Source organism: Lampetra fluviatilis, chromosome 4, assembly GCF_964198595.1.
Source record: "Lampetra fluviatilis chromosome 4, kcLamFluv1.1, whole genome shotgun sequence".
Lineage (NCBI taxonomy): Eukaryota > Metazoa > Chordata > Hyperoartia > Petromyzontiformes > Petromyzontidae > Lampetra > Lampetra fluviatilis.
In genome coordinates, this window is record NC_136278.1 from 31,715,776 (window position 1) to 31,858,595 (window position 142,820).

Below are 142,820 nucleotides of genomic sequence, written 5' to 3' on the forward strand. Positions count from 1 at the left end.
ATTCCTGCAGTGACGAAAGTTTTAAGTTAAAATAGAAACCCTTTTGCAAGGAATCAAGTCTGCATTGACCACACGCCTTTTGGCGTTCTCTGGTCTGCCACTGGTGAGACAAGGCCATACAGACAGCTGTCTCTGGTCTAGGCTAATCAGGTCCAGAGACAATGCATCATACATGAGCAGAGCATGTTTGTTTGCATGTTCAAGACAAGCACGTGTGGCTAATGCAGACTGTGCTCCTTGCAACAGGTATCTATTTTGTGTTTGAACATCTGAACACCTCCCGAAGGGTAAAACATCAATTCGTTTGTTTGCATATCCATAGGCTCTGCTCGGCAACAGCACTTGCCCCGGACAGCCCGTTCACGGCTCACACAATGGATCCGTTATCCTTTGCAGCGCGCCCGAAAGAGCGTCTGTGCAGTGCACTAATCTCCAGCCAGCACGGAGCGGCAGGTCGCGTGGGATGCTGGAGAGCGTGGGGCGATTTGTCGGCGTGTGTCGAGGGAGTGCTAAGCATCTGCACCGGGGGCTGCGCACAGACAACGTGGAAGGCCTCACGAGTGTCGGAACTAGCCGATCTCACAATCTGTACTTTCGCAGAGGCTTTCGTTGGTGTGAGTGTGTGTGAGAGATAGAGAGTGTGTGAGTGTCTCAGACAGTGGTGCTTAACCTTTACTGCAGCCCAGCACCCCTTTGGTTCTTAAGCGTTAAAACAATTATAATGTTAATACATACATAGGGTTCATAATAATAGTATTGGTCGCAAAAGCCTACGTGATAATCCATCGGGTTGATGAAACAAATTAAGTGGCCGTGCTGAATTTGTGTTTCGATGAATTACCTTCTAAATCAGGGGTGGGGAACGTCCGGCCCGCGGGCTGTACAAGGCCCGCAAAATCATTTGGTGTGGCCCTGCCAAGGCAACCGCAGGCGGGACTCGAAATTCAATAAATCGAGGAGCAAACCTGGAAAAGCAGTTGCGAGTAGCAGCAACATCATCAATACCAGCTAACATCATCACACGCCTCACCAAAGAGAAGCAGTTCCAGCCATCGCATTAGTGGCGAGTTAATTAAATGTTTGACCAAATATAACAAGCTAATTTTTAAGTTGCTAATTTTGTATGGCCCGCGAATAATGTTATAAATATCCAAATGGCCCTTGGCAGAAAAAAGGTTCCCCGCCTCTGTTCCAAGTAAAGATCTGGCCACGTCTCGCACCCCACCAGGTGAAGAAGAGATGCCGGTATCAGACCTCGCGGATACATCACCACAAGGTGGCATGGTAGAGAGCATGGGTGGTGCATCGTGCCAGCCATCCCAGTCAGTGATCCCGTACCACCTGGGTCTGTCCCGTGTGACCTCCTGGCAGCGAGCCTTACACACTGGGCACGATGGCCTCAAAGTGCACCTAGCCTGGCACAAGCGTCACGGTGATGTTATCGCCACTGAGTTGTGAATGGCGGCTGTTGCTGATGTGTGTGTGTGAGAGGGGATGTGAGAGATCGGGGTGTATCTGTGAGTGTGTGTGAGAGGGGATGTGAGAGATCGGGGTGTATCTGTGTGTGTGTGAGAGAGGGGATGTGAGAGATCGGGGTGTATCTGTGAGTGTGTGTGAGAGGGGATGTGAGAGATCGGGGTGTATCTGTGAGTGTGTGTGAGAGGGGATGTGAGAGATCGGGGTGTATCTGTGTGTGTGTGTGAGAGGGGATGTGAGAGATCGGGGTGTATCTGTGTGTGTGTGTGAGAGGGGATGTGAGAGATCGGGGTGTATCTGTGAGTGTGTGTGAGATGGGATGTGAGAGATCGGGGTGTATCTGTGAGTGTGTGTGAGAGGGGATGTGAGAGATCGGGGTGTATCTGTGTGTGTGTGAGAGGGGATGTGAGAGATCGGGGTGTATCTGTGAGTGTGTGTGAGAGGGGATGTGAGAGATCGGGGTGTATCTGTGAGTGTGTGTGTGTGGTAGAGTAGTGGTTAGCGCGCTGTCCTGGCGACCTGAGTTCGTTTCCTGCTCACGGCCAACACCAGTGACGATTATCTGAACTGGTCTTGGGCCTCAAATCAGGACCTGGAGCGCTGTGTAAACATCGCCACTGGGGAGGCAAATGCGGCCGGGCGTGGTGCCGGCCACCCACCCCCTCGTGTGCAGTGCCGGCCTTCAGAGGTGCTCGCTAACGGCACTTGCCCCAACAGTCTGTTAAGGCTATATGGATGACCTTTGTCTTTGTGCAGTACTGGTGGTGTTGTGCTTATCAGCATTCGGCTACGAACTCGGTAACCCGAGTTCGATTCACGCTCACGACCAACACTGGTGACGAATATCTGAAGTGGGCTTGCCCCTAAGTCGACTCGGCCTCAATTGAGTAGCTGATGCGGTGTGTGGACAAAGGCGGCCGGTCCTGGTGCCACCCCCCCCCCCCTTCACAGGTGCTCGCTAACAGCTCTTTCCCCAAGTCTGCTGAAGACTATATGGGGGATCTTTGTGTAGTAGTAGTAGTCCTGTAGCAAGGTGCTCCCCGTGTGTGTGTAGATGGGCTGCGTGTGCTGGCAGGGCCGGTCCCGGACAGGTTCCACTCACTGGCGCTCACCGATATGAGGGGTCAGCGCGCCTATGGTGTGGTGCTGACTCACTACCGGGTCGTGCGCCAGCCCCAGCACGTAAGCCACTCACTCACCAACCACTCACTCGGTCACTCACCAGCCACTCACCAGCCACTCACCAGCCACTCACCAGCCACTCACCAGCCACTCACTCACCCACCAGCCACTCACTCACTCTCTGTTCCCCAGATAATGGAGAGTGTGTGTGTATGTGTGTGTGTATGTGTGTGTGTATGTGTGTGACTTCCAGGAAGAGACACGGACAAGAATGGTCAATGGAGAGAGTGGGGGGCCCAAAACACCTGGGGAGAGTGGGGGTCTCAAGGATGCAGGAGAGAGTGGACGTCTCAAGGAAGCAGGGGAGAGTGGAGGTCTCAAGGGAGTTGGGGAGAGTGGAGGTCTCAATGGAGTTGGGGAGAGTGGAAGTCTCAAGGATGCAGGAGAGAGTGGACGTCTCAAGGGAGTTGGGGAGAGTGGAGGTCTCAAGGGAGTTGGGGAGAGTGGAGGTCTCAAGGAAGCTGGGGAGAGTGGAGGTCTCAAGGAAGTTGGGGGGAGTGGAGGTCTCAAGGTAGCTGGGGAGAGTGGAGGTCTCAAGGGAGTTGGGGAGAGTGGAGGTCTCAAGGGAGTTGGAGAGAGTGGAAGTCTCAAGGGAGCAGAGGAGAGTGGAGGTCTCAAGGGAGCTGGGGAGAGTGGAGATCTCAAGGGAGTTGGGGAGAGTGGAGGTCTCAAGGGAGTTGGGGAGAGTGGAGGTCTCAAGGAAGCAGGAGAGAGTGGAGGTCTCAAGGAAGTTGGGGAGAGTGGAGGTCTCAAGGGAGTTGGGGAGAGTGGAGGTCTCAAGGGAGTTGGAGAGAGTGGAAGTCTCAAGGGAGCAGGGGAGAGTGGAGGTCTCAAGGGAGCTGGGGAGAGTGGAGATCTCAAGGGAGTTGGGGAGAGTGGAGGTCTCAAGGGAGTTGGGGAGAGTGGAGGTCTCAAGGGAGTTGGAGAGAGTGGAGGTCTCAAGGGAGTTGGGGAAAGTGGAGGTCTCAAGGGAGTTGGGGAGAGTGGAGGTCTCAAGGGAGTTGGGGAGAGTGGAGGTCTCAAGGGAGTTGGGGAGAGTGGAGGTCTCAAGGGAGTTGGGGAGAGTGGAGGTCTCAATGGAGTTGGGGAGAGTGGAGGTCTCAAGGGAGTTGGGGAGAGTGGAGGTCTCAAGGGAGTTGGGGAGAGTGGAGGTCTCAAGGGAGTTGGGGAGAGTGGAGGTCTCAAGGAAGTTGGGGAGAGTGGAGGTCTCAAGGAAGTTGGGGGGAGTGGAGGTCTCAATGGAGCAGGGGAGAGTGGAGGTCTCAAGGGAGTTGGGGGGAGTGGAGGTTTCAAGGAAGTTGGGGAGAGTGGGGGACCTGCGGTAGCCTTGTATGCCCCCATCTGTGTGTGTCTAATTTCCCGGGCTCCATACTTCACCGCGCTCCAGGAATTCCTCTCGTGGTGAGTGGAGTGATGGACGTGAGGGCGGTTAGCGATGGCGATGTCGATGACGGTGATGCTGATGATTTTTGTGAAGATGGTAATGTTGATATTTGTAATAATGGAGATTGCTGATGATGATATTGGTGATGTTGGTGTTGGCGATGTTGATGCTTGTGTTCTCGATAATGATCGCGGTGATGCTGGTGATTATTGTGATGTTAGTTATGCCGATGTTGTTGATTGTGATGCTGATAACGACGATGGTGGTGGTGATGGCGCCTTGCCCCGCAGGCTGTCCCACGCGCTGGCAAGTCGGCCCTGTGCCACCACCACCACCACCTCCGTCTCCGCGATGGAGGAGGCGGCGGTGGTGGTGGAGGTGTCACGATTCGCCGCTCGACTCTTCCTCGTGCCCCTCGCCCCACCAGGACCCCTCCACCTGGTGAGACCCCGGGCCCTACCCACCTAGCCCCCCCCCTAGCCCCCCTCTCCCTACCCCTGTCCCTACCCCCTGTCCCTACTCGTCTCTCTAAGCCAATCCCAGAGTCTTGTCCAGTTTCTCACTCTAACCCTCTCCGCTAACCCTTCCCCGACTCCCTCATCTTATCCCTCACCTTATCTTGCTGTGGTTGTTGCAATGTTGTTGTTGTGATGGCTGTGGATATTTGTTGTGGTCACCGCCGTTATTGTCATTGTGGTCTTAGTGAGTGTTGCTGTTGTTATTGTTGTTGTCGTCATTGCGATTGTTGTTGATGTTGCTGCAGTTATTGTCATCGTTTAACACGTAGGCTTTCGCGACCAATATTATGAGTGATCATCATTGCGGTTGTTGTTGTGATCAACGTTGCGGTTGTTGTTGTTGCTGCTGCTGCCCTGAGTGGCCTCTCCCGCCCCCTCTCTCCCCGCAGTGCGTGGAGATGGGGCCGCTGTGCGTGCTGCTGCCGCCCTCCGACTCGGAGGTCCACGACCTCGACCTGACGGTGCCCTTCACCTGCCTGCGCTCGCACCACCTCCTGCAGGTGCCCCCCCCCGCTACCCCCCGCTACTCCCCGCTCAGCCCCCCCACCCCCCCAGTCCCTTCGTGCTGTCCGCCTCTGTTCACATCCAGGCCCCAGGACATTGCTGTTCTCACCAATACCGATACCCGCCATTCGCCACTCAGTGATGGTGACGTCAGCACGGAGCCAGTGCCAGGCCAGGTGCACGCACAACGACAAAGATCCCCCGTATAGCCTTAACAGATTGTTGGGGCAAGTGCTGTTAGCGAGCACCTATGAAGGCCGGAACGACACACGAGGGGGTGGGTGGCCAACACCACGCCCGGCCGCCTTTGTCTCCCTAGTGGCGATGTTTACACACCGCACCAGGTATTCATTTGAGGCTGAGTCGACCTGGTGGAGACCCAGGACCGGTTCAGATAATCGTCACCGGTGTTGGCCGTGATGGGGAATCGAACTCGACTCGCCAGGTTCATAGCGCAGCGCGCTAACTGCTACACACACATACACACACACGTACAGACACACACTTACATACGTGACGGTGTGCCTCGTCCCAGGTGCTCACGTGCCTGCTGCTGGAGCAGAAGCTGGTGCTGCTGTCGGCCGAGTGGGCCCTGCTGGCGCCGGTGGGGCACAGCCTGCTGGCGTTCCTGGCGCCGCTGTGCTGGCGCCACACCTTCGTGCCCGTGCTCGCCAGCTCCATGCTGGGCTTCCTGGAGGCGCCCACCGTCTACCTGATGGGCACGCACGGCAGGCACAAGCACGCCATCAGCCAGGTGAGCAGGCACAAGCACGCCATCAGCCAGGTGAGCAGACACAAGCACGCCGTCATCAAGGTGAGCGAGCACAAGCACGCCGTCAGCCAGGTGAGCAGACACAAGCACGCCATCAGCCAGGTGAGCAGACACAAGCACGCCGTCATCCAGGTGAGCGAGCACAAGCACGCCGTCAGCCAGGTGAGCGGACGGCCGGCCCCATCGGCGGGGCAGTGCTGACGCGCCTCCCATTAAGACGGTTGGTTATGTACGGCGCGAAAGAAGTTCGGCGAACTTACAACAGGAGGGCACCTGGGTTCGATTGCCCGGCTGGGGTGTGGCGCTTTGCACGTAGTCCCCCCTGTTCTGAAGGGTGTGCGAGCGAGTACGGGGAGCGGTGGAACGAAATGGGATTGAGCACAGGGAGAAGGGGGGAGAGAGAGGAGACTGAGGACGCAGAGGATGAGGGGAGGGGACATGGAAGGAGGTGAGAGACGGGAGATGAGGTGGGGGGCAAGGCCACGAGTAGATGTGGTGACTGTGTCGTTGTCGTTGTGCGGACAGGTGGAGGACCTGGTGATCGTGGACCTGGACAGCGGGCAGCTCGTCCCCACGCCGGCCAGTGTGCCCGGGTACCCCCCGGGATCCGCGGGGCCCCCCGGGACACCCGACGGGCAGCCCCTGACCCCCCTCATCGCTCCTCCCGAGGAGGCGGCGGAGGCGTTCTTGAGCAGGTGACGACCCCTGACCGGGAGTGTTCATCGGGGTGTTCATCGGAGTGTGTTCACCCACAGTGGTGGATCCACGTAGGGGGGATATTGGGCTAAACTATTTTTAATTTTACCAGGTAAGGCCCACTGAGCTGTATCGCTCTTTTTCAGAAGCGTCCTGGCTGTCACAAATGATAGCTCAACGAAGTGGCTCAGCAGACAAATGCTCTAAATGCGTGGTGATGTTGATTCTAAATGTGGAGGGAAAAACCGGAGGACCCGGAGAAAAATCCACGCGACCACAGGGAGAGAGACACGCAAACTCAATACAGCAGACGTCAGGGTTGGGATGGAACCCACGACCTCCTATAATACCAGGCGAGGTAGTTAACATCTCGCCACCGTGGCGCCCACATGGGCTCCCGCCCCCCCCCCCCCCCCCCGCTTTCTCGCCCTTTAAGACCACAGAAAATACGTTGAATGATTATTTCATTGATGTTGGGCGGCAGCAGTGGTGGCTATGCCGCTGCACGTGGCTGCCTGTGAATCGGCGCCGCGGGGGCAACAGGCGGAGTTGGGGCCATCGAACAGCTGCCGTGCCGTGGCCCGCCGGGAGAAGGCGGTCCCCACCACAAAAGTGGATTAACGTCATCCGTGGGTTTTGAATGGGATAGAGCGTTGCCCCCTCGCACGCATGGATTTCCCCCGGGTGCTCCAGTTTCCTCCCACTTGCATACGAAAGCTCATCATTAATTGGCTGAAGACATCTTAGTCTTGGGACGCCTCCGTCAGTAGCACCGAGGGATGCAGCTGTATAAATGACGTCGCTGTATACAATCTCGTCATTATTATAATTGCGTTCTACGGGAGCGAGTTCACCGGAGTGTGTTCGTCACCGGCGTGTCCCCCGGCGTGTACCCCGCGTGCAACGCAGCTGCCGCCACGTCTGCGTCCGCGAGGAGGCTCACGCGCTGGGGGTCGCGACCCCGTGCTCCCTGCACGAGCTGCGGCGAGCGGCGCGCGCCCGGCGCCAGCGGCTCAACGCGTGCATCCAGGAGCTCTTCCTGGGCTTCATCCACCGCGCGTTCCGGTAGGGCGCCGACACTGTACGGTACACCACCACGCGTTCCGGTAGGGCGCCGACACGATACTAAAGGGTGTGAGGGGACGGCGGCTCGATCGGCCACGACAACGACGACCACTCTTTAGCCACGTTATCGTTACGACGCAGGACCACACAGCGTGACGGTTCCCGGCGTGCCAGGCTGTGTCGCGGTACACCGAGGGGCTCTGTGCTGGCGTCCGACACAGGGAGGTGTTGGCGCACCTGGACGTGGAACAGCGAGTGTTCAGCCGCGAGGAATTCCTCGAGTCACGGAGACCTGCGGACCTGCCCTTCTACCGCAAGGTGACGCCTCGCGCACACCTCGCAAGATAACCTGTGTAAAAAGAAATGAGCGCGCGTAATTTCCCCCCCGCCCTTCCCAGTGTTGGTCTTGATTGCGATGCATCCATCCGATATCTCGAGCAGGGCGGCCTCAATTCGCCTCTCCTCACCTCCCCTCTCCTCACCTCTCCTCGTCGCTGTGTGCAGGTGCTGGACACGGACGTGTTCGATTTGTTCCTCAAGGATCGCCTGGCGCAGAAGGCCGACTCCTTCTCTCGCCTGGAGAACAAATCTAGCTCCTGGTCGCAGAAGTGAGCAGCTCAACCGTACCGCGTAACCCTCAACCGCGTGACCCCTCACCCGCGTGACCCCTCACCCACGTGACCCCTCACCCGTGTGACCCCTCATCCGCGTGAACTCTCACCCGCGTGACCCCTCACCCGCGTGACCCCTCACCCGCGTGACCTCTCGCTCCCTTGCCGCCCACGTGCAGGATGAAGCAGGAGATGCTGCGCAGCCTGCGCCGGTGCACGACAGAGGAGCGAGCGCGTCAGCAGCCGCGGCCGACCAGCGCTCATCTCGGCGAGGGAGTCACGACGACGCATCCTGGGGAGGAGCACGACCCCAGCAGCCTCGCGTTCGCAGGTGGATCCTTTGTCAGAGGACACGGGGCAGGGGGCGAGGGGCAGGGGGCAGGGGGCGAGGGGCAGGGGGCAGGGGGCAAGGGGCAAGGGGCAGGGGGCAGGGGGCAAGGGGCAGGGGTCAGCGTTAACGTCGATCCTCTCCGCCAGGTCCCGCTCCGCCGGTGCCGCCGATGGAGCCCTGGGGCCCTGACCCGTGGGACGACGGCGCGGTCTTCACGCTACCCCCGCTGCCCCCGGACCCGCTGCTGCCCGGCGAGGGGCAGCGCTACTGCGAGGGGCTGTGCGCGGCGCTGGGGGCGGCGCTGGGGCAGGTGGCGCCGAGCCGCTGGGGGCTGCGGGCGGCGCTCCACGCGGTGCGCGCCGGCGCCCGGCTCGCGAGCCGCCAGCCCGAGCTGGCGCTCCACGACCTGCACAGGTTACATTTAAAACTTTTTATTTTTGTATTTGACCAGGTGTAAGGCCCACACTGGGCTGCTACGTAGCTCTTCTTCATAAGCTACCAGGCTATCACAAATGATAGCCCAACGAAGCGGCTTGTTACCATCATCATCATGTGGAAATTTATAGCAATGTGCCACATACTCTGGACGCGTTTGGAGAGGAAAATCCCGAGGACCCGGAGAAAAACCCACCCGCGGAGGAGAGTTCGTCTCCCATAGCTGTTGAACAGTGCCAGGTTCTTCTCCCCTTCTATAATTACGAAAAATGACGCGGCACACCGAGGACCCTTCTGAGCCGTCTCGGGAGCTCAGAGGGGTCCAGGAGAGACGAGGAGGGAGAGGCTGCGTCAAGGCCTCCACGCTGCTGCTGCTGCACGGAGGCGAAGGAGCGGCGTCTGTTCTCACAGTGGGCGGGGATATGAGAGGGGAGGGGTTCAGAGTGGGGGTGGCCACACAGAAGCCACGTGACTTACACACGCGAACACGCAATGACACACCGTCGCGTGCGCGTCGTCCCTGCAGCATCTCCAAGATGGACAAGTCGGTGGTGCCACCCGACGAGGCGCGGAGGATCCTGCTGCTGCTGCCCACGTGGGCGCGAGCCCAGGTGGAGGAGCGAGCCGAGCTCAGGTGAGGGGCACCACGGTGGCTGGGAGATGTCAACTACCTCGCCTGGTGTACAGGAGGCCGTGGGTTCGATACCGACCCTGACGCCTGCTGCTGTATACTTGGAGTTTGCGTGTCTCTCTCCCCGTGGTTGCGTGGATTTTTCTCCGGGTCCCCCGGTTTTTCCCTCCACATTTAGAAACGGGTGACTGGTGGAAACCCCATGAACGAACAATGTCATAGCATTGTAGAATATAGGTTTGTGTGATGGATGAGGTTGCAGTGACAGCGAGTGTGACGAGTTTAGTAACAATGTGATGGTTCCATTGCCTCTCTCACACACAGAACCCCCCCCCTCCCCCACCCCATGGGACTGTGATTCATAATTGAATTTCGGTTGTCGGATCGCGTGAGTGCAATGTTGTGTCGTGCACCCTCCTCCACGCGACACAACAGCACACAAGTGTTTTTGTGGAGCAATTGCTGAGCACGTCTGGAACTCTCTCCAGCGACACTCCCGGCGGCGCTGCTGCTGCTGCGGAGGCCTCCGTGATAAACCGGCCACGTTTAGGTTCACGCCACAACCTTATTGATCGGCTGCGTCGGGCAGAGGAGGGTGTACCACGTAACATTTGACTCGCACGGCGATCCGACCCAAACAAACAATAACATCTATCGCCAACCGTTACGTTGGTGCATTACATTGCTACTGGACATCCATGACAAAAGAGCTTTCCAGCTCATCGGATTCCTCCACTATAAATAAACATTCTGACTTTCTGAAATCGCCAGCACTGCGATTCATTATTTCTCAAGGGGATGTCTCCAGCCCGTGCCAGCCCCCCCCCCCCCCGGTCTAACCCGTGCCCACCTGCCCCCCCCCCCGCACGCCCCCCAAGGTGGCTACTGCAGGAGGAGGTGGACGAGCCGGCGCTGCCCCCCCACGCGGCGGGGCCGACGTGCGCGACGGGCTTGCCGGACGGCCGCGTGCGCAGCTTCGCACTGCCCTCGGCGCCGCTCTCCTGCGACGAGCTGGGCACCTGCGTGCGGGAGGCGGGCATCACGTGCGACCCGGCCACCGTCGGGCGCCTGTTCGGCGCCCTCACCAACGGTGAGGCACGCGAGCGACGGGGTCGGGTGGGCGGGCGGGCGGGAGGGCGGAAAAGGAGGGGAAGGGTTGGGAGGCGCGGCGGCGGCGATGGCGGCCGACGGGGTCTGCCCTGGTTACCGCCGTCCCCTGGGGCCGCGGCTTCTTTGCGACACGGTCGAACCGGGCCGTCTCGCTCGCGACGGGCGCGTTGGCGACGGGCGCGTTTAGCGGCGATCGCGTTTAGCGGCGATCGCGTTTAGTGGCGATCGCGTTTAGCGACGATCGCGTAAGGTGGCGCGCGTGCATCCCCCGCCTCCAGGCCGTGGCGAGGTGCTGCCCGCCGACGCGGTGCGGCGGCTGTACGAGGCGTGGCGCGCCACCGAGCGGGCAGCGCGGGAGCTCTCGCTGCCCGTGGAGGCGCTCGCCCGCCTGGACAGCAGCGAGATCGTCTACAAGGTGCCCCGCACGCACGCGCCCCACACGCGCCCCGCACGCACGCGCCCCGCACGCGCCCCGCACGGCACCGCCGTCGCCACACGCACTCGGCGCTCACGGCCGCCCGTGTCGCGACCCGGTACCTCCTTTGGGAATGGGGTGCTGGACGCCTGCTTGTGAATACCACGGTGGCTAGGAGATGTTAAATATCTCGCCTGCTGCTGTATGTTTGGAGTTTGTGTGTGTCTCTCTCTCCCCGTGGTCGCGTGGATTTTTCTCAGGATCCTCCGGTTTTTTCCCTCCACATTTAGAATCAACATCACGTACTTGGCTGCTTTAAATTTCCACGCGATGATAAGCCACTTCGTTGAGCTATCATTTGTGGCCAGGTCGCTTCTGAGCGGGCGAGGAACACATGGATCGGAGGGTGCGTGCGTGTCGGAGGATCGCGTGGACTCGAAGAAGGGGGAGGGGCTTGGGCAGGAGACTCCCACGGATGGAAGGGACCACGGTCGGTGGTTGAGACTAATGACGGAGTGGCAGTCAAAGGGGGGAGGGCGTACACCATGGGAACGAGCTCGGTAGATTCTTGCTGCATCGTGAGATGCCAGGAGATGGCGACGGCTTAGTGATGAGGCCTTCACCCAGCAGTGGATGGATCATGGCTCACAGCGGTGATGGTGGTGATGGCGGTGATGGTGTGTTCATGCCAGGTGGGGGGGCATTTGGAGCAGTGGCACACCGTGCTATGGACCCCGGGTGGTCCCGAGTTCGATTCCCGCGCACGGCCAACACCGGTGACGATTATTTGAATCGGTTCTGAGCCTCTCCTAGGTCGACTCGGCCTCAAATTAATACCCGTTGCAATGCGTAAACATCGCCACTGGGGAGAAAAAGGCGGCCGGGCGTGGTGGCGGCCACCCACCCCCTCGTGTGTCGTACCGGCCTTATAGGTGCTCGCTAACAGCACTTGCCCCAACAGTCTGTCAAGGCTACACGGTGGATCTGCGTCTGTGTGTGCCAGGTGTCGCCAGTGGTGCTGACCAGCCTGGGGCAGGGCCGCGTGGCCATGACGCAGTCGCGCCTCTTCCTGCTGCGGGACGGAGCGGCGGTGCCCTTCGTCGACATCGCCAAGTTCAGCGACATCGAGGTGAGAGACCGTCCGCGTCGTTCCGTCGCGACGACCGCGAGACGCACGTACGTTGACCTTCTTTCGCACCGTGCGTAGCCAACCGCGCTAATCGCAGGTGCGGGGGGGAAGGACAACAACACTAAACACAGGAAGCGATGATGGTGATGACGATGATGATGACGAATGTGGGCGAAACCCGACCCCGTTCGATAAATCGACAGTAGCACGACGATTTGCGGAGTGGTGGCGCAGCGGTGAGCGCGCTGCGCCGTGAACCCGGCGAGTTTGAATTCCAGCAAACGCAATCTCGGTTCTCGGTCCATTCGGATTTCTTCGCAGATTTTTCGGGGCAATTAAGTAGCCACGGAGTGATCTGGCCAAATTTGTGTCGTCAAGACCGACGCACGGCCAAACAAATCGTCACGGCCACCGTCGTTTCCGCCGCCTCGCCGTAAAACGCTCACCGCTGTTCCCGTCGCGAACGTCGCCCGCCGCCTGCGGCGCGCCCCCAGGACGTGCAGGAGGTGTCCACGCTGGGGGTGCTGCGGCCGCGCCTGCAGGCGCTGCGCGTCGTCTCGCGGCGCCACCCCGGGGCGCCCTTCGTCGCCAACCTCAAGGAGCAGCACGGACCCTGGTGCCTGGCGGTGCGCGAGATGCGCGCCGGCAAGCGGCTCGCCCACGCGCTCAAGGTGCGGGGGGCGGCGGGGGGGTGGGGGGTGAGGGGTGGGGGGGAGCGCCACGGCGGGCAGATTCGCTTGATAAATAAAAAGTCACGTGAGCCGTCGCGCACGCCCCCCCTGTGCCGCGTGCAGGACGCGCAGTTCGTGCACCGGGCGCTCACCAACGTGCTGCTCATGGACGCGGTGGCGCAGTGCGTGCGGCGCAAGCGCACCGCCACGGCCGCCGCCATGCTGGCGCACTGCACGCGGGAGGACGCTCGAGGTGACGCGGCTCTCCCCCAGCCCTCCCCCCCAGCCCTCCCCCCCAGCCCTCCCCGCCACCTCTCTCATGCCCACGCTCCCCCGTGCTCTCGCTCTCTTGCGTACGAACGTGGACTGAGTAGCAAACGGAGCAGCAGCAGCAGCTGTAGAGTCTGGGTTGTGGATCCGGCCGCAATGGACACGAGTTCATCCAGAGACTTGTAGACCTACACAGCGACCCACGGACTAATACAGAGATCCATAGACTGGCACAGAGACCCACAGATTATCACAGAGCCCCATAGATTCGCACAGAGCCCCATCGATTCACACAGGGACCCACAGAGTCCCATATATGTAATTTCTCCAAACACACAAAAAATAAAAATGTGTCGGGTCTCATGGTGGGTTCCGCCACCGTGAACTATCCCAAGCGGCCCTCCGCTCCCCTCGCCCATCCCTCCTGTGACCCCCTGACCCCCCCTAACCCTGACCCCCCCTAACCCTGACCCTCCCCCCCCCCCCCCGTGCTCAGTGTCGGTGGAGAGCGGCCCGCTGGCTGCGCTGGACACGCTGGACACGCTGGTGCACCGGGTGACGCCGGCGCAGGGCAAGCCGCTGGCCGTCGACGCGCTTCTCTACGTGCCGGGTGCGGCCCCCCACCCCTCGCGACCCCCCACACCCCCCCCCCACACCCCCCCCCCCACCCCCCGCCCCCCCCCCCCCTTGGCGTGAAGCACGACGTGTCGCCGCTGCGTCGCTCGCAGGGACCTCGGAGGCAGACGACCGGGCTGTCTGGGTGACCTTTGTCTTTGTAAGTGACGTGACCCCCGTCCATCGCTCTACCCCCCCCCGCCCCCCCCTGTCCCCCCAGGCGAGCTGCTGCACGGCGGGGGGGGCGGAGAGGGCACCCCCCCCCGGCTGTGGTGCGCTCTGAGCGGGGGCCGCGTCGTGGTGTTCGACGCGGCCACCTGGACCGTGGAGCACGGACACCTGCAGGCCGGCACCAAGAGACTGGTGACACCGACTCACGCACGCATACAAAAACAGACAAAGATCCCCCGTGTAGCTTTAACAGACTGGAGGGGCAAGTGCTGTTAGCGAGCACCTATGAGGGCGGGGAACGGTACACGAGGGGGTGGGTGGCCAGCACCACGCCCGACCGCCTTTGTCTCCCCAGTGGCGATGTTTACACACCGCACCAGCTACTCATTTGAGGCCGAGTCGACCTAGAGGAGGCCCAGGACCGGTTCAGATAATCGTCACTGTTGTTGGCCCGTGAGTGGGAATCGAACCCGGGTCGCCGGGTTCACAGCGCAACGCGCTAACTGCTAAACTACTCCCACACACGCGTCATCACACACACACACGCGTCATCACACACACACACGCATCATCACACACACACATACACGTGTCATTACACACACGCGTCATCACACACACACGCATATGGAATCCCCCCCGTGTGCGCTCGTACTCACCCTCACGCCCGTGCCCCCCCCCCTCCGCCCCCCGTGTAGAACCGCCTGCTGTGCGTGGGGGGCTCCCAGGTGTGGGGCCGCCTCGTCCGACCCGGAGCGTCTACATCCTGGAGGGGGCACGCGGGCGGCGCGCTGGGCTGCCGCCGCCACCTGGCGGGGGCACGCCGACGAGGTCACCGACCCTCCTGCACGACGACGACGACGACCGGCGGGCCAGCGGGCGACGGCCAGCACACGTGAGGGGCGAGAGCGGGAGTGTGTGCGTGTTCGTGTGTGCGCGTTGTGGGCGCGTGTGCGTGTGTGCGTGTGTGCGCGTGTGTGAGTGTGCGTGTGTGTGCCCGTGTGTGTGCGTGTGTGCGCGTGTGTGCGCGTGTGTGCGTGTGTGTGTGTGTGCCCGTGTGTGTGCGTGTGTGCGTGTGTGCGCGTGTGTGAGTGTGCGTGTGTGTGCCCGTGTGTGCCCGTGTGTGTGCGTGTGTGCGCGTGTGTGAGTGTGCGTGTGTGTGCCCGTGTGTGTGCGTGTGTGCGCGTGTGTGAGTGTGCGTGTGTGTGCCCGTGTGTGCCCGTGTGTGTCCGTGTGTGCGCGTGTGTGCGTGTGTGCGCGTGTGTGTGTACGTGTGTGTGTGCGCCGGTAGCGGCAACGTCCGGATGCTCCCTGGGTTTAACAAGGGTGGGTTGTGTGAGGAGCTCACAGGTTCTTGTGAAGATCTGGGCAGCCCCATCATCATCATTGGTGAGCTCCTCCGGCAGGCGAGGCTGCGTTGGCTGGGTCACACAGCACGCATGCCCAGACTCTGCATGCCCAAGCAGCTTCTGTTTGGATGGATAGAGGGAGCTAAACGGGCGCAGAGATAAAGACTGTTGGTACGAGAGGATGTGGAGCTGAGTGGACTTGCCGATGACTGGCACCAGCGGTGTCAAGATCGGCCTCTGTGGAGGAGTCTCGTGAAGGACGCTACTGGGCAGTTGGAGGTAGTCGCCCTCCAGAAAGAGCGGATGGGGGGCATGCGCGTTGTGTGTGTGTGTGTGCATGCGCGTTGTGTGTGTGTGTGTGCATGCGCGTTGTGTGTGTGTGTGTGCATGCGCGTTGTGTGTGTGTGTGTGTTCATGGTGTGCGCTACGCTACCTGGCGGGCCGGTAGTGTAGCGGTGAGCGCTACGCTGCGCTACGAACCCGGCGACCCGAGTTCCATTCGAACTCACGTCCAACACCAGTGAAGATTATCTGAATCGGTCCTGGGCATCCCCTAGGTCGACTCGGCCTCAAATGAGTACCCGGTGCAGCGCGTAAACATCGCCGCCAGACGAAGGCGGTCGGGTGTGGTGCCGGCCCCCCCCACCCCACGTGCCGGCCTTCGTAGGCGCCACTCGCTAGCAGCGCTTGCCCCAACACTCTGCGAAGGCTACACGGGGGATCTTTGTCTTCGCTGTGTGTGTGCGCGCGCAGCGGAGTGATCTCGTGCAGCGCCGACGGCCACATGATCACGTGGGACGTGCACGCGCTGGAGGCGGCGCGCCACGTCCGCCTGCCCGACTGCCGCTCGCTCACCTCCGTGCAGCTCCACGGCGGCGAACTGTGGTGCTGTGCGTCTCACGTGGGGGGGGGGGGGGCCTGTGAGGGGGTCAGGGGGGGTGATGGGAGGGGGGGGGATGGGAGGGGGGGATGGGAGGGAGGGGGGGCCTGGGGAGGGGGGGCGTGGGGGGGCCTGTGGGGGGTGAGGGGGGGGGATGGGAGGGAGGGGGGATGGGAGGGAGGGGGGGGATGGGAGGGAGGGGGGATGGGAGGGAGGGGGGATGGGAGTGGGGGGAGATGGGAGGGAGGGGGGTATGGGAGGGAGGGGGGGCCTGGGGAGGGGGAGGGGATGTGGGGGGGCGCGGGGGGGGGGGCTGGGAGGGGGGCGTGGGGGGGCTACTTGCCCCACCAGACTGTTGAGGCTACACACGGGGACCCCCTTTGTCTTTGTGCACCTGTAGGCGTGGAGCGGTTCGTGGTGGTGGTGAGCCGGGCGGGTGAGGAGCGCCGGCGCTTCGGGATGATCAACGACGGCTGCTACATGCTGCTGCGCTGCTTTCTGCTGCTTCCAGAGGTGCAGCAAACACCGCTCACCCCCCCCACCCCCAACTCCTCCCTGTGCTCCCTGCTTCCCCCCTGCTTCTCCCTGCTTCTCTCTGCTCCCGCTTTCTCCTGCTCCGGCTTCTTCCTGCCCCCTGCCCCCCCCCCACTCACCGACTGCCCGTCGCGCAGGAGGGGAAGCTGCTGGCCGCGTGCCGCAACAGCGGCGCCATCCTCGTGTGGAGCCTCCACGGCGGCGACGGCGGCGCGGGGCAGCCGTGCGCCCACGTGGCGCTGCCGCTCGTCTCCGCCGTCACCTGCATGATCCACATCAAGGACCAGGTCTCGCGCCCGCACCTCCCCTCCCCCCACCCCACCGGTCGGCCGAGCCCGGCGCACCGCGGTTGCCGCTAACACGCCGTAGCCACCGGCACCGCCGCTGCGGCCGCTGCTACTGCTGCGTCGAGGTGTTTAATCGCAAAGTGCCCCGAGACGCTCCGCATCGATCGAGCCCCTTTGAAGAGCGAAATGCGTCGTGGACGAGAACGCTGGCGCCGATGCTAACGCCGGCGCGGTGTGGTGTGGTGCGCAGGTGTGGGTCGGGGCGCGCTGCGCGATGCGGCCGGGAGCCCGCGCCTGCCTCTTCGTGCTGGACGCGCGCTCCCTGCGCACGCGCCAGCAGCTGGAGGCGCACGCGGGCGCCGTGCGCGCCATGTGCTCCGCCGAGCGGCGCTACGTGCTGAGCGGCGCCGGCCACAACGACGGGCAGGTCGCCATCTGGCGGGTCGAGTGACGGCGCAGGGAGGCCACGACGCACCACCCTGCGGCGTTAACCCTGCCACACCGTACCCCTGCCACACCGTACCCCTGCCACACTGTACCCCTGCCACACCGTACCTCTGCCACACCGTACCCCTGCCACACCACACCACCCTGCGACGTTACCCCTGCCACACCGTATCCCGTTCACACCGCAACACCCTGTGGTGTTGGGCCCCGTCACATCGCGTCTCGGGTAGATCACACCACTCTGCAGCATGGCTGATGCCACATCGTAGGTCGGCAACACCGCAATGCGACGTGGGTAATGTTACACCGTGCTACCAAACAACGCCACAACACGCTGCGGCGTGGACCCTGCCGCATTGGTTGCTGGCCACAGCACAGTGCGTACGCAACAACGACCGGCCGCATCACCCCACCTCGCAGGGCGGCCGCATGGCAGATGTTGGTGGTGGGGAATCAATGATGATGGTGATGGTGGTGGTTGGGATGATGGTTGGGATGATGATGGTTGGGATGATGATGGTGATGATGAGTGTGGTAGTGATAATGGTGGTGGTGATGATGATGGTGGTGGGGATGATGATGGTGATGATGGTGATGATGAGTGTGGTCGTGGTGGTGGTAATGATAAAAGTGGTGGTGATGATGGTGATGGTAGTGATGAGGATCGTTTGTAAAACTGCTGTACATTATTTGACTAAACTTCAGCGCCGTGGAATTAAACTAATGCATTGGACTGACGCGATGAGAATTGTACTGTACAAACAACAGCCTCAACACCTTCGGCAACAACACACACCGTGCGTGGCCTTAAAAAGGAAATAAAAATGTAGGCGGCGACGTTTCGGGCGATGACCCCTTTTTTCATAAGCACTTAAAACGAAGAGGTCACTTTCAAAACGATCTCAGAAGCGGTTCCGCGGTGTCTCGTTCCGCGGGACGTTTTCCCCGGGGGGGGGGGGGGGCGCTGCGAGCCGCTCGGTTTGGTTGACGCGACGTTGGCGACACCGCGAGTGGCGGGTTCGTCCATCGCGCACCATCGCACCATCGTTACTCATCACACCACGGTGGCTCGGAGATGTTAACCACCTCGCCTGGTATGCAGGAGGTCCTGGGTTGGATCCCGACCCTGACGCCTGCTGTATAGTTGGAGTTTGCATGTCTCTCTCCCCGTGGTCACGTGGATTTTTCTCTCCGGGTGCTCCGGTTTTTCCCTCCACATTCAGAAACCAACATCTACACATTGACAGTATTTGGCTACTGCTATACATTTCCACGTGAAGGTGATACATACGGCTTTTTAAGGACTGCGTTGCGGCTCTTGAAATATTGAGGTTTTTTTTTTCTTACCGGATTCGATAAAAAACAATTGTTGGTTGCTGACCCCTGACCATGGAAGTCCAGTTCACCATGGAAGTCCAAATCACCATGGAAGTTCGGTTCACCATGGAAGTCCAGTTCACCATGGGCCATGGAAGTCCAGTTCACCATGGAAGTCCAGTTCACCATGGAAGTCCTGTTCACCATGGGCCATGGAAGTCCAGTTAACCATGGGCCATGGAAGTCCAATTCACCATGGAAGTCCAGTTCACCATGGAAGTCCAGTTCACCATGGAAGTCCAGTTCACCATGGAAGCAGTCGGCAACCTGCGGCTCCGAAGCCTCGTGCGGTGCCTCTGAAAGCTTCGTGACCTCATTCACTCTTTATTTAAGGCCGCTGCAGCCTCGTGTTCACCACACACACACAGAGTGCATTGCGGCTCTTGAAATGTTGGGATTTTTTTAATCACCCGAATTCGAAAACAAAAAAAATGTCTCTTCGTGTTGTTGTTGGTTTGCCGACCCGTCGTAGACGCAAGCAACACGGCGACAACAGCCGAGACTCGGCGAGCCTCGCGGCGATGTTTCAGTAACGGAATACATTCGGGCGGTGGTGGCTTTTGATGGTAGTGGCCGTGGTGAAGCAGTGTGGAGTGGGTGCGAGATGTGGAAATCCCACCGAGGTGGTAACTCTTTTTTCCGAGGAGAGAGCCTGGCCACAAATGACAGCTCAACAAAGCGGCTTGTCGCGTGGACATTTCCAGCAGCAGAATTATGATTTAAATCCATGACGCAATTACACGAGCGGACGTGATCATCCGTCCGTCTGTCCCACCACCAGCCAGAACATCTTTCTCTTATATCACAACAACAAATACCCGTATGATTTTGCATGACGCTCATGATTTATTTTGAGGTTGTGGATTACGATACTAGGTCACTTGCCTGTAGGACCCGGCAGTTCTCCAGCACCGGTTGGGCCACAAACTTCAACTTCGCCGCTTGCTGGCGAGATCTCACTCCACCGTGGGTCGAAAATCCAGGCCCAGAGGCGAGAGAGCGTCCGCCTCGTTCCGTGTACGTCCGTCGAACTCCTTGCGGAGCCAACCGTGCGGATCGAGAGGTGCGGTGGGAAGGACAACGACACTGAAGGCGCAAACAATGATGCCACGCTGCTGAAATGAGATGAGAGGGAGGCAGAAGGGGAGGGGCCCGCGCGGCTGCTGGGAGGGGTATAACAATGGAGGGAGAGCGCTGCCATGAGGATGAACTATTGTCTGCTCATTTTATTGTCCTGTGTCACGTGACTCGACACACCCTCCGGCCACGTGACTCATGCCCACTTGGATTGGCTGCCCTGCCCCAAATGTGATGTCAAAGGTCACGTGCGGCCAGATCCAACGCCTCTGTTCTCAAGGCAATTACTATATACAGTAGTTTAAAGTTATGAATTAACACATGTTAAGCGTGTACATGAAGTCTTGTTTTCAACTTACGTAAATATTTGTGAACTCATTTACAATTATTCAAATGAAAGTATTTTTTAAATATTTTAAAAAGTCGCACATACGTCGAGCTTATAATTGTAAAGTTTTTAAAACACCATAAAAAATTCCCACGGTGCCAATGGCGGGAGTGGGGGGGTTCATCCGTGCCCAGCCTTCACCTGGACCCAAGCTCTGAGTCGCCCTTCGCCCCCCCTCGCCACATGGCAACATCCACCAGCCACTCACCCACTCGCACATGCATCCTTCACACGACTGTTGGGGCAAGAGCTGTGAGTAGCGAGCAGCACCTATGAAGGCCGGCACGGCACACGAGGGAGTGGGTGGCCAGCACCACGCCCGGCCGCCTTTGTCTTCCCCGTGGCGATATTTACCAGGTAAGGCCCACTGAGCCATGTAGCTCTTTTTCAGAAGCGACCTGGCCACACATGATAGCTCAACCAAGTGGCTTATCACGTGGACATTTATTGCAGCCAAATACTGTAAACGCGTGATGTTGAGTCTCGATGTGGAGGGAAAACCCGGAGGACCCGGAGAAAAATCCACGCGACCACGGGCAGAGAGGCACCCAAACTCCAAATATACAGCAGCAGCAGGCGTCAGGGTCGTGCTGGAACCCACGACCTCTTGTACACCAGGCGAGGTAGTTAACACCTCGCCACCGTGGCGCCCACACCACACCTCCCCACAGACACAGAGACGCAAGCACGGAGGCTCACCCTGGGTGCCATCTGGGTGTTATTTTATTCAGACACAACAGCGCGACCCGCGGGAGCCGTACGCGCCGACAGTCGCCGAGCGGAAAGTTCGCGCGTAGGGAGGGGGCGGGGGGGTCAGGGTCAGGTCAACTCGAGGTCAGGGTCAGGTCAATTCAGGTCAGTTATCAACTCTGCCCAGGGTCAGGGTCACGTCAGGTCGGGTCCCCATCAGGTAAGACCCGGGGGGGGGGTGAACGGGTTTCCCGGGGGGTCAGGTCCAGCGGGGTCAAGGTCAGGTCACACGAGGTTATTTATCACGAGCATGCCACTCACACGTGACACGAGCACGGAACAGTTTTTTTTTCCCGTCGCGCGTTCATGCAAACGGGCGCGACCCATCATCATCACCATCATCACCATCATCACCATCATCATCACCACCACCATCACCACCACCATCACCTCCGTCACCACAAGCGCCAAGCCGATCTCTCCGCGCGCGTTGCTCCAAGAGACCAGATCCATCAAGAGCGGCTACGGAGGCAACTGCGACGGTGAAGCTGGCGTGGTGGTGGTGGTGGTCGTGGTGGTGCTGCTGTTGGTGGAGCCTCATCGCGACGCAAAAATCGCGACTCCCTCCCGAGCTCCCCCATCCTCCTCCTCTCTCATCCCGGCGTCTCCATCCATCTCTCGGCTCTCTCCTGGCTCTCCCTCTCTTCACTCTCTTCGCTGTCTCTCTCTCCCCACCCTGTTCATCACTCATCCCTCTCTTCCTCACCCCTCTTCCTCTCTTCTCACCCTCACCAACTTCCGCCTTCTCTCCATTTCGCTCCCCATCGTCTGCCCCCCCCCATCTCGCGGTCCTCTCTCCCTCCCACCAACGCTCTCCTCTGCCTTGCATCTCGACTTCTCACTCGCTCACCTCGTCGCTCTCTCTCCACCCTCCTCCATCCCCTCCGCTCTCTCTCTCTCTGCCTCTCACGTAATTTGTGATCCTGTACCAGTTTACCTGCCGCAGTTCACCACCAGTGTGTGAAGCCACCTAGCCACTTCAACCTGTGAGCTCAACTCAAGGAATCTCACGGGGCAATCACCGTGAGAGGACACCTGGGAGCCACCTACCACGCTCCCTCCCCCACTCACACATGATGTGTGGGGGCGGGGGGGGCTCTATGGGGCAGTTAGCTCATGTCACTTCACCTTTACAGATGTCATCAGCAGTGTCCAGCCTCCGCTCATCGCTGCTTTTGGGACTGGCGCATCAACGCATTTTGTTGCAACGTCCTTACCCCGTGCCCCGACTGGATCTGTGGGAAACATCTTGAAAGCTCATCGGATTCCTCCATTGTCAATACATATTCTGATTCTGACATTCTTCTGAACTGGAATTGGACAGAATACAAAGTCAATACTCTCCACTCTGCTTCCTGTCTCTCCTCTCCTCCTGGCTTCGGGAAATGTTATGGCAACCCATAGCGGCATCTGTCACCCCATGGCGGCAACGCCTTTTCACTGAGAGCGAATGGCAACTGAAGGTGGCTGGCAAATCGATTGAGTCTGAGACTCAATTCTCCTGCTCCGGCCATTCACAGCGGTCAGTGTGTGCGTCAGTGTGTGTGTGTCTGTGTGTGTCTCAGCGTGCGTGTCAGTGTCAGTGTGTGTGTCAGTGTCTGTGTGTGTGTCAGTGTGTGTGTCAGTGTGTGTGTCAGTGTGTGTGTCAGTGTGTGTGTCAGTGTGTGTGTGTGTCAGTGTGTGTGTCAGTGTGTGTGTCTGTGTGTGTCTCAGCGTGCGTGTCAGTGTCAGTGTGTGTGTCAGTGTCTGTGTGTGTGTCAGTGTGTGTGTCAGTGTGTGTGTCAGTGTGTGTGTCAGTGTGTGTGTGTCAGCGTGTGTGTCAGCGTGTGTGTCAGTGTGTGCGTCAGCGTGTGTGTGTCTGTGTGTGTCTCAGCGTGCGTGTCAGTGTCAGTGTGTGTGTCAGTGTCAGTGTGTGTGTCAGTGTGTGTGTCAGTGTGTGTGTCAGTGTGTGTGTGTGTCAGCGTGTGTGTCAGCGTGTGTGTCAGTGTGTGTGTCAGTGTGTGTGTGTGTCAGCGTGTGTGTCAGCGTGTGTGTCAGTGTGTGTGTCAGTGTGTGTGTCAGTGTGTCAGTGTGTGTGTCAGCGTGTGTGTCAGCGTGTGTCAGTGTGTGTGTCAGCGTGTGTGTCTGTGTGTGTCTCAGCGTGTGTGTCAGTGTCAGTGTGTGTGTCAGTGTGTGTGTGTGTCAGCGTGTGTGTCAGCGTGTGTGTCAGTGTGTGTCAGTGTGTGTGTCAGCGTGTGTGTCAGCGTGTGTGTGTGTCTGTGTGTGTGTCAGTGTGTGTGTATCTCAGTGTGTGTTTCAGCGTCAGGGTGTGTCAGTGTGTTTGTGTGTCAGTATGTGTGTCAGTGTGTGTGTCAGCGTGTGTGTCAGCGTGTGTGTGTGTCTGTGTGTGTGTGTCAGTGTGTGTGTCAGTGTGTGTGTGTGTGGTCATCCCAGCAAATGTTGGGTCTCGAGACTGGCTCAAGATGCCCATCATGTGACGGCCCATCCCACCATTGCACCGCGCCATCACATTATACCATAGCGTCACATCACGCCATCACACCATCACACAATCGCAGCATGCCGTCATACCTCCACACACCAAGCACCACGCCATCACCTGAAGCTGTCACCTCGAGCCCAGGCCGGAGTCTCTGCTCCCCTCTCTTCTCTCTCTCTCTGGCTGCCGCTCCACGTATCCCACTCAGGGCCGCTGTGATTTGGATTTGTACCCATTTTGGGCAATGGCATTTTTTGTTTGCAACGGTTGAAATGCTGCGGCAATAAAAGCATTGCCAGTGACAGCTGCCGGCGGTGAAAGTTGCCGGCTTCGTAAGCGTTGCTGGAGACGCTTGCGTTGCGTTGAACGTGTTCGCGACAGAGGGGAGAGAGGGAGGGAGGTGGTGGAGGGGAGAGGCGAGGAGAACCGAAAGGGGAAGCGGTCGCAGAGGGGAAGAGACAAATTCGTTGTCAGGGGACGGAGAGAAGAGAGCACAGAGACTGCGAGATGAGAGAGTCGTGAGAATTGTGGAGTCCAAGAGGCAGGAATTACCTAGAGAGTTGGAAAGTCAGGACAAGGAGTCCCGGACAATTCTTGAGAGTATGGAGAGAGCCAATGGAGCTGGAGGGAGAGAGTCACACAGATTTGAGAGCCAGGAAGAGATCCAGAGAAGCGAGAGCCAGGGAGACTCTGAGAGACGGGGAGAGAGCCAGGGAGAGACGGGGAGAGAGACGGGGAGAGACGGGGAGAGACGGGCATTGTCCGCCTGCTAGAGGAAGAGAGAGAGAGGGGCCACTCCGAGGAGAACGATCAGTAGCACGACGCAGTCACCAACACCGCCACCACCACCAAACGCCTTCTTCGTACGTTTTGTACAGCGCTACGATATCGCCACGATAGAAAACACGACTCAAAAAGTAATCATAATAATAATCGTAATCATAATCGTAATCATTACGTCGAGATATGGGACATAAAGAAATGAGTCGATCACTTGGCAGTTACACAAACAGTGTGCGCGTGGCACGCATGCACAACACGTGGCAACGCTTCTGGGGGCACGGGGCAGGTGGGGGGGGGGGGCACGGGGTGGGTGGGGGGGTTTACGGGGCGGGGGCAGGAGGGTTAAACGGGGTGGGGGGCTCTTGGGGGGGGGGGCGAGGGGGTCACGGGGATGAAAGGGGAGCAGTGGGAACACGGGGGCCAACCATAGGGGTAGAGGCAGGGCAGGGTAGGGGCGGGGCAGGGTAGGGGCAGGGCAGGGGCAGGGGTAGAGGTAGGGGCAGGGTAGGGGCAGGGGTAGAGGTAGGGGCAGGGTAGGGGCAGGGGTAGAGGTAGGGGCAGGGTAGGGGCAGGGGTAGAGGTAGGGGTAGGGTAGGGGCAGGGGTAGAGGTAGGGGCAGGGTAGGGGCAGGGGTAGAGGTAGGGGCAGGGTAGGGGCAGGGGTAGGGGTAGGGGTAGGGTAGGGGCAGGGCAGGGGTAAACCGGGGAGATGGGGCTTCTACCAAGGTTCCTTGTCGCTGTGTGTACGTGCGTGTGTGTGTATGTGTTAGTGCGTGTGTGTTAGTGTATGTGTTAGTGCGTGTGTGTGTGTTAGTGCGTGTGTATCTGTTAGTGCGTGTGTGTGTATGTGTTAGTGCGTGCGTGTGTGTGTTAGTGCGTGTGTATCTGTTAGTGCGTGTGTGTATGTGTTAGTGCGTGTGTGTGTTAGTGCGTGTGTGTGTATGTGTTAGTGTGTGTGTATGTGTTAGTGTGTGTGTATCTGTTATTGCGTGTATGTGTTAGTGTGTGTGTGTATGTGTTCCCGCTCACGGCAAACACCAGTGACGATTATCTGAACCGGTTCTGGACCTCCCCTAGGTCGACTCAGCCTTAAATGAGTACCTGGTGCGGCGTGTAAACATCGCCACTGGGGATACAAAGGCGGTCGGGCGTGGTGCTGGCCACCCACCCCCTCGTGTACCGTTCCGGCCTTCATAGGTGCTCGCTAACAGCACTTGCCCCTACAGTCTGTTAAGGCTATACGGGGGATCTTTATCTTTGTGTATGTGTTAGTGCGTGTGGGTGTATGTGTTAGTGCGTGTGTGTGGTTAGTGCGTGTGTATCTGTTAGTGCGTGTGTGTATGTGTTAGTGCGTGTGTGTGTCAGTGCGTGTGTGTTAGTGCGCGTGTGTGTATGTGTTAGTGTGTGTGTTAGTACGTGCGTGTGTGTGTTAGTGTGTGTATGTGTTAGTGCGTGTGTGTGTGTTAGTGCGTGTGTATCTGTTAGTGCGTGTGTTAGTGCGTGTGTGTGTATGTGTTAGTGCGTGCGTGTGTGTGTTAGTGCGTGTGTATCTGTTAGTGCGTGTGTGTATGTGTTAGTGCGTGTGTGTGTCAGTGCGTGTGTGTTAGTGCGCGTGTGTGTATGTGTTAGTGTGTGTGTGTGTTAGTGCGTGTGTGTGTGTGTACGTGTGTGTGTGATGTATGTGTGCGACCAGAGTTCACTTCCCGCTCACGGCCAACACCGTCAACTCAGCCTCAAATGAGTACCTGGTGCGGGGTGTAAAACATCGCCACTGGGGGAGACAAAGGCGGCTCGGCGTGGTGCTGGCCACCCACCCCAACAGTGTGTTGAAGGCTGTACGAGAGGGTGTCTTTGTGTGCGGCTGTTTTTGTCTCTGTATATACATACATAGAAGTTTAACCTTTTGTGCAAAATGCGACTCCAAAGGAGTTGCTTTTTAAGTGTAAACGGCCCATCACCCTCGTCTCACCTGGTGAGGGCAGTTCACCTGGTGAGGAATGCGTGCAGTGGCAGGTGCGCATTTTGGAGGGATGGGAGGGAGGGAGGGGGAGGTTGGAATTGGGCAAAAGGGGACGGGGAATCATGCGCGTACAGGTGGGTGTACACGCACACAGGTGTACACGTGTATGGACACACAGGTGTACACGTGTACAAGCACACAGGTGTACACGTGTATGGACACACAGGTGTACACGTGTACAAGCACACAGGTGTACACGTGTATGGACACACAGGTGTACACGTGTATAAGCACACAGGTGTACACGTGTATGTGCACACAGGTGTACAGGCATACAGGTACACTACACAGATATACACGTGTACAGGTACGCAGGTGTAAACATGCACAGGTACACAGGTCCAGGTATACACACGTGTACAGCTCCATTACACAGATGCACACGCGTGTGTACCCGTACACTACACAGGTGTAAACGTGTGCTGTGTACAAGTGTACACATGTGCACAGGGGTACACTACACAGGTTTACACACATCTACAGGTACACTATAGAGAGGTACACTGTACACGTGTACAGGTACACTGTACACGTGTACACACGCACCTCCGATGAGCACGGTTGGCTACGTACGGTTCGAAAGAAATTCAACATACATACAGACACACTACACGTGTACGCATGTACAGGTTACACGCACGCACGTGCATGCACGCGAGCGTACGCACGCCTGCGCTCAGTGCCGTGGCAGGGCTGTGGCGTGCACGCGCGTGTACACACACGCGCCTGCACACACACGCACACGCACACAGGCGTGTGCGTGAACGCGCGCGTGCACTCGACGCCGTGGCAGGGCCGCCGCGTGCATCGCTTGCGTTCGACGGCGGCATCTCGGCAGGCCGCCACCGCCACCACCACCGCTGCCACCACCACCGCCACCACCGCCACCACCGCCACCACCGCCACCACCGCCACCACCAATGCCACCACCGCCGCCGCCACCGCCGCCACCACCGCCGCCGCCTACTTCTGCACGTCGCACTGCAGCAGCAGCACGATGGAGGGGTCGCTCTTGGCCGCCTCGGTGAACTCGGCGAGCGAGATGAGGTCGTCGTTGTTCTTATCCATCTTGCTGAAGATGGCATCGACGCGCTGCTCGGGGGTGAGGCCATCCTCGTTCATCTTCATCATGATCACCGTGCCCACCATCTTGTAGATGGCCTGGGAGGGGGGTGGCGGATGGGGGGGGGGGGGTTAAGTTTGCAAGCCCTACTTTGTGGTTCGTGCAAGCAGGTGAGAATTCAAGATTCTTGAGAGTCCTGGTTTTTAAGCGTGACCTGGTTCAAGCCGACACGTTTACTGTGCGTGGGGGGGGGGGGGTTGGTGTAGCGGTGAGCGCTACGCTGCGCGACAGAACCTGGTGACCCGAGTCCGATTCCCGCTCACGGCCAACACCAGTGACAATTATCTGCACCGGTGCTGGGCCTCCCCTAAGTCCACTCAGCCTCAAATGAGTAGCTGGTGCAGTGCGGTGCGTAAAAATATTTGCCACTGGGGAGACAATGGCGGCCGGGCGTGGTGTTGGCCACCCACCTTCTCGTGTGTCGTTCCAGCCTTAATAGGTGCTCGCTAACAGCATTTGCCCCTACAGTCTGTTAAGGCTATACGGGGGGATCTTTGTCTTTGTATAGCAGTGTTCCCCTGGATGTGGAAATGAGTGGACTTGCCGACGACCGGTACCAGCGGTGTCATGATCGGCCTCTATGGAGGAGGCTCGTGAAAGACACTGCTGCTGCTGCTGCTGCTGGGCAGTTGGAGGCAGTCGCCCTCCAGCAACAACGGAGGGCAGAGGAGCGACGCTCGCAACAATGACTGGAGCACCGGGTGGCTAAAATGCAGCAAGTTGGCACAGTAGGGAATACAGCTGGTGCATCTACCGGTCATCTCAGTCAGCCACCCCTTGGCAACTGGATCTGTCCCGAGACCTGCCAGCGAGCCTTCGGCACTTCACGTGGTAGCCTCAACGTGCACCAGGCTTGGCACAGGTGCCGTGGTGACGTCACCGTCACTTAGTGGCGAATGGCGGCTGTTGATGTTTGTGTATAGCAGTGTCGTTGTCGCACGCGCGAATCGCATCGCTCACAATCGCTGAGGAATGACACGGACGATGGTGTGTTCAGTCACCACACTGCAGGTCGTAACAACAACACACCCACCGAGACAGAGACAGAGAGAGTGAGACAGAGAGAGAGAGTGAGACGGAGAGAGACAGTAAGAGAGACAGAGAGTGAGTGAGACAGACAGATAGTGCGTGAGACAGAGAGAGAGTGAGACAGAGAGTGATACAGAGACACACACAGAGAAAGAGACAGAGAGAGTGAGACAGAGAGAGAGAGTGAGACGGAGAGAGACAGTAATAGAGACAGAGAGTGAGTGAGACAGACAGATAGTGCGTGAGACAGAGAGAGAGTGAGACAGAGAGTGAGACAGAGACACATACAGAGACAGAGACAGAAAGAGAGACAGAGAGAGTGAGACAGAGAGACAGAGAGCGAGCGCGGTGGTCGAAACGCGTCTGCTCCGCCCCCACCCCACTGCGTCCCCCACCCCTCCCCCCTCCCATCACCTCGATGATCTCCAGCATCTCGCGGCGAGAGATGTAGCCGTCGCCGTCCAGGTCGTACATCTCGAAGGCCCAGTTGAGCTTCTGCTCGAAGTTGCCGCGCGAGGTGACGCTCAGGGCGCAGATGAACTCCCGGAAGTCGATGGTGCCGTCGCCGTTCTTGTCGAAGGTGCGGAACGCGTGCTGGGCGAACTTGGACGCGTCTCCGTACGGGAAGAACTGTGAGACAAAGACAAAGATCCCCACACACAAACCCCGTCTAGCCTCAGCAGACTGTTTGGCGCAAAGACTGTTTGGGGGCGCCGCCGTGGCGAGGAGATGTTAACTACCTCGCCTGGTATGCAGGAGGTCGTGGGTTCGATCCCGACGCCTGCTGTATATTTGGTGTCTGCGTCTCTCTCTCTCATCATCACCATCATCACGGTGGCTAGAAGATGTTAACTACCTCGCCTGGTATGCAGGAGGTCGTGGATTCAATCACGACCCCGACGCCTGCTGCTGTATATTTTGAGTTTCCATCTCTCTCTCTCCCCGTGGTCGCGTGGATTTTTCTCCGGGTCCTTCGGTTTTCCCCTCCACATTTCTCATCAACATCTCCACGCGTCCAGAGTCTTTGGCTGCTACGAATGTCCACGTGACGAGCCACTTCGTTGAGCTATCGTTTGTGGCCAGGTCGCTTCTGAAAAAGAGCTACGTAGCTCAGTGGGCCCTACCTGGTAAAAAATAAAATAGTAAAATAAAATAGCAAAATAAAATATCGTGATCGCGAGTAGCAGCGCCTACGAAGGCTAGCGTGGCGCACGAGGGGGGTGGGTGGACGGCAGCACCGCCGCCGCCTTCTCCCCAGTGCTGCCGTTTAACACACCGCCCATCATCGATTCGTTTGAGGCCGAGTCGACCTAGGGGAAGCCCAGGATAGGTTCAGATTCTCGTCACTGCTGTCGGTCGCCGTGAATTCGGGTGGCCGGAGGTTCGTAGCGCGGCACGCTAACCGCTGCGCCACCGCTCCGCACTGACGCACTGACGCACACACGGGCACAAAGATCAAAGATCCCCCGTATAGCCTTAACAGACTGTAGGGGCAAGTGCTGCTCGCTAACAGCACTTGGCCCAAAAACAAAACCTATGAAGGCTATACGGGGGATCTTTGTGTTAGTGTGACCCGAGTCCTCAACGTGGGTGGAGGAATCAATGATGGAAGTTCACGGGAACAGTAACCATGGTAGTTGTAGCGATTGTAGCGTGACTGGCTGGGTGAGTGTGTTGGGTGGTTTAGTGAACGGATTTGTGTGTGGGTGAGCGTGGCGAGTCGTAGTGGAGCCGTTAGCACGCCAACAGCTACACTCAGCCTCAAATGAGTACCTGGTGCGGTGTGTAAACATCGCCACGAGGGAGACAAAGGCGGCCCCTCGTGTACCGTGCCGGCCTTGTTAAGTGCTCGCTAAGCGCACTTGCCCCAACAGTCCGTTCAGGCTATACGGGGGATCTTTGTCTTCTCTCCTTGTTCTTCAAGGATTTCCTCCGAGTTCTAAAGTTAAACAAAGATCCCTGTATAGTTTAACACGTAGGCTTCCCCCTGTATAGCCTCCTGTCAACAGACTGTTGGGGCAAGTGCTGCGAGTAGGCTTCAGCAAGGTAAGGTAATTTACCCTTTTTACCTGGTAAAAGGGTAAAGGTAAAGGGTAAAGGTGTCGACATGCCAAGGGGTAAGGTAAAGGGTAGGGTAAAGGTAGCTCGGAAGAATTACCCGGTAGGGTAAAGGTAGCGCAAAGTATTACCCGGAAAATACGGTGCCTTGTTTACCGCTAAAAGCTCCGTGGCACAGTCCGTGGTCTCCATTTAATAGGTAATATTTAAATAAACTTTTTTTTTAAACACGCTTTTATGAAATGTACTAGTAATGGCAGAACGCCACGACTCCAGGAATGGCCCCGAAGCTTGCAGTAACGTAAGGGGCCGTGGACAATTAGACCCAAGCCGAAACATAACATATAAAAAATAATGTTTAAAACATATATATTTTTATGATAGGATGTAGTTTTGTCATCAGTATGACATAAGTATACCAAGTTTTCAGTCGATACCACATTGGGAAGTGGGTTAAAATTGAGTTACAAGATTTGAGGATACGACAACAACGACAACAACAGACAGAGTGAGTTCAGAGAAAGCGTGTAAAATTGGAATCATCGACAGTATTCTATATGAATCAAGCGCTCTACCTTGTAGCATGTGCCGTTATAAACCTTGTTCATGTGTAGTAGTACCCCAGTAATTACCCTGTAATCGGGTAATTTGTATGTTGTAAGGGTAAAAGGTAGGGTAAAGGTAGGCTCGTTGCTTTCTACCTTTCACCTTTTACCTTACCTGATGAAGGGTAAAAGGTAGGGTAGAGTGACTGTATTGTGGTAAGGTAAAAGGTAGGGTAAAGGCAGGCTCGTTGTTTTTACATTTTAACTTTTACCTTGCCGAGGCCTAGCTGTGAGTAAGTAGCCGGCACGGCGCACGAGGGAGTGGCCAGCACCACGCCCGACCGCCTTTGTCTCCCCAGTGGCGATCTTTACACGCCGCACCAGCTACTCATTTGAGGCCGAGTCGGGGGGGCGGGGGGCGCCAAGACCAGTTCAGATAATCCGCTTCAGGGTTTGTGGCCGTGAGCAGGAATCGAACTCGGCTCGCCAGAGTTCGTAGCGCAGCGCGCTCGCCGCCGCAGCAGCGTGCCATCCCAATCGAGTCATTTGTAGAGTCGGGGACTTCTCTTCTCTCTCGAATGTTTGGCCGTGAGCCCGGCGACCGTGAGCCCGGCACACGCAAAGACGTCACGGCGTCTTTAACGTCCAACTAACCGCAAAGTAAAGCGAGAGCGCGCTGAGTACTCTTCGGTTTGATATCTAAACTATTTTTTAGTTCACCAGGTAAGGCTCGCTGGACACTGTCAAGATGGAAATGCTGACGCCTGTGAAAGAAAGAGCTTCATGGCTCATCGGATTCCTCCAGTCTAAATAAGGATTGTGATCAAGACTCGGAGATGAACCGTGCACGTGCAGCCTCAAGTCAGAATGGCGCATTTTGTTCACGTGACACACCTTGCTGGCTGTGTCGGGTGGTGGAGGGTTACGACACATTTATACGTACGCGATCCAACCCATAAACCTTTATTATGGACAATATTGGTCGCGAAAGCCTAAGTGTTTTGTCTATTTGTTTGTGTTTCTCCCTTGTGATGGGACTTTGTAGGATGAACGGTGAGATTTATAAGGGCACGGGGTGACCAGTAAGGCGTGAATTGGTCTGTAATGAGATAGGCAAGGGGTTGATAGGTGTGCAATAATGGCAGAGGAATGCCTCGATATGCGGATATTCGATACACGACGTTTCGGTACAACCAACTTTGGAGAGAGACGAAAAATGTTCATCCATTATTTTACACACAAAGATGAAAAATAAAGTAAAATAATAAATAAATGCACGCCATGAATACATTCTTTTTCTATTCGTCGACCTACTGAACTCTATACAATTTCTTCGTATATCGAGGTATGAATGAGCTCAAGGCAAAAGGTCACTCGTTTGGCGGAAGGGTCCTTAGCCGACTATGCGGTTATGAATTGTGCAGATGTATGCTCAACTTCTTTCGCACCGTACCTCTAGCCAACCTCGCTAATCGGGAGGTGCGGGGGAAGGACAACAAATGAATGAATCATCGTCGTCACCACCAACCATCACAGTCATCATTATCGTCATCATCACCACCATCGTTATCATCACCACCACCGTCATCATCATCACCACCACCGTCATCATCATCACCACCACCGTCATCATAATCGTCATCATCGTCGTCATCATCATCATCACCACCGTCATCATCATCACCACCACCATCATCATCATCACCACCACCGTCATCACCACCACCAGCGTCATCATCATCACCATCACCACTATCATCGCTGCCACCACCGTCATCACCGTCACGTCATCACCACCATCATCATCACCACCGTCGTCATCATCATCACCACCGTCATCATCGCCACGTCATCACCACCAGCGTCATCATCATCACCATCACCACTATCATCGCCGCCACCACCGTCATCACCGTCACGTCATCACCACCACCGTCATCGTCACCGCTGCCACCACCGTCATCGCCACCACCGTCATCGTCACCGCCACCGCCGTCACCACGCTCGCCGTCGTCACCTTCACGTAGAGCTGCTGGAACTCGTCGAGGTTGAGGCGCCCGCTGGGACAGTCCTTGAGGAAGCCCTTGTACCACTGCTTCAGCTCGTGCTCGTTGAACTCGGTGCTCTTCGTCAGATCCTCCAGCACCTCGGGCGCCAGCTTGCTGTTCTGCTTGCCCATGGCGGCCTGCTGATTATGATGATGTTGATTATGCTGCTAAGATTGCCACTGGCTGCTGCTGCGGATGATGATGTTGACGATGCCGCTGCGTATTCTACGCTCTGACTAAATCTCGTGATTCTTGATGCTGATGATTCAGTTGCGACTGCAAATATATCCTGCTTGCTGACAGTGATGATGACGCTGCCGATGATGAGTGTTGATGTTGTTGATGTTGTTGTTGCTGAGGGTGTGATGTCTTCTCACGCCGAGACGCTTCCTTCCCAATGACTCACACCCTTTGTGGGGGCAGGGGGGGGAGGCGGGGGAGGGGCTGGTTAGAGGGAAGGACGAATCTGCGCTCGTGTACGTCGATACGAGCGAAATGGAGAGGGAGGTTGGCACTCGGCCCTCCTCAAGGTCTGCTCAGCATAAAAAACAACCCCCAACGTCTCCACGACTCGCGGCCGTGGGACCTTGAGAGGGCGACTCCCCCTCCCCTCCCCCCCATCCCAGCAATAAATAAATAAATAACTCGGAGGGGAGGGGAGGGGGGGATTGGGGGACAAGGGAAGAGAGACGCCGGCACATCGGGACACGGGGACAGAGAGACACCGAGACAAAGATGCATGGTGGGGACAGAGAGATACGGGGATAGAGAGACACGGGGGAAGAGATACACGAATACATTATGACATGGGGACAGAGAGACACGGGGAGAGGGAGACACGGGGACAGACACGGAGACAGAGAGACACGGGGAGAGAGAGACACGGGGAGAGAGAGACACGGGGACAGAGAGACACCGAGACAAAGATGCATGGTGGGGACAGAGAGACACGGGGATAGAGACACGGGGGAAGAGAGACACGAATACATTATGACATGGGGACAGAGAGACACGGGGAGAGGGAGACACGGGGAGAGACACGGAGACAGAGAGACACGGGGAGAGAGAGACACGGGGAGAGAGAGAGACACGGGGGGAGAGAGAGACACGGGGACAGAGAGACACGGGGACAGACACGGAGACAGAGAGACACGGGGAGAGAGAGACACGGGTAGAGAGAGACACGGGGACAGACACGGAGACAGAGAGACACGGGGACAGAGAGACACGGGGAGAGAGAGACACGGGGACAGAGAGACACGGGGAGAGAGAGACACGGGGAGAGAGAGACACGGGGAGAGAGAGACACGGGGAGAGAGAGACACGGGGACAGAGAGACACGGGGAGGGAGAGACACGGGGAGAGAGAGACACGGGGAGAGAGAGACACGGGGAGAGAGAGACATGGGGACAGAGAGACACGGGGAGAGAGAGACATGGGGACAAGAAGACACGGGAGGTCTGGCTAGGGAGACATTGGTACACGGAAACTCGAGGGCATGGGTTCGTGCCCGGGTTGCGGTCGTCTGGAAGCCGGGTACCCCCCCTCCCCCCTCTCCTCCCCCCTCTCCTCCCCCCGCCCCTCCCTCCTCTCCTCCCCCCGCCCCTCCCCTCGAGACTCGCGCAGATTTTTTGTTTCCACCGCCGCGTTATTTATTTATTTATTTTGCCGTCTGTGATTGAATCGATGCGAGGTGGTGGGAGCGTTCGCCATCACCTCTTTCCTCCCCCTACACCTCCTCCTCCTCACGCTTCCTCTTTCCACCTCTTCGGGTCTCCTCATCACCCTCAGAGCTCCCTCCTTCACCTCCCACCTCTTTATCTCTCATCCTCCTCGTGTTTCCCTCCCTCATCATCATCATCATCACGCCGCCTCCTCTCCCTCCTCCTCCCTCGCCTCACCACGCAGAGAGTGGAGCGAGGAGGGCGCGATGTTGACAACAGCACACCCTCCCGTCTACTCACCATCCTCACCATCCTCACCATCCTCACCATCCTCACCATCCTTCAGCCCCGCGATAATGATCCGTGTTCGCGTTATAATTGACGTTAATGTCGTGCCTGGTTAACTGCAGTGCGGTTGACGTTAATATAGCGAGCGTACCACCACTCACACTCACCTCACCACTGTCACCTCACCACACACACCTCACCACGCTCATTCAGCAACACTCGCCTCGCTTTCACCTCGCTCACCACGCTCACCACGCTCACCTCACTCACGGCACCCTCCTTACACTCTCCCCTCCTCACCAAGCCCCCCTCCTCACCACCTCGCTCCGCCTAGCGCAGTCTCCCCGCCTCCTCCTCACCACCACCACCCGCTCGCCATCTCATTCAGCTTCGTCTCGCGTCAGAGGACGAGCGGGGGGGGGAGGGGCCGGGGGGAGAGGGGAGGGGCCGAGGGGAGGGGCTGTGGTGGATGGGGGATGTGTTGGGGGAGGGGGTCGTGGCATCGGGGGAGAAGGGAAGAGGGGAATGGGTCGTGGGGGAGAGAGGGGAGGGGCTGGGTGAGGGAGAGGGGAGGGGATGGAGGGGATGGGGGGAGGGGTTGGGGGGAGGGGTTGGGGACTGGGTGGGGTGGAGGGGAGGGGCTGGGTGGGGGTTAGAGGGGAGGGGCAAGGAGGGAGAGGGGAGGGGATATGGAAGTGTGGGGGGGGAGGGGGGGTTTCCCCCTTCCCCCCCCATTGTCTAATTAGTGGAGTCTGCTGCTGCTTCTGCGCCCGTCATTCCGAGACTGCGCACTGTGACAGCGTGACGAGGTGTAGAGACACACACACAGACAAAGACACACACACACACAGACAAAGACACACACACAGACACACACACAGACAAAGACACACACACACAGACAAAGATACACACACAGACACACAGACACACACACAGACAAAGACACAGACAAAGACACACAGACACACACACAGACACACACACACAGACACACACACACAGACACACACACAGACAAAGACCTGCCCCCACCTCCCCGACTCTATCGCCTTCGCAGACGCAGAGATCGCCCACAGACACCCACTGACAAAGACCACCCGCATAGCCTCGTCAGGATATTGGGGCAAGTGCTGTTAGCGAGCACCACGTATGAAGGCTAATAACGACGGCACGACGGGGAGTTGTTGGTGTGGCAAGCACCATGCCCGGCCGCCTTTGTCTCTCCAGTGTTTATATTTGCCACCGCAAACGGGTACTGATTTTAGGCTGAGTCGACCTAGGCAAGACCCAAGGGACCGTTTGGTTCAAACAGTCGTGTGTACTGTTGTGAGTGTGTACTGTTGTGAGTGTGTACTGTTGTGTGTATTGTTGTGATTGTGTACTGTTGTGAGTGTGTACTGTTGTGATTGTGTACTATTGTGTGTATTGTTGTGATTGTGTACTGTTGTGAGTGTGTACTGTTGTGATTGTGTACTGTTGTGATTGTGTACTGTTGTGTGTATTGTTGTGATTGTGTACTGTTGTGATTGTGTACTGTTGTGATTGTGTACTATTGTGTGTATTGTTGTGATTGTGTACTGTTGTGATTGTGTACTGTTGTGATTGTGTACTATTGTGTGTATTGTTGTGAGTGTGTACTGTTGTGAGTGTGTACTGTTGTGAGTGTGTACTGCACGTGTATTCTGTATATGCGCGTATCCTCCTCCGCTCACGGTCAATGCCAGTGCCGATAATTATCTGAACCGGTCCTGGGTCACTCCTAGGTCGACTCAGCCTCAAATGAGTACCTGGTGCGGTGTGTAAAGCATCGCCAATGGGGAGACAAAGGCGGTCGGACGTGGTGCTGGCCACCCACCCCCTCGTGTGCCGTGCCGGCCCTCATAGGCGCTACTCGCTAACAGCACTTGCCCCAAAATTCAGTTAAAGCTATCCGGGGGATTTGTCTATACTATGTGGAGCGGTGGGAGTAGTGGTTAGCGCACTGCGCGATGAACCCTCATCGAACCCAGTTCGATTCGCGCTCACGGCCAACAATCAGTGACGATTATCGGAACCGGTCGTGTGGCTCTCCTATGTCGATTCAGCCTCAAATGACGAATGCCTGGCGCGGTGTATCACGACCGGGGGAGACAAAGGCGGTCGGGAGTGGTGACAGCCGCGCCACAGTGTCGTGTATCGTGTTGGTCTTCATAGGTGCTGCTCGCTAATAGCAGCACTTGCCCCGACAGTCTGTTGACCCTATACGGGGCATCTTTGTCTTTGTTTGCTGTGTGCGTGGTGAGGGTTAAATGAGCGCATCGCTCTGGTGTCTGGAGATGAATATCACTGTCCAAGGGGAGGGGGGAGGGCCCCCCACCCCACTCATCATCATCATCATAAGCACCATAAACACTACCATCACCACCATCATCATCACCATAAACACTACCATCACCACTACAATCATCATCACCATAAACACTACCATCACCACCACCGCCATCATCACCATATGCACTACCATCATCATCACCATATACACGACCATCACCACCACCATCATCACCATAAACACTACCATCACCACTACAATCATCATCACCATAAACACTACCATCACCACCACCGCCATCATCACCATATGCACTACCATCATCATCACCATATACACGACCATCACCACCAGCATCATCACCATAAACACTATCATCATCACCGCCATCATCATCACCATAAACACTACCATCATCATCGGCACCACCACCGTCATCAAAGAAACACTACCATTATCATCATCATCAGCACCACCACCATCATCACCGCCATCATCATCACCATAAACACTACCATCATCATCAGCAGCAACGACAATGTTACGAGCATCATAATCATCAGCAACTCGAGGATGAGCAGCAGCAGCAGGAGCTGCAGTAGCAACATCATCATGAAGATGAATATTACAGCATAATCATCACCATCAGCACAACTATTATCATCAATTATACAATCATAAGCAGCAGCATCATCACGCTCACCACGACCATGATTATAGATGATAATAATATCATCATCATCATCATGTACATTGCAATCATAATACACACCAAAGACAAAGGTCCCCCGTGTAGCCTTAACAGGCTGTTGGGGCAAGTGCTTTTAGCGAGCACCTATGATGGCCGGCGCGGTATACGAGGAGGTGGGTGGCCAGGACCACGCCCGACCGCCTTTGTCTCCCCAGTGGTGATGTGAAACACACCGCACCAGGTACTCATTTGAGGCTGAGCCATCATACACACCACCACCATCATCATTACCATCATTATACACACCACCACCATCAACATTTCCATCATCATACACACCACCGCCACTACCATCATCATCATCATACACACCGCCACCATCATCATCATCATACACACCGCCACTACCATCATCATCATACACACCGCCACCATCAACATCATCATCATCGTCGTCGCCATCACCATAATGCGCGATGCGCGTGGGTTGCACGTGCGTCGTGTAATTCCGAGTCGGACGGCAGGATTTCGAGTTGATGGAAGGATTGAGAGAGTTCGTGGGGGGGGGGGATGGAGGGATTGAGTGAGAGGCAGATTGCGAGAGTGAGGGGCAGTGAGAGAGTGCTCAGTGCGAGCATGTCGGAGTGAGAGTGGGTGATTAATCCGCTACGGGATGAGGAGGTTGGGGGGTAACGGGGGTTGGGGGCGACCATCTGGGCGTCACCCCCCCACCACCCATCCGCCCCCTCCGGTCAGCTGACCAGATTTCGGCTGACTGCCTGCGCGTACTCATCTCGTTCATCCGCGGGAGAGGAATAAGCTCGCGAATTAATTAATGAATCAATCAACATTGTAACTACGACTACTACTATTATTATTATTATTATCCGCTTGTTGTGCCCAAGGAAGCCTCCCGGAGTCTCAGGACTCATTTTCAGGAGCGTCCTGCAAAGCTTTCGCAGGAGGAATGAGTGATGAGTAGCGCTGCTGCTGCCGCCGCATGCAAAACCCAAATTGAGTAAGTTGTGGTGTCTTTGTTTTGTCGTACAATATTTGGACAGTGACGCCAGGCACAGAATGGCCCAACTCTTGCGAATGTCGTCATGGGATCTGTAACGTCCACGATGTCGCATTTTACAGCTCGTGCCATGCCACCGCAGTGTTTACCGGGGCAGCAGTCCGGATTAGAACCGCGAACTTCTGCAACAAGCGGCTAATGAGCTACCTCGGGATGAGCGGTTGAGCGCCCTGCCGCTGTGAGCCACTCCGACTGAGTTCGACTCCACTGCCACGTCTCACATCAGTGGCGATCACGAAGAGTGATCATCTCAACCGGCGCACGTGCTGTGCAGAAGGCCCGTTGCCCGAAACGTCGCCACTGTACAACAAATTGGGCTCCCTCCGATGCAAGACTGGATAGATCAATATGACAAGAGCTGCTGATTATTAACTGCTACATACATTATGCAAAACGTACATAACATACGCTACAGAGACGGATGTTTCGGTTCAGCCCTGTGGAATGATTTATTACAAAATCCTGCGGCTCAGATCGCCGCGGGAGTAGGATGCCAATGTTGCGTCGTGTACCCCTCCGCCACCCGACAAAGCCAATTCACATAAAGTTGCCACGTGATGAACACACGCGCCAATCTGTTACTGCTGCAGCATCGCTGCCCGATAACGTTGGTCGAACGTTTCTCCTACAATATTGGGCCTTAAATAGGGAGGTGTGCTGTTGTCAATATGCCACCCACCCACCACCGCCACACAGATGAGGATCTGGGTGGTGACCGGGCCTCCACGACTGGGAGAGACCCTCACACCTCTGACTTATCGCCTGATGCTGCTGCTGCTGGTGGTGGTGGTAACTAACCATTGAAACGTCGGACATCGTCAAATTCGTGTGGATCGTTCTCCGGTAATACATCGCCAGCTTTTTGGTTCATCTCATGGAGCGACAACTTTGTGTGTATTTTTTGTATTGGCTGCTGCGTCGGGTGGAGGAGGGTCGACAACACAGCCGTTGCATTTGCTACTCACGCGGAGATCTCGCCCAAAGTTTGCTTGCGAAATGAATCACGATTCGTGTCGGCACTTCATTAATCAAAGGATTAAGTAACCGATTGACTACCAATGAATGTTTCTAATTATATATAGTGTAACCATACCATTATATATATTTTATATGTACAAGTTTTGCTGGCTGGCTGAATGGACGGACGGTCAGAGGAGGCGAGGGCTGCCAGCCACGTCCAATAATATGAATTCCTTTATGTATTCCAGGAAAACCACACTTTGAGTCCAATAACTATTGTATTTTTTGTCATGAGTGTGCTGTTAGATTGGGCGTTTTATTTGAAATGTTTTAATGAGGAACCCGTTACATTTATGGAATTTACCCTCTCAGACCGCTGGTGTTTTGGACGCGGGCAAAATCTTCCTCTCTCGGGGGAGACCACAAACGAGCGGTGAAGGCAGCCCGAACCGATGCTGAGCAACAATTTCCCAAGCTCTGCGGTCCTCTATTTGGATGTTTGGCACCAATTCCGTTGCAACCAACGGAATTGAGGCCGACCGCGCGAGTCGCAGAGCCCTCGACGAGTGAGGAGCAGCGGAGATAACCAAACCTGCGCGCGTGCGCACGCACGCACGCATGGTGTGGTGAACATTTGGTGAGTGTCATACGAGTGATGGGTGAATAGTGAGCGTCCGGTTGATTGTGAGGTGAGTGGCTGGTACGTGGTGTCAGGTGAGCGGCTGGTAAGTGGTGAGTGTATGGTGAGTATAGCTCCAGATTATAGCTGTAATTCTACACCAGAGGGCAGCCCGTCCCACACACGGGGTCACGTGGTACTCCTGTTATGGTTATCTGACGTTCGCTAAACACTCACCTGACACCGCTTACCACTCTAAAAAAAGTCATCTAATTTTATTAAATTTTACCAGGTAAGGCCTACTGAGATATGTTGCTCTTTTTCAGAAGCGACCTGGCCACAAATGATAGCTCAATTAAGTGACTTATTAAGTGTACATTTATTGCGCCAAATATTCTAAACGCGTGATATTAATTGTAAATGTAGTGGAAAACCCCGGAGAACCCGCATAAAAATCCACGCGACCACGGGGAGAGAGACACGCAAACTCCAAATATACAGCAGCAGCAGGCGTCTGGGTCGGGATCGAACCCACGAGCCCCTGCGTACCAGGCGAGCGAGTTAACATCTCGCAGCCAGCGTGGCGCATGCCACTCACCATTGGTCCTGCGTTTGGCGGGTCATTGGAATTCGACCAATTGGGGGCGCGCATCGTGTGTCACGTGAATTAGTGGCGCTGGAGCAACGACAGCGACCACTCTGATTGGCCAGTGGAGTCAATGCAATGCTGGATCTATTTGCAATGCAATGATATTTGTAATGCTGGTTGCAATGCTAGTTGCAATGCAATGCTAATGGTAATGCTTGTTGCAATGCGAAGTGCAATGCAAAACTGGTTGCAAATGCTGGGTGCAATACAATGCTAGTTGCCATGCAAGCTGCAATACAATGCTAGTTGCAATGCGCGTTGCAATGCAAAACTGGTTGTAATTCCGGTTGCAATGCAATGTTAATTGCAATGCGAGCTGCAATGCAATGCTGGCTGCAATTTAAATCGAGTTACATTGCTGGTTGCAATCTAAAGCTAGCTGCAATGCTAACTGCAATGTAATGCTAATTGTAATGAGAGTTGCAATGCAATGCTGGATCTAATGTAATGTAGAGCTGGATCTAATGCAATGCAATGCTGAATCTGATGCAATGCATTGTTGAATCTAATGCAATGCATTGTTGAATCTAATGCACTGTACTGCTGGATCGAATCCAATGCAATGGTGGATCTGATGTATTGCTGGATCTAATGCATTGCTGGATCTAATGCAATGGTGGACCTAATGTAATACAGAGCTGGATCGAATGCAGAGCTGTATAAGGCACGCCGCTGTCTCCACTCTCCGTCCACCTCCGCACAACGGCGGGTGACGCCTGTGCCATGACCTCTCAGGGTCCCCCCCCCCCACCCCCTCGGCCCCTATCCCCCTTTTATCTCGGCTCTGCTTTCTGTGTGAGATAAATTTTTACTGCATGGGATTAATTCCGTCAATAATCGCCTCGATCCGCCACTCACGGCACGCGATAATGTACGCGTACGTGTGCCTGCGTACGTGTGTGTGCGTGGAGCGGTGGCGTCGTGGTTAGCGCTACGCTGCGCTACGAACCCGGCCACGCGAGTTCGATTCCCGCTCACGGACGCCAACACCGGTGAGAATTATCTGAACCGGTCCTGTGCCTCCCCTAGATCGATTCAGCCTCAATTGGGTACCTGGTTGGGGTGTGTATCGCCACTGGGGAGACAAAGGCGGTCGGTCGTGTTTCTAACCACCCGCCCCCTCGTGTACCGTGCCGGACTTTATAGGTGGTCGCTAACATCACTTGCCCCAAAAGTCGTTTAGGGCTCTACGGGGGATCTTTATAATGTGCTGTAAAGTGGCACCTGAGTCGCAGCGATTGGAGGTCATAGGCCAGATCAGCTCAGTAATGACGGTAGGAGGCTGCAAGAATTCTGTGCAGCCCATGAGCTTGTAATCATCAGCACGCCGTTCCGGCATCGGCGCATCATCCACACAACATCTTGAATGCACGCCAAGCAAGGACATCTGCTGGGTGAAACAGCGACGGCAACAACGGATGCGGACCCACGTTCTTAACACCAGGACCTAACACGATGCTGTTTCTGCCCACTGACCATCGGCTTACCATCTGTAAGATGCGCCTGCCATTCTTCCAATGCGGTTGTGGGCATCTAGGACCCCATTCAAACCCACAGTAGTCTGATCTTGGCTAGCTGATGAAAGTCGCATGCGAACATATAATTGTAGCGTGCAGCTGGGGCTGGCATCGTTCGCTCCTAACGCGGGAGGGGAATTGTTGAGGTTCAGGATTGTGGATCATGCAGCTGCTATGGCTGTATTGGGTACGCGGTCCAGACCTCCGCAGATACCCTGGCTGACGGAGGGAGGTCTTCCAGCTAGCCGAGATAAACCGGCGAGCCCACACCCACCATCTACAACATCCCACGTCAGAGAATGAGGAGGTTTACCGCAGCTTTCGCTCGGAGAGCCGTGCGGCGCTGCAAGGATGAGTGGTGGTCGCGGGTTGCCGAGGAGATGGAAACTGCCTCAGCAGTGCGTGATCACAAATCACTCTTTAATTCCGTCCCAGAACGAACTTGCCACACCTATCAACATTTAAGAGAACCAATTTCTGGTTCACAGGAACAGGTTTTCGGGTTTTGCTGAGCATTTCTGTTCGGTATCATGGCAAGGCAACTCTCTCAGTTCAGACAACATCTTGGGGAAAGGTGGGCGCTGACTCTGCTGGGGCTGTGGTGCATCAAATATTGGAGGAAGTAGTCAGTCACTCCCTGTGAGTGGCTGGTTGATGTTGCCATCTGTTGAGGACGTGAGGTGCTGAGCCTGAGACCAGGTAAAGCATCGGGCAAGAGATGATCACTCAAGCGAGCTGCTGAGGTAGGGTGGCAATTGTTAACAGTCTGGTTTTTTTTTAAATAATTACAAACATCTGGTCCACAGGACGGGTTCCGCAAGATTGAAGGGATGACCTGGTTGTCGCCCCTTTCAAGAATGGGGACCAAACTGATTGCAACAATTATGGAGGCATATCCCTCCTCAGTGTGCCGGGAAAGGTCCTGGCAAGCATTATTCAGCATCGCCCCCTCGCCAGGCACCCCGAGGAGAGGCTTGCGGAGCCCCAATGTGATTTCTGAACATGGCGGTCCTGCAAGGATGCCATATTCTCTGTCTGTCTGCTGCAGCAAAGGTGTAGGGAATTCCAACAGGACCTACATCTCTGCTTTCTTGACCTAGTCAAGAACTATGATACCATCATCCGACCAGGGCTCTTGGTTGTTCTTCGTGCGTTTGAGTCCCTGGCCCTTTGGGTTAACGACCTTCATGGGTTGGGCAGTTCCAGTTAAATCTACATGGCCGGGAGTCAGATCCATTCCCTATTCACCTTGGGGTGCGACAAGGATGTCTTCTGGCTCCTAAATTATTTAACATCTTCTTTGACCACGTAGTTCGATAAGCTTTCCGTGGCTGTACTGGCGAAATTTCCGTCTGGTATAGATGCAAAGGGAGGCTGTTTGCGACCAACTCCGCTTGGTCATAAGAGGTCTCACTCCCAATCAGTTGAGCGGCATTATGTTTTCATCAGCTCAGTAACGCTGTGTGGAAGCCACCTGGCCTATCGCTCAATACGAAGCTCCAGGTCTTCTTGGCCACGGTTATGCCCTCCCTTTATCTATGCTCGTGAAACGTGGGGCCGTTTGAGGAACATATGCGCTGGTTTGAAACATTTAAGCTGGCCTGTCTACGATCCAATCCTGGGTTTAACCAGACAGGATTGTGTGAACAGCTCACAGATGCTTGAAGATCTTGAAATTCCCATCAGTGAGCTCCTCTGGCAGGCGAGGCTTCATTGGCTGGGTCATGTGGGTCGCATGCCCAGCAACCGCATGCCCAAGAAGCTTCTGTTTGGCTGGATAGAGAGGGCTTAACGGGCACAGCAGGGGCTAGATAAGAAATGGAGTGATGTGGTAAAAGAGGATGTGGAGTTGAGTGGACTTGCCGATGACTGGTACCAGCGGTGTTAAGATCGGCTCCTATGGAGGATGCTCGTGAAGGACGCTACTGGGCAGTTGGGGGCAGTCTCTCTCCAACAACAACGGAGGGCGGAGGAGCGACGCTCACAACAACGAGCGGAGTGCTGGGTGGATAAAACGCAGCGAGTTGGCACAGTAGGGGGCACAGGTGGTGCATCTGCCAGTCATCTCAGTCGGTCAACCCGTGGCACCTGGGTCTGTCCCGTGACCTCCTATCAGCAGCGAGCCTTCCACACTTCACGTGGTCACAATGTGCACCTAGCCTGGCACAGGCACCGTGGTGACGTCACCGCCACTTAGTGGCGAATGGCGTCTGTTGTTGTTGCGTTTGTCTTTGTGTACACGTTTGCCTTCATACTAACAGCACTTCCACTTGCCCCAAGATCCCTGTGTGTGTCGTACGAGGGATCTGCATCATCTTTGTCTTGTGTGTGTGTCTCCATGGAGCGGTAGTGTCGTGGTCATGGCACCGTCAAAAGGATAAATATGGAGGATCTTTGTCTTCGTGTACACATATATGCCTGTGTGTATGAGTGAGTGTACGTGTGTGTATGAGTGAGTGTACGAGTGTACGTGTGTGTACGAGTGTGTGTGGTGGGGAGCGGTAGTGTAGTGGTTAGCACGCTACGAACCTGGCGACCCGGGCTCGATTCCGGCTCACGGTCAATACCAGAGACGATTATCTGAACCGGTCCTGGGCCTCCCCTAGGTCGACTCAGCCTCAAATGAGTACCTGGTGCGATGTGTAAACATCGCCGCTCGGGAGACAAAGGCGGTCGGGCGTGGTGCTGGCCACCCCACCCCTCGTGTTCCGAGCCGCCTTCACAGGTGCTGCTCGCTAACAGCACTTGCCCCGACATGCCGCTCGGGCTGTGCGGGGACATCTTTGACTCCGAACCGCCGCGTGTATCGGGGGGATGTTTGGTCAGTTCCTTTATAAGGACAGCTGCGAATCCGTGTGTCTGGGGAGCGGTGGCGCAGCGGTTAGCGCTGCTCTGCGCGATCAACCCCGGGCAGAGACGCGGGTTCGGTTCCCGCTCACGGCAAACATCGGTGACGATCATCTGAAACCGATCCCGGGTGGACCTCCTCCCCTAGATCGGCTCAGCCTTAATTGAATACGCTGGTGCGGTGTGTGGGAAAAAAAGACCATCGGTACTAGGGGAGACAAAGGCGGCCGGGCGTGGTGCTGGAATTTAAATATCGAAGCGCTGATGTGGCCAGCAGCACGCCCCACCGCCTTCGTCTCCGCATTGCTGATTGATGCTCGTTTATGGCGGAGTCGACCTAGGGGATGCCCAGATAGGTCGTCGTAAATAATTGGTGCGAATATGAGCAGAGGGGATACAAAGGCGGTCGAGCGTCGTGCTCAGGCTTGACTCAACGCTTTCGTGACTGCAGGAATTAATAGTATTTGGGTCTTTCGGTAAAGTCACGTAGATAGGTTCAAAAACATTAATTAAAAAACTACGACGTTTCGATCGCTTGCGTTGCTATCGAAACGTCGTCGTTTTTTGTAATTTTTTTGAACCTATCTCCGTGACTTTACCGAAAGACCTAAAGAATACTGCCAAGGCTATACGGGGGATCTTTGTCTTTATTCTATATCCGTGAATCTTTTGTCTTTGTAGCTGCGTGTGGGGAGCGGTGGCGCAGTGGTTAGCGCAGCACTGCGCTACGAAGCCGACAGAGAATCGAGTTCCATTCCCGAGTTCGACGCACGACCAATATCTGAGCCGATCCTGAACCTCCCCTAGGTTGACTCAGCCTTAAATGAATACCCGATGCGGTGTGCAAAGCATCCGCACTGGGGAGACAAAAGCGGCCGGGCGTGGTGTTGGCCACCCACGCACCCGGCGTGCACCGTGCCGGCCTTCATGGGTGCTCGCGAACAGCACTTGCCACAAAAATACGTTTAGGCTACACGGGGAATATTTGTCTTTATGTTATAGATGCGTGCTAATACATTAATATGTAAAGACCGTAACACGCACCGAATGTAGTAATGGGGAGTGGTTAGCGCACTGCTCAACGAGCCCAGCGAGCCGAGTTCGATTCCCGCTCACGGCCCAACAATCGGTGACGAATATCCGAACCGGTTCTGGGCCTTCCCTAGGTCGACTCAGCCTCAACGAGAACCTGTATCGGGGTGCAACAAACATCGGCGTTGAGGTGGCGAAGGCTCTGTGGGGGATCTTCGCCTTCGTAGTTGATTCATCGTCTTTACAGAGCGTCTGTCACACTGCGCAAGCGGAAAAGGAAACTGGTCCATAAATGCCACTCGTCTTTTGCATAACACCCCCGGGCGTAGGGTGGTGGCGTGGTCAGTACCACGCTCGGCCGCCTTTGTCTCCCCAGTGCTGACGTCTTGCACACCGCACCAGCAAACTCATTTGAGGCCGGATCGACCTAGGGGAGGACCGCCACCGTGAGCTGTGAGCGGGAGTCGAACTTTTGTGTTAGCCGGGCGCGCAGCGCAGTGCACTAACCATTGCGCCACCGCTCCCCAATACACAAGACAAAGCTCTCCCGTATAGCCTCAACAGATGTATGTTGTTGGGAGGCAAGTGCTGGAAGCGAGCAGGCACACACGGGGGGGGGGGGGGTGGCCAGTACCGCTCCCGGCCGCCTTTGTCTCTCTGACACACCGCATACTGCGCTCCTACGTGGCAACCAACCACCTCAACGCCCCCTTCTCATCTCCCGTTGACTCTCTTTTTATTTACGATCAGAGGACACAAGAAGATGCTCGGTGTCGTCGGCACTTTGCTTCGTTCATCATTTCGTGTTTTTTATTCAATGCTTTGCTTTATGTGCCCCCCCTCCCCCCGTTGACTCTCTCGCCCTCCGCTCCATCTCTCCCGCTCTCGAATGTGCGAGTCATCCTTGCGCAGGGGCCATGCTGATCTTCTCTGTATCGTTCCAATTTTAGTACTGCCGGAGCAAATACTCTCACCCCCCCCCCTCTCTCTCTCACCTCTTCACCCCCCCCTCTCACCTCTTAGCCCCTCCCCCCTCTCACCTCTTCCCCCCTCTCCCCCCCTCTCACCTCTTCGCCCCCCCTCTCCCCCTCTCACCTCCTCGCCCCCCCTCTCCCTCCCTCTCCTCTTCACCCCCCCCCTCTCCCCTTCTCACCTCCTCGCCCCCCCCTCTCCCTCCCTCTCCTCTTCACCCCCCCTCTCCCCCTCTCACCTCCTCGCCCCCCCCTTTCCCTCCCTCCCTCTCTTCTTCGCCCCCCCCCTCTCTCTCCCCCTCTCACCTCTTAGCCCCCCCTCTCGCTGTCTGTGTCGAGGCGGCTGTCCCCCCCCCCCGCGCAATCTGCTGCTGTCGCCACCCGAGTCGAGAACGCAGAGGGAGGAGCGACTCGGGGGGGGGGGGCGGGGGGGTCTGGGGGTTCGATGCGCGGTCACGTACAGACTCTACAAAGACATCGTCATCATCACCACCACCACCAACACCACCACCATCACCATCATCACCACCACCACCACCACCATCACCACCACCACCATCACCACCACCACCATCACCACCATCATCACCACCATCACCACCATCACCACCATCATCACCACCACCATAACCACCACCACCATCACCACCACCATCACCACCACCACCACCATCACCAACACCACCATCACCACCACCACCATCACCATCACCACCATCATCACCACCATCACCACCATCACCATCACCAACACCACCACCATCACCACCACCATCATCATCACCACCACCATCACCACCACCACCATCACCACCATCATCACCACCATCACCACCACCAACACCACCATCATCACCACCACCATCACCATCACCACCAACACCACCACCATCATCACCACCACCACCATCACCACCACCACCATCACCACCATCATCACCACCACCACCATCATCACCACCACCAACACCACCACCATCATCACCACCACCACCACCATCACCACCACCACCATCACCACCATCATCACCACCATCACCACCACCACCAACACCACCATCATCACCACCACCATCACCACCATCGCCACAACCACCATCATCACCACCATCACCACCACCAACACCACCATCATCATCACCACCACCATAACCACCATCATCACCACCATCACCACCACCAACACCACCATCACCACCACCATTATCACCACCACCACCACCACCATCATCGCCGTCGTCCTTAACTCGTCGCAACAGCAACAACAGCAGTCACGAAGTGGCGGTGACGCCACCGCGGTGCTTGTGCCAGGCTAGGTGCACTGACATACAGTCCTGCACCACAATCATCATCATCATCATTCACGACCAGCACCATCGTCGTCGTCATCATCATCCACCACCATCATCATCATCCACCACCATTATCCACCACCACCACCATCATCCATTACCATCACCATCCATCATCATCCACCATCATACACCAAACTCATCATCCACCACCATCATCATCCACCACCATTATCAACCACCACCATCATCCATTACCATCACCATCCATCATCCGCCACCATCATCCACCACCACTATCATCCATTACCACCATCATCCACCATCATCATCCACCAGCACCACCATCTACAACAAGCACTACCGAACACCACCACCACCACCATCGTCGTCATGATCTGCCAGCACGGTGACCACCGCAGCACCACCACCACCATCACCGCCACCAAACACCACCATCATCACCACCAACACCACCATCATCACCACCAACTCCACCATCATCACCACCAACACCACCATCATCACCACCACCACCATCACCGCCACCTCTCTCAGCAGCCGCTGGGGACTTCTCTGGGGACTTTTCTGGGGACTTCTCTGGGGTCTCGGGTCCCTCTGAGCACGCGACGCAGAATCGGTCTAGTCGCCCCCCAGCGTAGCAGCAGCACCTCCTGGAGCCGAGTCCGACTGAGCACTCAGCAGGAAGCGGCTGTCGCGACCAATGCCACCCATAGGAGAGGTGTTTTGGGGGGTGTTAGATCGCGTACACACTCAGTGAGGTTCTCCTGGCCAAACAAAAGACATTACCACAACCACTACCACCAAAGATGCCCCGTGTAGCCTTAACAGACTGTTGGGGCAAGTGCTGTTAGCGAGCAGCACCGGCACGGTACACGGGGGGGGGGGGTAGTCAGCACCACGCCCGGCCGCCTTTGTCTCCCCAGTGGCGACGTTTACACACTGCACCAGGTACTCATTTGAGGCTGAGTCGACCTAGGGAAGGACCGGGTCAAATATTCGTCACTGTTATTGGTCGTGAGCGGGAATTGAACTTGGGCCTCTGCCGGGCTCGTAGCGCAGTGCGCTAACCACTGTGCCACCGCTCCCCACCACCACCACCACCACACATATACCACCACCACCACTAACATTACCGCCATCACCACTACCTTATCTTGCTACCATTATCATCACAATCTCATACACCGCTACCATCATCATCATCACCACCATCTCCACTACTATCACCATCACCACCACCAAGCAGATGCCCCATCGCCCATTATATACCACCACCATCACCACTACCCCCGCCCCCACCAAAATGACAAAGATCCCCCGTGTAGCATTAACAGACTGTAAGGGCAAGTGCTGTTAGCGAGCACCTATGAAGGCCAACACGGTACACGAGGGGGTGGGTGGCCAGCACCACGCCCGGCCGCCTTTGTCTCCCTGGTGGCAATGTTTACACACCGTACCATTCCCATCATAGACATCACGAACCACCACCACTCCATCCCCGCTACCACTACTGTCACCAACATCGCCATCAACATCACCACCATTAACATCACCATCAACATCGCCATCAACATCGTCACCAAATTCACCATCACCGCCATTAACATCACCACCAACATCGCCATCAACATCACCACCATTAACATCACCAACACCATCAACATCACCATCAACATCACCATCAACATCACCATCAACATCGCCCGTGGAACGTCGAGGCGTCCCCGTGCACCTCACCTCGACTCCCCGGGCTGGAGGCGCGGAGTGCGGCGCGCTGTGTGGGGGGGGGGGTCCAGGGGGTGGTGGGCGAGCGAGAGGCGCCGACAGAGCTCGGGGGTTTGGGGGGAGATGGCCCGATGGGGGGGCGGGGGGGTGCCGGCTCCTGGGCAGCAGAGAGACAGAGACGAGGGCGAGAGAGAGAGCAGCAGAGACAGAGACGAGGGCAGCAGAGAGAGCTGAGGGCAGCAGAGAGAGCAGAGAGGCAGAGACGAGTGCGAGAGAGAGATAGCTGAGGGCAGCAGAGAGAGCGCTGAGGGCAGCAGAGAGAGCGAGTCGAGGAGGGCAGCGCCGGACGGCTCCGTTCGTTGGAATGCGCGGACGCGGGGACGAGACGAGGAGGAGGAGGAGCCGCGGGGAGGGAGCTGGGAGGAGGAGGAGGAGGGGGGAGGAGAGGGGGGGAGGAGGTTCTCTCTCCGACGAGAGGCGAGAGATGAGTTGTGGGGGCAGGGAGCCAGGGACGAGGAGGAGCGGGCGGGGGGCGCGAGACCTCCCCCCCCCCCGTGTCTCCCCAACGCCCCCCACACAGACCCCGCACCCATCACGGGTGATGGGAGTCGTTTCTTGTTGACTCGGGAAACCCCTCGCCGAGTCTCGTGGCGTCGTGGGCAAAGAGGGTGTTGCCCTGTCGTGTCGTAGGGAGGTCATTTCCGCCCTGCATGCGAGCGGCTAACGACCTCGCCTGTTCTACAGGAGGTCGTGGGCTCGATCTCCCCCACCCAGTCGCCTGCTGTACATTTGTAGTTTGCGGTGTCTCTCTCTGGCCGTGGTCGCGTGTATTTTTCGTCCGGGCCCTGCGGGTTTCCCCTCCACATTGAGAATCAACGTTGGCCGTCTGGAGTGTTCGGCCGTTATACATTTCCACGTGGTGATGATGATGAGCCACTTCGTCAAGCTATTGTTTGTGGGTATCTAGCTTCTGAAAACTCACCGTATAGCATCTCAGAGCAATACACCTGGTCAAATACAGAATAGTTTGAGCTGTTGTTTTTATATCTCCTCTAAGATCAACAGCGGAGAGCCAGGAGAACACCCCCTAAGGTGTGCGTGCGTGCGAGGGGACAGCACCTGTGCACCTCTGCACCAATCACCTCTGCAACTATCACCTGTGCACCTATCACCTCTGCACCTCTGCACCTGTGCACCTATCACCGACAGTTCTCTGTAGCAACAGCGTTCACCGTCACCACGGAACTCGTGCCAGGCTAGGTGCACCCTTTTGAGGCCGTCACTGCGAAGCGTGGAGGGCAGGAAGGAGGTCACGGGACAGATCCCCCAGGTGTTATAGGATTGACTGACTGAGATGACTAGCAGATCATTCAAAGACAAAGATCCCCCATATAGCCTTTAAAAAACTGTTCGGGGCAAGTGCTGTTAGCGATTAGCACCTAGGCTGGCCGGCACGGCGCACGGCCGGGGTGGGTGGCTAGCACCACGCCCAGACGCCTTTGTCTCCCTAATAGCGATGTTTACACACCGAACTATTTGAGGCTGAGTCGACCTAGGGGGGGGCAGAAACCGGTTCAGATAATAGTCACTGATGTTGGCCGTGAGCGGGAATTGAATTGGGGTCGCCGAGTTCGTAGCGCAGCGTAGCGCTAACCGCTACGCTACCGATCCCCGCACGCACACACACACGCGCGCACACACACACACGCGCGCACACACACACACGCGCGCACACACACACACGCGCGCGCGCACACACACACACGCGCGCGCACACACACACACACGCGCGCACACACACGCGCGCTATTGATGCGTGCACACGTGTGTGTGTTGTGTGAGTGTGCATCACTGTCCGACCCCCATTTATCCCCCAGCTCCCTACCCACCCCAAACAGTCAAACCCCCGATTAGCCTATGGTGCCCCCCCCCCCGCCTGACCCCCCAATACCCCTTTCGCCCCCAGCAGGCGAACGTGAGATTCTGAATTCCCAATTAAGCCGCGCTCATTACCATACCAGGGCACTGGGGGTAAAGAGTGAGTGAGTGGGTGAGTTGGTGCGTGGGTGAGTGAGCGGGTGGGTGGGTGAGTAGGTACGTGGGTCAGTGTGGGTGGGTGAGTAGGTACGTGGGTGAGTGAGCGGGTGGGTGGGTGAGTCGGTGAGTGAGTCGATGGGCGAGTGGACTACGACGTCACCCCCACCCGCGATACATCCACCCCGACCAGGCCAAGACCTGGTCCCGACTTGGGAACGTGGAATTAGCCAGATATTGCCCGAGGAGGCCTCGGGCCTCCGTGGGATCCAGGAGTTGGGTTGATGGGCAGCTCGGCAAAGCGGGGATTAGTAACCCCGTCTGTGCGGACCTCTCATCTCGAGCAGTGAGTCGATACGCATGTGTCGCGGACTGTAGTCACATGTTGCGTGCTCGCCACCGCCCCACCAAACTAACGACACGAGCCCCCAGTCCCCACTGCTCGCTACCCCCCCCCCCTCCAGCAGCACATTGTGGCGGGCGGGGTGGGGAGGGGGGCCACAATCACACGCCGGAGGCTGCGTCTTTAATGTTCCACTTTCCGATGGCGATGTCGGTCTTGCAGCATCGGCCTCGCGCTGATGTTCTGATGCGGTTGATGTCTCCACCAGCAGGAGGAGAGCGATGGATTCTTGGGTCTAGGATGAGGCGTTCACTCTGCACGTCCGCGTTATCCCACTCTGTTTGAGGTTCTAGCAGGATGGGGGACAGTAGCAGCAGCAGCAGCGGCGCCGCGATCCCAGAAGGGATGGGATTATTGGGATTCGCAGTCCACACGACGGTGCAGAGTGTCTGAACGGACGAGTTCCATAATCATCATCGAACTAAACTATACTCAACTATGTTTCCTTTATTTGACCAGGTATGGCCCACTGAGCTACAGTATTGAACTCTTTTTCACAAGCGACCTGGCCACAAACGATAGCTCAACGAAGTAGCTTATCAGGACATTGATAGCAGCCAAATACTCTAAACGCGTGACGTCGTTTCTAAATGTGGAAGGGAACAACCGAAATACTCAGAGACAAATCCACGCGACCACGGGGAGAGAGAGAGAGACACGCACACTCCAAGTATACAGCAGAAGGCGTCGTCAGAGTCGCAATCGAACCCACGACCTCCTGTATACCAGGCGAGGTAGTTAACATCTCCTAGCCACCGTGATGACAATAGCAGAAAGACGCAGACTCCAAATATATAGCAGCAGCAGGCATCGTCAGGGTCACGGGGTCGAACCCACGACCGCCTGCGTACCAGGCGAGGTAGTTAACATCTCCTCGCCATCGTGGCTTAGCTGTGAAGGCGGGAGACTCCGCCCACTCGTTACGAGGCTCTGCACGTGTTAATTGTCTGTTATCTCCGTGCGTTAATTGGCTAATGCCTACTTGGTTATCAGCGGGAGCGAAGCCGGCTCCAAACGTGATCATTATCATCATCATCATCACACGCTGCTGATCTCTCTCTGCTCCCACGTCACGTCACATAACCACCTCTCCTTCTCTCACACACAAAGACAAAGATCCCCCGGATAGACATTTAACAGACCGTTGGGGAAAGTGCTGTTCGCGAACACCTATGACGTCCGCAACTGCACACGAGCGGGTGGGTGGCCAACACCACGCCCGGCCGCCTTTGTCTCCCCAGCGTTGATGTTCACACACACTGCACAAGTCGACCTACCATGTATTCGCCGTCACTGTTATTGGCCGTGAGCGCGATTCGAACTCCGGGTCTCGCCGGGATCGTAGCGCAGTGCGCTAACCACTACGCCCACCGCTCCTCGTATCTGACACCTCCGCGCGTGCGCTGTGTGGAGGAGACTCGTGGTGACAGCAGCAGCAGCAATGCCCCAGAGAGCGCGAGGCGCTTTAACGAGAAGCCAGCGCCTGGCGGTGACAAGTGACAGCATCAGATGCCGCCATGACCCCCCCTCTTCCTCAGCTCTCCCCCACCGCCCCTCCCCTCGCTCACCAACACCATTGTCGGGGATGTCACCACGGTGCTTGTGCCAGGCTAGGTGCATTTTCAGGCCGTCACGTGAAGTGTCAAAGGCACTCGCTGATGGCAGGAGGTCACGGGACTGACCCAGATGCCATGGGTTGACTGACTGGGATGACTGGCTGATGCATCACCTGTGCCACCGCGCTGCGTTTAACCGCCCAGCGCTCCGCTCGTTGTTGTGAGCGTCGCTCCTCCGCCCTCCGTTGTTGATGGAGGGCGACAACTTCCAACTGCCCAGTAGCGTCCTTCACGAGCCTCCTCCACTGAGGCCGACCTTGACACCGCTGGTACCAGTCATCGGCAAGTCCACTCAGCTCCACGTCCTCCTGTACCACATCACTCCATCTCTTCTATAGCCCGTGCCAATCACTCACCAACCCACCACACATTCACCCATCAGCTCCATCTCCTCTCTAGGTTGTGTCGCGCCCGTTTGGCCCCATCTTTCCGCACCCCCATCTCGCTTCCGATGCCTCTGCGCTCAATTAATCGATGTACTGCACGGTCCAGTTGACGGCGTTGATGGGTGTGTGGTGGTGATCGCTACGGATTTGATGGATTATGATTGTGATGGTGAGAGGGATGTGATTGGAGGGAAGTGATGAGAGGCGAGTGATGGGAGGGGATGTATTGTGAGCGGAGTGATGGGAGGGGATGTGATGGGAGAGAAGTGATGGGAGAGGATGTGAAGGGGATGTGATGGGAGGGGATATGATGGGAGGGGATATGATTTGGAGGGGATGTGATGTAAGCGGAGTGATGGGAGGGGATGTATTGTGAGCGGAGTGATGTGAGAGGATGTGATGGGATGTGATGGGAGGGGATGTGATGGGAGGGGATGTAATGGGAGGGTATGTGATGTAAGCGGAGTGATGGGAGGGCATGTGTTGGGATGTGATGGGAGGTGCGATGGGGGGAGCAGTGCTCGTTGAAAGATGTTGGCTTCAAACGCGCGATGCGATGCTTAGGGTCACGGGGAGTTGGGGTCATCAAATGCCACGGCCCAGCGCCGCGCCACAACTTCAAACCACGCCTGGGCAGTGGTTGGAGGTGGTGGTGGTGGTTGTGGTTGTTATGGCGACGATCGTTGTGATGGTGGTGGGGAGAAATGGGACGAGGTAATGCACTGAGTGTTAAGCATAACCCCTGACCCTCACTCGGACCACGATCCAATCCCAAACATTAACCCGTGAAATTGACCCCAAAGTCGAACAATGACCCTCACTCCAAACCCACGGCTGAACCCGACCCTTGACTCGAACCTTCACCCTCTAACCCTGCCTCGCCATCCTCCTCCTCAATGCTGATCGCTGCCTCTAAACCCTGACCCCTGACCCCTACCACGCCGTGTGGGCATCGCTGCTGAAATTCCTCCTCGCCAACGACAAACTCCGATTGGCACGGCTGGCTATGTACGATGCGACAGGGAAAGTTCAACATACAGAGACAGGAAACGATGAGCCGCCCCCGGGCGGCCGGAGAGGGGGGCCGGGGGGCGGGGTGGGGGGGGCGATAGGCAAAGGGACCCCCCCCCCCTGCCCGGCCCCGCCCGTGGCGCTGCTAATTAAATCGCGAGAGCAGCCGTGTCGGTAATTGGGTCTCACGGGACGGGGTGAAGGTCAGGTCGGGTTGGGGGGGGGGCATTCCATACCCCTCACCCCCCCTCGCCCCCTCTCACCCCCACTCCCCACCCCCCACTCCCCACCGCCACCACCACGGGAGCACCACATCCGGGAGTCAAACCCCGCTGGTTGAGGTGTGCAGCCCCCCTCCCCCCGCTTCACGCAGCGTTCCACAAACTCCCCACGCCTCGCGGACCCACACCGCCCACGCAGGCGGCGCTACAAACAATTCCCCGAGCTCTGCAATCCTCTCTATATATACATATGAAGATAGTTCGATCAATGCACCACGGTGTGTTTGTACTGCGAAGCACAAACACAGCCCCCGCCACGCAGCAGGAGAAGGGAGTGGGTCTCAGGGAGTCCTGTTCCATCAGGCTGCGCTGGGATCATTAGCGGCCCAGACTCGCGGGTCTCGCCGTTTCCACGAGATTCACCACCACCACCACCACCGCCACCACCACCACCACCGCCTCCTCCTCTCCCCTTCACAGATCCACCCCGGCACCGTTGGGACCGCGAGGCTGGCTGCAGGTTCACCGTGCCAGCTTCGGACCCGTGACCCCTGGGGAAACGCGGTGGACTGGTACCCATATCGCACAGGCAGGGCCCGCGCCAATTCAACCATCTGAGCATTAAACACGAGCATTGTTTGGTTCAAGGGAGGCTGACTTCTGCTGATCAGACAATGAATGTAAAAACCGATCCAGAGGTGTGCTCGCGTTGAACCGATGCTTCTGATGTTGTGCACTCTCAGAAGAGTAGTGCGGTTGATGGAATATGTAGAGAAATATTTTTTGTTTTTGTTTTAATGTGGCAGAACAGATCTGTGTGAACGAGGAGTGACGTCCGCTGATTAATGTTGGGGTCCCGGTTTTGATGGAGTGGCCTCTGGGCTGGGTGGATTCCCACGGTAGGCCGCCTCATACGAAAGGCCAGCAATCACCAACTGGTCCGTGTGGCCCCACATAACTGGGGCCACACTGTGGCGAGGTGTTCACTACCTCGCCTCGTATACAGGAGGTCGTGGGGACTATTACAATCATGACGCCTGCTGCTCTATATTTGGAGTTTGTGTGTCTCTCTGCCCGTGGTCGCGTGGATTTTTTCTCCAGGTCCTCGGATTTTTCCTTCCACATTTAGAATCAACTTCACGATGATAAGCCCACTTCGTTGAGCTATCATTTGTGGCCAGGTCGCTTCTGAAAAAGAGCTGCATAGCTCAGTGGGCCTTATCTGATGTAGTTGTTTTTTAGTGGTAAGCGTTGAGCGTTTGGCGATTGTCAGATGAGCATAACAGGAGTGCCACGTGACCCCGTGTGCGTGACGGACTGCCCTCTGGTGTAGAATCACATCATGAATCTGGAGCAACACCACAGCTCACGCAGCCTTACCTGGTAAACAAATAAAAGTGTGTCTAGTGTATAGCTTTAGTGTAGTTTGCTGTGGGCCAATAGGGTTACGTGTCCATGATAGCCGTGCAGACGTGACGGGGTTAACGTGGGGAGAGACAAGCGGCCATGGCAACTCGCGGTTTATTTGGGGAGGGGGGTGGGAGTGGGGTGGGGGGTTAATATCACGATCGTGTTTTTGTTTTACAGCTCTGCTGTCCAATAAAACATGCTGGGCTTCAATCCGATTTACCTTGCAGGTCTACACCCTCCCCACCCCGTTACGTATTATTCCATTCAGGAGATAGAGATCATTCCATTCAGCGGGGGTTTAATTTCATTTCAGCCTGGTCTCTGGCTACGCAATCGCCCATCCGGTAAAACAAAACACATCGCCTGTCCATGGCGGGGCACATCACATCGAGTAGAGCGTCTCTGCCATGGCCCTGGCTGTGGCTGCTTGAGTCGCGTGCAACAACATTCTCTCTCCTCTCTCCTCTCGTCTGTCCCTCGCCGCACCCATTTTGTCTTAACCCGCTCCCAGCCAAACATCTGCACGCATCCACCGCGCTGCAGGATGCACTTGCTTACAAAGCAACGAAGACAAAGGTTTCCCGTATAGCCGCAGCAGACTGTTGGGGCGACTGCTGTTTGCGAGCAATTATTATCACCGCCGGATCGGCACACGACGGCGGTGCTTTAACAGCACAACGCTTGCTCGGAATTTTTTCATTGTTTATACACAGCACCAAGGTACTGATTTGAGGCCGAGTCCACCTAGGGGAAGCCCAGGACCGGTTCAAACATTCGCCACTGTTACCGGTCGTTAGCGGTAATCGAACGCGGGTCGCCGGGTTCGTAGCGCAGTGCGCTAACCATTGTGCCACCGCTCCCCACTTACATTACGAACACCCCCCACCCACCCCCGCCCCTCCTCCACCCCCCCCCCCTCTCCGCACGTGGCCACAGCCGCATTGAGGATGCGCGCGGCGCGGAACGGATCGCTCATTGCAATTCTGCGCACATCGCCGGAAACACCGCACACGATGACTGGGGGGGGGGGGGTGCAGGATACAATGCCATGAAGAAGGGCCCATTGCCCGAAACGTCGCCTGTGACATTAACAACATTTTTGTTGTTTTTATGTTTAACGCCACTGTTATGAAACACTGCGTTGATTTGTGTTGTGTCAGTTGTGCACCGTTGCAAATGCCGTGCGTTGTCGAATCATCTCAGATGTGGTGGGGATCCTGCGTGCGGATGGGAGCGCGGTGGGGGGGTGGGGCGGTTGGGGGAATGGATCGGGAGGGGGGCGGTGGGGGGATGTGGTGGCTGGGGGGGTAGGAGGAGGGGAATGGGGAACCCCCTTCGATATTAATAATGAAGCATCCACGGGGGCGCTCCATCACTCACGGATATGGGAGGGGAGAGGGGGGAGGATGGGGGAGGGGCAGATTCAATGTAAACCCTCGATTTTTTTTTTCGCTGACAGTGAAGAAATGAATTATGGGACAAAAAATAAATGATAATTTAGGGACCGCGTTGGTAGTTATATTATATAGACACATACACTATAAACTGCACGCAAGAATGAACAAAACACGAGGTCACAATCGTCGTTAACACTGCTTTGAAATAAAAAACGGCTGACGTTTCGGTTACCGGCTCCTTTTGCAGGATATCAGTGGCAAGGCCACGTCTTACGCTTTAGTCATATCTACACGTGCACGTGTATCTACACGTACACGTGTATCTACACGTACGTGCACAACTGGCCGAGGGGTTTTCCGTCATCGCCATGCGGGGAGAGTCGTGGGGGTAATTGGACCATATGCTTTGGATCTTTCAGTAAAGTCACGCATATTATTTTATTATGTTTTATTTTTATTATTTTATGATTTCCATTCTACGTGACTTTACCGAAAGAACCAAGAAGATGAATCCCTGCAGTCACGCAAGCTTTAAATCGAAATTTCACGCAGATAGGTTCAAAGAAAATAACCTCTCTACGTGACTTTACCGAAAGACCCACAGAATACGAATTCCTGCAGTCACGAAAGCTTCAAGTCACGATGTATTTGACGAGACTTCACCAGGCCGGTGAGTGCGGGTTGGTGGAGGTGGGGGAAGGAGCCCCACGAACAGTCCAACAGACGGAGGAGGGAGCGGTAGCAGCCAGGCAGCGAGACGACGCTACCAACAATTGCCCCAGGTCTGCAGTCCTCGTATGTTGAGATGTTTTCAGCCAAATAATGCGCATGCGCGCAAGGGGGTCTCTCTCTATCTCTCTTACGAGTCTTTTCGGGTCCGAGTGGCTGGCTCGCCATGGGGTTCGATGGATCTGAGCTCTCTATGGATCTTGCGATCGAAACGTAATCGTTTATCTGTTATTTTTGATTATTTTCTTTGAACCCATCTACGTGATTTTACCGAAAGACCCAAGAATAAACTCTATGGATCTCCATGCATCTCTACGCTTTAAAAACAAGTTTGCGTCGTTTTCCATGCAAATTGCATCTCTCACACCACGATAACAAGCAATCGCTACCCAGGCAAGAGCTCCGCTTCGCTTGTGATATCAGCGTCTGAAACGCAATTTGGCTGCTATAAATTTCCTCACCTGGTATGCGGGAGGTCGTGGGTTCGATCCCGACCATGATGTATATTTGTAGTTTCCGTGTTTCTCTCTCTCCTTGTCCTCCGGGTTTCCTCCTCCACATTTAGAATCAACACCCGTTTCGAGTATTTGACTGCTAAACATTTCCATCGGATAAACACATTTCGTTGAGCCATCGTTTGTGGCCAAGTCGCTTCTTAAAAGAAGCTATACCGCTTCAATTTCACCTGAAGACGGCTGCTTGCGTTGTAGCCGAAACGTCGTGAGAATTATTTTATTATGTTTTATTTTTATTATTTTATTACTTCCCTTCTACGTGACTTTACCGAAAGAACCAAGAAGAACTATACAGCTTCGTCAGCCTTACCTGCTAAAACTAAAATAAGTCGAGTTTTATTTTAAGTGGAACGACAGAACAGGTGTCCAGGGATAGTGAGGCGTGGGGTTGAGTGCGTCAGACGGGGCAGTGGCACTGGTGGTGGCGGTGGCTACGCTGCTACTGCTGCTACTGCTGCACGTGGCTGCCTGCTACCCAGCCCTGTGCACGCAGCAGCAGGGAGGGTTGGTGGATCACCGCACCGACGTTGCTGTGAAACTCACTTCATACCACGTGGGTGGGCGCTGAGAAGGAGCCCATACCCTGGCTCGCCCAGAAGGCAGTACTGCAAGGTGCGGACTAATCTCCATCAGTTCCATCTGCGTGGGGTCGAGTGTGGCCTCCCTCGTGCGGGTGATCTCTGGGTTTCCTCTCACTTGATGGCCCACGGTCATTTTTGGGCGGCTGTGATTATATTTACAATGTGATTTACAATCTGGTTCTTTCGATAAAGTCACATGACTTTACAAAAAAAAAACTGAGTATGGATTCCTGCAGTCACGAAAGCTTCAAATCAAGATACAATTATTTTTTAAATAAAAAATGAGCGGACGAACATAAATTGTTTATGACCGTGGCGTCCACATAGACTTGTAATTGGCAAGTGCACACACATTGCATTTAGTACAACGGTTGGCGATAGCGTCATATATTCCCCAGTGTTGATAAGGCGTCTCCTACCACGGACCATGACTTAGCATGCGAACAGAGTTCGCGCTGGAGAGCAGTCGCTCACGTTGTAATCGTCACTTCATATTGGGTGGCCCCCTCTTTAACTCACCACCAATCCTGGCGTAGTGTACAATGGAATATTTACAACAAAAATAACCCTCAGCACATTCGGCAACAGCAGAGTGCGGGTGGCCTTAAAAGGAAAAAAAAACATGGAATAGGCGACGATTCAGGTATTGGGCCCTCCTCCTTGAGAGCACATGGAAAAGGGCCATTGCCCGAAACGGATTTTAAAGCCATGTTGAATGTTGATTTTTGTTAACTGTGCGTTTGCATCGCTGCCATCGCAAGCAGCAGCAGCATCAAGAGATGATGTGTTACTCGTGGGTTTTACCACAACGCGTTAGATACAAACGCGTTTACAGCTGGCGCAGACACGATGGCCACGTGTATTCTATGGGGTGGGGAAGTAATTTGAGCCTGGTATTAAACAAGGGGGAGCTCAGGCCGTCATCGTCACGGACGGCTGGGGGGGGAAGGGAGGTCAATAATAACGGAGGAGGATAACCGACTGAGTGGAGGTCGACCAATATTCATTTTATAAGAGGCAGGCGGTGGTAGGAAAACAGATTTGGAGCCGTGGTCTCATCACAAGCTCCCGAGGTCTGCAAACCACAACTGCGGGAGGCCCTGGAGCTCACCGAGTGATCGGCGAGCGGACAGCGACGGTGGGCGGCAGACGCCCGCCCGCCACCATCTTCCCGGCCTCCGCGCGCCGACACGAGGGGGGGGGGGGCAGCGCACGCATCTCCTTGTAAAGCCTCTCTGGCTGAGCGGCCAATGCCGGCGAGGCGTACATTACCCTGCTTTGACACATGGGCCGTAAACACGGGGACGAGCGGCAATGAAACCAGCGCTACGAGAGCCGAAGAGCGTTTGCGACGACACGCGCGGGACACGTCCGCGCTCCCAATTACGCCGGGCCAGGAAGAAGAGCGCCTGTATTATATAACGCACGCACGAGACATCAGTTGACTGCGTGTGTGGCTGATGGGGTTGTACAGCAAGTGGGTGTGTGTAAAAAAAAAATCAGTGCAAGTATTTTTTTTTGTTACGTCGAGGGACAGATGTGACAGGAAGCGAATCGCATGCTTATTTATTCTTTTGTGAACACTCGAGCGGGCTCGGACGGAACACGTCCCTAGATGGGACGGTGGGCTGCCGATTGATTGAGACAAAGCGACAGTCGGCAACCAGGGGAGGAAGAGGCGTTTGGAAAGATCGGGGGGTGGAGGTGGGGGATGGGTGGGGGTGATTGCCCCTTTCTTTCGAGCACATTTGCGAGCGATCGGGGGAGCTTTGATGGAAATGTGCAAGGACGTCCAGGCTCCAGTGTGGATGTTTTGTTGGAGGATACGAGTGGCAGCAGCAGCAGTCTTGAGAGCTGAGGGATCATCATCAGCAGCAGCAGACCGAGGCACTTGGTGGTCACATGGCCCAAGTGGGAGGGCGTTCGCCCACTTGTTGACAAGCTTTGCGGCTCGACTCTGGAAGGCCGCCCCGGTTATTACCGCAACGCGTACGGAACCGTAAATGACACTGCAGGCCTCTCGTTTCGCAGCGGCGGACGTTAAAGATCCCGTGACGTCATCTTCACCACCCCCCCCCCCCCCGACAGACGGCCCTGCTGCGTCGAGTTCGAATTCTCGCGGAGTTTGTTTCCCTCCAACGTCAATCGGCGTATTGCGCCACGTGACGTCGTTCCAAACGAGGTCATTCCAGCGTTCGGGCGTCACGGCAAGAATTTGCCTAATCACCTGGAAACGACTCAAGTGGGATTACACACAGCAGCAGCAGCATCGTCCCTCCACCCCCGACCGTGAAGCTACCGCGGAATTGTTTTCTGAGAAACACAGCGGTGCGTGCACCCTACCTTGGTGGCACCACCAAGCCCGGTGCTTTTCACTAAATTTCAGGGGGAGCGGTGGGGGGGCCGCTGCACATTTGAAACCATTGGTTTCGACGGCACGACGATGGGAGGGCGTTCTCATTATTTGTGCACTGTCAGGGGGCCGCACTAAAGGCCACCAAGGAGGACCGCCAGTGGCCCGCGGGCCTTGCAATGAACACTGCACGCTACACTAAAGAAAAGCAAACGTGTCCGATGAATGATTGTAACGCGTAATGTCGCACAACGCCGCCCCCCACCCTCCCCCCCCCCCCGAGATTCGTTCCAGAAGTCGGACGGCAACAATGAAAATTATTTATGCTCCGTATGCCTTTGAAAGCTGGCGCTTCCCAGCGCGCGAGCACACGGCAGCCACGACTACGCGCAGCCCCCCTCCCGACGTTTGCGCACGGGAATCTTGCGATTCAGCCACAAACGAAAACTCGGGGGGGGGGGGGGGAATTAAAACTATTTTTTATTTTAGCAGGTAAAGCCCACTGAGCTATGTAGCTCTTTTTAAGAAGCGATCTGGCCACAAATGATAGCTCGACGAAGTGGCTTATCGAGTGGAAATGTATTGCCGCGGGACGTTGATTCTAAATGTGGTGGGAAAAACCGGAGGACCCGCAGAAAAATCCACGCGACCACAGGGACACGCCAACTCCAAATATACAGCAGGCATCAGGGTTGTGTTTGAAACCACGACCTCCTGTACACCAGCCGGGGTATAGTTAACTCCCCACCGAGCTCGGTAGGCCTTTAAAACACACACACACACAGATGTTGTTGTTGCCATGCACAAGGTAACAGCAGCCGTAACAACGTTTCTTTTCCCCCTGTTTATTTGAAACTGTATGAACAAAAAACGCGGTGGTGATGTCACGCACAACAATGCATTCGTCAGGCCCATTCTGGAATGAAGGAGGACAGTCAACTCTCTGCAAACCCAAGGACTACATCGTGCGGACACGCGGTATAAACACACGCTCAACCCGCACGGCACGTCGCAACGGCAACGGTAGCAACAGCGCGCGCGTACCCACTCACACGCCCACGCGGGCCAACTCGCACACAACCCCCTGTACTGATTGACACACCCGCATACTCGCTCGCTCACACCCGCGTACTCGCTCGCTCACACCCGCGTACTCGCTCGCTCACACCCGCGTACTCGCTCGCTCACACCCGCGTACTCGCTCGCTCACACCCGCGTACTCGCTCGCTCACACCCGCGTACTCGCTCGCTCACACCCGCGTACTCGCTCGCTCACACCCGCGTACTCGCTCGCTCACACCCGCGTACTCGCTCGCTCACACCTGCGTACTCGCTCGCTCACACCCGCGTACTCGCTCAACCCCGCGTGGGCCAACTTTCACACACCCCCGTACTGACTCGCATACCCGTGCGTACACACTCACTCACTCACACCCGCGTACTCACTCACACCCGCGTACTCACTCACTCCGCAAAGTCGAATCCGCGCGGGCGCCCGGTTACACCCGCGTACTCGCTCACACTCCACGTACTCACATTAGTGTGCGCACACGCTCACGCGCCCGCGTACCCGCCGGCGCCCGCGGCGCTACCTCCATGCGGCCACCTTGTGGGCAGCAGCGGCACTCCTGCCTCCCACCGCCCAGAGAACGAGCCGTGGCAAAACACGACCTCGACTTGGCCACGGCAAAGCCTCGAGGGCAGAGCCACCACCCAGAGGCTCCACGGTAGAGCCACGGCATCGAGCCGCCCGGGAAGGGAGCGTTGCCCACACGGAGCAAACAGAAGCAACGAGCATTTACAAGCAACGGGGAGGAAGGCGGTTCCTTACAAAAATACAAGAGGGGTCTCTGGGGGTGGACAAGGGTGGAGGAGAGAGAGGGGGGGGAGGAGGCAGTGGCTCAATCCACGACAATGAGGAGAGAGGACCAAGCGGCCGGATGAGCGTGGACGCTCACGGCCCCCGCGCGACGCTGCGTGGCGCACGCGGGACACACCGCCGACTTGCGTCTGCGTTGGGTTAGCGGGAACCCCGTGGCCACCACGAGGGGTGCTACGTAACGCACCACACTGCTCCGAGGGTAACCGGATTCTCCCATTCTCAAATTTAATCGCGGAAGCTGCCGTGGGAGAAGGGGGGGGGGGGTAATCGGGTGAGGGGGGGGGGTACGGACGGCGAGGACCGCGAACCGTTTACAGGCCTCACCGCGTCAAGCCACCCTCACTCACCACCCACAAAACCCCCCCCCACACGCCCTCACTCTCCCCTCCCACTTCTCCCCCCCACCGGCACCCTCCCTCCCCCCACCCCCCGCCCCGCTCACGCCGAGAGGTCGCTGGTGTTGAACCGCTCCTGTTCGTAGATCTCGGCCGACACCTTGCGCCCGCCGAACCAGCGGCCGTTGAGGGCCTGGATGGCACGCTCGCTCTCCGCCGTCTCGGAGAACTCGACAAAGATCTTGACGATGACGTCGGCGTCGTCCTCCTCGCCCTGGCGCTCCTGGTAGATGACGACGCGGCTCACGGCGCCGTACTTGCCGCACTCCTCCGTCACCTCGCCCTCCAGGTCGTCGTCAATGTCCTCGGGCCCGACCATGTTGCGCAGGACCATGACGCGCGACTGCACACGCGAGGGAAAAACGGAGCGCGAGTGAGTCACGACGGCTGCGGCTGCCACTCGCTCCGGCCGCTGTTGTACGTGCGTGTCAGGAACACTCTTCCTTCCGATATTAGGAAGCCACTGGAGCTATGCACTTATAAATCATCAACAAATGAAAACCCATTTCTTTAGAACTACTTTTTGCGTGTCGGTTGTTTGTCCTACCACAGCACCTCCGATTAGCATGGTTGGCTATGCACGATGCCAAAGGAATTCAAACACTATACTACTATTACCTACACTATACACTACACTGCTATACACTAAACTACTATACACTACACCACTATACTAAGTTGAAAACTAATTTGTTCAGAACTGCTTTTTGCATGTTAGGTATTTGTCCCTCCCCCCCACCTCTGATTAGCACGGTTGGCTACGTACGGTGCGAAAGAAGTTCAACATGCAGCTCGGGGTATGGCACAAACGAATACCGTCAGTTCCACGCGAGCTGAAACGGGGTGGGGGGGTGGTCCACCAACTCCCCCCGCCCCCACCGTGCACGCAGCATTGTGCGACGGAGCTGTGGCTTTGTGTCTCAGTCGCTGCCACGCGTGTGTGCGTGTGTGCGTGGTGACGTCACCGCCACTTAGTGGCGAATGGCGGTTGTTGTGTGCGTGTGTGCGTGTGAGATATGGCCGTTCTGTAGTGGGGAGCGGCAGGGCAGCGGTTAACACGCCGCGCTACAAACCCGGTGACCCGAGTTCGATTCCAGCTCACGGCCAACACCAGTGACGATAATCTGAACGGGTCCTGGCCTTCCCCTAGGCAGACTAATCCTCACATGAGTACTTGGTGCGCTGTGTAAACATCGCCACTGGGGAGACAAAGGCGGTCGGGTGTGGTGCTAGCTACCCACCCCCTCAACATACTACATCACGCACGCGCACCCCACACGCACCTCCTGCTTGCGCAGCAGCTTCTGCATGACCATGTGGCGTGCGCTGCTGCCCGAGATGGTCATGTGCTCCTGCTCGCTCAGCGTCTCCGTCTTTTCGGGCGCTGCCTCTTTCCCGTCGCCCGCGGCGGCCGCGGCGGCCGCGGCAGCGGCGGCGGCGGCGCCTCCCTCCTTGCGCGTCGCCGCAGCGGCCGCCGCCGCCGCCAGCCCGGCCATGCCGCCCATGTTCATCATGCCCAGGCCCGGCCCGCCCATGCCCGCGAGCCCGCCCATGCTCATGCCCAGGTTGCCCATGTTGATGCCGCCCATGTTGATGGCGCCGCGGGGCATGTCGCCCGAGCCGCCGGCGCCCGGCGGAGGAGTGGACAGCACGGGGTTGACCAGCCCCACCTGCGGGATGCCCATCCCTAGCTGCATCTGCGGCCTCAGAGGGGTCACTCCTGGGCGGGGTTAGAGGACGTTCAGCAGGTTAACGACACAGTTCACCGGTAACTACGCCGAGCTGTTAACTCCCTCGCCTGGTATGCGGGAGATCGGAGGTTCCATCCTGAAAGTGATGCCTGCTGTGGATTTTTCACTGGGTCCTCCGGTTTTTCCCTCCACATTTAGAATCAACAACACGCGTTTAGAGTATTTGGTTACTACACATTTCCACGTGATAAGCCAGTTCGTTGAGCTATCGTTTGTGGCCAGGTTGCTTCTCAAAAAGAGCGATATAGCTCAGTGGGCCTTACCTGGTAATATAAGAAGAGTTTAGTTTTCTGTCAGTTTAATACCCCCGCTCTTTATTTTAACCACCATCATCTTACGTAGTTTTATCCCGATTGTAAAGCGAGCGGGCTTGGGCGGGACACGTCAGCAGCGACGACGGGCGGTAGTCAAGAAAAAGGACGCCGTGATTGACCGACGTTTTGGGCAATGACCCTACTTCACAGGAAGCCGTCACACAGCGGCCAATCAGGGCCTGTGTTAGTCAACGCATAATTCATTCGGATTTAAAGATTGTAAAACTCTGGGAGCAGTAATTTATTGTTGTTTTGCTGCCAAGCCCAAGCTTGCATTTAGTGATGAAAAATCGGAAGGAATTTATGTACGAGTGCAATTTGCACTCCGACTCTACATGTCATTTAATATTTTTTCATGACCTGCTTACCATTTCTCTATTTTGCACTTCCATCACTTTATTGTTGTATTATTTGTTGTTGCAAATTGCTGACCCTCCCCTGTTGGACAGCTCGTGGGATTCTTCCCCGAGGCTAAATCATGATATCGATTCTGATTGAGCAGGGATCCGATCGAGACCGCTTTTACAACGCTCGTTTAAATATTGCGGCGATTTCAACCGGCGTTGTGCAGAAACGGCGCGTATCGTTGCGTTATTTAAATTTTGGTTTGGTACTCGAAAAACAAATTGGGCTCTTCCTACTGTGAAGGCTTCTCACTAGTTCTATGATATCCGCTTCTACGGGCCATTCTCAAACCAAGGGTTTCCGCATGGTTTATTCTGCCTCTCGATGCCAATAGCACAATTTAGATACAATTGGGGGGAAAAGACTTAAGTAATAAAATGCCAAATCTATGCAGCATTAAAAGGATAATCGTTATGCTGGAGATGGCGTTGGTGGTCGTGGTGGTGATCGTGGTGCTGGTGATCGTGATTGTGCCGTGATAGTGGTCATGATTGCACTGGTGATGGAAGTGTTGATCGTGGTGATCATGGTGGCGGTGATCATGGCGATTCAAGTGGTGATGGCGATTAAGCTGGAGATCGTGGTGGTCATCAAACTGATGATCGCGATGATCATGGTGGTGATCAGAGTGATGATCGCGGTGGTGACCACAGTTGTGATCACGCTGGTGAAGGGTAGTGGTGATCGCGTTGGAAATCGTGGTGGTGATCATGGTGGCGATCGCGGTGATGATGATGATGATGGTGGTGATCGCGCTGGTCACAGTAGAACATTGGCGCCTAACCTGTAATGAGCCCTGGCGCCTGCGCCGCCATCACGGCCTGCGGGAGGTTTCCAAGCGGCTGCGCGAGCCCCAGCGCGGCGGCGGCTGGCGACACCAGCCCCTGCGCGAGGCTCTGCGCCGTCACGGCCGGCGTCATGAGGCCCTGCGCGATGCTCTGGGCCGTGACGGCTGGCGGAACCAGCCCCTGCGCCAGCCCCTGCGCCAGCCCCTGTGCCGCCGCCAGGGCGGCAGCCGCCGGGTTCGAGAGGGCACCGTACGCCGCGCCGGCTACAGCCTCCTGCGAGCGACACGCACGCACGGCACGCACGGCACGAACGTTACATCAAGGCGCCGGCGAGACAGCCGACCGTGGCAGCTGCCGAGTGTGCGACGGAGTTGAGGGCGCGATGTGGATTTCACGTGGCGTCTGTGCGTGACCGGAAACCGTGGATTTATTTATATTATTGAGAGAGACTGTAAGACCGTTGTAGATAGAGGAATAAACGTTCTCAAGCTTGAATTTGGAATAGAGGGAGTGGACAGCACGGATGGCTGCGCCGGGGGGGGGGGGGGAGGGCGTTCCAGACGAGAGATGCAGAAGATGAGAATGACCGACTCGCACTGAGTGAAGGCTGATGGAAAACCTTGGATGCTGGAGAGGAGGAGTGCGTGGGAGGGGAGTAGAGTGTAGAGTGAGATGAGAGGGGAGAGGTAGGAGAGCACGTGGAAGGGAGCAGAGCGAGATGAGAGGTAATAACAATTTATATAGCGCCCTGCCATGCAAATTCAGGCATCAAATCAGGTTGAGAATCGATGATTTACAATTCTGGTTAATTATATGCAAATGACAATGTACACGTCCGAAACAAAAAAAACAAGGCAATGTAACTGTCATGATTCAAGCTTACATTGCAAATTATTGCATCAATGCAAGATTAGCCCAACATTTGCATACAATTCGCATTAATCATAAGCAACTCTCACATAATCCGAACGCTGCAATGGATTTTTCCCCGCCGGATCGATGCATCCATCACATCACACGCCTCGAATCGGCCAACGCGGCCACCCCTCTTGAAAGAAAGCCTTGAGACTCGGCGAGGATTTCCCGGGGATAAATAAACTCCACGGAGGTGGGGGGGGGAAGGGGTGGGTGGGTGGGGCCGGGAGGGACCCAACGGCCGTCTGCCGTAACAATGCGGCGTGGTCCGGACTGCGGCACGGCTCCCCGCGCCATTGTCTTGAGGAACGCCGACGCCAGCAGTGTCGCGGAGGACTGCGGAGACGCCAGCGTGTAACCAAAGAGGTGGTCGGGGAGCCGCAGGCAACGGCACCGTCGCCCTTCAGCAGCGGCGCTCAAGAACAAACGTGAGCGACGCTCGCCGAACGTCGCCCGTGCTATGTACACACGTGCTATGTACACACGTGCTATGCACACACGTGCTATGCACACACGTGCTATGCACACACGTGCTATGCACACACGTGCTATGTACACACGTGCTATGTACACACGTGCTATGTACACACGTGCTATGTACACACGTGCTATGTACACACGTGCTATGTACACACGTGCTATGTACACACGTGCTATGTACACACGTGCTATGTACACACGTGCTATGTACACACGTGCTATGTACACACGTGCTATGTACACCCGTGCTATGTACACACGTGCTATGTACACACGTGCTATGTACACACGTGCTATGTACACACGTGCTATGTACACACGTGCTATGTACACACGTGCTATGTACACACGTGCTATGTACACACGTGCAAAGTCACGGCCGACCACTCGCACGCGCCAGACAAAGAGCGCCCCTCCCCCCTACCGGAGCAGCACAAGAGAACACGCCGACGCACAAACTTCGGAGAATAAAATCCACGTCCTCTGGCGTCATCGTGAAGGGGTCAGAGGCCTTGACGAGGTCAAAAACAAGAGAGATGTACACTGCCCTAACATCCGCTACTACTGCTGTGAGCGTGCATCTATGAGGGCCAACACAGCACAGGAGGGGGGGGGGGGCGGGGATGGTGTGGCTAGCTCCATCTTGTCTCTGCAGTGCTGACATTCTCATGCACCGCACCAGGTACTCGCTTAGGCCAAGGACCGGTTCAGATATCTGTTGGTTGTGAGCCAGGAATCTAACTCTGGCCGCCAGGTTCGTGGCGCGGCAGCGCAAGCCGCTGCCCCGCCGCTCCACACACCCAAACACAGACGCACGCTAGCCTAGTCACACATGCCCGCCTGGACCTCACACGCCCACACTGCCTAGAGGAATGCCACAACAACACCTCCACGTGTCGGATTTATGCAGCACAAAGCCTATCTGGTGTAAACATGCCAGAAATACTAAGCGTCTGTAAATAAATGTGCGTGCGAGATAATCGTGATAATAAACATCGTGCATGCGACGGCGCATCGATTCCTCAACTAAAATGTATTCCTAGGCTCGCAATACGCGCATCAAACCGCGCGTGTGCCAGAATCGATGGAGTGTTTGTTTTTCGAAAAATTAGAAATGCGAGCGATATTCCTCACACTTGGGCGTAGCGGATCGAACAAAACTCAATAAACGAGATGGGGAGGAGGGAGCCGATTCTTGAACCGCAGACAAATTATTTGTCGATGCTGCTGCTGGTGCTTCTGCCGTTAGCAGTGGTGCACAAAACACATGAAATTCTGAATTATAAAATTAAGCAAGTTCGTCAACAATACCTCTACGTGGCCTTAATATGAAAAACAAAACAGGTGACGTTTTTGGCCATGGCACCTAAAATCATGTATATGCTCTGAAGAAGGGCCACTGCCTGAAACATCGTACATCATATAGATTTTCTTCTTTCAAAGGCGCACACAGTGATACTGACGAGGGTGCCGCGAGCGTTCTGATTCTCGAGTCGTGACAATTGGACGCATTTCAACTTGAAAGGGCCCCCCCCCCCCCCCAGCTTCCCGCTCGCCCCCCCTACTCGCTCCCCCCCCACCCCACCTGCGCGCAGGGGTGGAATGCGCACACACACACACATCGTGTTTTATGGGTAGGCAGGGCGTGGGTGTTTTGACAATCCGTGGAATTTTTTTTTCATACCACCACCACCACCCCGCTCCAGCGCTGCAAAATCCAACCAATCACAACACGAGGGGGGGGGGGGGCTTGCCGCTGTGTGGGAGGGAACGTGGCACTGCACGCGGCTTCTTGGGCGGCGGTGACATAAAGAGACGGGAGATTTGCGTTGCTCCGTGTTGGCGGCAGCAGGAGGAGGAGGAGCAGAGTGAAGGAGCCCGCTCGTTAATCTCGCCGCCGCCGCCGCTGCGCTGCCGCAGTGGCTGTCCCGCCACATTGTTAACGAGCGTGCTAATAAGTTATCATTATTCCCCGGGACGGCTCATCAAATTAAGGGGGGGGGGGCGGTGGCGGGTTTTAGCCGGGAAGAAGAACAGGGCGAGACCCGGTCACGGTTGCAACGTCAGCAACCGCGGCAACCCCTGAAGTGGCATCGCGCATCCCTCCACAGCCACCCCCACCGTCCCGACTCTCCACCCCCGCCCTCAGCCGCCCACACCTTGCACCGCTCCTCACCGCGACGCACGCGGCAGGACCACCAAGGCCCCGTTTGTTTACTGGAATTAAATTGAAACCCTCTCCCCCATCTCCGATGCTGCCGCCGCCTCCTCCACTGCCGCCCGAGATGTTTCTGTCCGCCGAGTGGACGCGGATTAGGGAGGTGCAAATGTAACGCGCAGAGTGAGCCGCAGGGACCTCTGTGGCAGGAGCGGTGAGGATCCATCGTTGAGCCCGCCGCCGTCATCCCCTCTGCACCCCCCCAACCTCCAAGGCTGCTCCGTGCGTCTCCAACAGCGGCCATCAATGACAAAAGATCCCCCATAGTCTTTGAGGGGCGGGAGCTGTTGTCTCCCCAGTGGCGATGTTAACACAGCGCACCAGGTACTCGTGTGAGGATTACTCGGGCCTAGGGGAAGCCCAAGACCCGTTCAGATTATCGTCACTGGTGTTGGCCGTGAACTGGAATCGAACTGGAGTCGCCGGGTTCGTAGCGCGGCACGTTAACCGCTGCCCTGCCGCTCCCCACTACAGAACGGCCATATCTCACACGCGCAAACGCACACACGCGTGGCAGCGACTGAGACACAAAGCCACAGCTCCGTCGCCCAATGCTGCGTGCACGGTGGGGGGCGGGGGGAGTTGGTGGACCCCCCCCTCACCCCGTCTCGGCCCGCGTGGAACTGACGGTGATCGTTGGTGCAATGCCCGGAGCTGCATGTTGAAGTTCTTTCGCACCGTACGTAGCCAACCGTACTACTCAGTGCGGGAGCTATCCGGGACTCCCCCAATCCTGTCCATAGGTCCAAGAGCAAGCCGGCTGTGTTTGTTTGTACGCCGTACTCCGTGACACTGCTTTCCACTGAGGGACTTTGTGTTCATATAAACTGGCTCTCATTATCACCAGCAGCAACAACCATCAATCCACTGCTGGATGAAGGCCTCCCCAGGCTGACCGCAACCACCGCCACCATCTCCTCTGCGGGCCACCCTCTCGGACACATCACATTCCCCGGCTCTCATCTAGGGTCAATGGAAGGTCCGAGTGATAGCGGAGCTGTTGAACCTCTCTGCACCTCCCACGTGCACTTTGCAGCAAGTAGCAATAATCTACTGCCCTTTGTCAATCCACTGCTGGATGAAGGTCCCGCTCACCGCCCCCACACAGTGTCGGCGTTTGTTTGACCGTACTTCACCGCACATGGGACAGATGCCCCCCCCCTCTCCGTATTGCAGGTGCAGTGCTCCGACAAGGCCTCTGCGTGTCGGGCGCTCTATAAAAAAACAACAATTACTGTTATTGCTATTATGTAAAGGGCATGAAGGTGGGTGCTCTCGCTGGTGCTGGTGGGTACTGTGTAGGGTAAAAAGGGTGGGGGGCGGCCGGGGGGGGGGGGTCTTCCCCCCTCCCGGGGAAACAGTCTGTCCACACGCCCGACCTTGAGTGGAGGGGGTGGGGGGCCGCCGCAGAGCATGACGGATGACGGATGGCCACGGGGGTCGCTGGGTGAGATTACATCGATTGTTCCCGCGTGCGCATTAACGAGATCGCATTACTGGCCGGTGCGGACTGGCGTGGGGGGGCAGGCGCGGGAGGGAGAGAGATGGACAGTTGTGAGGTGGGGGGCGCGGTGGGAGGGGGGGGGGGCTGGCGCACCGTTGTGCGTGCACAAGGGGCGTGCACGCCAACGCTAACGAGCTATGTTGGCCACAGTGTCATTCAACCCCCCCACACCTCTGCCCCCCACGCCCCCCCCCCCGACCCCAACCCTTCCACAACGCCCTCCCCCCCCCCACAACGCACCTCCCGCCGATTCATTTAATTTTTTTACGATCCGTAGTCGTTATTTTCAGAGGATCGATCATCCGCTCGCTCGTCTTGTTTCCACACGGGCTGTTAAATGACAACCGATGGACAACAAAAAATCCAGAAACCGTTTACAGAGTGAGTTTACCGGTTCGTAGAGTCAGGAGCCGTGAACTGATCGTAGCGGAACGTTGGTAATGAGAGCACAGATTGGCCCGGCGCGAACCCACAAAACGCCAAAAGCCACCGCGCGGTTCATTTCCCTGCGTTCCTCAATTAACAACTTAATTATTTTGCTGGAGGGCGTTTCTATACGTATGTGGTAAACCCATAACTGGTTTTAGTTAAAGCTATGTACCCGTAACCGCTAATTTTTTTTACCGCACCTTTCACATTCACTTCTCTCTTTCCCGCTCAGCCGTCCTCACCGACGTCTCATTTGTACGAATTTTTCTCACCCCACTAACCTACATGTAACATTGGGCGTATCGTACCGTGTGGGTATAATTTGCATAAATCATTAATCAACCGTTACACGGGCGGGTGAACGTATCACGCGGCAGGGAGGACGAGAGGATAAAACGCCGCTCCGTTTCGCTCGCTCGCCGCTCACCGCTGCTCAGCCCGAGGTCACTGCGGCAGCAAAAAAAAATTTCCACTGGCGTGTCTGCAGAACGAACGAAAAATAAAACGGACGGACAGCCAATTTGACTGCGCGGCAAGCGTGGCCAAGCACTGTCTCGGCTCCAGCAACGGGCGTCTGTCAACGCTGGCGGCTAGGAGAGAGCGGGGGAGACCAGGGGGGGGGGCCCAGGTGGCGCAGCGGGCGACACAGAACCCATGCGTGCGCCTCAACGCTGCGTGAATTAAAGATGACCGCGTCATGGCGGATGTGCTGGTGACTGGACTCTCTGGCTAGCGATGGCCGCTATACAAAACTAGTGCCACTGCACGCAGACCCACACCTGCACACGTGAGTGCACACCCATACAAACATACCACGCAACCCTGGTGTCACTCACTCCACACAGACCAACCCCGCTGTGCACACTACTCACAGCCACTACACAATATCAGTGTCACACTTACTCATATGAAGCACACACAACTCTTGCGTCACTACACAATGACACCCACTACGCAATGCCGGCGCGTGTACACGCTCGTATGAACCGCACAGCCCGATCGCTATAAAGACAAAGATCTCCCGTACAGCTATAGCAGACTGTGGGGGAAAGTGCTGTTAGCGAGTAGCATCGATGAAGACTGGAATGGTACACGAAGGGGTGGCCAGCAGCACACCCGGCTGCCATCGTCTCCCCAATGATGATGTTTACACACAGCACACACCGCACCACGTTCTCATTTCAGATTGAGCCGACCTATGGGAGGCCCAGGACCGGTTCAGATATTCGTTCCTGGTGTTGGCCATGATTGGTAATTGAACTCGGTCGCCTGGTTTGTAGCTTCGCATGCTAACCCCTATGGTACCGCTCCACGCTATCACTATACACACACACTCCTACCCGCTGCTCAACACACAAACCCACACCAGCACTAAGCACACACAAGGTGACATCATTAGTATCATCACACATTTTATGCATGGGTGGTTTACCAATGGAAGCATTAACCCGATTCACTCCTGCTTAGCTGCTGAGATCTGATGAGATCTTGGGTGCATTCCAGGTGATTCTGTCACAGGTAGTCCCTGCATGATACCAGGTAAGGCCCACTGAGCGAGGTAGCTCTCTTTCAGAAGCGACCTGGCCACAAATGATCGCTCAGCGAAGTGGGCTTATCACGTGGAAATGTATAGCAGCCAAATACTCGAAACGCGTGATGTTGATTTTAAATGTGGAGGGAAAATAAAATTAACCCGTAAAAACAAAGTTTTTCACTATAAATCTTTTATATGCGTGGCGGCTAGAGTCCTCTCGTCCTCTGGCTTGAGATGGCTGCCACCATTAAGCAATTGGTAATTAAATATAATATATTTTTTCCTAAAAAGTGTCAAATTTTGGAAAAACATTTCTCGAAAATACATTGTCACGCACAACGAGTCTGTGTGCAAAATGTCAGCTCGATTGGATCACGGGAAGTGGGTTAAAAAACTACCGAAAGATTTGCACGGTCGTAAGCGCGCAAGCAAGCGAACTTAATATAAAGGATTTAAAAACGACGCATATATCAAATGAAACATATACACATGACTTATTTTTAGCCACGTCTGTCTGTGTCGGCAGCCCAGGAAATAATTTCCACAGTTTGGCGACACAGCACATCCAGATATAAACCTACTCCAGTAGACTCTGAGCAGACCACGGCATAATAATGAGAAATAAAACCATTCGTATACCCTGCCCGTACTAACAACGTGCACGTGACCAACACAACTCTCTCCGCACTCAGAAGGAATAACCAACACTGCTGTCCATCCTCGTCATTACAGCACCGTGCGTGGCATTAAAAGGGAACAAAAAAAAAAATCGGCGATGTTTTGGTGCAGTACATTAAAGTACGTGCCATATAGAAGGGCCACTGCCAAACCCATCACATATTTACAGGAAGATCTCGCTTGGCGCGATCCCGTAGAACGGCGATCCGTTATAGCTTCTATTAATCCTAGAGAATATTTTTTTTACTCAAGAAAATGAAGTGAAAACATCTAGAAAGCTCTTTCGAGCGAGTGAGAACAGGCAGCAGCAGCAGCACTGGCGTTTTAACGTACCCCCCCCCACACCGTCGTTCACTCAGCCAATGAGAGCCATGCACGCTTTGATCCATGGGAAGTTCAACAAATTCTGCCACTTTGTTGGCAAAATTTCAAAATCATTCTACCCCCCCCCCCAGGGTGTCGTCATATTGATTTGAAGTATCTAGTTTTGAAAATGATGTCTTATTTAAAGAAGAATGGAGTCGATGCAGTGACGCATACGCGAAAATGAATGCACCCTTCACAATCATCTTGGCTTGGATAATAGAGTTTTGTCCAACAGCGTTGCATTTAATGAGCAGTTCTCCTCTATCAAGTCAGAGGTCCAAGTAATCTCCTGTTATTCTACTGGGCAATGAGACATTTGTACTCATCTCCTGTTTATAGCACTGCAAAGCAAATGGTGGAAATTCCACATTCCTATTGCGGGGGCGAGAATATGCATCGCCCAACCTAAGTTGACACAAAAGTGGTACAAACTTTAGTGATCTTGCACGGAGGGCTTAGTCAAACTCCACCACCTACCAACCCCCAACTTCCCATCACTAACCAGGATTTGAATTCTGAGACTTTCCGATTGCGAGCCGCTCACTCTGCCACTGAGCCAGCCGGCCGGGCCCCCACGCTTGTGAACCAGAGGTCGCAATCGGGTACCCGATACCCGTACCCTACCCGATACCCGTCTACCCGTACCCAGCCGGGTACAGGTACCCGTTTGCGACCCTGGTGCGGCCGGGTATGAGTACGGGTAAGGAATCAAAACCCGTTTGCGACCTCTGTTGTGAACCCGACAGGACCTGGGAGCGCCGTACCGGGCAGCCCCTCCGCACAGCGTCACGGAGGCCGACACAGATATAACGCCGCTACACCGATTCGGCGCGTCGAGACCTTAGCTGCCAAAACCGGGAGGCAGTTACGAGCGCACCGCCCCTCTCGAACATAACCGCCCTCCCCCCCCACCTCCTTACCTGCGCGGTGATCTTGGCGGTGGCGGCCGCGGCGGCGACCGCGGCTGCCGGGGGGAGCCCTCCCGCGGCCGACATGGCGGCCATGGAGGCGAGGGCGTTGGGCGGAGTGACGGCGCGGCCCACGCGCAGGTACTGGCCTCCCAGGTCGAACAGGTTCATGGAGGCCACGGCATCTTGGGCCGACTGGTAGCGTTCGTACTCTGTGGCGGTGACGGCACCAACACAGTGGGGGGGGGGGGGAGGCGCAACATCAACGGTGAGGGGCAGGGGTCAAGGCAAGGAGGGCAGGGTCAAGGCAAAGGGTAGTTGAAGGTACGGGGTAAAATTTCCAGCAGGATCAGGGCAACAGAGCGAGGCATGGGAGAGGGGAAAGGGCGCGTCAAGGTGCATGGCTCTGCTGGGTTAAGGAGTAAAATAAGCAGGGTGTTCCTAAATTTACTTTCCTATTTTGAACATAGATTAAAACAAAACCCTAATAGATGTACAATAGAGCGCTTGGCGTCGTTGTGTAAGCCTAAGTTTGTATCGACGCAGTTTTCTTCCGGTTGGCACTCCTCGGCCAGTAACACCGAAAAAACGAAGCGACGACCGTGCAAGAGAAGGCTCGATGCGTTTGCGTGGCTCTCACCAATACCAACAACCGCCATTCCCACCAAATGACGGTGACGTCACCACGGCACCTGTGCCAGGCCAGGTGCACTTTGCGGCCATCACGAGAAGTGTCGAAGGTTCGCTGACAGGTGGTCACGGGCACAGACCCAGGAGCCATGGGTTGACTGACTGAGATGACTGCAGACGCACCACCTGTGCCCCCTACTGCGTGGCTTACACAGACCAAGGCAGCTACGGTCCACACATCTACTGAGGTGCAAATAAAGACTCTCAGAGCTGGGCTCTTACACAGGAAAGCTCCAACTGCTCTTTTGTGTCTTCCTCTTCTGTCATCCGCCGTTTGAAATATGCAACAGCCTACAACTGTATTGTTAACACTGTGGGCCATTCCACGGCATCCGGGGGTGTGGTAGCCGAGTGGAGGTACCAGAGTACGCGTGTTGTGTAGGGCCGTCGTCGGTGGTATGCATTCGATGGTTAGTACCATACTGGTTTGTGTAGGACTATTAAGTTACGTTTCTCATTTCGGCGCGGAGGGGGGGGTTGATCCTGAAATCTCAGGGTTTTATAAACAGGGCCTTGCATGATTATGATGAAAAAAAAGCAATTATATTTCCTCTGGTGATATGAGTTTATTAATGTCAGTTCTCATTTTCTTGAAAGAAAATTATAGGTTTTATCATAAACATCGATAGGCCAAAACACCCACGTAAATAAATATCAATAAAATGTAAATTTTTTGGGGTCTCACAGGAGGGATGTGGGGGGGGGCGATGATACCCATTGGGCCCCACTCATCAGACGCGCCACCGACTTGGCGAGCAGCCTCTACTGCAGTGATGGGATGCTTCTTCCCCCAAGTGGTCAGCCCCAGCAGGAAACAATGATTGCCGCACTCAGCTCTCGCTCACCACCCTCACCACACAGACACCCCCACAAACCGCTTGTGCCAACACTCGGCGGCTCGCATCCATCTCCTGTCGGCTCCAGCCTCACCACAGCTCCGTCACCCAAGGGAGGGCCGGTAGGGGAACGAGCCACACCCACTCATCACCTCTAATTAATTAACGCTATTATTTATACACAAAGGCCTCCATGAGCCTCGATTCTTTGCTGTGAGGGTTATGTATTGGACCGATCCTGGCTAAAACACCGGATATGCGATGCAGAGGTCGGCGCCAGCAGCTGGAACGATGGGGGCCAAGATGTCTTATAATACGTGGAGTGATACAGGAACGCGGTGGCACGGTCTCGGTTCATGTCCTGCCGTCTCACTGCGTGTGCATTGTAGTATGTCGTATCTTGCCAAACTTTATCGTTACATTTTTTATGGGGAAAAATTTTTGCTTAACGTGCCACTTTTCAGGAACGCATCCACCGCGTTAAATGAAGACTTACCGTGTCTACATACATATGGTCGACTGCAGAGAAACGTTTCCTAATTTTATGTTACTCGCGCGGATCATCAACACCAACAGCCGCTCCCCCCTGCCCCCTCCGAACCACTCACCGATAAAGCCGTACCCCTTGTGCTTGCCCAGCACGGGGTCGCGCGCCAACGTGCACATGGTGATCTTGCCAAACGCCTCAAACACGCTCTTGATGTCGTCGTCCGACAGGTCGGGGTGCACGGAGGCCACGTAGATGCGGTTGTGCGTCTTGGCCTCCTCCGCCAGCTGGTCGATGATAGGCTGTGCCTGCCCGATATTGCTGGGCCGCCCCACCTGACCGGCCCGCGCACAGGGGACTCCGGTCAGCGCAGTGCGCGGTCAAGGCCGTGGCCCATCCGGTGGCGGCGCGTCCCAACCGCTCGTTGCAGACGGTTTCGTGGTTCGGTTCCGGAAGGTCGCCCTGTTTAATACTGCGGGTGCATTTGCCGTTAAAACACTGCGGTGCAGTCCGCTTCGCTCGGTGCATTCTAGAGATCCCCCTGACGTCAAGTAGGCCCACTGTGTGCCGGCATCATGGTCCTAATTCGAAAAAAAATATCCGCTGTTAATTATTTCTACAGGGATTACGCACGTAACAACGTCGCCCCCTACTGTAAAAGTTCTGCAGACTGTGTACCGAACGTCGATTCAAATTGATGCCGGGGCGCGCGGTTTTGTCTCCGCCGCGTCTCTCACGTGGTCAGCGGCTGGCGGCACAGAGCGTGGCCGGAGTGAGGGGGCTGTTGCGTGCCAAGGGGCAGGACCCTCCCACACTCGCTCCACTGGCTCACAGACTGCCGCCCCCCCCCGTCCCTCTTACATGACGTCGGGCGAGCGCGCACCCATCGCCTGAGCTGGCTACGCTTTTAATTTTGGGGGAAATTTTTATTTCGCTGAGCCACGGTCGGACATAAAAACTAACCGGTCACTTAAGCGTATTTACCGTCAATATGGATTGAGCGTCAACCTGCATTCACGCATTCACTGTATCACCACCATTCACTCGCACGCTGCTTTATACACACGCACGAGGCTGATCCTAGTATGAGCTTTACCACGGCAACGGTGACTGATAAAGCCATCCACACTTACGCCGGGGCGTCTCAAGAGAGCTTGTACAACCGGCAAAGCGACCTGAATAATCGCATCTCGTCTCAACAGGTTAGAAAAGGGCACCCCCAGCGGTTGCTGTCCCTGTGGCACCACAAGTTGACTTGCCACCTGACCGGAGAGCGGGCGTTCGCCTGCCAGCCGTGTCGGAGGGATGGGGGGGGGGGAGCAATGATTGCAGGACATTTTTCAAAGTTGGCAATTTTGGAACGTGACGCCGGGATGCAAATGCCTCACTACTCGTTACGAATGACGTCACGGGCTCTTTCATGTCCACGGAGTAAAGCAGACGAAGCGTCGTATTTTTTCATACCGTCAACACGGCAGCAGCGAGAAACACACGACCGTTGGGGTCACGGTCCTAGTATAGGCTTCAGAGTTAATGTTTAGCTTACTTTGCAGCCCGGCTTTAAACGTACTTAATCATGTGATTGATTTAGTTCAATGATATTTAAATCTAGCATCTCTAGACAGCCTCCAATTCATTAATTCATTCACAAAATGCATACTTATTGTGAACACACACACACAGATGCATGCACACTACCTGCTCACGTCCGCAGATCTGCTTAGAAAAAGTACCTGGTTTTAAGGGCACGGGGACGCTTCAAACTGTGTTCCCTTCTCAGTGTCATTTAAAAGAACAAAAAAACAAATCAAACACTGAGGCAGCAACCAAGACTCGAGTTCATGTCGCGACGTGTGAATCTGTACAACCGATTATCCGAACCCCTGGAGGCAGTCAGCTACGGTTCGGATAATCGGAAACTTGAAATGTCAGGATTCTAAGCACCAACGCCAATTTATCTTGTGTCGGGTCAAAGGGGGCAGCAAATGTGAAGTTTACCAAAAACAAATTTGGCTTTTTACAAATTTCGATCAAATTACTCTGGACGATGTGGGTTCGGATAATGGGGTTTTTTTCGGTATTAGCCTTTTGAAATGCTGCTGGCATTGAAGACGTCTTTTGGTCTCGCCAGCACACCCACAGCTCCTGCACCTCTCTCCTGTCTCCATCTCAAACGGGAACGTCCCTTCGCCCATTCCCTTCGGCGGCATCGCCGGGCCACCTCGCTTCTCCATGCCGAGCGAGCGAGCGACCGCTGGCGACGCCGACGCTCCGGCACCACATCGGCCCTGCTCCAGCTTCGCGGAGGTGACTGCTGCGCTCCACCCCCTCTCTCTCTCGTGGCTTTAAGATGAAGGGGGTGGGCAATGCGTCATCAGTACCACTCCTCCGCTTTATATATACATACACAAAGATCCCCCATATAGCTTTAACATACTGTTGCGGGAAGTGCTGCTAGCGAGCACACGAGGGGGTGGGTGGGTGGCCAGCACCACCTTTGTCTCCCCAGTGGAGATGTTTACACATCGCACCAGGTACTCATTTGAGGCTGAGTCGACCTAGGGGAGGCCCACGACTGGTTCAGATAATCGTCACTGGTGTTGGCCGTGAGTGGGAATCGAACTCGGGTCACCGGGTTCGCTGCGCAGCTAGCTAACCCGCTGCATAAATATACCCACATACACACACATGGGCAGACGCGCATGTATGTTACCACACGCAGGTTTGCACCAAGTGTGGCCTTCTGGGTTAGGCGGCGTGTTAAGCGTTCCTTCTCGCAAGCTTTACCCCCCCCCTGCCCGCGCGCTACCGCGGGGGGAGCGCACGGCGACGATCAACGCGCAGCCCAACCCGGAAAGGGACCACGGTCGAGAAAGGGCGCCTGGACACAGGAGCTGCGGTGCACATCGGAGAGGGAGCGTGCTGTGGGTGCCCCTGGAATTCATGGCGTCTTTCAAAAGGCTAATATTCAATGCAGATGGCGACGGGGTGTGGGCGTGATGTTTCTACTACTGAGAGGCTGTACTGCGGCGGAGCTTGGACCGTGCAGCGGGCTCGCGGAGGCCACCTTGATGCTCCGTCCCCCGAGCGTGATGCCGTTCATCTGCTCCATCGCCAGCTGGGCCGCCTCGGGGAGGTCGTACTCCACAAACGCAAAGCCCTGCGCCCAGCGCCCCCACGCACGCACAATCAAACACACACACGCGCACACGCCCACATACACCCAAAGACACGAATACACGCGCGCACGCAGATACACAAACGCACGCGCGCACACTCCCGTACACAGACACGCACGTCGCACACACGGACACAACAACAGCCGCCATTCGCCACTAAGTGGCGGTGACGTCAAGACAGCGCTTGTGGCAAGCTAGATGCACTTTGAAGCCAAGTGAAGTGTGGAAGGTTCGCTGCTGGCAGGAGGTCACAGGACAGACCCAGGTGTTATGGGTTAACCGATTATGACGACTGGCAGATGCTCCACCTGTGCTCCCCACTGTCCAAACTTGCTGAATTTTAGCCGCCCGGTTCTCTGCTTGTTGTGAGCATTGCTCTTCCATCCTTTGTTTTTGTTGGAGGATGACTGCTCCTAACTGCCCAGTTGCGTCCATCATGAGCGTTCACTGAGGCCGATCTTGACACCGCTGGTACCAGTCATTGGCAGTCCGATCAACTCAATTTCTTCCGACACCAAATCAACCCACCTTTTTCTAGCCCCCTGCTGCGTCTGATAGGTACACTGTTTGAGCATGTGGTGGCTGAGCATGTGGCCGAAATGACCCAGCCAACACAGCCTTGCCAGCTGGAGGAGCTCACCGATGGAACAGTATACAGATCATATTAAGGACTTTGAGCTCCTCGCGCAATTCGGTCTGGTTAAACCCAGCGTGGAACGGATGCAGGATAGCCCGAATGCTTAAAACTGGCAAAGATGTTATGTTAAAGGGGTTCATGTTTCGTGAGCAGAGAACAGAGGGTATAACTGTGACCGAGAAGACATAGAGCTTCAAATGCAGCAATAAGCCAAGCAGCTTCCACACAGCATTACACAATTGATGAAAAGATAATGCCGCTAGACTGATTCGGAGTTAGACATCCGTTGCAAATTCGGAGCTGGTCATAAGCACACTGAGGACATAAAACACCCAGGCAGGTGCTTTGTTTTGGTGGGGCTGATGGTAAAGCCCCACCTCTTCGTGGTACCCTTTAGGTTCAGTAATAGATACTTCAGGAAGCAATTACCAGATAATCCGCATACATAATATGGTTGTGACTAGTTGGGAGCCATCCCTTGACGGTAACCGGGCATTGTTGTATTTGTCCCAAATTGAAATTCCTCTGTTACAGCCATGTAAAGCTTCTTGAACTACGTGGTCTAAAACCATGTGAAAATAAACAAAACGTTTAATTTGATCAGGTAAGACTCACTGGGATGTAGAGTATAGGGGCCAGTAAACATTCCTTTCGAATACCCAAGGTGGACATTATACTCCAGACCATGCAGAACGTCAGGGATCCCAAAAGCACAAATAATAACCAAAAGCCCTGGCCTTGTGAAGATATTTTAGACTTAAAGCTGAGATATAGATGCTTTTGAAATTGCATACACCTCTGATGTAGCAGACGGATAGGGAAAATGGCATGTTAGTAGGAAGCCCCCTTTCCAAACAAACACTGGAGCTCCGCATGCCTCTCCTCAGCGTGCCTGGCAAGGCGATGCTGAATAATCCTTGCCAGGACCTTTGCAAGTACACTAAGGAGGAAGATCACCTGGCAGCTGTTGGAATCATGGTGGTCCCCCTTCTTAACAAGGTGGACCACCATGATGATATCCTTCCTATCCTGCGGAAACCCATCCTGTGGTACAAACAATTACATGAAACAGCGAAATCTGCACACAATCACCACCCTCCCTCAGCTGTTCACTGAGGAGGTCATCTCTGCCCGGCCGCTTTACCTGGCCTTAGGCTCTGGATTGCTCTTCGCACATCCTTAGCAGAGGGCACATCAGCTGACCACTCATGAGGAGCGGCTGCTTCCTCATCCAATAATTCAAGCATTGCCATTTTGGGGGTAGAAGGCTGATGATGCTAATTAGCCAGTAACCTCGTGGCTTGCTCAAGGCCACCGCAGGAGGGAAACGGGGTGATGGGGGGGGCATGCTGGGTTGGTGCGAGAGGCTGGTAACCCCTCACAGTCACAATTAAAGTTCCGAGAAAAAAACCCACCACAAAAGGTTCCAGAATAATCTTACACGGACACAACTCACACCTCAACAACACGCGCAGACAAATCCCCCACAGTGAATCTCGCACCCCTCTACCCACCGTGCACGAAATGAGTATCGCTCAGCGTGAGACATTTAATAAAATGACAAATGCGAACTGAAATAATGTGTAATCATGACTGCGCGCAGGAGGTCGCAGTTGAGTTTTGTTAATCCAAATATATTCCTCTTTTTTAACCATCATCCCACCCACACGCAACATTTTAATCGGATACATTTATTCCGCAAGGAGCACGGCTCCTGACGGTTTGTGGAGCATTAAGAGTTTTCCCGTCAATGCTCGCAGCGTAAGCACAGCCTTAAGCCCCAGCCAGCGAGCGCCGGGTTCATTAGCACGCACAGTTGTGCAAAGCCATCGGAGGGGCTCAAAAATAAGCACCAAAGTATAGTACTCGGCACCATCCCGTACACGCGAGACGCATACAAGCATGGACAAAGATCCCCATGTAGCATTAACAGATTTTTGGGGCAAGTGCTGTGAGCGTGTAGAACCTATGAAGGTCAAGGCGGGACAGCACACGAGGGGGTGGCGTGGCAGGACCACGCCTGACTGCCGCCTTCGTCGCGATGTTCACACATTGCACCGGGTACTACCTAGCGGAGGGCACAAGCCCGGTTCAAATGGTCGTCACCAGTGTTGGCCGTGACCGGGAATTGAACTCGGATCGGTGTTTCGGTCACGCAACGCGCTGCCAACCGCTACGCCACCGCTCCCCCACACAAACACGCACAAACACGAGCCCACAAGCTGCGTGCGTGCGTGCACCAGAGCCCTCCCCTCTGCCCTTACCTTGTGCTTCATGGTGACGGGGTCGAAGCTCATGTCGATACTCTTGATGGGGCCAAAGGGAGCGAAAGCCTGGCGGATCGTGTCCTCCCCCAGCTCGTAGTAGATGGAGCCCACGTACACGCGGCACATGATGGCCAGGGCGCGCTGCCGCTGTGCCGCCATCTGCCGGGGAAGAAAGGGAGAGGAGGTTTTTCCCATTTGTGGCGTCTGGGCAACTAAAAATTGTCGCGAGAGTACGCGTTAAAACTCGCACGCACGAGCGAGAACGAATCCACGGCTGACTGAGGGCGTTCTCAATCGGTGCAGGTCATCAGAGTTATCTAACACAATTTGTTTAAATACAAAATATATATACATACTCTGAACACGCATGACTCAATGCGTGCATAATGTTTAAGCATATTAATGGATTACTTTATATTTGCCAATCGGAATGCAGGGATTTACCAATGCAAACGGTCAACTGTCGAGAGGTCACTATCTTTCCATATTGTACTGCCAATGTGAATGAACATCTGCGAGGAGATTTTGGCCGTCCGGTGGCTTCAGCCGAAAGGTGGTGACCTGCAGGTGCACGTGTGTTTGGGGCAGTGCCGAATTATACGGCACGCGGTTTGAGACGAGACGTACAGGAGCGTGTCGCATGCCTTGCGCTCCTCCGAGACGCCCCGGTGTAGAAGATGCGGCTCTATCGAACTCAAATCACTATAATTATTATTTATTATTATTACTGTTGAGAGTTCGTAGAGATTATTTGATTCTCTTCTTGCACACGATGGCAGTAATGCATTCACGAGGCAGATGGCAATGTGGAGGTCTCCAAGCCACGTCGAGAGGGCTTCAGGAGAGTTTGTGTAGTTGTGCTATTTCCTCCTCTGTTGAAGGAGCGCAGACTACGATGGTTGGTGGCCATCCGGCGGCCCACCTGTTATGTGTTTTCAGGTTACCCAATAACCATCGTGTGGGAGAAACGGTTGTCGTCAATTCGAATCCAGAGTCGTTGTGAACTTTAACGAGAAATGGTCGTTAACAACACCTTGCGACGCCATTCACAAGCGCAGCATGTTGTGTGCCAGTGCATTGTGTGCCACCCTGAACGTTACAATCATCACAATAACAAAACAACGACAAAGGAGCAATACAATTGTGTGTCTCTGGGAGAGAGATCCTTCAAAATCCCTACCGGTAAAGACGGCATCGTGTACACACAGGCTCTACCGTAGGTCTACTTTTAACGGCTAGTAACAAACGGGCAGAGATGAAAACAATATAATCATTAGCGTCGTTACGTAGAATATTAAGACACAAAATAACTAAGCATACAATAAATACGCCTCCTTCACTTTCCCTCAACATAAACAGAAGTTATTTTTTCTTACACAGCCCATCAGCCAACACAGCCTTCAAAGAGAGCGTAATCTCAACAGCACTGGTTTTGTTTGCATTGAACCAGGACTGCTGAAGTTATGCACTCCCGAAAGGCTGTTGCTTAAAGTTTATTGTTTATGCGGAGGGACAGATACGTGGAGGGGTATCATCTGCTTAAGTTATTTTGCTAGTAATAAAATAATCACATCTACCCGCTCCGCACCCAACATTGTCACTGTTGCACCCTGTAACAATACTATTCCGCCGTCGCCATATGCTTGCATGAACACACGACAAGAGCAGCACCGCCCTACGGTTCAGAGTTTAACATTTACTTACAATGAGCCCTGGGCTCTCCCCTCCGCGATTGAAGCCGCTACAAATGAAGATGGAGGAGGCAGCTTGCTGCGCGCTCCATTCACACACACACACAGACCCTGCCATGAGCCCAGCCGCCACGGAACTTGGGAGAAAAAAAACCAAAACACAGTGGCACCCACCCTCTGCTGGCAGACAAGCCACACAGCGGGCTGCATCACAAATAGTAAGCCTGTTAAAAAAACGATAACCGGGAAAGAAATAAAACCGGAAACCATTTTTTTTGGAATCGGTTATCGGTTCGGAAATGTCACAAACCGGTAATCGTTTCCAGGGGAAACGTTTGGTAAGCAACGCGCCGCCGCCAATTGGCACGCGCGGACGTACAAACCCCATGGTGTGGTAGGTTACCCATCGTTTTGCGTCAGTCAAAAGGTACAGGTGCAGCCCTGTGATTATCGCTTGCTTGCGCCTCTGGTGGCAGAAGGGCTTCCACGGTTAAAAAAACAATTAGCAGTTTACGTTTATTTTTAGAGACATTTGTACGTGCGGCAAACCAGGAACTGTTATATTTACTGGTTTGTTCTCGCGGTTACCGGTAACCAAAAATAAAACATTTTAACCACCCGAATCACAAGCCACCCAATGATTCACCCAATCAAAATGCAACTGTCATAATTTGGGGTTGGGATTTAAGTTCAAGAATCAATGCATTTTTTCATCACTTTTGTACCAGAATGTTTAGAGCAAGACAATTATGTTCATTTAAGAGCCCATGGTGACAATACATAATACAGAATCATTAGCATCATTGTGGATAATCTCAGTAACAAAATAAACAGACAGTAATACGCCTCCTTCATTCATCAGTCCCTCCACATAAAAAAAAACATTTTTTTAACATATCCATTTGCCACACGGCCTCTGGAGATTGCATAATTTCAGCAGCACGGGACTGGTTTCGACACTCTAGTGTCTCATCAGCAGTCAGGTTTGCTGGTGAATTGCCAGGTGTTTAAGAGGCAATGAGCCCCTCCCTCCCCCTGTCAGAAATAGGGTCGTAATTCGACATAAAACTGTCGAACCCGCACAACACAAAGTAATCGTGAGCATTGCCGTGGAGAATACTTTGTGATGCACGAATCCAAACGTGGAGCGTTAAACGTCACGCCACGAATGCGCATAACGAACGTGCGCTGCGTAACGCACGCCGCCCATGTTTACGCGCAAAAATATTTCCCAATAAATAGTTTGCAGTCTGGCCAATCAGGTGAGCACACCAGGTCATCGATTACGCAACTGCCTCAAAGAGTTAGCCAACAATTTTACCTCAACAATTATTGAAGATAAACAAATACATTAATTTTTAAACATTAAACACAGAGAAAAATATTTTCGCCATGGAATAAGTGACAAGCATTTCTTGAAACGAGTTGGGGGTTCCTTCGATAATTGTATCGCAAATCTTTTCTGGGGGGAAAAAATCGATTATGTAAGAAACCGCTTCCGCTTGTGTTTCTTCATTCAAACTTCCTGGATTTGATTCTGACATCTAAGATTCTTGACAAAAGTTAAGCGAAATGTCGCATCAAAATTTGGTTGCGAGACTTATCCTCCAACTGATGAAGCTGAAACAATAAGAATCGGCGTGTTAAATTGTTTTTATACCACGTGACACTTTCGTTTGGATAAAAGCGCTATATAGATATTGTTTGGTTACGTCGGTCGCGTGACGGAGGGTTTTACAACATTAAATTGGCCAGATCATTTCACGGCCTTACACAAAAACCTATTGTGCATATTTCTAGATTTGAAGCTTTCGTGACTGCAAGGATTCATACTCTTAGTTCTTTCGGTAAAGTCACGTAGGTAAAAAAATGAAATAAAAATTTATAAAAATAAAATAAAAATCACGACGTTTCGGAGGCAACACAAGTCTCCGTCATCAGGTGGGACCTTCACAGCCAGATTTGCTGCTCACTTGATCTGGCTGTGACGGTCCCACCTGATGACGGAGACTTGTGTTGCCTCCGAAACGTCGTGATTTTTATTTTATTAATTTAAATTTCATTTTTTTACCTACGTGACTTTACCGAAAGAACTAAGACTATTGTGCATAAACTACGAGGCACTAATAGGTTCTTGAAAATGTCTCCTCGCCTACGCTGCTGGACTGAACACTTTTCACCGCTGGTCCCGTCTCACTATCCTCGGGACGCGGCGGTGCCTCGGTTGGCTGCTCCCGATATGTTCCCGTGAGTGAACGTGGGTCTGGCTTTGTGGACCCCAATACAACTGCCATTCGCCACTAAGTGACGGTGACGTCACCACGGCGCCTGTGCCAGGCCCACTTTGGGGCTACGTGTGGGCCCCGCAGACGCGCACACACGCACACACGAGTTATCTGATGCTGCCACCTAGTGGCAAAAAAAAGGAGCAGCAGGGGGTCATGGGCCCATTCAATTATAATAAAAAATATATATAATACCCAAAGCTGAATTGAAAATTTTACAGAATTAATGTATCTATCTATATAAAGGTGGCTGGCTGCAGGGTGCTGTATAGGTTTAATTGTTTTTAGACAAAAGTTAGCGAGCACAGGCCACAAGGCCCCAATACTTCAAGTGGCCAGTAACAATCGGCAAAGTTACGAAAGATGAGCCCACTCGCCACTGCCCAACAACGACCATAGATGGGGGAGATGTGGTGTGTGCAGGGGGGAGGGGGGTGAGGGGCTTCCCTCCCCCCCTGCAGCCAGCGCCGGACGCTAGCGCCGTTACCTGCAGGTTGGAGAGCTGCTGTTGCTGGTGAGCCAGAGTCTGCTTCACCAGCACTGTCTTGATGCTTTGTTCCATGGCGTATTTCTTGGCCTTCGCATGCCGGGACACAGACCACAGTGGGGAGGGAAGCACCATGAGTGCCAACACCAGCAACAGCCGCTGTATAAAAGCTAAATGTGCAGCCCGCAATTTCTTGCCCACACACACTGCTGGCAGAAGAGGGAGCACTATACCGAGAAACCTCTATGGGGTATTTGGCCTACTGTTCCACACTGGCCAGATGTCTTGGAAGAGGTGGGAGTTACCCACACTTCTTCCTCGCCAAAACGAGACCTGACAATGAGTTAACTGGAGTGGTGAACCCGTTCACACTGCTGGGACGACAGCGGCGATTGGAGAAAAGTGAACCAAACCGGCGACATTTGGGGCGCGGGTTGAGCGTGCGAACTGTTAAAGGACAGCAGCATCCCCCTGCATCATTAATTCCTCTCGCAAAGCAAAATTCGCCGCAAGATCACAACAATCAACGTGTCAACACGTCACCATGACGCGCACCTATTGCGCGACAGATTTGTGGGTTTCCTGCCACAATTTGCGGGTCCTGCATCACACGTGAGTTCACCGCTGCGGTACCATTGCAACCCTTTTACAGAATTGGTGAAACATTCCAAAGCAGGGGGTCTGCAGGGGGCCACGGAGGCACCAATGCCGCCAGTTCCCACCTTCTGCAGGGCCTCCTGCTGGGCAGGCGTGAGAGCGGGCAGGCCCTGTTTGACGGGCGGTGGCGGCGGAGGAGGCGGCTGGGCGGGCGCGGGCGTGCCGTTGGCGTTCTCGTACAGCTTGGGCGTGGGCAGCAGCGCCTTGGGCACCTGCTTCGTCAGCTGCTGCACCGTCAGCGGGAGGCCCGGTGCCTGGGGCAGGGGCAGCAGGGACTGCGGCTTAGAGGGGCTGCCCTCGCCGTCAGCGTCTGCATCGGCACCGGGCTCCTGGGCGGGGCCGTCTGCCGCTGCCTCGCCGCCAGGCTCTTGTTCCTCGCCAGCGCCGTCGGCGTCCGGCATGGCGGCACTGGGGACGGCGACTTCGGCGGCGTCGCCGGCCTCACGGCCGTCCTCCTCCACCGCATTCTGGCCCGGTTGCTCCGGGGACTTCTCGGCCCCAGCCTCCGTCTCCATGGGCTCCTCCGTCGTAGTCGTCTGGGCAGGAGAATCGCTTTCGGGGACGCCCGGCGCCGTCACGACCTCGGAACCGGCTGCGCCATCCTCCTCGGCGCTGACGGTGTCAGGCAGGGGAGGAGGATCCAGTACCCCGAGCGAGTCCTGATGGGAGAAACAGAACAATTAAAAATAATAAATACCGGGACTCCTCTACTTACGAACGAGTTAGGTTCCAGAGGTCTGTTCGTGAGTCCAACTTTACTACTGTCAATTTCAAACGTGCAGAACGGCGTGTACACTAAACACGGGGATTGGCTGTAAAAGTTGTATAATCTACTGGAGATATAGAAATCCACTGGTTCTTCATGTTCTGCAGATGTAGATGCCACCACTGCAATCTATTGCACGGCGGTTTAACTTCCTAAGATTCTTGGTCCTAACAGGAAACTGGACATACACAGGTTTGTTCGTATCTCTGAACGTTCGTAGGTCGAATGTTCCCTTTAATTGTAACCGACTCCTCAGTCAATCATGACTAATCCACTGCGAGATGAAGGTCTCCCTCAGCCACCAGCATTTTTCACGATCCTGCAATGCAAGAATCCATTCAGCACCTGCGCATGAACTCATCTCATCGCTCCATCTCCTGCTAGTGTGTTCCCTTTTTTCTGTTGTTGTTGATTATGATGCTGGCGATGAGGACAATGACCAAAAGATAGTGATCATAATTTGTTGTAAATATTTAACTAGGAACTAAAAACCATTCCAACCCATAATATTCGCATATCAGTTATAGTAATTTATGTTTGTGAAACATTGTGTGCGTTACAAATTGTATTATTTGTGCTGTTTATCAAAATACTGTATTCAGGTAGGTCCTGCAATGGAATGTTTGGCCAATTTTATAACATCGTTTTGGCATAAGGGTCTTAATTAGCTTATCTGGGGATTAAACTTTAAACTTGATTATTCTTTGGTTCTTTCGGTAAAGTCACGTATAAAGATAAAATAATAAATTAAATAATAGCATACGACGTTTCGATCGCAACACAAGCAATCATCATCAGGTATAATGAAATAGCGACATAAAATCTAACCAGAAAACTATAGACAGACATATAAGCAGACAGATATCACCAAGATACATAGAGCGAGCAACACAGGTACAGAGAGGGGTGATCGTCTCTGTGGGGTGGCCTTAAATAGACAGAGGGGGGCGGAGGCAGCGAGAGGGATGGGTTAGAGACAAAATTTACATGTCAATGAGTACGAGGAGACGCGTAGAGAAGTACGCAGGCTTAGAGGGAGAAAGAAACACACTAAAATGAAATAACCCAGCAAAGTATCGAAATATTATGTAAAACGACACAGAGAGTCGGTCAACACACAATTAACGCATAGCCTGGTCGATTACGTATTTCAAAGATTGCTAAGTTAGAATTTAAGTGAAAATTCCAAAGAAAGACAAAAGATAAAAACAAGAGGAACGGAGACACACAGACAGAGCAGAACCTAAGAACGACAAAAAACGAGTGTTGACAGAAAAAATTACACTAAATATACAGGCAGAGAGAGAGAGAACAAAAAACCCAGAGAGAGAGAAAAAAGGTAAACTTGGAACTTCCCCGTAGAAGTGGTTCAATCTTAATTTTGGAGCTTTCGTGACTGCAGGAATTATTCTTTGGTTCTTTCGGTAAAGTCACGTATAAAGATAAAATAATAAATTAAATAATAGCATACGACGTTTCGATCGCAACACAAGCAATCATCATCAGGTACAAATGAAAGAGAAAACAAAACCTAGTAAACTTAGAAATATAATGTAGTACAACACAGATAGTCGGCTAACATAAGTCAGTACCCTACCTGGTTGATTACGTTCTTCCAAAGATTCCTGTGTTATCTCTCTGCTTACGTGTCTGTCTGTCTCCTGTCCTCTGTTTAATCTCTCTCTTAAATTTATCAATCTTTGGAAGAACGTAATCAACCAGGTAGGGTGCCGACTCTTATGTTAGCCAACTATGTGTGTTGTATTACATTATATTTCTAAGTTTACTAGGTTTTGTTTTCTCTTTCATTTGTACCTGATGATGATTGCTTGTGTTGCAATCGAAACGTCGTATGCTATTATTCATTAAACTTTAAGCAATGCCGAGAAAGATTCAGGAATCCACTGCCGGACTGCAATCTCCACTAGCCACCTGACAGCACCACGATAAAAACCACACAACACCACCTCACTGAACATACCACCACACGACACAATTTAGTACGCCTTTTGGCGTCCTCTGGTCTGACACCGTTTGAGACGAGGCTCAAAAGAAAGCTGTCTCTGGTGTGGATCAATCAGTTTCAAAGACAATGCATATATTATCAGAATGTTTTTTGTTTGCATTTTTACTCCAAGTATTGTGGTTAATGCAGAAATGATTCCATGTAAAATGTTTCAGTTTGGTGTTAACAACTTAACAGCTATATTCTTGGTTCTTTCGGTAAGAAAAAAACATGTATTATTATTTTATTATTTCCCTTCAACGTGACTTTACCGAAAGAATCAAGAATATGAAACCCTGCAGTCACGAAAGCTTTAAATCGAAACTTAACACAGCTGTTTTGTTGCCAGAAAAAAGGGGAAACCCCTATTCTCACACAATTCAGTATTCATCCTCATCGCTGTCCTATGCAGGCTTTCTACGTTCTCCCCGCGTCATGCAGTTTTCCTCCGGGTTATCCGGTTTCCTCCCACAGATTAAACAAATCCACACAATGTACGACCGACCACACATCGCAATGTTGAAGATTCACACTGCGAAGTACTGCGCTCAATTGGGAACATTCACAGGATCACCCCCCTAAAGAAAAAGTACTCAGACACGGCGAAGTTCTCATGGGTACACGTGTCTAACAAATATATCAGTGTTTAAAAGGGGGATTATTGCTCTGTGTAATTTGCATTTATACTGCATGTCGCCCCTTTGCTCGCGATGCTTATTCAACCATATTTCACCACGCCGGTCAGTCTGGCTGGGTTGTAGGTGGGGAGCATAGATGTTGGATCAGAGTAACATAATGGCGAGGGAAGATTATGCTTCACTGCCCTCTGTTGCCCGTCACACAATACTACCTACAGCCTCGAAAACCAGTTTCGAAATTGTGTTCGTCCATCCAAGTACTTTCTAGGTTCAAATCCTGCTTAGCTCCCATGCTCTGATCGTGCGCATTCCGGTATATTGGTCTCATCACAGATGTGCACGCGCGTCGAGTTAATCGCTGTCAATATCGACGACGACGACTCGTTCATAGCGGGCCACCTGATCCCCTCACAAAGAGCGTTTATCACCCCCCCACCCACGCGAGCCCTCGGCGGAGCGTTGGCGACTCAACCCCGACCGCAGCACCTCTCATTTGGTTGACTAAAACCTCGCCCAGGGGGGCCCCAGAATAGGAGAGACCCCATGGCCCCTTAGCCGCGGGGTTTTCCGAGCCCCGGAGCTTTAGAGCCGCGTGGACCCAGAGCCTCGGCGTGCCCGGGCACTATGGCCGCGGGTCTCCTAGGCCCTGAAGCCGCGTGGACCCTAGGCCTAGACTCGAGCCCACGCCTCCCCCTCCCCCCACGTCCCACGACCACGTGACCACAGCCTCGCCAACCGCCGTCCCGAGTTCACGCCGGGACACGCCCCAAGCGTGGCGCGCGCGGTCACGTGGGGCGGCACCGTCCAATGGGAGGCGAGGAGCGGCGCGCTTTCGCCCGCGTCCGCCCGGGGCCTTCCCGCCATCACACCTCGCCTAGAGCAGGCCGAGGCTTCGGGCTCTCCCGCCTCAGCATCTTCCCCATCCCACCGACCGTCAAGAGACGCGCGCGCGCTTATTCCTTCTCTCTCGCAACCCCCCTCCGCGAGGCGACGCTGACCGCGGGCACCTGCTGCGGGAGCGGCTGAGCCTGCCGCGTCGCCTCAGCCGACGAGGACTCCTCGCCCGACGCGGCCGTCGTCTCGGTCGCCATGTCGTTCGCTCGCTCGCGCGCGCCGCAGAGCAAATCTCGCGAGAGCGGGGGGTGTGTGCAGGGTTGTGGGGGGGTCCGCGAGATTCTGGCGCGGGTGATATCAGGATTAAGCCACGCCCACTCATGAATAATTAAACGTTCGGGAAACGCGTCGTTGTGCCGTGAGTGGCATGAATGTATTGTGTGTGTGTGCTGCAACAGCAGCGACTTTATTATTACCTGTTTAACACGTAGGCTTTCGCGACCAATAACCATAATGTACTAATAGGGGTTTTCCCCTTTTTTCTGGCAGCAAAACTGACACCTTTTGCAAGGAATCATGCTTACATTAACCACAATACTTGCAGTCAAATGCAAACAAAAAACAATACTCTGATAATGTATGCATTGTCTTTGAAACTGATTGGTAGTTTTTTGGGGTTAGATAGCGTATTTACGCGATCTAGCTCCAACCCCCCCCCCCCCGATATTAATGATCTACATGTACCGAAACGTCTTGTATCGAATATCCGCATATCGAGGCATTCCTCTGCCATTATTATTGCATACCTATCAACCCCTTATCAGTGCCCTACCTTACTACAGAGCAATTCAGGCCTTGTTGGTCACCCCGTGCTCTTATAAATCTCAACGTTCATCCTACAAAGCCCCATCACATGAGAGAAACACAAACAAATATACACAAAAATGTGCCCGTATTGAAACGGCTGTACGCCGTATGGAAGTGAAAACTCAGTTTCCCTGTACAAGAATACGTGTAAACCGCATGGGTTGCCAGGTATATGCATATATAATAGGCGACGTTTCTGTAAATGACCCTACGTGATGGTAAATACATAGAGAGAGGCCAACAGAGAGGCAGAGTGATTGACACGAGTTGGAGACGACACGTGTTTAAACTGTGAGAAATGCACTTTAAACCTTTCGGCTATTGGGCATCACAACTACTAAATAAACTGAGTGAGCACGTGGCCCGACCCACAAAGCAGCGAGGGCCCAATCCCCATCGCCACAGAAGAACTTCACCTGTCCAACATTCCCAACTCACCACCAGAATACATACATACATGTAACGATTGTTTAAAATGTAACAAGCTAAGAAACTGAATCTGTATTTCGACTGCAGTCAGAATCCGCTGAGCTATGAAGCTCTTTGCACAGATGCCCAAGAATGGCCACGTCAGAAATGTTTCTTATCATTTTTTTCCCGAGTGTGTTGGCGCTTTAGATTTGAAGCTTTCGTGACTGCAAGGATTCATACTCTTTCTTTTTTAGGTAAAGTCACGTAGGTTAAAAATAAAATAAATGAAAACAACTAAATAAAATCACGACTTTCAGACACTTAAGCGGGTGTGCTTTCGCTACGTTGTCCCCACCTGAAGAAGGATGCTTGTGTTGCCCGAAACGTCGTGATTTAATTTAGTTGTTTTCATTTATTTTATTTTTTACCTACGTGACTTTACCGAAAAAGACAAAGACTATGTCGGCGCTTTGGTTTGACTGTGCGTGTACACCACTGTCAATGTTTTAGCAGCACCAATTGCAATGTTATAGCAGCAGCAATGTAATGATAATGAATGTGGCTCTATTATAATGGGGCCACAAGAGGCCGCTCTAACACAGGGCGAGGAGGGGTCTTCATGACGATCACTCAATAAGGGGTCCCAACTGGAGTCCCAGCGGACACCACGTTTGCCGACCATTCCCAGCACTGAACCACCAACTCCTCTTCATCCTCGTCAGCCACGATCTATCCACTGCTGTACGTTGAACTTCTTTCGCGCCGTACGTAGCCAGCCGTGCTAATCGGAGGTGCGGGGGAAGGACAACAAACACGAAACTGCTGATTCTAGATTTGAAGCTTTCGTGACTGCAATGATTCATACTCTTAGTTCTTTCGGTAAAGTCACGTAGGTGAAAAAAATGAAATAATAAATCACTACGAAACTGCTGAGCGAAGGTCCCCCCGGCCTCCAAGCCATCGGCATCACCCACACGGTGCTGCAATGCCACCACCAACGACCACAGCCGTCAATCGCCACTCCGCGGCGGCGACGTCACCACAGCGCTTGTGCCAGGCTAGGTTCACTTTGTGGCCACGCGAGGTGTCGAAGGCTCGTCGGTGCCAGGAGGTCACGGCACAGACCCAGGTGTGCCATCTGCTGACCGACTGAGATGGCTGTAAAGACGCACCACCTGTGCGCTCACGCTGTGCCAACTCGCTGCGTTTTACCCGCCCAGCGCTTCGCTCGTTGCTTTCGCTGAGCGTGTAGTAGCTACTACATATGTAAGGCGGTATAATACTATAGTAATATAGCAAGTGCAGAATCACTGAACCGGAATTGATAGCTTGAAATGATAGCTTGAGATGCTTTCAAGCTATCAATTCCGGTTCAGTGATTCTGCACTTGCTCTATTACTGTAGTATTATACCGCCTTAATTTTTTACGAACGACTGGGCGTTTCAGGTTAGCGATTTGTCGTATTATCTGGCCGTAAAGCAAATGAAAAATACAATGACTTTACTTTGCAAGTAAAAAAATTGTGTTTTATTATTTGTTTTGTATTTAGGGCCCCTTTATAACATGTGCTACAGGCCCTGCACTAGCTGAGTCCGGCAATGTCGGCTCCTCTGCCCTCGGTTTTGGCTCACAGTCGAACACTCCATCGTGGGCCACTGGAGCTTCGCACTTGAAAAACACTTTTCTTTAGAACAGTTTTGTGTGTGTTTGATTTAACACGCAGGAGGCTTTCGCGACCAATGTTATTCACATTGAAGGTTTTTGGGTTAGATCGCCGTAAGTATAAATGTGTCGTAACCCTCCACCACCCGACACAGCCAGGAAGGTTTGTCACGTAAACAACACGACAATTAGTTAACTACTTCAGCCCACCGGTGTGCTGGAGAGTAAATCCACAACAAATACAATGTGGGCACCGTGACGTTTCGCTGGTAATTAGATCAACGAGCAGCATGGGCCGATTAGCCAGAATAGTGAAGCGATCCACCTGCTTCTGATCTTACATCGAGCAGCAAGACGACCTCATCGCTGGACCCATCAGGATCAGAGGCGAAGGAGACGGGGGGGGTGGGGTATTGTAATTATATCATAGATTAGCAATGATTTAATTAGTATGTGTTTCCTCTTTTGTGTTTAGATTGTTGCCATTTCCCCGCACCTCCGGTTAGCGCGGTTGGCCAAAGAAGTTCCACGTGCCCGTTGCTGGAGGGCGACTGCCTCCCACTGCCCAGCAGTAGCAGCAGCAGCGTCCTTCACGAGCCTCCTCTTTAGAGGCCGATCTTGACACCGCTGCTGATACCGCTCATCGCGTGCATCAGTGGGGAGTAGTGGTCGCAGTAGATAGCGAACCCGGCGATCTGAGTTTGATTCCCACTCACGGCCAACATCAGTGGCGAATTTTCTGAACAACCGTTCCTTCGTGTCTCTTAGGTCAACTCAGCCTCAAACGAGTGCCTTGATGCGGTGTGTAAATACATCACCACTCGGGAGACAAAGGCGACCGGGCGTGGTTCTGGCCTCACCATCCGATTCGTGTGCCGCGTTGTTCCTTCATCGGTGCTGCTACTCACAGCACTTTACCCAACAGTCTATCAAGGCTGCACGGGGGACCTTTGTCTTTGTACCGTGTGTGAAGTGTCTTCTACTTTAATCGAAAACGAATAGGTCACGCGTGCCTGCATCACGGTCCCAATTTGAATTAAAAAAAACTTGAAAATTAATTAATATGACTACTTAATTGGAATAACCAGCAGCAACATCTCCCCCCTCCCCTCATCCGAGAGACCCAATGCGCGCTGGCAAGCCCGGTTCTTTGTCGCCTCTCCTTCCGCGTAGGGACAGCTGCCGTCAGGGGGTCCCCTAGGCTAAGTGTTGGGATGAGATGTCGGGGAAAGGCAGCTACGAGATTCTGCGGCATTAAGGAAGGCGCCCTGTACATTCAAATCGTTAAACCGTATTCATAGTACATCGCTGTGACTGATTCGCAACCATAATAACACATTCCTGCGGAGGGAGCTGGTAGGAACGTTGGGTTGCTCGGTCAATGGCCAGGGTCAACGACGGTGTGGTGTATTCCGCAAATATGGCCGACTGTGAGGGCGGGCACAAGCCGGCGTGAGTAGGTTAAACGTTGAGTTTTATAAGGGCTTCAAATCTAGAATTTTATAAGGGCACCACGGGGTGACCAGCCCCTCCCCACCCAGCCCCACTCCTCCCACCCCCCACCAGCCCCACCCTCCCCACCCAGCCCCTCCCCACCCTCCCAAGGCCGTGCCTGGGTGGCAGTGCTTGGGAGGGTGGTCACCACCCTGTGAATACCCTCGGTGTAGTCGGCGTTGCGGGCAATAGAGGGCAGCACAACAACACCCACCGCTCTTCTGCACCCCTCCCCCCGGTAACCCGTCCCGCCCCCACGTCCGTCGACCTTCATTAACCCACACTGACCAAACGTGGTGAAGTATGGTCAAATAACCCCCCCCCCCTCCCGCGGGCCGTAATTGACAGGTGCACCGCGAGTCGCATCTTCGCGTCGTGATTTGTGAATCTTGCGGTGCTGGGTACAGGATCCCACGGTAGACGGAGAGGGATGAGGACGGAGAGGCGGGGGGGTAATGGAGAGGGAGGGAGGTGGAGAGGGAGAGGCAGGGGGAGACAGATTGGAGAGGCAGATGGGCAGCCTGGCAATTGGCACACACCACAGCTAGAGGGACAGGGAGCAAGCTCGTGGAGATGCGGGGGGGGGGGGGTGCGGCGGGAGGACAGAAGAATGCTGGCCAAGAGATGTTGGCGGGGCAATGAGCACAGGCTGGTGCGCTGCTACTGCTACACGTGTGTGTGTGTGTGTACACACACACACGTGTAGCATTATAACCACGGAGGCAGATGTCCCACCCACTCCTCGTATTGCCTCCTACGGACTTGCCTGTGGGGCGAGGCCACTGCTGTTAGCGAGCACCTATTAAGGTTGGCACAATGGAGAATTGAAATTGAGAACTAGGACAATTGAGTTGTGTGCATGTGTGTGTGTGTGGGGGTGCATGTGTGTGGGGGGGTGCGTGTATGTGGGTGTGTGGGGGTGCATGTGTGTGTGGGGGTGCATGTGTGTGTGTGTGGGGGTGCATGTGTGTGTGGGGGTGCATGTGTGTGTGGGGGTGCATGTGTGTGTGTGCGTGGGGGTGTATGTGTGTGTGCATGTGTGTGGGTGTGTCTGCAGCGGTGGGGAATGGTGGCGCAGTGGTTAGCGCGCTGTGCTCAACACCAGCGACAATGATCTGAACCGGTCTTGGGCCTCCCCTTGGTCAACTCAGCCTTAAATGAGTACCTGGTGCGGTGTATAAACTTCGCCATTTGGGATAGACACAAAGGCGGCCGGGCTTGGTGTTCGCCACCCACCACTCCATCGCGTGCCGTGCCGGACTTTACAGGTGCAACTCGCAAACAGCACTTGCCCCAAGAGTGTGTTAGAGGCTATACAGGGGATCTTTGTCTTTGCAGTGGAGGGAGAGACAGACAGACAGGAAGGCGTGGATCAGGGGGAGAAGTAAATGGAACTCAGAGACATCGCCAGAACCGCTGAGATGAACACGTGGGCTCGGGCAAGCACGCATAGGGGTCGACCATCCAAACAGTCTCCAGGCTCAACCCTGATCAGCATGGGAGATATTAATAATCATAATCATCATCACCATTATCCCTGGGTTTGGTCTTGCACGAAGCTCACGGCCCACCCTAAATCGCATCCACTGCACAGAGCATGGCAGTAGACGCGGAGAGCAGATGATGCACACGCGGAGAATGAGAAACTCCCCGGTGTGCGACTGTGGCCCTCCAGAGCAGACGGTACCACACGCGACGACGCGATGCCCCGACCCACGAGTACGAAGGAGACACCACGGCCGTGACACACGAACCCCGCTGCCCCTCACGCGGTTATCCGGCTTGGCCACCTGAATGTGACATTGCAGTTGTGGCTCTGCATCCCCATTGCTGATGTTTGTACCTCGCACCAGCGGACTCATTTAAGGCTGAGTCAACCTAGCGGAGCACCAGTTCAGATAATCGTCACCGATGTTGACCGTGAGCGGCGATCGAACTCGGGTCACCATTGCACGACCGCTCCCACCATCTGCACACATCCACTCTTTCTCACAACAACATCCGCTGTTCGCCACTCGATTGTGCCAGGCTAGGTGCACATCGAGGCTATCGCGTGAAGTGTCGAAGGCTCGCTGACAGGAGGTCACGGCACAGACCCAGGTGCCATGGGTTGACTGACTGAGACGACTGGCAGATGCACCACCTGTGCTCCCCACTCTGTCATCTCGCTAACAGTGTTCAGCCTCCCGGCGCTCTACTCGTTGTTGTGAGCGTCGGTCCTCTGCTCTCCGTTGTTGCTGGAGGGCGACTGCTTATATGTATGTTGAACTTCTTTCGCACCGTACGTAGCCAACCGTGCTAATCGGAGGTGCTTCCAACTGCCCAGGCGGCGTCCTTCACGAGCTTCCTCCACAGACATCGCTGAATCTAATAATCTGCAAGTCCACTCAGCTCCACATCCTCCTGTACCGCATCAGCTCCATCTCTTCTCCAGCCCACTCTTTCACCCCCACCACCCCGCCCCTCACCCCCCTCCCCACCACCCCCTCCCTCCCGGCCTTCTAGCCTCCTTTGAGCGAGAAAACTCAACCGTTTAATTGTCTATTAGCGGCCCCCGTCGCCATTCTGTGTGCTCCCTGTGTCGATTCAAAAGCCCTCTTTGTGTCGAGATCCAGGCCCAAGGTGGGGCGGGTGGTGGGGGCTGCCGCGAGAGACCAGGAGGTCGTCACCTCTTGCCCAGCGCAGGTCCATCAACCCACTGAGTCAACCCTCCTTCACACTCCTTCTCCACCCTCCTCCATCCTCCTCCGCCTTCTCCTCCAACCTCCTTCTCCACCCTCCCCCTTCACCCTTATTCTTCTCCTAATATTCTCGAATGGGGGTTGTAAAACAGGCGACAGGCTACAATGTCTGCAAGGCAATCCACGGCAGCATCCGGGGTGGGGTAGCTGAGTGCAGTAGCCCACGTGGTCTACCAGGGTACAGCGAGTTTGTGTTTGGTAGCTGAGTGGAGTAGCCCACGTGTTCTACCAGGGTACAGCGAGTTTGTGTTGGGTAGCTGAGTGGAGTAGCCCACGTGGTCTACCAGGGTACAGCGAGTTTGTGTTGGGTAGCTGAGTGGAGTAGCCCACGTGTTCTACCAGGGTACAGCGAGTTTGTGTTTGGTAGCTGAGTGGAGTAGCCCACGTGTTCTACCAGGGTACAGCGAGTTTGTGTTTGGTAGCTGAGTGGAGTAGCCCACGTGGTCTACCAGGGTACAGCGAGTTTAGGTAGCTGAGTGGAGTAGCCCACGTGGACCACCAGAAGAGGCGCATTCTCTTCTGTTCCACCGAACCAGGCCTCGGTACAAATCAATTCCTGCCACCCGAACGCAGATGCCAGGGTGGCAAACCCGGGTCAAGCCGAGTGAGACTCTTCAGCCCCTGTGAAGCCTCCCGTACAGGAGGTAGAATTGACGCGCGTCGGACATCGCACTCACTCACCCACTCACTCTCCCACCCATTCATTCACTCACTCACCCACTCACTCACCCATTCACCCACTGAGTCACAAAATCATTCACTCACCCACTTATACACTCACTGACCCACTCACTATCCTTGAGTTTTCACTCGGGTTACACACACTCATTGTGAAACTGGTATCGGCCGCTGTCTGAGTGCAACACGAGTCTTTGTCACGCGCCACATCAATCAGCTGTTAAAAATCGAAACATAAATAACAAGAAATAGGTCAACAATACGCTCCACCCAATAGGTACAATTCACAAAACCCAACAGCATTCGTCAATGGCATTGTGTGTGTGTGTGACCTTAAAAATAAACATATACAATATGCGACGTTTCAGACAATGCTCCTTCATACATCGAGATGCCAGATAGGTATATACGAGGGAGGACATCTCTGGCCTTTGACACATGAAGGACAATCGCCCGAAACGTCACCTATCAATGCCACAGTCGAGTTCCTCGTTCGCGAGCAAGACGACAAATCGAGGTGTACCGGCCACGACGAGACGTCTTCCCACGCTCACGTTCGGCAGCAGGCCACACACTTGGAGTTTGCGTCTCTCTCTCTGTGTCTCTCTCCCCGTAGTCGCGTGGATTTTTCTCCGGGTCCTCCGGCTTTTCTCTCCACATTTAGAGACACGCGTTTAGAGTATTTGTCTGCTATACATTTCCACGTGACGATGATAAGCCACTTGCTTAAGCTATCATTTGTGGCCGGGTCGCTTCTGAAAAAGAGCTCTAAAGTTCAGTGGGGAGCTATGTCGATATTTTTCTAGCTTCAAAGGCAACGCATGATCTTATTACCAGAGCATGTTTATCTGCATGTTCTCCACAAATACTGCGTGTGGTTGATGTAGTACTTGATTAATTGCGAAAGGTTTCTATTTGGTGTTTGAACATCTTAAACACCTCCTGTTTTATTGCCAGAAACCTATTCTTATTTTATAGCTCAGTGGAGGCTTAACCCGGTAAAATAAAAACGAGTTTCGTTGAGTCGTATTCAAGTTTAAAGTTTTCAAGTTTCATGTATTAGGTAGAGCCCCGTGAGCCATGCGGCTCTTGAGTCGGGTGCAACCACAACAAACAAAATATGAACAGAGAACATCTTAAAGCGACGACGCGCAACAGAAACATCCTGGATAAACCAGCAAATCTTCCAGAAAAAAACCCACCGTATTACAACGCTGTGTGCAAAAATCACAGTGTGATGCAAGTCAAACAATAACAACCATAAGACAATTTAGATTCAAGTTATCAGGCCAACTCTGCACTTCCGCAAGAAACATGGCTTAACCATGTTTTCGAAATCACCAAATTAAAGCTATAAAAACAATGTAACAACAGTAATCATGGGAACTGTGATTCAAATTTAACAGTAAACTATATACATGACATGTACGACCAAACTTGCAGCCATAGCTGGCAGCATGACACTCCCAGTGTATGATGAGTTAATGGGTCAGTGGTTGTGTGAGTAAGTGTATGATGTGTGAGTGAGTCAGCGTATGATGAGTGAGTCAGTGTATGATGTGTGAGTGAGTGGATGATGAGTGAATGACTCAGTGGTTGTGTGAGTGAGTGTATGGTGTGTGAGTGAGTCAGCGTATGATGAGTTAGTCAGTGTATGATGTGTGAGTGAGTGGATGATGAGTGAGTGAGTCAATGGTTGTGTGAGTGAGTGTATGATGTGTGAGTGAGTCAGCGTATGATGAGTGAGTCAGTGTATGATGTGTGAGTGAGTGGATGATGAGTGAGTGAATCAGTGGTTGTGTGAGTGAGTGTATGATGTGTGAGTGAGTCAGCGTATGATGAGTGAGTCAGTGTATGATGTGTGAGTGAGTCAGTGGTTGTTTGAGTGAGTGTATGATGTGTGAGTGAGTCAGCGTATGATGAGTGAGTCAGTGTATGATGTGTGAGTGAGTGGATAATGAGTGAGTGAGTCAGTGGTTGTTTGAGTGAGTGTATGATGTGTGAGTGAGTCAGCGTATGATGAGTGAGTCAGTGTATGATGTGTGAGTGAGTGGATGATGAGTGAGTGAGTCAGTGGTTGTGTGAGTGAGTGTATGATGTGTGAGTGAGTCAGCGTATGATGAGTGAGTCAGTGTATGATGTGTGAGTGAGTCAGTGGTTGTTTGAGTGAGTGTATGATGTGTGAGTGAGTCAGCGTATGATGAGTGAGTCAGTGTATGATGTGTGAGTGAGTGGATGATGAGTGAGTGAGTCAGTGGTTGTGTGAGTGAGTGTATAATGTGTGAGTGAGTCAGTGTATGATGAGTGAGTCAGTGTATGATGTGTGAGTGAGTGGATGATGAGTGAGTGAGTCAGTGGTTGTGTGAGTGAGTGCATAATGTGTGAGTGAGTCAGCGTATGATGAGTGAGTCAGTGTATGATGAGTGAGTCAGTGTATGATGTGTGAGTGAGTCAGTGTAAAATGAGTGAGTGTATGATGTGTGAGTGAGTCAGTGTATGATGTGTGAGTGAGTCAGTGTATGATGTGTGAGTCAGTGTATGATGTGTGAGTGAGTCAGTGTAAGATGAGTGAGTCAGTGTATGATGTGTGAGTGAGTCAGTGTATGATGTGTGAGTGAGTCAGTGTATGATGTGTGAGTCAGTGTATGATGTGTGAGTGAGTCAGTGTAAAATGAGTGAGTGTATGATGTGTGAGTGAGTCAGTGTATGATGTGTGAGTGAGTCAGTGTAAAATGAGTGAGTGTATGATGTGTGAGTGAGTGAGTGTATGATGTGTGAGTGAGTGAGTGTATGATGTGTGAGTGAGTCAGTGTAAGATGAGTGAGTGTATCACGGCCTCCTCCCCGCCATCACGGCCTCCTCCCCGCCACCACGGATTCACTGTGCTGGTGCACCGCTACCTACGCTAGCAGTGGCAGCAGCAGCATCAGCCGATCACTGATCGCTGCTCTTTTTGATTGGCCTGTATTTCAAGCGGGACTCTGTCCGCTCGTGTTCGCCCCGTCACTCGCGCTGACTCGGAGAGGACGTGACACGTGTCGCGTCCCACCACGGCCGCTGTGGCGGGACGCGGCCCCCTCGGGGGGTGGGGGCGGCGGCGGTGGGGGGGGGGGGCTGGGGTGGGGGGGGCAAGGTGAGGGGGCTGTTGGGTGGTGTGCGGGGGGGTGATTGGATGTCGACTGACAGGTCCCCTGAAGGGTGGCGGACACAACGGTGATGTTGATGGCGATGATGGCGGAGCAGGAGGAGGAGGCTCGTGATGGAGGTTGACTATGATGATGTAGGAGGATGGCGATGATGATGGAGGAGGAGGTTCGTGATGGAGGTTGACGATGATGATGTCGGAGGATGGTGATGGTGAATAATGATGGAGGTTGGCGATGATGTAGGAGGATGGTGATGATGGTGGAGTTGACGATGATGATGGAGGATGGCGATGATGATGATGTAAGAGGATGGTGATGATGGTAGAGTTGACGATGATGGAGGATGGCGATGATGATGGAGGATGGTGATGATGGAACTGACGATGATGATGGTGATGATGATGGAGGATGGTGATGATGGAGTTGACGATGATGATGGTGATGATGGAGGAGGATGTGTGTGTCTCTCTCCCCGTGTCTCTCTCCCCGTGTTTCTCTCCCCGTGTCTCTCTCTGTGTGTGTCTCTCTCTCTCTCTGTGTGTGTCTCTCTGTGTCTCTCTCTGTGTGTCTCTCTCTGTGTCTCTCTCTGTGTGTCTCTCTCTCTCTGTGTCTCTCTCTCTGTGTATCTCTCCCCGTGTCTCTCTCTCTCTCCCTCTGTGTGTGTCTCTCTGTGTGTGTCTCTCTCTGTCTCTCTCTCTGTCTCTCTCTCTGTCTCTCTCTGTGTATCTCTGTGTGTGTGTGTCTCTCTCTCTGTGTCTCTCTCCCCGTGTCTATACATCCCCGTGACTTTCTCTCTCCGCGTGCTTCACGTGCAGTGAATCCTGAACAAGAACAAAGATCTCTCAAATCACGAACAAATGGTAGAAACATCACTCCCTGCATGGCAACTCCGCTCCAAGTGAACTCGGCTGCTCTGTGGGGGGCGATGGGATGTGATGAGAGGCACGACATGAGCCCACTCTCTCTCTCTGTTTCTGTGTATCATCCCTACGTCGACTCAGACTCAAATTATTACCTGGTGCAGTGTATAAACGCCGCTACTGGGGAGACAAAGGCGGCCGGGCGCGCTGTTGGTGATACGGGGGATCGTTGTGTGTCTGTGTGTGTATGGGGAGTGGTGATGCAGCGGTTAGCGCGCTGGGCTATTAACCCGACGACTCGAGTTCGATTCCCGCTCACGGCCACCAACACCCAGTGACGATTATCTGAACCGGTCATTGGCCTCCCCTTAGGTCGACTCAACCTCAAATGAGTACCTGGTGCCGCGTGTAAAAATCGTCACTGGGGAGACAAAGACGGCCGGGCGTAGCGCTGCCCACCCACCCCCTCCCCTCGCGTGCCACAGCGCCGCTACTCGCTAACAGCACTTGCCCCAACAGTCTCTCCGAGGCTACGCGGGTGATCTGTAGCTTTGTGCCGGCACGGACATCACACGCGTCCGCCGAACGCGTGCGCCGTGAAGCTTCTGAACGCGTCGCGGACAGCTTCGTCGTGTTCAGCAAAGACAAAGACCCCCCCCCCCCCCCCAGGTCGCTTGGCATCGTCACAGCCTGCTGCTGGGATGAGTGCCGTTCGCGAGCAGCACCTGTGAAGGCCGGGGCGACACAAGGCGGGGGGGGGGGGGGGTGTGTGATGAAGGCCAGCAAGCACGCGCTGCCGTCTTTGTCTCTCCAGGGCTGATGTTTACACGTTGGGCAATGTTGGTGACCGGGAGCGGGAATCGAGTTGGTTCGCTGGGATAGTGGCGCTAACCGCTACATTAACGTACACTCTGACTCACATACTCACACTCTCTCTCACTCACTCACAATCTCACTGACTCACACTCACTCACTCATACTCAAGAACAAACTCCACGGAGAAAGTCACCCGAGGCGGGAGTTGAACCTGGAATATTCTTGCTGCGCGACATCTATTTAGATAAACGTATTGGAACCTGATAATTGGTTCTTTACCCTTCTATCTGGCAACAAAACTGACACCTTTTTACAAGGAGTCATGTTTGAATAGACCGCAATACCTGCAGTCATAATACAAACAAAAGAACATAACTCTGATAATGTGCACTGTCCTTGAAGTTGATTGGTCCAAACCGTGCGCCTTTTGGCGTCATCTGGTCCAACCCATGTGAGACTAGGCTCTAAGGAAAGCTGTCTCGGGTGTGGACCAATCAACTTCAAGGACAGTGCACATTATCAGAGTTATGTTCTTTTGTTTGTATTATGACTGCAGGTATTGCGGTCTATTCAAACATGACTCCTTGTAAAAAGGTGTCAGTTTTGTTGCCAGATAGAAGGGTAAAGAACCAATTATCATATTTTTACTGGCAAATGAGGTTCCCATAGTGTATTGGAACCTGTTTTTATTCTCTTTCATACCAATGGCTTTACACAGCCCCAAGTCGTGGCGCGTTGTCTGGACGCCCTCTGCAGCAGCACGAGCAGGCGCGCGTGCCGGCTGAGTGGGGGCCGCGGGGGTACCACCTGCGCCCCTCCCTCGTCGCTTTGCCCCCCCCCCCACATCCACCCCCCCCCCCGCCCCCCACAAAAATCGCTCCATGCCCAGAACGGGACGGACGCTGCACGGCTCGAGGTGAGATCGCCCCCCCCCCCCGCCTCCTCCTCCCCCACCACGGCCCCACGCGTCTCCACACCGCGAGGGTCCCTCGTGGGTCAGACAGCGAGGGGGGGGAGGTAGAGGAGGGAGGGGAGGGGCCAGGGGGAGACGGGAGAGATGACAACTCCCTTCACTCTCCCTGCACCCTCTCTCCCTCCCCGTCCTCACCCTCTCCCTTTCTCTCGCTCCGTCTCTCTCTCTGTGTGTGGTACCGTGCGGGTAAGGCACTCTCCCCTCCCCCTCTCTAAAGTCTCTGTCTCTCTCCCGTCTCTTTCTGCCGCTGCCCATCGCCATCTCTCAACTCCCGTCTCTCTCCCTCCACTCCCCGCACCCGTAGGCGCGTGAGACGAGGCCCCCTCCCACCACAGCCCCCACCCCCGCCCCTGGGGGTCAGGGTACTGTCACGGGCCGGGGGGGCTCTACAGCCCCCCCCCCCACCCCCGCAGCTCTGGGTCAAAACAAGAACCGAGGCCGGAGACTAAATTGGTCTCCGAGTTCGCTGCCTGCCTCTCTCTCTCTCTCTCCATGTTCTCTCTCTCTCTCTTTTTTACGATCAGTGGAAGCAAGAAGATGCTCGGTGTAGTCGGCACTTTGCTTCGTTCATCATTTCGTAATTTTTTTTTAAATATTTGCTTTATGTAACCCCCCCCCCCCTCTCGCTCACTCTCGTTCTGCACGCAGCCCTTCTCGCAGTCCGACAGCCTCCGACGGGTAGCTCATATCAGCATGCAGAGCTCCCCGTCACCTGCCACCGAGCACACGGCCTCCTCCATCGCCCACTGCTCCTTGAAGGCCGGCACGGCGTGGGTCAGCTACGTCACATGGCGGAACTCCAGCCACACCCCGGCCCTCTCTCTCTCTCCTGCGGTGTCAGGGAGGATCTGCCAGTGGCTCAAAGCAATGTTCCGCCTTTGGGGGACATCTTCAGGAAACTGGGGGTGCCCTTCTACAACAGCAGCTTCGTATATGGGATGGTGCCTTACCTGGCTAACAAGCGCCATGACCTCGCCAACTTCGCCTGTGCTCAGGCAAAGATGGCGGTATATAGAACGAGAAAAAATATGCTGGAAGGTGACACTGACGGCTGCTCTGTGCTGCTTCCAGTGTTCATGGGCCTGCTTAAGGCGCGGCTCCGGCTGGAGCACGCGTACCACACAAATGCGGTGATGTGCGCGTCTAATTCGAACGCTGGGGAGCCGGACAAACCCCTCTCTGCACCAGCGTGGACGGCACCCTCGTGTTCACCTTCTGAAGCGCTCGCTCGTCACCGTGGCGTGAGCGATGACCACCACCACCACGTGGCTTTTCTTTCGTGCTGTGCGCAGTGCATTTAGCGCCAAAGCGCGTGGATTTGTAGCGTTTATTTTCATTTGTTGCTGGTGACTTTGTGTATTTCGTATCGAAATCGCCTCCAGTGCTTTGCTGCTGGCAGTAATAAAAGTTCTTTAAAGTCTGTGTCTCTCTGTGTCTCTCTCTCTGCGTCTCTATCTGTGTCTCTGTGTCTCTCTCGCTCTCTTTCTGTCTCTCTAGCTCTCTCTGTGTCTCTCTGGCTCTCTGTGTCTCTCTCTGTGTCTCTCTGTCTCTCTGTCTCTGTGTCTCTTTCTGTGTCTCTCTGTGTCTCTCTGTCTCTGTGTGTCGCTCTCTGTCTCTCTCTGTGTCTCTTTCTGTGTCTCTCTGTGTGTCTCTCTCTCTGTCTCTCTGTGTCTCTCTCTGTGTCTCTCTGTGTCTCTCTGTCTCTCTCCGGCTCTCTCGTTGTCCGGCTCTCCGCGCCACCAGCCATCTCTCAGCCCCCTCCCACCCGCCCGTGGTCAGCGCGCATCATCATTACCCCAATGAATGCTGCGCGCTTCTTGTCACATCAAGAAAAGCCGTCACGAGCCCCGTGAGACGCGAGCCAGCGATCGCGCGTGTGTGTCAGTGTGTGTGTCAGTGTGTGTGTCTGCGTGTGTCTGCGTGTGCCTGCGTGTGTCAGTGTGTGTCAGTGTGTGCGTGTGTCTGTGTGTCAGTGTCAGTGTGTGTCAGTGTGTGCGTGTGTCTGTGTGTCAGTGTCAGTGTGTGTCAGTGTGTGTCAGTGTGTGCGTGTGTGTCAGTGTGTCTGTGTCAGTGTGTATCAGTATGTCTGTGTCAGTGTGTGTTTGTCTGTGTGTTAGCGTCAGTGTGTGTGTGTCTTTGTGTCTGTGTGTCAGTGTGTGTGTGTGTGTGTGCCAGTGTCAGTGTGCGTGTGTGTGTCAGTGTGTGTCAGTGTGTCTGTGTCAGTGTGTTTCAGTGTGTGTGTGTCAGTGTGTGTGTGTCTGTGTGTCTGTGTCAGTGTGTGGGGAGCGGTAGTGTAGCGGTTAGCGCGCTGCGCTACGAACCTGGCGACCCGGGTTCGATTCCCGCTCACGGCAAACACCAGTGACGATTATCTGAACCGGTCCTGGGCCTCCCCCAAGGTCGACTCAGCCTCAAATGAGTACCTGGTGCGATGTGTAAACATCGCCGCTAGGGAGACAAAGGCGGTCGGGCGTGGCGCTGGCCACCCACCCCCTCGTGTACCGTTCCGGCCTTCATAGGTGCTCGCTAACAGCACTTGCCCCTACAGTCTGTTAAGGCTATATGGGGGATCTGTGTCAGTGTGTGTGTGTCAGTGTGTGTGTGTCAGTGTGTGTGTGTCAGTGTGTGTGTGTCAGTGTGTGTGTGTCAGTGTGTGTGTGTCAGTGTGTGTGTGCCACTACCGCCACCACCAACGCCACCACTACCACTATCAACGCCACCACCACCACCACCCCCGCCACCACCACCGTTACCCGGCTACTGACACCCACCCAGCAGCGCCTTGGTCGTGATGAGGACATGAATTCTGCGTTGACAGTGGTCCACAAGCACATCAAACAGAAACAAACAAATACAATCTCCGGCGTTTGGGTTAACGTCTCTTCTTCAATGTGCCGCTATAAACCTGACGCGTTTATAAAATCAAACGCGCCCAATACATTATCATAGTAATCATGATTAGAATTATTATCACCACCTCACCTTGTCACCCTATCCACGACCAGACTTCCTCATCTCGCTATGTATGTGTGTGCGAGCCAGCGCGTGTGTGTGTCCTTGTGTGTGTGTGTCCTTGTGTGTGTGTGTTGTGGGGAGCTGTAGTGTAGTGGTTAGCGCTACGCTGCGCTACAAACCTGGCGACCCGGGTTCGATTCCCGCTCATGGCCAACATCGGTGACGATTATCTGAACCGGTTCTGGGCATCCTCTAGGTCGACTCGGCCTCAAATGAGTACCTGGTGCGATGTGTAAACATCGCCACTAGGGAGACAAAGGCGGCCGGGCGTGGTGTTGGCCACCCACCCCCTCGTGTGCCGTGCCGCCCTTTATAGGTGCTCGCTAACAAGACTTGCCCCTACAGTCTGTTAAGTATACACGGGGGAGCTTTGTCTTTGTGTGAGTCACCTCTGCTACCTTCTCCGTTCCGGAGCAAGGTCGACCCCCCCCCCCCCTAGGTCCGGAGGTGCTCACGACGTTTGCCCAACGTTTGTCCATTCGTGCTGCACGAAGAGACGCCTCCAGTGGGACAGTGGGGGGGCGATGTCTCGCAGGACGGGACGTGTTTGATGCGATGACTGCCCGCGGTGCGCGACGCATTCTCCTCCAGTGCCAACATCTCACACGCGCCGATCCTCGCTCTCTCGCTCAATGTCGGCGTCCGCGACTCGCGTCCGTGTCGGGCAACGGGGGACACGAGAGCTTTAACCATTGGAACCTCATTTGCCAGAAGAAAAAATATGATAATTGGTTTTTTACCCTTTTATCTGGCAACAAGGAGTCATGTTTCCATAGACCACAATACCTGCAGTCATAATGCAAACAAAAAACATAACTCTGATCATGTATGCACTGTCCTTGAAGTTGATTGGTCCACACCGGAGACAGCTTTCCTTAGAGCCTAGTCTCACATGGCGTCATCTGGTCCAACACCATTATGACTGCAGGTATTGTGGTCTATGCAAACATGACTCCTGTAAAAAAAAGGTGTCAGTTTTGTTGCCAAATTAAAGGGTAAAAAAACTATTATCGAGCCTCTTCTTGTTGCTCACGGTAATGCCCTTTAATTCTAGATTTGAAGTTTTCGTGACTGCAAGGATTCATACTCTTAAGTTTTTTCGGTAAAGTCGCGTAGGTGAAAAAAATAAAAATGAAAATAAATAAATTAAATCACGACGTTTCGGGCGCAACAAAACCGTCCGTCATCAGGTGGGGACAACCACAGCGAAATCAGTTGCTGAGATATGCCAAAGAGATGGATCTGACAAGGGATTATATAGCTGAGGAGGGTGGGGGGGGGAACGAGGACAGGGTGAGTGTGGGGACGGGGCGTGGGCTAATCCTCAAGCTGGACATCCTGCCCTAGTACGTTGGGTGGGTGGGGGGGAGAGGCAATGCCCATTGTCTCTTTATGTCCTAATTACCTGTGCCAGTTCTACCAACGTGATCTCGCGGCTGCACACACAGTCTTCAGCAAGCAAGGAGCCCAGGAACACAAACTTCTTCACTACTGCGGCTGCTTCATTTTCCAGACTTAATGAGTTGAGTTGTTCCGTCGCCATCACTTCCGTCTTTCGGAGACTGAGGCAGAGTCCGGCCTTCTCACTCGCTTCTTGAGCATTTACCAACAGGGTCGTCATTCCAGCCTGCAGGCTGTTTGCTCGTAGGATGGGATCATCAGCGTATCTTCAGCGGTTTATTCTTCTTCCTCCGGTCTTCACGCCTGCGTCGATGGAATCCAGTCCTGCCTCTCCCATGACGCGCTCCCTGTACGAATTGAAGAGCGTAAGGAGCCAGCACACAGCCCTGTGCCTCAACTCCTTTCCCAATGTCAAGTTCTTGTGTCTCCCCCCCCCCACACTCTCTGTTCTCACCGTCGCTTTTTGGCTGGCACACAGATTACGTAACAGGCACACGATGTGAGTTGGCATTCCCATCTCCTTCATTCTAATCCACATCAGTTCATGGTCCACGCAATCAAAAACGCTTTGCTATAGTCAATGAAGCAGAGGGACAGCTGTTGCATGTATTTGTTTGATCTTTCCATTCTCCGTCTGATATCTTTGTATTTTGGTCGCTTGCTTCTCCTGTTGTCCTGAAGCCTCCTTGAACATCCGGGAGCTCTCTTTGTACACAGCTCTCCATTCTACGTGGAATAATCTTCAGCAAAACCTTGCTGGCACGGGTAATGAGAGCGATAGAACCGGTTGTTTGAGCTGAATATATATACTCAACACTTCCAGTCTCTGGGCCACTAGACCAAATCTGTTGGCACAAACCCGTGACTATCTTAATCGCCTCGTCTCCTGCTGCCTTGGTTGATCTCAATGGCTGAGCCATCTCCTGTTCCCTTGGTGATCTCAATGGCTGAGCCATCATCTCCTGTTCCCTTGGTGATCTCAATGGCTGAGCCATCATCTCCTGCTCCCTTGGTGATCTCAATGGCTAAGCCATCTCCTGCTGCCTTGGTGATCTCAATGGCTGAGCCATCATCTCCTGCTGCCTTGGTGATCTCAATGGCTGAGCCATCATCTCCTGCTCCCTTGGTGATCTCAATGGCTGAGCCATCATCTCCTGCTCCCTTGGTGATCTCAATGGCTAAGCCATCTCCTGCTGCCTTGGTGATCTCAATGGCTGAGCCATCATCTCCTGCTCCCTTGGTGATCTCAATGGCTAAGCCATCTCCTGCTGCCTTGGTGATCTCAATGGCTAAGCCATCTCCTGCTGCCTTGGTGATCTCAATGGCTGAGCCATCATCTCCTGCTGCCTTGGTGATCTCAATGGCTGAGCCATCATCTCCTGCTGCCTTGGTGATCTCAATGGCTAAGCCATCTCCTGCTGCCTTGGTGATCTCAATGGCTGAGCCATCATCTCCTGCTGCCTTGGTGATCTCAATGGCTAAGCCATCATCTCCTGCTGCCTTGGTGATCTCAATGGCTGAGCCATCATCTCCTGTTCCCTTGGTGATCTCAATGGCTGAGCCATCATCTCCTCCTGGGGCGTTGTTGTTTGCGAGCTTCTTCGGGGCCTTTGCGCACTTCGCACTCAATCACAGGACGTTCTCGTTCGCACTTTCCTGCATCAATTATTTGTGTTCATGCTTTGCTCGAGCGTATACAGTTTATCTGCGTATTCTCTCCATCTGCTCTTTCATATGTGTAGAATAGACACCAGCAAACATATTTTCTGCATTGAACCTGATGGAACAACACCCAGATGAGCTCTGGCGAGACGTGAAGACCACAATTTAGTGCCACAGATCTGCAACACATCCCAAAAAGCCAAGAGCGAGAGAGAGAAAAAGACAAAACGGCTGTCACAAGAAGCGATAGAGATAGCAGATAGAGGAAGAAAGGTTAATATGAAAGTTATAGGTGCCACCAGAGTGAAATTATGATTTAAATAATTCTTCATCATTATCATCATCATCATCACGCACCTCCGATGAGCACGGCTGGCTCCGTACGGTGGGAAAGAAGTTCTACATACATCACATTTTATGGGGAGTCAATTTCAAACAAAAACTATTGTCTGGGTTCCTCCACTCACACGCACAAAATCGTTATCATCATCATCTCCAACAAAAACAACAACATCCGTCCATCATTAAGTGGCGGTGACGTCACGATGGCGCTTGTGCCATGCTAGGTGCACTTTGAGAGCGTCATGTGCAATGTCGAAGGCTCGCTGCTGGCAGGAGGAGGTCACGCAACAGACCGCAGGTGTTCCCCGGCTTGAACGGCTGCGATGACTGGAAGATGCATCGCTTGCCCTCGCCACCACCACCACCATCATCATCATCAATGGCATCATTATCGCCGTTGTCATCCGCGGCGCGTGCGGGACTCCTGATTTAACCACCAGCACCCCCACCCCCTTCTTATCACCGGAGATTAATGAACGACTCTGATCCGTGGCTCTGCGCAGACTTAATGTCCGATAATGCGAATTTCAATGTTGATTTGTGGCCACACTTGAAATTGGCAGACAGGTCGGCAGGGAGCCCCCACCCACCACCCACCACCCCCCTTCAAAATAAGGGCCCCCCGCCCCCCACCCCTTTCCTCCCATCCCTCTCCTCCCACCCCTCTCCTCCCACCCCTCTCCTCCCACCCCTCTCCTCCCACCCATGCCCTGCCGTTCGCGACAAGTCCATGCTGCCGAGGTGGCGGGGATTGCGAGGCCGATGATTGTCGTCGCTCCTTCCATTCCCGCCGGGGCACGAGACCAGGTCCCCTCGATCAGACCCCCCGAGATGATATCCCCTTTTAACCAGACCCCCCCACCCCCCCACCCCTTAAATACAAATATTAACTCGTTCCACGCTGCACGCGCCCGATGATTGTTAAACACGTCGCACGTGACGCGTTGATCATTACACTCGCGTCTGCGTCAATAAAGCCGATTCAAATGGAGATTGAGATGTCAGTGGGCGTGTGTGTGCGTGTGTGTGCGCGTGTGTGTGCGCGTGTGTGTGCGTGCGTGTGTGTGTGCGTGCGTGTGTGTGTGAACGTGTGTGTGCGTGTGTGTGTGTGCGTGTGTGTGCGTGTGTGTGTGCGTGCGTGTGTGTGTGTGTGCGTGTGTGTGTGTGTGCGTGTGTGTGTGTGCGTGTGTGTGTGTGCGCGTGTCCCGTCACCGCATCGCGCGCTTCCAGACGCGCTTCTGCGGCCGTCTGGAGCGCGCTTTTTCACATATTCGGAAGCCACTGGCGTTATGCGCCTTTAAATGCTCATCTACTTTGACAAACTAATTTCTTTAGTCCCGGCTTTTTGTATTTGCTTTGTTGTCCATCCCTCGCGTCTCCGATTAGCACGGTTGGCTACGTCGAGTGCGAAATAAATACAACATACACACGTGCCCCGCGTGTCCCGTGCACGCGTGTCCCGCGCGCTGTTGGCGAGCGCAAACGAAGTCTGGCAGGTCCAGCACCACATCGACAGCGTGGCGGTGAGCGCACTGCGTCACGAACCCGGCGACCAGAGTTTGATTCCCGCTCACGGCCACCAGACACCGACACTGGGCCTCCCCTAGGTCGACTCGGCCTCAAATGAGCACCGCGTGTAGTGTGCAGTAAACATCGCCACTAGGGAGACAAAGGCGGTCCGGACGTGCGTGGCGCTGGCCACCCACCCCGTGCCGTCGCGGCCTTCACAGGTGCTACTCGCGTACAGCGCTTGCCCCCACGGCCTGCGAAGGCTATCGGGGGGATCTTTGTGTTTGTATAAAGAGAAAGAGAGAGAGAGACAACGCCATGCATATGGATGAGAGGGGCAGGCGGAATGTTTTATGATGGGGTTAGAAACATTGGCACACTCTCCTATTAGCGGTCACCACATTCAACATCGCACCGTACAATCAGTCCTACGACAATCATAATATAAATCATAATAATACAATATATATCAAGCCAGTTATTTACATTCATTTATTTAAAAGAAGCCTCGGTGAGGCTCAAGACTCATGTTCAGGAGGGTCGTGCCACGTGCACGATGCTGCTACAATGGAGCTGTGGTGGTTCGCAACGCGACTGTGACCCGCAACCTATAGGTCGCCGGTTTCAGTCCATCATCCGGCGCGACAGTGTGATAGTGTGTGCATCACAGTTAGTCGAGTGAGTGTGTGTGGGTAAGAGTATGTGGGTGAGTGTGTGGGTGAGTGAGTGAATCAGTCGAGCGGCAATATCTTTTCATCGGTTGCGTAACGCTGTGTGGAAGCTGCTTGGTCTGTCACTCCGCACGAAGCTTCAGGTCTTCTCGGCCACGGTCATTCCCTCCCTTCTTTACGCTTGCAAAACGTGGACCCCCCCTAATGGAACATCTTCGCCGGTTAGAAATATTTAGGCTGGCCTGCCTACGATCCATCCTGGGTTTAACCAGGCTGGATTGTGTGAGCAGCTCACAAATCCTTGAAAGATCTGGGCAAAGTCCCATCGGTGAGCTCCTCTGGCAGGCAAGGCTGTGTTGGCTGGGTCATGTAGCCCGCATGCTCAGCCACCGCATGCCTGAACAGCTTTTGTTCGGCCGGATCGAGAGGGCTAAACGGGCGTGGCACGGGCTAGAGAAGAAATGGAGTGATGTGGTACAGGAGGACGTGGAGCTGAGTGGACTTGCCGATGACTGGTACCAGCGGTGTCAAGATCGGCCTCTGTGGAGGAGGCTCGTGAAGGAGCGCCGAGTGGCTAAAGCACAGCAAGTTGGTACAGTAGGGGGTCACAGGTGGTGCATCAGCCAGTCATCTCGGTCATCTCGGTCAGTCGACCCGTGGCACCTGGGTGGGTCTGCCCCGTGACCTCCTGTCAGCGGGCGTTCGACACTTCACGTGGCATCAAGGCGCACATGGCCTGGCACAAGCGTCGTGGTGACGTCACCGCCACTTAGTGGCGAATGGCGGTTGTTGTTGTTGTTGTGTGTGTATGTGTGTGCGTAGTGTGTCAGTGTGAGATTGCGTGAGACTTGCAAACAGACCACTGCCACCTTTCCAGGGGACTCTGTGCACGGGACTGGACGTCTGTGAAAAAGAGCTTCATAGCTCATCGGATTCCTCCTGCAGTCTAAATCGAGATTGCGATGAGTCTGCACGCGTGGTCATATTTAAACATCAGCTGTTGGGGGGCTGCCACCCCAACATGAGGTCACGTGGCACATAGGGTGGGGGCCTCTTGCACTACCGGTGGCCCCTGCCCCCCCCCCAAGCCCCCCACCCCACTCGCACCCACCAACGCTCATTAACAGGTAATTGACAGTGCAGATGCTAATTACAACTCATTAGGGGCTCTGCGATGCCCAGTGCGAGCGTTGTGCAATTAGCGCCGTTAGCGCGGCCATCGCATCGTGCAGGGACGGGGCAGCTCGAGTGGGGGGCTGGGGGGGGGGGGCTGGGGGGGAGGGGTGGGGGGCAGGTACCGCTCGTTAATCACCCGGGGACGAGGTGGGGGAGGGAGGGATTCTTTCGGAAGTCACCTGAGACCCAATCCCCCCCTCCACCTCACTTCTCACTTCTCCCCCCCCCAGCGGACCCCTCCCCTGGCTGGTACGAGAGCTGCCTACTGCTGCTGCCCACTGTTGCCTACTGCTGGCTACTGCTACCTACTGCTACCTACTGTTGCCTACTGCTACCTACTATTGCCTACTGTTGCCTGCTGCTACCTACTGCTGCCTACTGTTGCCCGCTGCTGTCCGCCACGGTATTCGTACCCCGAACAATAACGCCGCTGGGTGTGCGGCCTTCATAGAAAAAACACACGAACACGTAATAGGACCTATTTATCGGCGCCGTCCCGAGGGTGACAGCGAATACAGGGTGAGCGCGGGGGGCTTTGGGGGGCGGGGGGCGGGGGGGGGGGCGGGGGGGGGGGCGCGGGGGGCGCGGGGGGCGGGGGGCGGGGGGGGGGCGCGGGGGGCTTTGGGGGGCGGGGGGGCCCACACGGCGTGAGTCGCCCCGGGCCCCACACCCCCCTCGGGACGTCCGCAGTCGCGTAACGAGCGTGGGGGCAGAGGGCCCCCCCCCTCCTCCCTCCCCCCTCCCCACCCCCACCTCCCCCTGGTGGCCAAAGCCACGGGTTTGGGCCCTCTGGACAACCGCCGTGAGATTTGTTCTCAACAGTGTCGTGTTGGAAGTAGTAATACTACAGTGGTGGTGGTGGTGGTTGTAACCGTAACGAGGCGGTGTTTTAACTCGCAGCATTCACGTGGGCGTCAGTGTGCGTTTTCTTTTCGGGTAAAGGGCTCACAAGCGACGTCATCACACACCTGCTCCTCTATTTCAGGAGCCAAACAGGAGGATTCATCCACAAATCTGACTGCCGCCTGATGATGCCCGTTGTAATTACTGGCGAAGCGTCGTACTCAGATTGTAAGTGCTGTGGATTTGCTCTCCAACACACCGGCGTGCTGTACTAGTACACTACACTATACACTACACTATACACTACTATACACTAAACTATACACTACACTATACACTACACTATACACTACTATACACTACACTATACACTACTATACACTACACTATACACTAAATTATACACTATACACTACACTATACACTACACTACTATACACTACACACTAGTGCTGTACTAGTGACGAATTGGCCACGTTCTGTTTACGTGACAAACCTTACTAGTTGGCTGTGTCGGGTGGTGGCGGCGTTAACGACACAATTATACATTTACGCGATCTAACCCAAAAAAAAACTGTATTATGGAAGAGACGTTATGTAACGTGACGAAACGTAATTTGCTTAGAATGACGGTAACTTGGGTAGGAAAAACGAACATTGGACGCAGAACTCCGTTGCCTGGGATATTTACTGCGTGAGACGCGCGTCAATTCTGCTGCAAAGAGGTCGTCAGGGAGCTGCTGCTGCTGCTGCGGTGGCTGCGTTGTGCGCAAACGGAGGAGCGCGCCCCTCCAGCGTGCAGTGGCCGAGACGGCGAGCGAGTGACCACGTGGGGTGATGGGGGCGAGTGGACCACGTGGGATGATGGGGGCGAGGGGACCACGTGGGGTGATGGGGGCGAGTGGACCACGTGGATGATGGGGGCGAGGGGACCACGTGGGGTGATGGGGGCGAGGGGGCCACGTGGGGTGATGGGGGCGAGGGGACCACGTGGGGTGATGGGGGCGAGGGGACCACGTGGAGTGATGGGGGCGAGGGGACCACGTGGGGTGATGGGGGCGAGTGGACCACGTGGGGTGATGGGGGCGAGTGGACCACGTGGGGTGATGGGGGCGAGGGGACCACGTGGGGTGATGGGGGCGAGGGGACCACGTGGGGTGATGGGGGCGAGGGGACCACGTGGGGTGATGGGGGCGAGTGACCACGTGGGATGATGGGGGCGAGTGGACCACGTGGGGTGATGGGGGCGAATGACCACGTGGGATGATGGGGGCGAGTGGACCACGTGGGGTGATGGGGGCGAGGGGACCACGTGGGGTGATGGGGGCGAGGGGACCACGTGGGATGATGGGGGCGAGGGGACCACGTGGGGTGATGGGGGCGAGGGGACCACGTGGATGATGGGGGCGAGTGGACCACGTGGGGGTGATGGGGGCGAGGGGACCACGTGGGGTGATGGGGGCGAGTGGACCACGTGGATGATGGGGGCGAGGGGACCACGTGGGGTGATGGGGGCGAGGGGACCACGTGGGGTGATGGGGGCGAGGGGACCACGTGGGGTGATGGGAGCGAGGGGACCACGTGGGGTGATGGGGGCGAGGGGACCACGTGGGGTGATGGGGGCGAGGGGAGCCGCGATGTCGAAGGGCCCCGAGGGTGCGGCCGTGCCGAGAGACAAATCTACCACCGGGCACCCACCTCAACGATTGACGCACAACCCTCAGCTGATCATTATGATGTCGTTACTACGCCACTGATGATGTAGTTACTACGCCACTGTTACTACACCACTGGTAATGTAGTTACTACGTCACTGATCATGTAGTTACTACACCTCTGATAATGTAGTTACTACGCAACTGATGATGTAGTGGCCCGAGTTCGATTCCCGCTCACGGCCAACATCGGCGACGATTCTCTGAACCGGTCCTGGGCCTCCCCGAGGTCAACTCGGCCTCAAATGAGTACCTGGTGCGGTGTGTAGTAAACATCACCGCTGGGGAGCCAAAGGCGGCCGGGCGTAGTGCTGGCCACCCACCTCCTCGTGTGCCGTGTCGGCCTTCATAGGTGCTGCTCGCTAACAGCACTTGCATCAACAGCCTGTCAAGAGGGTCTCTGTGTTATAAGTGGGTGAGTGATGGGGCTGTTGCAACCTCGCAGCTCCCACTACGCGCTGCGCTACGAACCCGGTCACCCGAGTTCGATTCCAGCTCACCATGGGCCTCCTCTAGGTCGACTCAGCCTCAAAAGAGTACCTGGCGCGGTGTGTAAACATCGTCGGCACTGGGAGACAAAGGCGGCCGGGCGTGGTGGTGTTGGCTCGCACACAACACCCCCGCTTCGCGTGCCGTGACGGCCCTCATGGGCAAGCTACTCGCTAAACAGCAAAGCACTTGCCCCAACAGTCTGTGAGAGGCTACGCGGGGCATCTTCGCCTTTGTAATGAGCTTGCGAGCGCTCGGGGCTCGCCCGAGGCGACAGCTCCCCCCTCCTCCCCCCTCCCCTCATCCTCGTCACTTGAGCGGCACAATCCGTGTTTAAATAAAACATTTATAATAAAAAATTAATGCCATTCATTAATTATCTCCCCACGCCTCTCGGTGTTTTCAAGTCCATCTACTAAATACACAATTTCCTTCCCTGTTCCTTGTTTAAGTTTGATGCCCGGGGCTTTCCGAGTTTCTGCATATTAAGGAGTCGCCGCTGATAATCCCCCACCCCCTCCCCTCCCCCGAACAAACCTCTGAAGATGTCGCACAAAGACACTGATGAGAGATAATTCCCCGTATAGCGCCGTCAACAGACTGCTGGGGCAAGAGCTGCCGCAGCTCCGTCGATGAGGGCCGACACGGCACACGAGGTGGTGGGGTGGGCAAGCACCACACGCGCACACTCGCGGTCGCCCACAAGTCGCACGCAGTTGCTCTGAAGTCGCACGCAGTTGCTTCGAAGTTGCGCGCAGTTATTCAGAAGCTGAGCGCAGTTGTTCAGAAGCTGAGCGCAGTTGTTTCGCAGTTGCTTTAGAATCGACTCGCGCTGCAGCGAATATACAGACGCTGTGAAAACCACCGGGGCAGGCAATCAGGAGATGTTTTTATTGCGCCCCACAGGCAACTGTTGTACCCGTGTCAGCACCACCACCACCAGGGGAAGGGGAGTAGAGGCAAGGGTGGAGGAATGCGTGGGGGAATGAGCAATCAACAGGAGACGGAAGAGAGGAGATGGAGAGTGGGGGGTCAGAGGAAGCGGAGAAAGGAGCGGAGAAACTGGAGCCGAGAGGCGTCACGAGAGGCGAGGAGAGAGGGAGGAGGGAGAGGCTGCGTCAGGGTCTCGACGCTGCTGCTGCTGCACGGAGCGGCGTCTGTTTCCACAGTGGGCGGGGCAAGGAGAAGGGAGGGGGGTTCAGCGTGGGAGTGGCCACACAGAAGTCTCGTGGTTGGCGGGAGGCTTCATCTGATTTAGGTAGAGATGTGTAGGTGTGTAGATGTGTAGGCGTGTGTGTGTGTGTAGGTGTGTGTGTGTGTAGGTGTGTGTGTGTAGATGTGTGTGTGTGTAGATGTGTGTGTGTGTAGGTGTGTGTGTGTGTAGATGTGTGTGTGTGTAGAGAGTCCGGCAAAACAACCTCCTACCTCCTCGCGGTGCCGGACGGGCAACACTGTCGTGGGCAGTGCTGTGGGGGGAGGGCCAATGCCCATTGGCCTCTCCCCTCATGGCGTCTGTGACCACCACAGTGGCTAAACGGGGGCTCTGGACGGGTGCGAGGGGCTGGTAACCCCTCCACCTTCAATTAACCACCACTAAACTACGAATTAAACATAAACCTGTAATTAATAAGCTTGTGCCGGAGGCCCCGGGGGGTCAGGCTTTTATGACGTCTCCTGGCCAAACCCCATTTGGCGGAGCCAGGAGATTGAATTTTAACCCTCGGGGCTTCTCCAGAAACAACGAAAAACCATTGCGGATGGCCACGTGGAATGTTCGAACGCTCACTGCGGAGGAGAGGCTGCCACTCCTCTGTCGGGAGCTGGACCGGTACCGCCTGGATCTCTGTGGCATTCAGGAGGTCCGGTGGACCGGTTCTGGCTCCTGCCACCATGAGGGGTGGACAGTCCTCTACTCGGGGCAGGAGACTGCCAAACAACAGGGTGTGGCTCTTCTTCTGAACAAAAGAATGAAGGGGGCGTGGGAGCGTGGCGGTGAGGTGTGGGAAGCTGTAAGCCCCAGGATACTTTGGGCTCGCCTTCCCATCAACCAGAGGCGAGGAGTGGTGGTCGTGGTTACTTATGCCCCCACCGAAGACGAACATCCGTGGAGGGATGCAGGCAAAGCCGATGAGTCGGACGCTTTCTATGACCTCCTGTCACAGGTGCTGGCTAAAGTGGCCACTCGGGACAGAGTCATCTTGTTGGGTGACTTCAATGCCCGAGTTGGTCATGATGCTGGCACCTGGTCTGGAGTGATTGGAAGGCATGGGCCAGATCAGCTCAATAATAACGGTAGGAGGCTGCTAGATTTTTGTGCAGCCCATGGGCTTGTAATTACCAACACGCTCTTCCGGCATCGGCGCATCCACACAACATCATGGATGCATGCCGGGTCCAAGCAAGAACATCTGCTGGACTACATAGTGACGGACCAGCGGATGCGAGCCCATGTCCTTGACACCAGGACCTACCGTGGAGCGGATCTGCCCTCTGACCATCGACTAGTCATCTGTAAGATGCGCCTGCCATTCTTCCACTCCGGTGGTGGGTGTACACCCAGGATCCCATTCCAACCAAAAGTGGCCTGGTCTAAGTTAGCTGATGAAAGTTGCAAGCGAGAATTTCATCATCGCTTGCAGCTGGGGTTGGCATCGTCCCCCACTCCACCTGATGTCGAGGGTAAATGGGCGAGGTTTAAGACTGTGACTCATGCAGCTGCAATGGCTGCTTTGGGTACGCGGTCCATACCTCCCCGGGAACCCTGGCTGACGGAGGAGGTGTTCAGGTTAATTGAGAAAAAGCGACAGGCCCACTCTCATCGCCTACAGCATCCCACGTCAGAGAATGAGGAGGTTTACCGCAGCCTTCGCTCGGAGGTTCGGAGAGCCGTAAGGCGCTGTAAGGATGGGTGGTGGTCGCGGGTTGCTGAGGAGATGGAGTCTGCCTCAGTGGCCCGCGATCACAAATCACTATTTAACTCCATCAAAAAAGTAACCTGCAGCGCCACACCTATTACCATCATTAGAGGAAAAAACGGTGATCCAATCTCCGACCCCCAGGAACTGGTTTGCAGATTTGCTGAGCATTTCTGTGAGGTCCTGGGGGAGGGAAAATCTCTCAGCCAGGAAAACATCATGGCACAAAGTGGGGATAACCCTGCTGAGGCTGCGGTGCCTCAAATATTGGAAGAGGTCACCCCCTGTGAGTGGCTGGCTGAGGTACCAGCTGTTGAGGAAGTACTGAGGGCGATCCGGAGTCTGAGACCAGGGAAGGCACCGGGCAGAGATGATCTCCCAAGCGAAATGCTGAGGGAGGGTGGCGTTTGTGCACAGACTGCCCTATATGACATCATAACAACAGTCTGGACCACTGGACGGGTTCCGCAGGACTGGAAGGATGCCCTGGTGGTCCCCCTCTTTAAGAAGGGGGACCGTACCGACTGTAACAACTACAGGGGCATCTCACTCCTCAGTGTGCCGGGTAAGGTCCTGGCAAGGATTATTCAACATCGCCTTGCTAGGCACGCTGAGGAGAGGCTTGCGGAGCCCCAATGCGGTTTCAGGAAAGGGCGGTCCTGCACAGATGCCATATTTTCTGTCCGTCTGCTACAGCAGAGGTGTAGGGAATTCCAAAAAGACCTACATCTCTGCTTTATTGACCTGGTCAAGGCCTATGATACCATCAGTCGGACTGGGCTCTGGGTTGTTCTTCGTGCTTTCGGAGTCCCTGACCCTCTGCTCACGATCATTAAGGACCTTCATGATGGTGAGCGGGCCCGGGTAAAACTACGTGGCCGGGAGTCGGAGCCTTTCCCTGTACACCTTGGGGTGCGACAGGGATGTCCTCTGGCTCCCACATTATTTAACATCTATTTCGACTGCGTAGTTCGTGAAGCCTTCAATAGCTGTACCGGGGGAATTACCATTTGGTACAGATATAATGGGAGGCTGATCGACGCCCGGGTGCGATCAAGGGATGGCTCCCTATTGGTCAACCACGTTATGTATGCCGATGATTTGGTAATAGCTGCTCATTCAGAAGAGGAGTTGGAGACGCTGCTGCTGAGACTGGAGCGTGCCACTAAGAGGTGGGGCCTTACCATCAGCCCCACCAAAACTAAGCACCTGCCTGGGTATTTTGTACCATCTGGCACTCCACCCCCACAACTCCCAATCGGTGATGGGGCAGTTGTGGAGAGAGTGGAGAGTTTCCCATACCTGGGCAGTGTGCTTATGACCGGCTCCAGTTTATCAGCAGAGGTCTCACTCCGAATCAGTCGAGCGGCAATATCTTTTCATCGGTTGCGTAACGCTGTGTGGAAGCTACCTGGTCTGTCGCTCCGCACGAAGCTTCAGGTCTTCTCGGCCACGGTCATTCCCTCCCTTCTCTACGCTTGCGAAACGTGGACCCCCCTAGTGGAGCATCTTCGCCGGTTGGAAACATTTAGGCTGGCCTGCCTACGATCCATCCTGGGTTTAACCAGGCTGGATTGTGTGAGGAGCTCACAAGTCCTTGAAAGATCTGGGCAAAGTCCTATCAGTGAGCTCCTCCGGCAGGCAAGGCTGCGTTGGCTGGGTCATGTAGCCCGCATGCCCAGCCACCGCATGCCTAAACAGCTTTTGTTCGGCCGGATCGAGGGGGCTAAACGGGCGCGGCACGGGCTAGAGAAGAGATGGAGTGATGTGGTACAGGAGGACGTGGAGCTGAGTGGACTTGCCGATGACTGGTACCAGCGGTGTCAAGATCGGCCTCAGTGGAGGAGGCTCGTGAAGGACGCTACTGGGCAGTTGGAGGCAGTCGCCCTCCAACAACAACGGAGGGCGGAGGAGCGACGCTCACAACAACGAGCGGAGCGCTGGGTGGCTAAAGCACAGCAAGTTGGCACAGTAGGGGGCACAGGTGGTGCATCAGCCACTCGTCTCGGTCATCTCGGTCAGTCGACCCGTGGCACCTGGGTCTGCCCCGTGACCTCCTGCCAGCGGGCGTTCGACACTTCACGTGGCCTCAGGGTGCACATGGCCTGGCACAAGCGTCGTGGTGACGTCACCGCCACTTAGTGGCGAATGGCGGTTGTTGTTGTTGTTGTTGTTGTTGTGTGTGTAGATGTGTGTGTGTGTAGGTGTGTGTAGGTGTGTGTGTGTAGATGTGTAGGTGTGTGTGTAGGTGTGTGTGTGTAGGTGTGTGTGTGTGTAGGTGTGTGTGTGTGTGTAGGTGTGTAGATGTGTGTGTGTGCCTGCATCTGCGCTGTCTTCGTGGTGAGCGCCCCGCGTGCGCTGCCATCTCTGCCACGCGAGTTGGACTCCGAGCCAAGGTGAACATCAGTGGCGACAATCTGCGGCCGCGTCATCAACCCTCAAATGAAGTTCCTACGAAGCAAACATCGGTGACGAAGATCTTAACTCGGCCCTGGACCTTCCCTAGGCCAACTCAGCCTTCAATTAAGTATCTGATGCTGGGAGCTGTCCGCACCCGTGTTTACGGGAGTCTGGGGCTCATTTAGAGAGAGCAGTCTCGAGCAGAGGCGAGAGCCGTGAGTGATGTCGGGGAGTTACCCGACGTGCTCTCTGGTTGTAGCCATTGGCATGATGTCCGACGTTTCTCACCGCGTGCTGGGAGCTTCCTCAGGAAGACATCGGGGGAGGGCCTTCAAATAATCATGACTCCAATAAACCTCTCATCTCGCGAGTCGCACATCTCTCTGCCTCGCTCTCTCCCTCCCCGTCCTAAAAGCCATTTAATTCATTCGCGGTGCCAGACAACACGACTCCGATAAGGCGCGCTGCGTGTTCGCTTATCTGCTAATGCGAATAGGGGGCGGTGTGGGGGAAGGCGAAGGGGGGGGGGGCTCTGGTCTGTCGCCCAGGCACAGAAGGGGGGGGGGAGGACCCAGATCTGCCCCCCCCCCCCCCACATTATCTCCGCGGAAGAGGAGGTGAGAGGAGGACGGAGCGAGGAGGAGGTAGGTGGAGGTGGGAGGCAGAGAGAGGAGAAGCAGGTGGGGAGAGACGGAGGTTGAGAGCAGGAGGGTGGAGGGGTGAGAGGGGAGGGTGAGAGGAGGGGGGCGGGGCTGTGAGGGGGGGGGGGTTGGGGGGTATTGTGACACCTCCCCCGTCAAGGTCAGAGCGGCGAGGCGCGCGCGCGCGCTCCGGGAATTAACGCGCGCGGCGGCGCTCCCTCCGCAGCGTCACGTGACGCATAAATGAGGGTGACATTTCTCTCTCTCTCTCGCGGGGTGTGGGGAGGGGGTGGGGGGGGAGGGGGTGGGGGGGTGTGGGGAGGGGGTGGGGGTGTCACGCGAGGAATTCACGGGGGGGGGGAGGGGCACGCGAGGAGGAGGGGGGGGGATGGTGATTGCGACACGAGTAATGGCGAACAAGTTGGAAGGGAGATGATGGATCGAACTCGCGATGACGACAATGACGACCGAGTCAAGCGCCGAGCGCGCGCCGTGGAAGGCAGCGGCAACCCCCTCCCCCCCCAGGGTCCCTCGAAGCAAAGCCCCCCCCCCTCCCTAAGCGAGCCCCCTTCCTATCCCCGCGACTCGACAATAGCGGCCACTCTGACGCATTCACGAGGCGTGGGGTCGACTGCTCCTCCTCCTATTCCTGGCGAGGGTCAACCAAAGGGAGGCGGGGAACCACGTGCCCAGAGTACCACTCACCCACCAACTCACCCACTCACTCACCCATTCACTCACCCATTCACTCACCCATTCACTCACCCACTCACTCACCTATCCACGCACCCACATCACTCACTCACTCACTCACCCATTCACTCACCCACTCACTCACCCATTCACTCACCCATTCACTCACTCACCTACCCACGCGCCCACCCACCCACTCACTCACGAACCTACCCACACACTTTTCCACTCACCCACTCACTAACCTACCCACACACTTATCCACTCACCCACCCACTCACCCACTCACTCACCTACCCACACACTTGCCCACTCACCCACCCACTCACTAACTTACCCACACAGTTATCCACTCACCCACCCACTCACCCACCCACTCACCAACCCACACACTTACCCACCCACTCACCACTCACTAACCTACCCACGCACTTACCCACTCACCCACCCACCCACTCACCCACCCATCCACACAAGCAGTGGAGGCGAAGTAGCCACACAGAGGCACGAGTGACGCGGCTGGTCATCCCCGTACCAGTCAGCTCACTCGCCCGCAGTCGCCTGTGGTTAGAGGTCACCCCATGAGCACCTTCAGGATCCCGTAAACAACAACAACAAGACAATTATGATGATGATGGTGATGGTGAGCATGATGATGGTGAAGATGGTGAGCATGATGATGGTGAGGATGTTGAGGATGATGATGGTGAGGATGTTGAGGATGATGATGGTGAGGATGTTGAGGATGGTGAGCATGATGATGGTGAGGATGGTGAGCATGATGATGGTGAGGATGTTGAGGATGATGATGGTGAGGATGTTGAGCATGATGATGGTGAGGATGTTGAGGATGATGATGGTGAGGATGTTGAGGATGATGATGGTGATGTTATGTTCGACAGAGCGGCCGGGCTTGACGCAGAGCCGTCTCTGGAGGAGCGCTTGACACGCGAGATGAAAGGGGCACCCCCAGCGGCAGCAGTCTCTGTGCGGCTCGAGGCGACTCGTCGCCTGGCCTGCGAGCCAGCGGCATCGGCCTGCCAGTCGGGGGCGATGGTTGCCGCTGTGCGGTCTCGTCTTGGGGGCACCCCCGGTGGCAGCTGCCTCTGTGCGTAATCCCCATTGAGTCATTTTGTGATGCCTCAAGTCAGAGTTAAAGCAATTTCCTGCTCAAATGTGCATTGGGCCATTGATGCTCCTATCCAGTTTTCAGCCTGGTAAAGCCAGTGGTAGAAATTCCACATTCCTATGGCAGGGGTGAGTATATCTATGAAACTACAAAGGGTTGGTGGGTAGTTGGTTATGGCTGGGTTATTGGTGAGTGGTTGGTGAGTGGTTGGTGGGTGGTTGGTGGGTGGTTGTGGTAATTAGTGGGTTGTTGTGGTGGTTGGTGGGTGGTTGGTGGGTGGGTGGTTGGTGGGTGGTTGTGGTAGTTAGTGGGTTGTTGTGGTGGTTGTTGTGGTGGTTGTTGTGGTGGTTGGTGGGTGAGGAGTGTCCGGGTTTCGAGAAGGGCCGAGCGGGTTGGAGGCGCTGCTGGTGGAGGTGTCGGAGTTTTGAATTCGAGGATGGAGGTGGGAGTTGGGGGGCTGTGAGGGTGGGGGGCTAGGGATGGGGTGTGGTGGGTGGGGGGGGGTGTCGCGACTAGACCTGTGATGGATTCCCGTCCCCCTCCCACTCCCCCCTCGCTCCGCTTTGTCCGCGCGCCTTCCGCGAGGCCGCGCCGCCGCCGCCTCCACTTCATCAACGAGTTTTTAAAGTCCCGTTAAGCCCCGGGGGGGGGGGGGGGGGGGAGTAGGGGGATGGATGGTGGGGCGACTAGAGCGGAATTTTTGGGGTTCGGGGCGAGCGCGGAGAGAGGGAGGCGCATTGCTCCTAGGGCCCCCCCCCCCCTATTTAAAGGGGGGGGGTGAAGGGGATAGGGGGCGGAGTAGGGGGGTAGGGAGGTTAGGGGGTCTCGTCAGCCGCATCTCAATACAACAACCATCTGCTTAGGACTAAATCTTTTCACACCCTCCCACCCCCCACCTCGACCCCCCTCCTCCCCCCAATTCACCCCCACCCCGCAGGACCCTCCTCCTACCCCCTCCAAAATCGTCACTGTGGGCTCATTGGGATTGTTCGCTCCAAGTGAAGTCATCATCATCAGCACATCATTATCATCAGCACATCAGCAGCAGCAGCGCAAACAATCGTCTCCAGCACGAACAAGGATCGACTTGGTTCGAGTCAACATCATCATCTTCATCAGAACAATCATCATCATCATCAGCACATCATCATCAGAAGCACGAATAATCGTCTCCAGCACATCATTATCATCATCAGCAGCACGAACAAGGATCGACTTGGTTCGAGTCAACATCATCATTTTAATCAGAACAATCATCATCATCAGCACATCATCATCATTCTAGCATACGACCCACTCGAACACTCATGATCAGCATCATCAGCATCATCATCCCAGCTCCACACCCTCTGCAAAGGGCAGGCGACTCACAAGCGATGATGACAGGACAGCAAAGACACCGATGCACTGGGAGTGGAAATCTTTTTAAAACCTCACCACGGTGCACGATTACTCACGATGTTTTCTACAACAGGAAGGCCGACGATTCGGGTCGTGGCCCTTGTCCAGAACAAAGAGAGAGAGAGCTCGTCAAGTAATTTGAGATCGCATTTGACGCGTTATTGACGTTGACAGATGAACAGTTTTCCCACTCTGAGGAAGGGTCGTTTGCCGAAACGTTAGTCCGTTATCTACACATGTAGGGATAGAAGATAACAATAATTGAGAAACTGTTTGTGGCCAAGTGGCTTCTGAAAAATAAGTTAATAGCTCAGTGGGCTTTACCTGGTAAGATTAAAAAAAAGTTGAGTTGTATTTCTATATTGTCTAAGTTATTTCTTTACATATTTTATACTTTACACTCACATCGTGTTTTGGTACAGTTTGTTGTTGTAAGGTTCTGACCCCGTGCCCCGACTGGACATCTGTGAAAACAAAACCTTTTAGCTCATCCCGCAGGATTCTTCCTCCTGGACACAACATTCTGATTGTGATTCTAACTGAGGCCGTGGCCTTCCCGCGTCAAATCCACGTCCACTGTTACTGTGGCCAAAGCCACGCGCGCTGGCAGATGGACCTCGGGGACAAGGAGAGCCCTCGCCATCACCGCTGGGGTCACGTCGCGGAAGGGAGCGCGCTGGTGACGGGCGCGGGTCGAGACTCGGGGCGGAGTGGCAGCCGCAGCAGGAGGAGGGGGAACTCCCCCGGGGGGACGCGCGCGCGGGAGACGGAGCGGGGATGACATCGGCTCGCGTGGAGCGACGCGGATCGTCGGCGATATCACGGGACTCTCTCTCTCGCTGGCTCTTTCTTTCTCTCTCTCCTATCTCTCTCCTCGCTCTCTCTCCCATCTCTCTCTCAGAGAGGAGGCTCTTCATCCAGCAGTTGATAGATCACGGGTCCTGTCGCTGCTGATGATAATGTTGATGAAGACGTTTCTAAGCATGCGTCCCCACTCTCCGCCCCCCGCCCCTCTCTCTCTATCATCCTCTCCTCTTCACTTTCCCCCTCCCCCCTTAGCCCAACCAACCCCAGCCCCTCATCCCCCCACCCCCCTGCCCCCTCACCCCTCCCCCACCCCCTCCTTCCTCGGTCTCCTTTGAGCGAGCAAACTCAACCGTTTAATTGTCTATTAGCGGGGTCCGTTGCCATTCTCTGTCCTCTCTGTGTCGATGCAAATTGGAGGGGGGGGGGGGGGCGAGTGGGGGGGGCGAGTGGGGGGGGGGACTAGGGGTGGGGAGATCTCTGAAGCCAGCCCCCCCCCCCCCACCACCACTACTCCGCCTGTCTCTGTCGTGAGCGCGGCGCCGTCAAACTCCACTTGCAACGCAGAGAGAGAGAGTATGGCGAGAGGGGGTAGAGAGAGGGACACGCGGTGACGGGGCGTGCGTGGAGGGGGAGGGGTGCCGTGGGTAGCGCGCTGCGCTGCCAACCCGGGGACCCGCGTTCGATTATCGCTCACACACGCGTCCGTCATCAGGTCCGTCATCAGCCCACTTGAGCAATTGTTTCTTGCTGTGGTTGTCCCACCTGATGACGGACGCTTGTGTTGCGCCCGAAACGTCGTGATGTATTATTTTATTTCTATTATTTCCATTATTTATTATTAGTAGTATTTATTTCTACCTACGTGAATTTACCAAAAAAAACCTACGAGTATGAATCCTTGCCGTCACGAAAGCTTCAAATCTGATTGAGTGTTCATTCGTGCAAAGTAGAGCACCCACAGAAACCCCACGCTTGCGACGGCGCAACACTCGATCCCATACAGATGGGACAGATGGACATTAGGCCACACTTTGCCGTAGTCGCCTTAACCTGTCAGTGCCAGGGTACGGCTCCTCCTCATAGACGCCCCCCCCCCCCGACGGGTAGGAAGGGAGTTCCACAACCATCCGTGCGGTGCTCCACCAACCCTCGCTGCTGCTGCTGCCTCCAGAGTGCCGGATCAGCGGCCATCTGTGAGCACCCCCAGCGGCAGCTGTCCCTGCGCGGCACGAGGCGAGCGGGCACGTGGTCTCGGGGCGTGCGGAGCGAGTGAGGAGTCGGCGCCAGGGGCATGGCGCCGACTCCTCGGAGCGCAGAGCGCTCGCGAAACGAACAATCTCGTGCGGGACGCGACGGGTCACGCTTGGGGGGGGGGGGCTGTGGGTAGGGGGGGGCGAGGGTTTGCTGGAGGAGGGAAGGAAGGGGGGGACTGATCAGCGCCCCTCGTGACGTCTGTCACATCTGAGAATGTCGCACGGGACGAGGCTGCCGCGCGCGCTCACAGCCAAAGGGGCAACGGGCCGAGCGCGCGAGCAGAGCGCACGCGCGCAAACAAAGGCGAAGGTCCCCCGTATAGCCTCTTATCAGGCTGCTGGGGCAAGTGCTGTTAGCGAGCAGCAACCTATGAGGGAAGGCCGGCTGACGTTTAGCCACGCAGAGCACCGAGGAGAGTCCGCATTTCAGGCTGAGTCGACCTAAGCCAGACCCGAGACTCGTTCAAATATTCGGCGCCGATGTTGATCGTGAATGGCCGTGACACGACCACTCCCCACGCAAAGGCAACAACGAGAAAAACAACCGCCATTCGCGACGAAGTGTCTTGTGCCAGGCTAGGTGCACCTTGAGGCCGTCACGTGAAGTGTCGAAGGCTCGCTGACAGGAGGTCAAGGGACAGACCCAGCAGGTGCCACGGGTCGACTGACTGAGATGACCGAGATGAGTGAGATGACTGAGATGACTGGCAGACGCACCACCTACCCTCCTCCTGTGCCACCTCGCTGAATTTTATTCACCCGCAGCTCCGCTCGTTGTTGTGAGCGTCGCTCCTTCACCCTCCGTTGTTGTTGGAGGGTGACTGCCTCCAATTGACCAGTAGCAGCGTCCTTCACGAGCCTCCTCCACAGAAGCCGATCTTGAATCCGCTAGTACCAGTCATTGGCAAGTCCACTCAGCTCCACATCCTCCCATACCGCATCAGCTCCGTCTCTTCTCCAGCCCGTGCCGCGCCCGTTTAGCCCCCTCGATCCGACCAAATGGAAGCCTCTTGGGCATGCGGTGGCTGGGCATGCGGGCTACGTGACCCAGCCAACGCAGCCTCGCCTGCCGGAGGAGGGGGGGGGGGGGGACTGTGTCCAGATCGTTCACGAATCTGTGAGCTCCTCAGACAATCCAGTCTCGTTAAACCCGGGATGGATCGTAGGCAGGCCCGGCCTGAATGTTTCAAACCGGCGCATGGCGAAGGCACATACAAGAACAAAGATACCCGGTATAGACTTTTTAACAAACTGTGGGGGCAGGTGCTGTTAGCGAGCACATGTGAAGACCGGCAAACACAGGTAGCGTGTGAGTGGCCAGCACCACGCCCGGCCGCCTTTGTCTTCTCGGTGCTGATTTTTTCACATCGCACCAGGTTCAGGACATGTTCAAGACAATCGTCACTGTCATTGGTCGTGAGCGAGGAATCGAACTCGGGTCACCGGGTTTACAGCGCAGCGAGCTAATCACTGCGCCACCGCTCCTCCAACACGCGTGCACACTCCCGCATCTGCGCGTGACAGCTTCAGACAAGCGTCCCTCTCTTGCCTCGCTACCCCCTCAATCCTCCCCTCCCCTCTCCTCCCCTCCCCTCTACTCCCCCTCCCCTGCCTCCCTCCCACCCACTGACCACCCCACTCAACCGCGCGCGTCCGAGACAGACACTAGCGGCGTCGATAATAACCTCGGACATCAGCAGCAGCATCATCAGCATCATCGTGATATGACCTTGAGGGGAGTCGACAGCACGAACTGCTGGAGAGAGAAAGGAGGTCCAGACTCCGCGGACAGCAGAGGAGAAGGAGCGACCTCCCACCGAACGAAGATTTTGTTTTGACTCCCGAAGCTTAGTGGCGAGATGTTAAGCCATGTTTCTTGCGGAAGTGCGGAGTTGTCCTGATAACTTTCATCTAAATTGTCTTATGGTTGTTATTGTTTGACTTGCATCACACTGATTTTTGCACACAGCGTTGTAATACGGTGGGGTTTTTTTCTGGAAGATTTGCTGGTTTATCCAGGATGTTTCTGTTGCGCGTCGTCGATTTAAGATGTTCTCTGTTCATATTTTGTTTGTTGCGGTTGCACCCGACTCAAGAGCCGCGTGGCTCACAGGGCTATACCTAATACATGAAACTTGAAACTTGTGGCGTGATGATGTGGCTGATGAGTGAGACTTAATGCTGATGTAAATAATTTACTGATGTATCCACAAGAGTCACGCTGCTGAGTCACATGACTCACTGTCAGGAGGGTCCTGCCACTGCTGCTGCTGCTTCTCCATTGAGGTGTTTGTGTGTAAGATGTTCTCAGCCGATTACCGACGAGTCGCGATTATTAATCACGTGGGGAGGAGGAGGCAAGCGGAGCCCGCGGAGACAACCCACGCCTTGCGCGAGGGGGCAACGCTCTATCCCCCCTCCCCCTGTACAGATGGAAACAGATGGAGACTAGTCCACATGCTGTATCGCCTTCTCCTGGTGGCGAACCAGGGTACGGCTCCCCTTCGACGCCCACCCACGGATAGGAAGGGAGTTCCACAGCCATCCAATGGTGATCCACCAACCCTCGCTGCTGCTGCTGCTGCTGCCTCCACAGCGTTGGGTGACCGGCGTAGTGTAATAATGGATAAGCCGTATGCTGGGAAGAAAGCCAGACCACTAATGTCAGCTGTAAAGTACCATTTGATTGAACACTCACCATGAATGTGAATGTTTCAGTTAACAGCTGATGATACTGGTTGTAATCTCGTGAAACGTCGGACAAACTTGGAGCACAAAAATGGTTCGGGCTGTTTAACATTCATTCTCCTCCCTCCTCCTCCCTCCCCTTCCCCCCTCCCTCCTCCCCCTTTTCCTCTCCCTCATTCCCCCTCCCCCCTCCCCCCCTCCTCCACCCCCCTGCTCTTCCAAATCGAGTGCAGGGTAATTTTCTGTCCCACGTGACTACTTGATGTTAGGTGGTGGGGGGCTGTAGTGAAATAAATAAATAAATGCATCAATCGCATTCTACAACTTCGCGACGATCTGAAAATGAACGCATTACGAATCGTGATATCGCTCGTGAAAGCGACGTTGTCAAAATGTAATTCCTTGAAGTTTCACATCCTCACAGCACTGCCGGATAAATAGATCAGCACGTCGTGGACGTCATTGGCGGCAGGGTGGGGGGCGGGGAGGGGCTGGAGGGGGGGGGTGTTGGCCATACTTCACCACGTTGGTTGATGCGGGTTGGTGAGGCGGGGGGGGAGGTGCAGGATCGGTGTTCAGATATCACTCGGCACAAATGGATAAGAGAGTGTAATACGTTTGTTGAATTGTGAGGTCATTGTTGTTGTTGTAGGAGCTGGGGGCTGAAGAGAGGTGGATGATGGGAGGAGGGAATCCCACAGTGGAACGATGCGAGGGAAGATGCAGAGAGAGAGAGAGCGAGAGCAGTGTTGTGATTTGCAGTTTGGTGGGTGGGTGGATGAGTGAATGGGTGACGTAATGAGTGAGTGGATAAGTAAGTAGGTGAGTGAACGAATGGGTGAACGAAAGGGTGAATGAATGAGAGGATGAGTGTGTCAAAGGGGGAATGAGTGGGCGGTTGAGTGAGTTGATGGCCGTGAGCGGGAATCGAACTCGGCTCGCCGGATTCGTAGCGCAGGGTGCCAACCGTGACACCACCGCTCCCCACTCTCAACAAAAACCACAACAAAGCACACACACTCACTCACACACACTAAAGACAAAGATCCCCGGTATAGCCTTAACAGACTGTTGGGCCAAGTGCTGTTAGCAAGTAGAACCTATGAAGACCGGCACGCACGCGAAGGGGTGGGTGGCCAGCACCACGCCCGACCGCCTTTGTCTCTCCAGTGGCGATGTTTACTACACACCGCACCAGGTACTCATTTGAGGCTGAGTCGACCTAGGGGATGCCCAGGACCGGTGCAGATAATCGTCGCAGGTGTTGGCCGTGAGCGGGAATCGAATTCGGGTCGCCGGGTTCGAAGTGCAGCGTGCTGGCCACTACACTACCGCTCCCCATAGACACAGACACACACTCTCACACATACACACAGACACTCACACATACACACACAGACACTCACATACACACATACACACAGACACTCACACATACACACACAGACACTCACACATACACACAGACACTCACACATACACACAGACACTCACACATACACACACACTCTCACACATACACACACAGACACTCACACATACACACACATACACTCACACATACACACAGACACTCACACATACACACAGACACTCACACATACACACAGACACACATACACTCACACATACACACACAGACACACGCGCCGCGAGACTCTACTGAATTCCAATCGCTCTATTTGGCATCGCGCACTCACTCTATCACCCCCCCCACCATCTCCCATCTCTCTCCCTCGGCTTTGTCCGAGGATTATGAATTCAAATCATGGCGAGTGCATTAATGCCGCGGCGTGCACCGGATAAAGCCGAGTCGCGCTCGCGTCTCTGCTGCTGTCCGCGCTCTCTCTCGGGCCCCTCTCCATTAACCGCGCTGACCTGCCAGTGCCAACCTGTGATTAAACACAAAGATTAAAAATGTGGCTTTTGCGAGCGACGGCCAACGTTTTTTTTGTGTTAAAATAAATAAATAAATATGCCTGCCCCCTCCCCACCCACTCCCTCCCCTCCCCGTCTCTGTCCCAAACACTCGCCCTCCTCCGAGCTCACGAAGCTTTCAATTTCATTCTAGATTTGAAGCTTTCGTGACTGCAAGGATTCATATTCTTAGGTTTTTTCGGTAAAGTCACGTAAGTAAAAATATTAAATTAATAATTAACTTTTTTTCTTTTATTTTTATTTTACTTTTATTAATTTAAAATTTTTACCTACGTGACTTTACCGAAAAAACCTAAGAATACTTTCAATTTCACTGCCGCTCCGTGGTTGGTGGCGGGTGTGTGGAGCGGTGGCGCAGCGGTTAGCGTGCTGCTTTATGAACAGTGGACGTGGATTTCACATGGCTGAGTGGACCTAGGGGAGACCCCATAAGTATGTGTAATCAACGTTACGCAGCTGTTTTTGCTCTGATGTCTACTTGCTTCATTGCTGTACTTAATGTTGTTGAGTTCCTCAGCGGTTAAACAAATACACTTGAAATATTTAAACTTGTGGCTGTTGTTTTTTATTGTAGCGTTTATGCAGTTATACAGTTTATATGGATATGGACGTATCTGGGGAGCGGTGGCGCAGTGGTTAACGCGCTGCGCTACGAGACAATCCACCCGAGTTCGATTCATCGGTGACGGTTCTCTGAAAAGATGACTGGGCCTCCCCTTAGGTCCACTCAGCCTCAAATGAGCACCTGGTGCGACGTGTAAACAATCGCCACTGACGGACGGTCGTCGTGCAGGCCACGCTCCCCAGCCGTGCGCCGTCCCGGCCTTAATTGGTACGGTGCGAAAGAAGTTCAACGTCCATGCACAGGTGCCACGCGCTAACAGCACTTGCCCCGGCAGTGTGTTCAGGCTCCACGGGGGGTCTTTATCTTTGGTAGCTGTTTAAAAATAAGAGCTCGGAATCACATCGAGAGGTACGCGTGGTGCCGTCCCGCGGATGACGAGCAAATGAGATGATGATGATGATGATGGTGATGATGATGGTGATGATGATGGTGCTGATGATGGTTTATCCACCACACGCAGAGAAAGACGCAGCCCCACCCACCCACCCCAAAAACAAACACACCCAGATATCCTCGAGATATTTCTGGGGCAAGTGCTGTTTGTGAGTAGCACATGAAGGCCTGCACGGCGGACGGGCCGCCTTTGTCTCCCGAGTGTCGACGTTTACACACCGCATCAGGTATTCGTTTGAGGCTGAGTGGACCTAGGGGAGTCGTCCTCTACGAGAGCGATTAAGGGATACCGTGCTGCGGTGGCACTGCGTGTAACGAGTTGGATTCTCACGAAAGGCGCAACTCCGTGTGGGCGTCCGTTCACGACCAATTTCAGTGCCGAATACTTGAACCGGGTCTGGGCCTCTCCGAGGTCGACTCAGCCTCAAACGAAGGCGGTTGGGCGTGCACGTGTGTGCCTTCAATAGGTGGGTGGTTGCTACTCGCTCACACGCACTTGCCCCAACAGCTTGTGTAGACTACCCGGGGGACCTTTGTCTATGTTTGATTATGCACGCTCACACACACACGGGATTGTGTCAGATTATTTGTGTTTGTTCTCCGAACCTGCGGCTTTGTCTGTGCATTAGTGAAGACACAGATGTAGTCTGCAGTTAATCTGCCCAGCGCGGTTGTGTACATTTGTGTATTATTATTAATACAGAAGCAAGAACGGATATTGCCTTGTGATGGCATCTCCAGCGGCGCGCGTGTGTGTACGCGTGTGTTGACCGTGTGTGTGTGTATGGCATTGTGTGTGTGTATGGCAGTGTGTGTGTGTATGGCAGCGTGTGCATGTGCGGGTGTGTGTTTGTTCGTGGGTGTGTGTATGGCAGTGTGTGTATGCGTGTTGCGTGTATTTGTAGGGGAGCGGTAGTGTTGAGGTTAGCGCGCTAAGCAACGAACCCGGCAGAAACCCAAGCTTGATTCTCGCTCACGGCCACGAGTACCAGTGACGATTATCTCGACCAATCCTGGGCCTCCCCTAGGTCGACTCAGCCTCAAATTAATACCTGGTGTGGCCGCGCGCGGTTCTGCCCACCCTCGTGTGCTGTGTCGGCCTCAATAGGTGCTCGCAAACATGACTTGCCCCAACTGTCTGTGCGAGGGATCTTTGTCTTGAAACATCTGGACACACAGTCCTATGGGTGATCAGGCGAGCCTGCGTTGGCTGGGTCACGTAGCCCGCATGCCCAGCCACCGCATGCCCAAGCAGCTTCTGTTTGGCCGAATCGAGGGGCTAAACGGGCGCGGCACGGAATAGAGAAGAGATGGAGTGATGTGGTACACGAGGATGTGGAGCTGAGTGGACTTGCCGATGGCTGGTACCAGCGGTGTCAAGATCGGCCTCTGTGGAGGATGCTCGTGAAGGACGCTGCTGGGTAGTCGGAGGCAGTCGCCCTCCAACAACAACAGAGGGTAGGGGATCGACGCTCACAACAACGAGTGGATCGCCGGGCGGCTAAAACGCAGCGAGTTGGCACAGTGAGGAGCACAGGTGGTGCATCTGCCAGTCAGTCAGTCAACCCATGGCACCTGGGTCTGTCCCGTGGCCTCCTGCCAGTCGCGACCCTTCCACACTTCACGTGACAGCCTCAGTGTGCACCTAGCCTGTCACAAGCGCCTTTGTGTGTGTGTGGATGTGTAGTCGTCCGCTCTCACGTTTTCCTCTTGACCCTCCCCCCCTCTCCCCGCCCCCCACCTGTCCCCCTCCTTCCTCTGCGTAGCCGCCGCCGTAATCCGACTTTGATCCACACCGCTCCATACAAACCCGGTTACACTAAGCCGGGAACACGACGCGATGCACGCGCTACGAGCGGGGATCCCTTCCCTGTTACACACATACAGAGAAGGCAAAGATAAAGACCCCCCGATAGCCTTCTACAGGCTGCTGGGGCAAGTGTTGCTATAGCGAGTGCACAACGGTCAGAAGGCCGGCACGGCGCACGAGAGGAGGTGGTGTGGACAGCTCCCAGTGCTGATACGTCAGACGCGACGCAGCATCAGCAACTTAATGAAGGCTGAGTCGACCTAGGGGAGGGTGGCGCAGCGGTAACGGTCGCTTCTCACAGCGAGAAGATGATTGGCTCCATTCCTGACCTGGGCGGCCTGTCTGTGTGGAGTTTATTTGTGTTCCCTCTCATCTGTAGAGTGTGCGAGTGTGCGAGTGTGTGAGTGTGTGAGCGCGTCTGGGTGTGTGAGTGTGTGGGTGTATGAATGTGTGAGTGTGTGTGAGTGTGTGAGTGAGTGTGTGAGTGTGTGAGCGCGTCTGAGTGTGTGAGTGTGTGATTGTGTGAGTGTGTGTGTGAGTGTGTGTGTGAGTGTGTGAGTGTGTGAGTGTGAGTGTGTGAGTGAGTGTGTGAGTGTGTGAGTGTGTGAGTGTGCGAGTGTGTGAGTGTGAGTGAGTGTATGAGTGTGTGAGTGCGTCTGGGTGTGTGAGTGTGTGAGTGTGTGAGTGAGTGAGTGTGTGAGTGTGTGAGTGTGTGAGCGCGTCGGAGTGTGTGAGTGTGTGATTGTGTGAGTGTGTGTGTGAGTGTGTGAGTGTGTGAGTGAGTGTGTGAGTGAGTGTGTGAGTGAGTGTGTGAGTGTGTGAGTGTGAGTGAGTGTGTGAGTGTGTGAGTGTGTGAGTGTGCGAGTGTGTGAGTGTGAGTGAGTGTGTGAGTGTGTGAGTGCGTCTGGGTGTGTGAGTGTGTGAGTGTGTGAGTGAGTGTGTGAGTGTGTGAGCGCGTCTGAGTGTGTGAGTGTGTGATTGTGTGAGTGTGTGTGTGAGTGTGTGAGTGAGTGTGTGAGTGAGTGTGTGAGTGTGTGAGTGTGAGTGAGTGAGTGTGTGAGTGTGTGAGTGTGCGAGTGTGTGAGTGTGAGTGAGTGTGTGAGTGTGAGTGCGTCTGGGTGTGTGAGTGTGTGAGTGTGTGAGTGAGTGAGTGAGTGTGTGAGTGTGTGAGTGAGTGTGTGAGTGTGTGGGTGTGTGAGTGTGTGAGTGTGAGTGAGTGTGTGGGTGTGTGAGTGTGTGAGTGTGTGAGTGTGTGGGTGTGTGAGTGTGTGAGTGTGTGTGAGTGTCAGTGTGTGTGTTACTGTGTGGGGCGCGGTGGTGTAGCGGTCAGCGCGTTGCGCGACGAACGCGGCGACCCGAATTCGATTCCCGCTCACGGCCAACAACCCCAACAACAACCAGTGACGAGCAACTGAATCGGTGCCGGGCCTCTCCTAGGTAGACTCAGCCTCAAACGAGTACCTGGTGCGCTGTGTACACATCACCACTCGAGAGACAAAGGCGGCCGGGCGTGATGCCGGCCAGCCACCCCCCTCTCCGTGTGCCGTGCCGGCCTTCATAGTTGTTGCTCCTCGCTAACAGCACTTGCCCCAACAGTCTGGTAAAGGCTACACGGGGGATCTTTGCTTGCGCGAGGAAATCCACCTCCACGTGGCATCACGCGCCGCGATCAATTATGGCGCGAGACGAGGCCATTAAGAAGACGATGCGATGGCTCATTAATCAATTAGCGAAAACCAGCCCCCCCCCCCCCCCCCGTGTCCCCCCCTCCCTCCCTCGGCCCCCCTTACCTCGTTACTGGGGCGAGATGGCGACTCGCGCGGCCAGAATCCACTTTCTCTCAGGGGGCGGTGGGGGGGGGGATGGGTGGGGGGGGTGCAGCCGCAGTTGCTCTTCAGTGGAACTCTGCAGCGAGTCGTAGGATACCACAAAGACAAAGATCCCCCGTGTAGCCTCTAACAGACTGTCGGGGCAAGTGCAGCACCTATGACGGCCGGCACGGCACACGAGGGGGTGGGTGGCCGGCACCACGTTTACACATCGCACCAGGTACTCATTTGAGGCCGAGTCGGCCTAGGGGAGGCCCCAAAAGTATGTGAACTCAAAGTTACGCAGCTGTTGTTGCTCTGCTGTCTATTTGGTT

At 54.9% G+C, this 142,820-nt stretch overlaps 4 protein-coding genes and 1 pseudogene across 8 annotated transcripts; 2 read left to right on the forward strand and 3 right to left on the reverse strand.

Moving 5' to 3' along the window:
* Nucleotides 1-4,088: 4,088 nt before the first annotated feature.
* LOC144931768 (MAP kinase-activating death domain protein-like) lies at nt 4,089-6,615 on the forward strand. Its single transcript, XM_078856035.1, has 4 exons — nt 4,089-4,483; nt 4,950-5,060; nt 5,600-5,818; nt 6,362-6,615. The coding sequence occupies exons 1-4, from the start codon at nt 4,094-4,096 to the stop codon at nt 6,533-6,535; spliced, it is 894 nt and encodes a 297-aa protein (XP_078712161.1). The 5' UTR covers nt 4,089-4,093; the 3' UTR covers nt 6,536-6,615.
* A 1,345-nt stretch (nt 6,616-7,960) lies between these two features.
* On the forward strand, nt 7,961-18,313 carry LOC144931333 (DENN domain-containing protein 3-like). The gene is made up of 16 exons (XM_078855135.1): nt 7,961-8,205; nt 8,388-8,539; nt 8,686-8,953; nt 9,501-9,608; nt 10,484-10,695; nt 10,994-11,130; nt 12,134-12,259; nt 12,754-12,930; nt 13,054-13,291; nt 13,697-13,810; nt 14,036-14,178; nt 14,685-14,881; nt 16,089-16,225; nt 16,616-16,728; nt 16,887-17,036; nt 17,287-18,313. Exons 1-16 carry the CDS (start codon nt 7,961-7,963, stop codon nt 17,485-17,487), a joined length of 2,718 nt encoding a protein of 905 aa, XP_078711261.1. The 3' UTR covers nt 17,488-18,313.
* Nucleotides 18,314-18,967: 654 nt separating this feature from the next.
* On the reverse strand, nt 18,968-51,218 carry LOC144931769 (visinin-like protein 1). Its single transcript, XM_078856037.1, has 6 exons — nt 50,843-51,218; nt 33,129-33,568; nt 28,923-29,138; nt 27,324-27,517; nt 19,746-19,894; nt 18,968-18,996 (listed from the first exon to the last, which is right to left on the reverse strand). The coding sequence occupies exons 2-6, from the start codon at nt 33,288-33,290 to the stop codon at nt 18,983-18,985; spliced, it is 735 nt and encodes a 244-aa protein (XP_078712163.1). The 5' UTR covers nt 33,291-33,568; nt 50,843-51,218; the 3' UTR covers nt 18,968-18,982.
* LOC144931873 (U6 spliceosomal RNA) lies at nt 47,701-47,783 on the reverse strand (annotated as a pseudogene).
* A 14,583-nt stretch (nt 51,219-65,801) lies between the features above and the next one.
* PUF60 (poly(U) binding splicing factor 60) lies at nt 65,802-95,829 on the reverse strand. Of its 5 annotated transcripts, none has more exons than XM_078856053.1 (11): nt 95,686-95,829; nt 91,335-91,928; nt 90,613-90,702; nt 87,854-87,919; nt 86,147-86,308; nt 83,092-83,226; nt 80,188-80,401; nt 78,066-78,265; nt 69,018-69,294; nt 67,047-67,483; nt 65,802-66,106 (listed from the first exon to the last, which is right to left on the reverse strand). In XM_078856053.1, exons 1-11 carry the CDS (start codon nt 95,767-95,769, stop codon nt 65,807-65,809), a joined length of 2,559 nt encoding a protein of 852 aa, XP_078712179.1. In that variant the 5' UTR covers nt 95,770-95,829; the 3' UTR covers nt 65,802-65,806. The 5 variants fall into 5 exon arrangements, with proteins under 5 accessions (XP_078712179.1, XP_078712180.1, XP_078712178.1 ...); XM_078856054.1 differs by having other exon boundaries at nt 83,134-83,226; nt 95,677-95,813; XM_078856052.1 differs by having other exon boundaries at nt 95,677-95,813.
* Nucleotides 95,830-142,820: the final 46,991 nt, after the last annotated feature.

Bases quoted from the DNA above. Each gene is read 5' to 3' on its own strand.
- LOC144931768 (XM_078856035.1), top strand. From the start codon at position 4,094: ATGGCGATGTCGATGACGGTGATGCTGATGATTTTTGTGAAGATGGTA. The intron at 4,484-4,949 runs GTGAGACCCCGG...CTCTCCCCGCAG, and splicing joins CACCAGGACCCCTCCACCTG to TGCGTGGAGATGGGGCCGCT. The intron at 5,061-5,599 runs GTGCCCCCCCCC...GCCTCGTCCCAG, and splicing joins GCTCGCACCACCTCCTGCAG to GTGCTCACGTGCCTGCTGCT.
- LOC144931333 (XM_078855135.1), top strand. From the start codon at position 7,961: ATGAGCGCGCGTAATTTCCCCCCCGCCCTTCCCAGTGTTGGTCTTGAT. The intron at 9,609-10,483 runs GTGAGGGGCACC...ACGCCCCCCAAG, and splicing joins GAGGAGCGAGCCGAGCTCAG to GTGGCTACTGCAGGAGGAGG. The intron at 14,179-14,684 runs GTGACACCGACT...CCCCCCGTGTAG, and splicing joins AGGCCGGCACCAAGAGACTG to AACCGCCTGCTGTGCGTGGG.
- LOC144931769 (XM_078856037.1), bottom strand. From the start codon at position 33,290: ATGGGCAAGCAGAACAGCAAGCTGGCGCCCGAGGTGCTGGAGGATCTG. The intron at 27,518-28,922 runs GTGATGGGAGGG...CCCCCCTCCCAG, and splicing joins AGATGCTGGAGATCATCGAG to GCCATCTACAAGATGGTGGG. The intron at 19,895-27,323 runs GTAGGCGGCGGC...TGGCTCCGCAAG, and splicing joins CTGCAGTGCGACGTGCAGAA to GAGTTCGACGGACGTACACG.
- PUF60 (XM_078856052.1), bottom strand. From the start codon at position 95,769: ATGGCGACCGAGACGACGGCCGCGTCGGGCGAGGAGTCCTCGTCGGCT. The intron at 91,929-95,676 runs GTCAGCGTCGCC...TTCTCCCATCAG, and splicing joins TCCCGCAGCAGGTGCCCGCG to GACTCGCTCGGGGTACTGGA. The intron at 90,703-91,334 runs GTGGGAACTGGC...CGGCATGCGAAG, and splicing joins AGCAGGAGGCCCTGCAGAAG to GCCAAGAAATACGCCATGGA.